Here is a 144,179-nt window from a genome sequence, read left to right as displayed (position 1 = left end):
AATGGGTCTGAAGTCAGGGAGACCAGTAAAGGAGGCTAGCGTTTCGTCCAAGCAAGAAGGGATGAAAACTTGAAAAAAAAAAAAAAAGGCAGCAACAATAGGAACAGACAGACAAAGGCAAACCTGAGAAAGATTTCAGGGACTAGTGGTCAGGACTTGATGGTTTGGATGTAGAGTCTGTGAAAGAAAAGGGAATCTTGGACAATTCCCAGTTTTCTGGTTTCAACATTTAGTAGATGGTGTGACATCCATTGAGATGGGGGGAAATGAAGAAGACCAGGTTTTCAGGGGAAGATGAGGATCTCAGCTTTGGATATGCTGAACTCCAGGAAACACTCAGTAGACAGCTGGACAGATAGGCTTGGAGGTTAGGAGAAGCTGGTATTGGAGATTAAAGTTGAAACCCATCTGCATATGGTTGGTAGTTGAAGACATGGGAAAGAAAAATTTACCCAGGGAGAATGAATAACGTCAAAAGGAAAAAGGGCCAAGGAAGGACCAATAGCTGCAAGATGTAGGAGGCACATGATAGAAGAGAAACCTACAGAAGACTGAGAAGTGACTAGAGAGATAGGAAGAGAAACGAAGTGGGTGAGTGGTGACATGGAAACCAGGGATGTGAAGAAGATACATTCCCACTAGGGAGGAGCTCACAACCCACTGAACCAGTTAGACCAAGAGGAAAACGCATCTCCATTTACATGGAAGGTTAGTCTGAGCTAAAAAGTTAGAAAATCTAGGGGCTTCATTCTGGTTTTTCCACTTTTGCACAACTCTTCTCCCAAGGCTTGACTTCTCTTTCTATAAAACAGGCAACTATGAGATTACTTATTATATATAATAATATAATTACATATAATATAATTAGCAGGATTCTTTTCTTACATGAATGAAGCTATGTTTACAGGATTCTTTGAAGTCATAGGGAAACGGGATTCTCATTTTCCTTTCTCATCATTTTTCCATCATCTGTAAAATTAATAGCTTTCAACATTTGTTACCTTCACTCTGGACTGAAAAACAAAACTAGATCTTAAATTTCTTGATGCCTAGAAACAGCCTCTGAGAAACATGTTTCAAACGACCACTATCATTCAGCCACCCATATCAAATGTGTTCAAATTATTTTTTATATATTGAAATAGACAACCAAATTTTCGCAAATACAATGTTAATGCCCACATTTTAAATCTGAGAAATCCATACTATCTTTTGAATAGTTTTTTTAGCCTGAAGATTCTAGAAATCACCTATTTTAAGAAAATGTTGCTACATGTTCAAAATGCTTTTCTTGCTACTAATAAAATATTTAATATTATCATTTGTTTGAGCTTACTCAATAATATATCAGGTCCACCTAAGAAAATTTGGACATTGTCCTAAGACATGGAGTTTAAAACTGTGTGCCCACCTTGTAAGGAAAATCCTGAGAAATACTCAGGAACCAGAGAGAGACACATGTGAGTATAGCTTCCCCCAACCCCATTTTCCACCCAAGTTTAATATGAGGTAAGTAGGTATTTATAAAGCACTTATTATCATAACACACTGGTCATTTATTTCTCTTTGTCGGCTTGCGTCATTTCTGTTTTTCAGAGTTGCACTTAGTTTTCAACTGCATTGTATTATTTATACGATAAATTGTGATTTTACAATGACATCATCACCTACATTTGTGATCACTTATTGATAGAAACTTCTATTAGGCCTCTCTGTGCAGAGATATCACTATCATTCTTTATGTCTGGAATAATTCAGGGCACTAGTAACCCTCACTAAATGGTGCTGAAGTTAGGCAAAAAAAATCCTACCAACTTAGAGATGGGTGGGTAGAATGAGCCTCACTTTGAGAGGTTTAAATGTTTGGTGACCAATTTAATAAAACAGAGGAAGTAATGTGTTTGAATACACTTTGTAAACTACAAATTGTTCTGTAATTGTTGCAGCAGTGATAGGGCAGAAGGGTATCTATCCTATAGTAAGTACTCACTGAATATTTGTTGAATCAATGGATGATTGAATGAATAGATATGAATTGTCTTCCTATAGACCTTGTGGGCCAGGAGTAGAAGGCCATTACAAAGACCAAGATAATGGACTTGGGGATGACAAGAGGGAGCTAACTGGCAGAAGGAGACTTGTCAGCAACATATGATATTATACCCATGATATTGCTTTTGGGTAACTGGGAATTGGCTATTTGAGTAAGTGGAGATAAAATAGTGTCCTCTTGCTCTATGTCGCAAGAACATATTTTAGGTAAGACGGCCACACAAAATAACCATTGACTCAGTAGTGATTCCCTTAGGCAGTGGTAAAAATGGAATTGCCTTATACTAACTGTGATGTCGTAAGGTCAGATTAGAATAAAATTTTAATTTTAATCTAGGTGTACAATATACTCCATTCTATTACATTTACCTTTCATTCCATCCCTATATCTCTAGCTTAATGTTTTTAAATTTCATGTTTTTTTTATACTTGTAAAACTTTTAATGCATGCTCTTTCATAAGTAGCTTTGTTTAATTTAACTAACTCACTTACTGTAATAGAGAAAGGCCATGACCTTTGGAGTTAAGCATGGAAGGAGGAAAGAGATCCTGTACCCTAATTTCAGGCTTAAACTGACCTGTGAAAGCTATGAGCTACACTGAGACTGCTAAGGGGATAAGAAAGTGATGGTACTTTGAGCTCAAATCTTACATACTCTTCCTAAAATATTTGAAATATCAAAAGGGAAACAATTAAAATTTTACAACTTTAAGCAGATAAGAGATGACAGTTAAAAAGTTCACCTTTGGGATGGACCTAGAGATTATCATACTAAGTGAAGTAAATCAGAAAGAGCAAGACAAATATCCTATGTTATCACTTATATGTGGAATCTAAAATATGACATAAATGAACTTATATATGAAACAGAAACAGACTCACAGACATAGAGAACAAGCTTGTGGTTGCCAAAAGAAAGGGGAGGTCGGGGAGGGATGGATTGGGAGTTTGGGACTAGCAGATGCAAACTATTATATATAGAATGGATAAACAACAAGGTCCTACTCTAGAGCACAGGGAACTATATTCAGTATCCTGTAATAAACCATAATGGAAAAGAATATGAAACAGAGTATATATGTGTATGTATAACTGAATCACTTTGCTGTACAGCAGAAGTTAACACAACATTGTAAATCAACTATTCTTCAGTACAATAAATTTTTTAAAAAGTTCGCCTTTGGAGTAAACTACCTTTTTTTTTTCCTGTGCATTTCTTGTATGACAACAGGTTAAGTCGCAATTATCTATAGTTGCATAACAATGCACTCCAGAACATAGTGATTTGGGGCCTCTCAACCAGCTGCAATGGTGGGAGAGTGGTAATGGCTGGAACCTTCAAGAAGGCATCATTCATATGTCTGCAGCCTTGGCAGAGATGACTGGAAGGCTGGGACCTCTATCTACATGCCCTCTCCCTCTACATGGTCTCTTCAGTAGGGTAGTCTGACTTATATGGTGATTCAGGGCTCCCAAAAGTTCAAACATAGAAGCTTCCTGGCCTTCTTTAGCCTTAGGCCTAGATCTGGCACAATGTCACTTCTGTCTCGTTCGATTGAATACGTGAGTCATGAGGCTAGCCAAGATTTCGTGTTAGAGAGGACTTCACAAGGATTTCATACCAGGAGGTATGGTTTTTTGGGGGGGTATATTCAGAGACTGGCTATCATATCTTCTAGAATGGATGGATTTGATATGTGTGGCTCCAAGAAGTTAAAATGCCCTGAATGATAATGTGTAAGGTATAGATAATATATTATTTCTCATTTTTGGTAAAGGTATGCATATGTATTGCTGTGCAAACAGGAAATCAAGACACAAGACTCTGAAAACAGCTGGAGCGTTATTCTCTTGAATTAAAGGAGATTCTAAAAAATAAATTTGATTGGACTAGCTGTGCCTGACCTGGCACTAGACTGTGATCCTATAAAGTACTGAATTAGCTGGACCTCTTGAGAAACTGCTTGCCCAGTTGGGGCAAGGTTAGCCCTGTTGGTTGGGAAGGGGACATTTCTACTGTCAATCATTCTGGGAAAATGTAGGTCCTAGAACATGAGGTAAGGCTTCTGGAAGAAGGCTTTACACAGGTGTGAGTGGGCAATTCCATCCTCTACTTGGACCTGAACTCTTGGAAGAGAAAATGTACCCAGTGACTCACCCATGGGTCTTCTCAGGAGAAAAATGATGTTTAGTAGCCTCAGTATGTGACTGCAGGCTGGGGTTTAAGTAAAGCTATGCTCCACGAGGGACTCCTGTGAAGCATTCAAGGACTGTGAAGATTCTAGGCCTGTGTTGTAATTCCCTCATGTTAGACACCAGCTTCTAGAAAAATTTTTTTAAACATTACAGCCTGGTTTCCACTGGTGCTCTGTAGAAATGAGGGAGAGGTCTGTGCCTGGTTGGGATGAAGCGGTAGAAGGGAAAGCAGCAGCAACCAGAGGGAGGGCGTTTTAGGAACTTCCAGGGGAAGAATTTGGCAGAAGAGATGGTGGCCCAAGATGGCTCGGAGGTGATTAGTCACTGCTGAGGAGGAAAGGGACAACCAAGATGAATTTCAGAAGTAAGCATTTTCCAGGAATTTCAGTGATACTTGGGTGTGGAAAACACAATCAAAAAACACTAGATTTCCTAAAGGCAAGTGAAATGAGGGCTTAAGCTAATGATACCTGGCAATGAGAGGAAAATGTGGCAGTTTTGTGGTCTCTGGTGGGAAAGGCCTCGGCCTACGCATTTAGAGTCTATTTAAGACATACGTGTGTGTCTGTCTTTCTATCTATCTATCTAGTGTACATGCATGTTTGTGTGTGTGTGTGTGTATGTGTGTGTTAAAGGATTTAAGAATTCCTCTATTTTCCCATAGCAATCATTCCTTGGTATGATTCTTTCAAACTAAATTCCCCATTCAACAATTTGAAACACCCCAACGTTCACTGCAGCACTATTTACAATAGCCAGGTCATGGAAGCAACCTAAATGCCCACAAATGGATAAGGAAGATGTGGTACGTATATACCGTATATACAATGGAATATTACTCAGCCATGAAGAGGAACGAAATTGGGTCATTTGTAGAGACATGGATGGACCTAGAGACTGTCATACAGAGTGAAGTAAGTCAGAAAGAGAAAAACAAATATCGTATGTTAACGCATATACATGGAATCTAGAAAAATGGTACAGATGAACCGGTTTGCAAGGCAGAAATAGACACAGATGTAGAGAACAAATTTATGGACACCAAGGGGGGAAAGCAGGGGTGCAGGGTGGTGGTGGTGGGATGAATTGGGAGATTGGGATTGACACATATGCACTAATATGTATAAAGTAGATTAACTAATAAGAACCTGCTGTATAAAAAATACATAAATAAAATAAAATTTTAAAAAATTAATAAAATTTAAAAAAAGAAAAAAAAATTGACAGCCAAGAGAAACTTTGACACAATCTATTGATACTTAGTTCCTACCTTACATCTCCATGAACACATCATATCTGTTGAAAGTTGTAGTCAGAGTTAGCCCTACAGCTGTACCAAAAACTATAACAGACCATCTTGGATTTCTGGAGGTGAGCTCATCTAGCCCCAAATTTCCCCTCCAATTATGCTCTGGTCATAAGAGAAACCTACCCTGTTTCCATTTGCTATCATCATCCTTTTTGTGCTCTACTAGTGATGTATGTAGAAGAACAGGTGAGCTTTGTTACTGGGCTTGCGCTGACATCTGAGCTCTGCCAGTTCATTTTATCCCATCATCTCACTGTGTCCTTCCTGACCCTTGGCATTGTTTGCTTTGTGTGCTGGTCTCACACAGGCAATTGCTTCATTAAATTTTAAAAATTCCTGATGAAAAATTTGATCACATCTATTATCTGCTTCATAGCAACATACCAGGTTGTATTCTTTGTCTACTATGTGGTTTCCTACCCGTTTCCACTTTTTTTTTTATAGTATTTTTGTGTAGCTTCCTGTACTGGTTTCTTTTATATTATTCATCCTTGCAGGATATGAGTTTTTCCTTGATGAGCTGTTTTCAGAAGGTTTGTGTAGGAGAAGGGTCAGGCTAGCTGCAACTTTTCTTTATTTGGGGTTTTAAGTGAGTTTGTTTAGCTTTTGCATCTCCTAAGCAATGAAGATGAGCAGCTGTGAAGTTTTTACAACACAAAGACTCTTCTGTGCTGCCACAAAGACAGGGTTTCTCCCAAATGTGGCTAATCTCCGGTTCCTAGGAAGGTTTATCTTTGTCTTTTGATATGAAACAGGGTACAGGGAAATTCTTGATACCAGCAGACACATATTTACCCAAATATAGCAAACAAGAGAGTTAGGTTTTGCCCCTTGATTTGGAGAAGTGCATCCAGCTCTTTCTGAGATAAACAGCCCCCGTGTCCCCTTGCTGTAGGTTTTTTCTCTTCTTGTTCCCACATGTCCCCTTGGTTTCTACTGGTTTTGGCAGCCCTTCCAAATAAATGGGGACCTGGGGTTTTAACTATCTCCTACGTTCTAAGAAAAAGAATTTTGTATCTTTGTTTCTCTATCTCTTTGTTGCTTTTGGCTGATTTCAATGAAGAGAAAAGAGAGATGCTACCTTTATATCACCATGTTCAAACCAGAAATTGAAATTCATGGGCTTTCAAGTCAGATAGACCTGGATTTAAATCTTGGCTCCACTACTTGCTGTGTGACAAGCTATTTAACCTTTTTGCTCCTCAACTTCCTCATCTCTAAAGTGGGGCTTTAAAGGGCCATCTCTAAAAAAACTATTGAGAGATTTAAAAGAGGTGATGCTTGTACAGCTCTCAGGACAATGCTTGGTACCCGACACATAAAGCAGGTTCCCTGCTGTTATTTGGGGAAAACGTCCTCCCAAATTAATAGAATCACCTGAAAGAGATCAGGGATTCCAGAAATGTGTCTCACAGGACACTATTCAAGAAATAATTCCTGGGTATGACTCAGAAACCAAGGGAGGGGGTGGATTTCATGGACAAATACACCTAAGAAACACTATGTACCCTTTCAAGATTCACAAGGCACATACCTCTATGATGATGTTGCAGTGGGTTCCACGGGGAATGTAATATGCATTATCATGAAGCACAGAGTGTCTGTCGCATTTATGGGAAAGAGCCCCTCCCACATATGCACGTAAAATGTCTCAAGTGAAGATGAACGAATTGGCAACCCTCCTCCCACAGAGAGGAACTGCAGAACCTTAACCATTAAGTCTGAGAGTCCTGGGATAACAAAGGGAGCTGCTATTCAAAATACTCTCATGTCTTTGTTATTCTGGTAAGCATAGCACTCACAACATGCTGGGCACATATACCAACTCACTACTCTACAACTGTTTGAAGAGATTATTTATTCCCTTTTATAGATGAGGAAAGAATTCCTTTCCAAAGAATAGGGAAAGTGTTCCCCTCATGAAAATAAGGACCTAAATGAGAATTGCTGAATATGTCCTTTCTAGTATGGCTGTACATTTTATTCATTTAACTAAATGTATTCACTGGTAAAGAAACCAGTGTGTATGCAGCTCATACTGGTGAATTATTGAAAACAAATCCTATAAGAAGAACATAGGTCCCACTGACTTTGAGATCTAGAGGCCCCAGCTCCCTACCCCTTAATGCCCTTGATGTTTTGCAACAGGGACATGGAGCATCATATTAAAGCCCATGTGGGGAGACTTCCCTGCTGGTCCAGTGGATAAGACTCCACGCTCCCAAAGCAGGGGGCCCGGGTCGATCCCTGGTTGTGGAATTAGATCCCACACGCATACCACAACTAAGAAGTCCGCATGCTGCAACTGAAAAAAAAAGATCCCATGTGCCGCAACTATGACCCGGCACAGCCTAAATAAATAAATAAATATTGAAAGCCTACATGGGGACTTCCCTGGTGGTCCAGTGGTTGATTCCATGCTTCCAATGCAGGGGGCACAGGTCCCTGGTCAGGGAACTAAGATCCCACATGCCGCAAGGGGTGGCCAAAAATAAATAAATAAATAAATAAAGCCTGTGTGTGTGTGTGTGTGTTCGTGTAGGGCATCACAGTGCTCTTGCAACCAACACCCGTGAAAGGGAAGGAGAGGAAGCAGGATGGGGACAAAGGGAGAAGTTGAGTTGTGCTGCAGACCCAGCAAAGGGCTTTAACCAACCCCACAGGGAGATTCGGGTCTGAAATGGTCCTGCAGAGATGCCCCAAGTCAGAGTGAGGGGGTTGGGCCTTTACACCCTTGTGTTGATTAGTCATTGTATGTGTGCTACCCTTGGAAAGAGGTTGACTTGGGACAAGGCAGTTTTTATCGTTAGAGGCAGTCTTCAAAGAGAGGGCTGACAGGCGAGAGCTGTCTTTTGGCCACATTTCCACAGCAGGGGCAAGTCCTTCATTCCAGGAGGGGACCCAGGGACTACACTGCAGCATCCGCACAAGGTGCCTTTTGAGACAGAAAGTTTTTATACACTGAATGTGAACAGGTAAACCGCTCCAGGAGTGAGCTCCCTCCTTGTAGTTAAAGCCTGAGTTTTCATAGGAATGAATAGAGCTTCTAGACAAAGAGTCTAAAACAAAGAGTTTTGAAGGAGATTCTTGGAGAAAGGCACATCCTTGTCAACATTTCTTATAGTCTTTTAGATAATGGTCATCCTAATGGGTGTGAAGTGGTATCTTATTGTGGTTTCGATTTCTGTTTTCCTAACAAGTAATGATGTTGAGCATCTTTTCATGGGCTTGTTGGTCATTTGTGTATCTTTTTTTGAGAAATGTGGGGTTTTTCTAAATAATTGTTTTGGCCGTACCTCGCAGCTTGTGGGATCTTAGTTCCCCAACCGGGGATTGAACCTGGGTCCTCGGCAGTGAGAGCTCAGAGTCCAAACCACCGGACCACCAGGGAACTCCCTGGAGAAATCTTTTGTTCACTTTATTCAAATCTTTTGTTCACTTTTAAATTGATATATTCGTCTTTTTTGTTATTGAGTTGAAGAATTCCATATATATTCTAGATACAAGTCCCTTATGGGATATACAATTTGCAAATATTTTCTCTCATTCTGTGTGTTTTCTTTTTACTTTATTGGTAGTGTCCTTCAATTCATGAAAGTATTTAATTTTGAAGAAATCGAACTTATCTATTTTTTTCTTTCATCATTTGTGTTTTTTGATGCCATGTATAAGAAAGCATTGCCAAAGCTCAGTTCATGAAGATGTGTTCATGTTTTCTTCTAAGAATTTTATAGTTTTAGCTCTTACATTTAAGTCTTTGATCAATTTTGAATTAATATTTGTATACAGTGTGATTTTGGGGTCCAACTTAATTCTTTTGCATGTGGATATCTATTTGTCTCAGCACCATTTGTTGAAAAGACTATTCTATTTCCACTGAATTATCTTGGCACTCTTGTTGAAAATCAGTTGGTCATAAATGTAAGGGTTTATTTTTGGACTCCCAATTCGATTCCATTGATCTATAGACCTATCCTTATGTTAGTATTGCATTCTTTAGGTAACTGTAGGTTCGTAATAAATTTTGGAATCAGGGACTCCTTCAAAGTCCTTTGTTCTTTTGCAAGGTTGTTTGTCTAGTCTGGGTTCCTTGAATTTCCATATGAATTTTAGGATAAGTTTGTCAATTTCTACAAGAGAGCTAGGATTCTGGTAGGGAATGCATTGAATCTTCAGATCAATTTAGGGAATATTGCTGTCTTAATATTAAATGTTCATATCCATAAATACAGATGTCTTTCCATTTGTTTAGTTCTTCAATTTCTTTCCACAAATTTTTTTTTAGATTTTTTTGATGTGGACAATTTTTAAAGCCTTTATTGAATTTGTTACAATATTGCTTCTGTTTTACGTTTTGGTTTTTTTGGCTGCAAGGCATGTGGGATCTTATCTCCCTGACCAGGGATCAAACCCACACCCCCTGCATTGGAAGGTGAAGTCTTAACCACTGGACCCTCAGGGAAGTCCCTCCACAATGTTTTATAATTTTCAGTATACAAGTCTTGTACCTTTTTTGTTAAATTTATTCCTAGATATTTTATCCTTTTTTGTGTTATTGTAAATGGAATTGTTTTCTTAATTTCCTTTTTGGATTAGTCTTGCTAGTGCATAGAAATACAATTGATTTTTATATATTGAGCTTGTATCCTCCAACCTTGTTGAACGTGTTTATTAGTACTGTGTGTGTGTGTATGCAAACATACTGAATAGGCATAGTGAGAGTGAACATCCTTGTTCCTGATCGTAGAGGGAAAGCAGTCAGTCTTTCATCATTAAATATAAGGTTAGATATGGATTTTTTGTAGATACTCCTGAGTTATGTTGCTTTTGACTGAATGAAACAGAACACCCTGACTAAACTGATGAAAACCAAAAGGGATCTCACTGTGTCACTATAGTGTAAGTCCAGAATTAGGATGGGCTGCAGTAACAGTGTGCATCAGTTTCTCAGTGACATCCTCAGAACTACAATGAGCTATCACCTCACACTGGTCAGAATGGCCATCGTCAAAAAATCTACAAACAATAAATGCTGGAGAGGGTGTGGAGAAAAGGGAACCTCCTACACTGCTGATGGGAATGTAAATTGGTACAGCCACTATGGAGAACAGCATGGAGGTTCCTTAAAGAACTAAAAATAGAACTACCATATGACCCAGCAATCCCACTGCTGGGCATGTATCTGGAGAAATTCAAAAAGATACATGCACCCCAATGCTCATTGCAGCGCTATTTACAATATCCAAGACATGGAAACAACCTAAATGTCCACTGACAGAGGAATGGATAAAGAAGATGTAGTAGATATACACAATGGAATATTACTCAGCCATAAAAAAAGAAAGAAATAATGTCATTTGCAGCAACATGGATGGACCTAGAGATTATCATACTGAGTGAAGTAAGTCAGGCAGAGAAAGACAAATATCATATGATATCACTTATATGTGGAATCTAAAAAAATGATACAAATAAACTTATTTATAAAACAGAGTCACAGATGTAGAAAACAAACTTATAGTTACCGGGGGGGGGAAAGGGAAGGGAGGGATAAATTGGGAGATTGGGATTGACATATACACGCTGCTATATATAAAATAGATAACTAATAAGGACCTACTGTATAGCACAGGGAAATCTACTCAATACTCTGTAATGACCTATAAGGGAAAAGAATCTAAAAAAGAGTAGATACGTCTATATGTATAATGATTCACTTTGCTGTACACCTGAAACTAACACAACATTGTAAATCAGCTATACTCCAATAAAATTTTTTTAAAAAAAGAACTCAGGCTCTTTCCACTCCTCTACTCCATTGTCCTTAGCTTCACCTAAGGTCGATTTTCCTTAGAGTTGTAAGTTACCTGCCCAAGTTATCAGGGCTACAGTGCTTCCTTGTTGAGGCATACCTGGAGAGAAAGGTGGTACAAAAGGGGGTTGGGGATGTCCCGGGAACCATTAGGTATGAGACACCAAGTTAAAGGTACAGGAGGATGCAGATGGTACCTCAGTGAGCGCAGCAAAGTCCCTTGATCTTTTGATATCGCCTGTCATCTTCACAGCTGCAGAGATACAGAGCATCTTGTCTGGGGCCTGAAATGTCTGCTCTTCCCAGTACTTTGGAACAAGGAAGAAAGCTTAATAGTAACACAATTGCTGGGGCTGTATTTATTTATGCTGACTAAGGGCTGTCCCCTCTCAGTGGCAGGTGATTGGATGTCGTCCTTGGGAATGAGGTCAAGCTTCAAATTCTTGAATAAATATTTTAAATCCAAAGAGACAGAGATGATGCTAATGGGAATCCTCCATTCTTTAAAGTTCCTGCAGCTCACTCATTCACAGGTGCACCTGACTGTGCACAGGATCTATAGCCAGGAAATGCCAGGCAGGGCTGCTTTATTCTCTAAGGGGAAAGGCAACTGCCAGAGTCGGGACTGTGCCCCACTTTTGCTGGGTGATAGGCACCTACGACTGACATCAGTCAGGGTCCTGCCACAGACAGATGCCACACCAACAGAGGTCAATGGAGGAAGAGGGTTTAATATAAGGCTATTTACAAGGTGTGGGTAGGGTTAAGGAAACAAATGAGGAATGCTGAGACCCCTCAGGGCTAGAACACCCCCTACCCCAGGTCTAAAGAGACAGGGGGAGGGAGTAGTTACAAAGCTCAGAGACAACAACTGAGAAGAGGCACTGAACAGCTGGACCCTTCAGTGGAGGAATGCAGCCAATCTGAAGCCCAGCTGGAAGGGAGCCAGGGCACCTAATACCCCAACCCTTCTCTTCTCCCTCCTCTATCTTCTGCTGTTGCCTCCCATTTTCCTAACCCAACTCAAAGACAGGGCACCAGGGATCCTTGTTGATACAGTTTATAGAGGCCATCCTACTTAAGCACAGAGTGGGGCAGAAAGTGCATCTGGTGGGAAAGAATGGAAAATACCCAGCACACCACCCTTTTATTCATCATTGCACAGTTGGTCTTCCAGGGCAGCAGCGTCTGCCCAAGGAGGGGATTGTCTACCCACTGGGCAAAAGGAAACAAAGAAAAAAGTAAATATCAGTGGTACTTCTTCAGAATGTCATCCCAGGCTCCCACATAGAGTCAAAGTGGATTTAACCTCCTATTTTCTTTTCTGACTCTGCACCCCCCTGGGTCCCCGTACGGCTCATCACACGGTGATCCTGCACGTAGTTTTCACGAAACAATTCTACTCTCTATCTGGTGGTTACTAGGATGCCACTGATCATCATCACTGTCATCCAGTCCATATGTCTAATCGTGAGGGTCACTGTCCACTGCAGACTTCAGTTGAAAGTCTATCTCAGGGAGACTTTCAAATTAATCCAGGCAACACTGATAGAGATACTAAGAACATGTGATAAAATCCACATGCACAGTAATTGAATACATAAGCAGTCGTTAAGGTGTTTGCATTCAGTGGAGACAAAAGGACGGGGTCACTTTTAACAAGGTAGTGAGTGATGAGGGTATCATGGGGGTTGACACCTGAAAATTTCTCTCCATCCCTCAATCAGAGAAGAAGTAACCTTATCCTCACCTGAAGCAATTGCAGGTGCTTGAAACCTCAGAGAAGAAAGTGTCACAAACACAATGTAATCACCCATGACTAGCCCTGGGTTCTGGACTCATATGAAACCTGGAATGGTAATAAATCTTTTTAACTTGCTGGAAAAAAAAAAAAGAGTCATGGACAAGACCTGTCTTCATTTAAAATTTTGACGATTTGTTCATCATGGATTTTTTGCCTTAATTTTGATTTGTTAGAATATTACATTAACATATTATTCATCTTGATTGCTAAGTATTTTGGCCACCCCTTACTTGCTTCACTCTAATCCTGGCCCTGCAAGAGCCTTGCTTTTATTTATTTGGCTGTGCCGGGTCTTATTTGCGGCACGCAGGCTCTTAGTTGCGTTATGTGGGATCTAGTTCCCTGACCAGGGGTCGAACCTGGGACCCCTGCATTGGGAGCATGGAGTCTTAGTCACTGGACCACCAGGGAAGTCCTGAGGCTTGCTTTATGAAACTTTCTGGTGAAGGTTCTTTGGAGAGCTCATCTATTGCATGATGAAATTTTTCATATAATTTTTCAGGAACAAAGCTAGTTTATAACAAAAGGTACAACTCTTCTCTAATTTTGTTCTTAGTGTTTTAAAGCCCGCAGATGCAACCAAATGCTTGCAATACCATAGGGTGGGTCTCCAACTCCAGGGCTCTAGCTTGTTTTTCCCCCAGCTCCGAAACTTCGCCCAAGCCAATGGGCATTCTTTATTCTGAAGAGAAGTTTGTTTAACCCTGAGTGGGAATTAAATTCAAGGTATGTGAAAACAAAACATTTTTTTAAGTCTCCTTATTTGACTTTCATCCTGGCCCCTGGTATTTACTCAAAGTGCTTTTTTTAACAAACTAGTCTGACAGAAACTGATACTACAGGAAGCTGGAGATCAAAACAAACAACCATATTTAAAAAAAAAAAGCACCTAGGTTTAGCCCCTGCAGAGCTGAATAGGCTCCTAGTGAGTAAAACCCAGTTCTTTGCACTAAACTCACCCACCTCCATGTCTTATCACTGAAAGTCAAATCCTGGCAGTTAGCCCTTGAACCCCCATCCCAAGCTTTCCACTGCAACAGTCTCTCCTAATTCAGTGCCAAACCCAAGGCTCCAGAGATGCCAGATTTCAACCTGTGTCCCTCCCCCTTGACAGCCTGAGCAGGGGCTTCACACTCACAGGGCAGAACAGAAGGTTGGGTGCCAGGACACTCCCCAGCTCCTTGAGTATTTGTGGGAAATGCACTGGATTCTCTCAAGCAACAGATCAGTAGGCAGGCCAGCAGGGAAAAAGACAATAACATAATTTGTACTTGTACTTTCTTAAAAGAAAAACAAAAGGGACTTCCCTGGTGGCACAGTGGATAAGACTCCGTGCTACCAATGCAGGGGGCCAAGATTCGATCCCTGGTCAGGAAACTAGATCCCACATGCATGCCGCAAGTAAGAGTTCACATGCCACAATCAAGGAGCCCGCCAGCCACAACTAAGGAGCCCGCCTGCCTCAACTAAGGAGGCTGCCTGCTTCAACTAAGAAGCCCACATGCTTCAATTAAGGAGCCGGTGAGCCACAACTAAGGAGGCTGCAAGCCACAACTAAGGAGCCCGCAAGCTGCAAGGAGACCCAGTGCAACCAAATAAATAAGGTGTTTAACAATGTCAAGCCCATCCAGCCCTACCAGCATACCTAGCTGCCCGTAGCTCTCAGACTGTTTGATACGCTGGTGCTGCCTGCAAGGTCTGGGTATGGAGGACCCCACTGCACTATGTCTGAGTATTTTCCCACTGCATAAGCCCACAGACTGCCAGCATTTTGCCTCTGGCCTGGTATACACCCTGGATCTTTGGCCATTTCCATCCTACATCTCCCAGAGCCCAAGCTGGTTTGAGATGGCACAGGGGTGACCTTTGAAACTGGCCCGGGCTGGGCCTGGAACACACCATCCAGACCCAGAATCAGCCTGAAGGACCAAGCTGCCTGGGGTCGGGCAGTGAAGCCTTCACAAGTACCAAGCTGGCTATTCCCCCAGAGGCAGAGCACGCTGCAGCCCTAGAGGCCAAGAGTTGAGTCCCTTGGAACAGGTTGATCTGTCAGATTAACAGCTGCAAACTAGGGGGTGCAGGGAGCCTCTTCTGGACCTCCTCCAAGCCAGCCACAGGTTTTGTGTACTGGTCTTGTTACAAACTGTTCAAATAGTAAAGTCTTAGGGTGTTCTTGCCTCTCCTGCTAATGCAGGATCCCAGCCCCCTGCAAAGTTCTCCCCACTCCTCATTTTAAATAATTCTGGATGCCCACAGGGACCTTCTCTTGGGTCCTTAGGATTAAATCAGCTGAGTTACAATGTTATGTCCCTGGACTCTGCTGCCAGCATCCTGCACTGTCCCCCTGCACTACTGTGGTGCAGGGCAAAGCAGGGGGAGAGTACCTTGTCTCTTAGTTTAAATTTTACTCTGTTTTTAGGGTATTTAAGAGTCATGTAGTAAGCCAAAAAATAGCCCCCAAAAGATATCCACGTCAAATCCCTGGAATCCGTGAATGTTATCTTATTGGGGAGAAAAGGTCTTTGCCGACGTGATTAAATTACCCATCTTGAGAGGAGGTGCTTATCCTAGTGGGCCCTAAATGCAACCATCTGTATCCTTATAAGATACAGACACAGAGGAGAAGAGCCAGACAGAGGAGAAGCTAATATGAAGACAGAGATTCGGAATGATGAGGCCACAAGCCCAGAAATGCTAAGGCAGCCATTAGAAGATGGAAGAGGCAGGAATGGATTGTCCCCTAGGACCTCCAGTGGGAGTACAGTCCTGCTGACATCTTGATTTCTGATTTCTGGACTTCAGAATTGTGCCACAATAAATTTCTCTTGTGTTCATCTACCCAGTAGTGGTTTTTTTTTTTTTGCGGTACGCGGGCCTCTCACTGTTGTGGCGTCTCCTGTTGCAGAGCGCAGGCTCCGGACGTGCAGGCTCAGCGGCCATGGCTCACGGGCCCAGCCGCTCCGCGGCATGTGGGATCTTCCCAGACCGGGTCACGAACCCGTAACCCCTGAATCGGCAGGCGGACTCTCAACCACTGTGCCACCAGGGAAGCCCAGTAGTGGTAACTTTTTACAGCCGCCTTAGGAAATGAATACGAACAGCGTTGCTTATGTTCTTTCACCGTCTCACAGAGGTCTTTGGTTTTGTTTTAATTGAGTGTTCTTTAACTGAAAGCTCTTTTATTTGTTGCTCCCATAGCACTCAGACACGATTATATGGGGATCCCAGGCTGAGACACCAGGCTGAACGGCAGCCCCCGAACTCTACTTGACATCACATCTCTCTTCTGCACAAACTTGTCCTGTCTGGTTCCCTCTTCCTTTAGGAGCAGTCCTCTCCAAGGGCTTCCTCAGCCCCTCATGGCAGGCATGGGGACTTCAGATGGGCCACCAGCAACTCACATGGATGGCAGGTGAAGATCTTGATGATGGCGGGAGACTGAACTCAAATTGGAAATAACATGGGTCCACAGGCCTGCATATACACAGTGTAGAGAGCTTGTCTGCCAGGGTGCCTAGCAGATTAAAATGCACAAAGAGAGCAGGACAAGCTGATCTTTTTAGAGGACATAAGATGAAATTCCATTACAAACTGTATTCCAATTGCCCTTCAGTTTCTTGAAATGGTCTTCATTGCCTAAAACATTCTCCTCCTCAGACTTCAACAAGATGGAAAACTCTGAAAATCTTTCTTCTGTTGACAATTGGTACTGTAATATATTCTTCATCTGGAGAACCAGTTATCTCAGAGTGTAGCAATTTTTAAGGAAAGGTACCCTGAGCCACAGTTTACAAAATTCCTAATAAATTACAGTTTACAAAAGCCACAGTTTACAAAATTCCTAATAAATTTTGTACAGGAATAAATTCCTGTAGAAAATTCCTAAATAAAAGATTGTATTTAGGGCTTCCCCAGTGGCGCAGTGGTTGAGAGTCTGCCTGCCGATGCAGGGGACACGGGTTCGCGCCCCGGTCCGGGAAGATCCCACATGCCACGGAGCGGCTGGGCCCGTGAGCCATGGCCGCTGAGCCTGTGCCTCCGGAGCCTGTGCTCTGCAACGGGAGAGGCCGCAACAGTGAGAGGCCCGCGTACCACAAATAAATAAATAAATAAATAAAAATAAAAAATAAAATAAAATAATATGATGGGATCAGTGGAACAGAATAGAGAGCCCAGAAATAACCCGCACACCTACGGTCAATTAATCTTCAACAAAGGAGGCAAGAATATACAATGGAGAAAAGACAGTCTCTTCAGCAAGTGGTGGTGGGAAAGCTGAACAGCCATAGCACTTCACTGGTTCTAAGCCAATGAAGATAGAACACTCCCTCACACCGTACACAAAGATAAAGTCAAAATGGCTTAAAGACTTAAATATAAGACATGACACCATAAAACTCCTAGAAGAGAACATAGCAAAACATTTCATGACATAAATTGTAGCAATGGTCTTTTTTGTTTTCTGTTTTTTTTTTAAAAGATTTATTTATTTATTTGGCTGTGTTGGGTCTTTGTTGCTGTGTGCAGGCTTTCTGTAGTTGTGGCAAGCGGGGGCTACTCTTCATTGTAGTGCATGGGCTTCTCATTGCAGTGGCTTGTCTTGTTGCGGAGCACGGGCTCTAGGCATGTGGGCTTCAGTACTTGCATCAGGAGGGTTCAGTAGTTGTGGCTTGCAGGATCTAGAGTACAGGCTCAGTAGTTGTGGCACATGGGCTTAGTTGTTCTGAGGCATGTGGGATCTTCCTGGACCAGGGCTTGAACCTGTGTCCCCTGCGTTGGCAGGTGGATTCTTAACCGCTGCACCACCAGAGAAGTCCCTTTTTTGTTGTTGTTTTGTTTTGTTTTGGGTTTCTTTTGGCTGCAGTGTACTGCTTGTGAGATCTTAGATCCCCAACCAGGGACTGAAACCAGGCCCCAGCCGAGTCCTAACCACTGGACCTCCAGGGAATTCACCAGCAATGTTTTCTTAGGTCAGTCCCCTGAGGCAAATGAAATAAAAGCAAAAGTAAACAAATGGGACCTAATCAAATTTATAAGCTTTTGCACAGCAAAGGAAACCATCAACAAAATGAAAAGACAACTTACGGATTGGAAAAAAAAAAATTTGCAAACGATGGGACCTACAAGGGCTTAATTTCCATAATATACAAACAGCTCATACAACTCAACAACAAAAAAACAAACTACCCAATCAAAAAATGGGCAGAAGGGGCTTTCCTGGTGGCGCAGTGGTTGAGAGTCCGCCTGCCGATGCAGGGGACACGGGTTCGTGCCCCGGTCCAGGAAGATCCCACATGCCGCGGAGCGGCTAGGTCCGTGAGCCATGGCCGCTGAGCCTGTGCATCCGGAGCCTGTGCTCCGCAACGGGAGAGGCCACAACAGTGAGAGGCCTGCGTACCGCAAAAAAAAAAAAAAAGGACAGAAGACCTAAATTGACATTTCGCTGAAGAAGACATACGCACGAAAAACTGCTCAACATCGCTAATTACTTCAGAAATGCAAATCAAAACTACAATGAGGTACCATCTCACACTGTTAAGAATGGCCATTATTAAAAACTCTACAAGTAACAAATGCTGGAGAGAATGTGGAGAAAAGGGAACCCTCCTATACCGTTGGGGGAAATGTAAGTTGGTGCAGCCACTATGAAAAACAGTATGGAGGTTCCTCAGAAAACTAAAAATAGAATTACCATATGATCCAACAATCTCATTCCAGGCATATATCCAGACAAAACTCTAATTCAAAAAGATACATGCACCACTATGTTCATAGGAGCACTATTCACAATAGCCAAGACATGGAAACAACCTAAATGTCCATCAACAGATGAATGGATGAAGAAGATGTGGTACATATATACAATGGAATACAACACAGCCATAAAAAAACCGGAAATAATGCCATTTACAGCAACATGGATGCAAGTAGAGATTATCATACTAAGTGAAGTAAGTCAGAAAGAGAAAGACAAATACTATATGATATCACTTATACGTGGAATCTAAAAAAATGATACAAATGAACTTATTTACAAAACAGAAAGAGACTCACGGACATAGAAAACAAACTTTTGGTTACCAAATGGGAAAGTGGGAGGCAAGGGATAAATTAGGAACTTGGAATTAACAGATACACTACTATATGTAAAATAAATAACAAGGTCCTACTGTATAGCACAGGGAACTATATTCAATACCTTATAAAAACCTATAATGGAAAAGAATCTGAAAAAGAATATATATATATTCACTGAATCACTATGCTATACACTGAAACTAACACATCATTGTAAATCAACTATACTTCAATAAAAAATTAAAATAACATGATTATATTGAGCAGCATGCCCAGTGTAAAATTTTTTTTTAATATTTATTTTGGATGCCCTGGGTCTTAGCTGCAGTATGCAGACTTCTTAGTTGTGGCATGCAGGATCTAGTTCCTTGACCAGGGATCGAACCCAGGCCCCCTGCATTGGGAGCATGGAGTCTTACCCACTGGGCCACCAGGGAAGTCCCTGGTCAGTGTAAATTTACTCTTAAAATAATTTTTAAAAAGCTATCAGGGGGCTTCCCTCATGGCACAGTGGTTAAGAATCCGCCTGCCAATGCAGGGGACACGGGTTCGAGCCCTGGTCCGGGAAGATCCCACATGCTGCGGAGCAACTAAGCCCCTGCGCCACAACCACTGAGCCTGCGCTCTAGAGCCCGTGAGCCACAAATACTGAGCCCAGCTACTGAAGCCCACACACCTAGAGCCCGTGCTCCACAACAAGAGAAGCCACCAGAATGAGAAGCCCGCGCACGGCAACGAAGACCCAACACAGCCAAAAATAAATAAATACATTTATTAATTAAAAAAAAAGCTATTGGAAAAAAATAAAAAACTATCAGAAAAAAGTTACTTTTTTGAATAGGTAATACACTCAAATGATTCAAAAGTCAAAAAGTATAAACGGGTGTAAACATGAAAATTTCCTCTTGTTTCTATCCTCCAGTCATCCAGTCTCTCTCCGTACTACACAGTTTGCTTATTCACAGGAAACAGAGGGGCAGTTTGTTTCTTATTATACTTCCAGAGATGTTTTCTGCACAAATGGTGGCAACCTATGCACAGTTTAAAATTTAAAAACCTTTTAACTGAAGAATAACATAAAGAATAATGCAGGGAATTCCCTTGTGGTCCAGTGGTTAGGACTCGGTGCTTTCACTGCTTGGGGCCCGGGTTCAATCCCTGGTCGGGGAGCTAAGATCCCACAAGCTGTGCAGTGCGGCCAAAAACAAAAAAAAACCAAAAAGGAATGCACACCTCAATTAATTTTCATACACTGGACATATTTATGTTACCAGTACTGAGATCAAGAAACATCATTACCTGAACCCCTTGGCCCCCTCAATGTCCTCAATGTCCCTTCCAGTCACTACATCCCTCAAGAGTCCACTATTCTCATTTTTAACAGTATACTTTTGCTATATTTATATAAATAGGGCAACCTTGACTTTTAACAGCATGCATTACTTTTGCAGTCTATGTATACCTTACATAAATGGAATTATTCAGTAAGATTGTGCCTGGATTCTTTCTCTCAACATTATGTTTGTGAGATTCTTCCATATTGACAGATGTAGTTGTAATTTAGTCATTCTCACTGGTGCTTAATTAATATTCCATTGTTATACATACTATTTTTGCAACTTGCTTTTGTTTTGTTTTACAATATATCTCAGAGAAATTTTTGTATCCATATTTTGAGTGCCCTTATTCTTTCTTTGTGTAGTAGTATTCCATTATGTAAATAACAACTTTTTTTTTTACTTGTGCCCTAAGATAGACATTTAGCAACAACCTATATTTAAAAGTAATATGTGCTTCTAACAAAACAGGGACTAATTTCATAGGATCTCAGTACATTAGTAAAATATTTTCTAATGAAAAAATTATGTTTTAAAAATATCTTATCTTGGGGCTTCCCTGGTGGCGCAGTGGTTGAGAGTCCGCCTGCCGATGCAGGGGACACGGGTTCGTGCCCTGGTCCGGCAAGATCCCACATGCTGCAGAGCGGCTGCGCCCGTGAGCCATGGCCGCTAAGCCTGCGCGTCCTGAGCCTTTGCTCCGCAACGGGAGAGGCCACAACAGTGAGAGGCCCGCGCACCACACACAAAAAAAACCAAAAAACTTATCTTCAAAAAATATATTGACTTATAATAATAAATGTATTTGCTTTATAGAGAAACCAGATTCCGTAAACCACCAAATGCCCCACAGGATGGGACTGTGAGGGCAGAGAAGCAGGTTGAATGACCCCCATGACCTGGGGGATGAGGGGCTGCAGGGAGTGGTGCAGAGCCAGAAGCACCAGTTAGTCCTTCTGACCCCACGACTGAACCATTATCCTGGACCAATCCCAAGGCCATTTGCTCTGCCTGCCAAGTCTAATGGTTTTCCAGCTTTTGCCATTGAAAAACTAGGAATAGAGAAATTTATTTAAGCTACCTCCAGCTAATGAAGAAAAGTAAAAATTCTTCATCTGTAGTTGAGTCATAAACATTTCAGCAAGAATGTAAGTATAATTTTCCCAGGTAACATTGATAACATATTCTAATCCTTTGATGTCCATGTGGGAAACAACTGAGTAATTTAATAGTGAGCTTATGCTTTAAGTGCAAAGAATTATTGTGGAATAAAATGTTCACATTTTATTTAGTTGTCACTTGCTCTTCAAATTCATTAACAATAAATGTGTTTAAAAAATTTTTTTGATATCATGCATTATAACAGCTTGATTAAAATTAACCAAGTGCATCTCATCTCCTATGTCTTTTACACATAAAGATAAGCCCTCAGGTCAAATACTTTTTCTCTTTCCAGTTCGTAGAAAAATGGTTTGTGATTTGGTCTGTTGGGGAGGCAGTTTCTCGCTCTAATGACAGCATGAGATTATCCGTTACATATCGTTTAAACATTCATGTTAAACATGCATATTTAACATTCATAGAGACAAGACCGGGGCCAATTTAGGGCAAAATCATGACGTTCACAAATTGAGGGGCTCCTAACCCTTGTTGGGGAAGAGATCAAGAAGCAGAGCACTGTGGTAAAGTGTGAACATCCCAATAGACACTCCTCTGTGTTTCTGAACTCTTAGATCATTATGGTAAATTCTTAGGAGTTGAACTGCTGTCAAAGGTAGGTGTATTTTAAATGTTGATGCATATTGAAAAATTATTTTTTAGAAAACTGGTAACAATTTATATATTTAATGAGTGTGTTTTTCTTACATCCTTGCCTACACTGCACATTGACAGCTTCCCTCCCTGTTTTTTTTCTTTAGAGTCTGTAAAGTATGGTAGTTAAGAGCATAAGCTATGGCTTCAGAGTACCTAAATTAGAATCACGGCTCTGCTACTTTCTAGCTGTGTGACCTTGAGCAAATTACTTAATATCTCTGTGCCTCAGTTACATAATCTATAATACAAGGAGTGTAATAATATGTACTTTTGGGTTGTTGTACAGATTCAGTGAATTAATTTTTGTAAAGTGCTTAGCAATGAACCTGAATATCTCAGGTTGAGCCATTTGAAATTAATAAACGGTAAAAAAAAAATCAGCAATTGCACAGGGTTCAGTGCAAGTGTTAATAAATGTAAGCTATTATTATCTTTGCACATCTGATAAATAATATGTATTTTTAATTTAATATAGGTGCTATCTAATTAAAGTAGGTTGGTACTGGACTCTGACTAGACAGTCAAACAAATGCCTCAGGAAAGGGAACTCTGAAATCAACCCAAAACTGTGAAAATTTAGACTATGATAAAGGTAGCATTTCAAATCATAAGAAACAAGGATTTTTAAGTAAATGGTGCTGGGGCAACTGGCTGGCCACCTGAAGAAAAGCAAAACTAAGTCTCCAGTTAATTCTATACACTGAAACAAATTCCAAATGGAGAACAGATGCAAACCTGAAGAGTTTAGCCTATAAATTATTAGGAGACGACACTGGAAAAATTATTTAAAATCCCAGAATGGAAAAAGACAAGTTACCTTGAATTCATAAAAAAGAACATTAAATTATCAAATATTTCTGCATGGTGGGGATTTCCCTGGTGGTCCAGTGGTTAAGACTCCATGCTTCCACTGCAGGGACCATGGGTTCAATCCCTGGTCATGGGACTAAGATCCCACATGTCATGTGGCACGGGCAAAAAAAAAAATTCTGCATGGAAAAAATACCTTAAACAAAGTAAAAGATCCCAGAAAAATACTTAAAACAGTTATGACAGACAAAATGCTAATTTCCTTTATATACAAAGAACTGCTACAAAACAATAAGAAAAATACCAATAGCATAAAAAGAAAAGAAATGGATGAAGGATGTGAAGAGGCAGTTCACAGAAAAAGCTTTTAAACATTGGAAGAGTTGCTCAACTTCATTCATCATTAAAGTAGTGCAAATAAAAACAAGATATCACATGACTTCCCTGGTGGTGCAATGGTTAAGAATCCACCTGCCAGTGCAGGGGACACGGGTTCGACCCCTGGTCGGGGAAGATCCCATATGCCACGGAGCAACTAAGCCCGTGCCCCACAACTACTGAGCCTGTGCCCTGCAGCCTGCGAGCCACAACTTCTGAGCCCGCGTGCCCATGCTCTGCAACAAGAGAAGCCATGGCAATGAGAAGCCCAAGCCACTGCAATGAGAAGCTTGTGAACTACAATGAAGAGTAGCCCCCGGTCCTCACAACTAGAGAAAGCTGGAGTGCAGCAATGAAGACCCAATGCAGCCAAAAACAAACAAGATGTCACTTTTCACCTGTCCTATTGGCTAAGAGTTGTACTGCTTGATTCTTTTTATTGGTTGTATATTTATCTTTCAATAAAATAATAGTATTTCCAATAAAACAGCAGTTTAAGCCAATCTACAAGTTAAAAAATGATAACATATAACAGTGGATTTTGAAACCAGAAATCAAAGACAAATTTTCTCATTTATTCAAAGTTTACCTAAAATCTTGCTTTATTTCAACGCTTCCGAGATCCTTAGGTAAATGGACTCTTCCTACTATAATAAGTCCATGAGTATTACACAGAATATGCTTTAAGAGAGGCAAAGCACCCCCTCCATCAACTTTCTCCTCTTCCCTGTGCTGCCATCAGGAAGAAAGTTGGGGGCTTCCCTGGTGGCGCAGTGGTTGAGAGTCCGCCTGCCGATGTAGGGGACATGGGTTCGCGCCCCAGTCCGGGAAGATCCCACATGCTGCGGAGCGACTGGGCCCGTGAGCCATGGCTGCTGAGCCTGCATGTCCGAAGCCCGTGCTCTGCAACGGGAGAGGCCACAACAGTGAGAGGCCCGCGTACCGCAAAAAAAAAAAGAAGAAAAAAAGGAAGAAAAAAAGAAGAAGAAAGTTGGTATGGATTGTTCAAATTCTAGGACTTTAAAAAATTTTTTTGGGCTATGTTGGGTTTTCATAGCTGCACATGGGCTTTCTTTAGTTGCAGTGAGGGGGGCTACTCTTCGTTGCGGTGCACGGGCTTCTCATTGTGGTGGCTTCTCTTGTTGCGGAGCACGGGCTCTAGGCGCACAGTCTTCAGTAGTTGTGGCATGCAGGCTTCAGTAGTTGTGGTGCAGGGGCTTAATTGCTCCGCGGCATGTGGGATCTTCCCGGCCCAGGGATCGAACCCGTGTCCCCTGCATTGGCAGGCATATTCTTAACCACTGTGCCACCAGGGAAGTCCCTCTAGGACTCTTATTGGATCAAATTTACTAGCGATCAATGTACATTAAAATGTCACTCATTTTGGGTGTGGGAAGACTGAAACTCTTTCAGCATTCTCTTCTCTCCATGCTACAGAACTGGAGGGTATCAGGGCCCATTCCTAGCTCAGTGTGTGTGTGTGGGTGTGTGTGTGTGAGCCCCAGGTTGCAAAATAGTGAGTGGACATAGGGCCTGCTTAGCCCAATGCTACCCAAGGCCAGCTCTTGGGCTCTTCTCTCCCTTCAATCACTGACAGGCCAAGAGTCTGTTCTCCTTCCTGCTTCCCTTTTGCACAGACACACACAGTGCTCACTACCCCAGCAGCAGTTCAGGCCAGCTCAGCACTGGCAGTGAAAACAAGTACCTTCTATCTTGCTGCCTGCCTGCTTCTTTCTGGACACATTCTGTGTCTTGCTGGATGTGTCAGATTGGCTTTTGGTCCGAAGGTTCTTCGTTCTAACCAGACTGGCCAAAAAGGACTGATGCACACATTTCAGTTCAGATCACCCAAGTTCTCCTCATTGAGTTCCAGGTCCAAGCCCAGTCAGCAACAAAGGTGCACCACCTACTCCTGGGAGTAAAGCATCAATGCAACTTCCAGACCCTATTTGCTAAATGGGGAGGGGACTTGCTTAGACGTGGCTAAATGCTCAAGAGCAGCTGGCCTGCAGCTGAGGGGACTGAGGAACATAGAAGTGGTCTTGGATTTGATTTAACCCACTGCCAGGGCATAGCAGGGGCTCAATAAGTGTGGACTGAGGTGATGACTGAGGTTGGAAAGACAAAAGAAACACATAGTGAATACTGTTTTCACAATGTAAGGACATGTCATCAAATACTACATTATGAGACGCAGTCGAATTTATTAGGAGATTGTACTAGTTAGGATAGAGACTATGCTACTGCAACAAAAACATCCACAGATCTGCCTGGAAGAGGATAGAAGTTTATTTCTCTCTGATATAACAACCATTTACTCCAGGCTACCAAGACAGCGCTACTCTGCGTGATCATTTAGAATCAATGCTTCTTCCACCACTGCTTAGGGCTACAGTTCCCAAGTTGTCCCAAAGAGCCTCAGTGAGCTCACAGGAGCACCATGGGATATGTCAGATTTTTGAGGAAAACACAGTAATCCTCCACATCTGATATACACCACATAAACTACTAGCTTGAGGTTCTTCACAGTTTCAACATCAGATAGCACTGCTTTCCTTTTGATGACATATTTCTGTATCTAGGTTTTTGGTGGTTGCCATGATAAAAAGCAAGTCCTCTAAGAAAATCAGTGTGGAACAGGGAATGGGGTAGTGGTGTCCAATCTGATTCCAAGGTTTGAGGAGTTGTGCAGTGCCCCATAGGTATACACATTCCATCATCAAGTGACTGCAGTTGTTTAAAGTAAAATATTTTTCTTTCAGTTTATGCATATTACTTGTTACAAATGTCTACTAAATGTTGGGAGACAATTCTCCATGGATCTCTCATTGTTTTGCACATGTTGTAAGCAGAGGCATTGACTGCCATTGATCCAGGCTATCTTTTTAAGGATGCTTGTATAACTAATAGGCTTGGAAGACAGAGATAGTGACTGCCTCTGGAACAAAGGGTGGGTGGGTCTACTTACTGTCTAGTATAATAGAAATAACGTTTCCCTTGGGCTTCCCTGGTGGTGCAGTGGTTGAGAATCTGCCTGCCAATGCAGGGGACACGGGTTCGAGCCCTGGTCTAGGAAGATCCCACATGCCGCGGAGCAACTAGGCCCGTGAGCCACAACTACTGAGCCTGCGCGTCTGGAGCCTGTGCTCCGCAACAAGAGAGACCACAACAGTGAGAGGCCCGCGCACCACGATGAAGAGTGGCCCCCGCTTGCCGCAACTAGAGAAAGCCCACGCCCAAAAACGAAGACCCAACACAGCCAAAATAAATAAATAAAATTTTTTTTTAAAAAAGAAATAACGTTTCCCTCTAGGGCAAAGATCAGGCAGGCTTACTACCCGTTACAAAAGATTCAGGTTGCCAAAGCTTGGTAACGAGAGACTCAGGTCACCTCTGCTGTAACGCTACCTGCTGCCTATGCAGATGTCACACCACCCTCTTCACAGAGCCCCATAGGAACTGGGGCTCAGGAAACCAAAGCCAGTGCTGACACGCTGACTATTGCTCTTGCCATGAGTAATGCATTCCATTATCTCTGACCCAAGAGTCTCCTGTCTTCTGCCAACATCCATGAAATTGTGGCTGGCTAACTTGTTAGTTTACAAATAGGATAAAACCTCAGACTCTTTACAGTTCTTGACACTAAGTGGTTAGGACATAAGTACTTGTTAGGTTGTTTGGACAAAACTACTTAAAATACAGAACTATTCTTTCTTTTGCCCCAAGAGCACCATGATAAAATTACTGAGACACTAGGGGGATGCTATGAACTGGAAAGTTTGGGAACTTCTGGCTTAGTGCATTGTTCTCATCCACATGTTTAAACGTGAGACCTGTCACTTGCCAGCTGGCAGGGAGGGGAGAGGAGAAAGTCCAGGGAAGCAATTTTTTTAAAAAAGAAAACCAGGTATGAGTTACACACATCTCTCCTGCTCATGTTCCACTGGTGAACTTAGCCACAGGGCTACAGCCAGCTGCAAAGGAGGCTGGGAAGTGGAATCTCTACACAAGTGTCCCTATGCTTGGCCTAAAATCTATGTCTATGGAAAAGGGGGAGATGGATTTTGGCAGACAACTAGCATTCTACACCACAGAAATATTTCCCTATGGCTAGCATTGCTTGAAATAGTGCAGGGTGAGATGTGTAAACAATCTTTTAATATCTTTACTGTGAGATGGCTCTGTATGGCTTTTATCTGAGAGGCATTTGCCTTGGTAACCTCTGCAGATTTCTTCCTTCCTTAGCCTCTCTTGGCACTCTACCCTAACCCTTACTTTCAGGAGCTCGCTAATGAGAATCTTTTCGTTAGCAGACTCTGGGATGCTCTGCTTCTGGTCCTGGGTGGAAGGTCCTAGGATCAGCAATGTGTATGGCTGGGCTTGGAGCTCTTGGTGAAGGGGGAGCAGTGAGTAGGGAAGGGATACTGGACTCATGTTTATGGCATGGTGGAGTAACCACATTTTGCACTGGTCAGGCAGGGTAGATCCAGGCTTTTATGTGCCTGAAGCTTATACAATTTGGGAGCCTTCTTTAAAAAAAAACTAATACAAAATTATGAATACAAAATTAACTATGTATCAAGAACACAAAATAAATATTTATTTAGAATGAGGAAAGAAATCATAGTAATTGTCAAAAAATACACAAAATTAATCTGAAATTAAGGTATATAGAAGAGCAATTTAAAATTGCTTCTTGTATTGATCTCCATAATTATGTAATCAAATTATTTTTATATTACTTACATTGACTTATTAATGGAATGTGTATGGGACTTTTGATACAGGAACGCTTGCTTCTTCGGGCCATTTTCCTGTGTCTATGGTAATGTTGTGTTTGTTTTCATCAACTGATAGACTTTGTCAGCACAAGAAGCATCCGGTAGGCTAACAGGTAATCTGATTTGATCTGATGCATAAAACATGAGTCTTCATACACAGATGTGCTTGTCATTGACAATACTGCTACAGGTACCTGCCCTATAAACCTAGGAATTGTGATCAATTCTATTTTGCAAGATTTCCATCAAAAAAGAAACAATATATGATGCATTAATAATTGTGTACATTGTACCATCAAGTATATTTCTGAAGTAGCAAACTTTTAAGTAAGTTTCAATGAGAACTGAGCCTTCCACTTACAACTGTACACATCTAATGATTGGAAGAACTTCCTGAAGACTAGCTTTTGGTCCCCTACTTTCCAAACCTTATTTCTCCTCCATTACTTACATCTATTTCTGGTGTTGGGTACCTTGGGACATGTTCATACCACTACTTTGCCCTTGGCTCTGCACTTTTATGTTATGGTGCCCGATGAGTTGGCATGGGAGGGTCAGGAGTATTCTTAGAAGCCATTTCTATACCAGGAGGCCTGTGATAACATGACCAAACCTGGAAGTGACTACAAATCACAGATATATATGCCAGTCAGTCCAAACTTCATGTATCCTCAACTCAACTTCTCTTTAGCCAGTTACCAAAAATGCCTACTGCCACACATCACTGTTCAGTAGGAGAAGACTGATGGTGAGAAAGTCGGAGAGGAAAGACACAGTCGTCTTAAACCATTGCTGTTGAAATATCCTTATTTCCCAAACTTTATAAAGACGTGAGACCGTTGGAATACATTGTTAGGGCTGCTCAATGGGCCTTGGATGGGGCATGTACAAGTGAAGCTTAACCTCCATGAGCTTCCCCTGGCTAGAGGTTGTAAGTGACCCTGAGGAGATCCGTCTTAAAACAAATGCAATATCCTCAAAAACCAACTGTTATTTTGCAGTACTTTATAACTTACAGAGCTTTCATACTCATCACTATAGCTGATCCTCAGAGCAGCCTTTAGGTTGCCAGAGCTGATACCAAAACTTTGGGAAGTAAAATGTTTTGCTCCAGCAAGTGAAACCTCCTAGACTCAAGAGTGAGGTCTTTTTTTTTTTTTTTTTTTTTTTGTACGCGGGCCTCTCACTGCTGTGGCCTCTCCCGTTGCGGAGCACAGGCTCCGGACGCGCAGGCTCAGCGGCCATGGCTCACGGGCCCAGCCGCTCTGAGGCATGTGGGATCTTCCCGGACCGGGGCACGAACCCGTGTCCCCTGCATCGGCAGGTGGACTCTCAACCACTGCGCCACCAGGGAAGCCCAACAGTGAGGTCTTTTAACTTCAGAATTCATGCCTTTCTACTGTATCATTCCAGAGAAGACTCATACAAGACATTTTTGCATGACATATATTAACTGCTCAATAAATATTCATGAGACAAATGAAAGAAAAGAAAGAAGTCAAGCAGGAGCCAGGAATCCTTTAAGGGGCCAAAGAAAGACAATCCGTCAGTAGGAAGGAAAACGGGCCAGAATCCCACCTTTCTAGCTGGGACAGACACTTTCCCTACATTTCTTACAGATGTCAACCTGTTTTCCATGCTCCACGGTCCAGGCCAGTATATGGAACAAAACACAAATGATGACTTTGTAAGAGGGCTCTGGGTCCACATGCCCTCATAAAGCAGTTTCTATTTTTCTGGGTAACAGGTGGGGAGAGGGTTGGGTTTTTCTCTGTGGGTGGGGTGGGGCAATGGGGAGAAGATGGATGAGCCTTAATTAGGGTTAATTGTAGCTTTGGTAAATAAATAATGAAAATACGCCCAGGTAGATTTTTGATGAATGTGTCATTCACCAGTTCAATGCCTGTTGCTTAACTTTAGTTGTTAAATGAGAGGAGGCAGGAAAGGAAATCTGCACTTTGAATTTAAAGAGCAGCTGGCTTGATCTTTATTTCAGATGTAGTGAGATCAGTGATATGCTCTGTGCTTCTCTTCTGCTTTCTCAGGCCTCAGACAAGAGGAGGCTTTTAATGCTGAATTCCAACACCTTAAAAGCAGACAAAGGGATGGAAACTTAGGAAAGTTGATTTAACATGGCCCAGGCCTTTCAGGAATCTCATGGGTCTCTGGAATTTCTGACAGCCCAGTTTCTACCCTTTAGCATGAGGGCAGAGAAGGGCTTATTTAAAACTGGGGCCCAGGGCTTTCCTGGTGGTGCAGTGGTTCAGAATCCGCCTGCCAATGCAGGGGACACGGGTTCGAGCCCTGGTCCGGGAAGATCCCACATGCCGTGGATCAACTAAGCCACAACTACTGAGCCCATGCGCCACAACTACTGACGGCTGCATGCCTAGAGCCCATGCTCCGCAACAAGAGAAGCCACCGCAATGAGAAGCCCGCGCACCTCAACGAAGAGTAGCCCCCGCTCACCACAACTAGAGAAAACCCGCGCACAGCAACGAAGACCCAATGCCACCAAAAATAAAATAAATAAATTTATATTAAAAAAAACAAAACTGGGGCCCAGTAATTTGGAGAGTTAAATGGTCAGGATAAGGAGGTCTCAGCCAAGGAGGTGAGGTCTGTTCACAACCAATTCCATCTATGTTTAAAACCTTCCATGCACCCTTTGAGAGCTCAGCTGGTAGAGCGGAGGACTATAGACCTGACATGTGTGGATATCCATCTATGTTTAAACCTTCAAAGGTTTCCTTACTTCCCTTAGAATAAAAGCCAGACTCCTTACTGTAGCCCAGCAGGACTTGCATGTCCTGGTCTCTTATCTCTCTTCCACTCCCTGTCCTCCAGCCACACTGGTGACCCTTCTGGTCCTCACACATGCCACCCCCTTCCTTTCTTGTAGCCTTTGCATATGCTGCTCCTCTGGCTTTTCACAGATTCAGCTTCTTATTATGTTTCAGGTCTCAGCTTAGGGTCGCTTTCTCAGTGTGGCCTTCTCTAACCATCTCACGTAAAGTAGCAGCATAACCTCTGCTCCTGTCACTTTTACCTGCTATCAATCTCACTGTTTCCTCCCTAGTACGTCTTAGTTTATAACGTTCTTATTTATTTAGTTGTTTCCTTACTTAGCTTCTGCTTCCTCCACTAGACCGTAGACTCCATGAAGGCAGAGGACTTATTTCTCTCATTCACCAGCATATACCAGCTCCTAAGACAGTATCCAGTCTGTGGGAGGTGCTCAACACATAGTTGGTGAGCAAAGACTGAAAGAATTGTTTCCCTTCAGGGCACTAGCTGCTGTATTGGTGGAAGGTTCATCTTAGCTCTCAGAGTGGTTTTCAAACTCTCAACATGTTCTGTTGCCTTCCTGCTCTGGGCTAAGCCTTTCATCCATCCAAAGACCAAACAAAGTCTTGACTCGGGTCTCTCTGAGGTCTCTCCCCTGGTACACTGAGCACTCTAAGGGAGCAGATGTTTTCTCAATGGGTGAAACAACCTGTTTCTCACGGGTGTGCCCTCTCCCAGTCAGACAGGATGTGCCCTCAGAGCTTGCCAGGGCACGCTTCTCCAGAAATGCAGGCACTGCTCAAGCTCAACTGAGCCGCCGGAGCGTGGCAGCCAGGAGCGTCCACAGGAGACGACCAGCAAGCTCAGGAGAGATGCACATGGAAAAATAAAACTCTTAACTTGGGAGCCAACCTGGGGCTGGAAAGTCCACTTTGAAAGAAATCCCAACAAGAGCCAAGAGAGTTGGAAAAAACAGGAAAACTCCCATCAACACATACATTTTCACTGGAGCCATTCCATCTGTGTTTGTTTCTCCAGGGCCTTGCCGTGAGGACCTTACTTGCATTGACCATCAAAAACATTCAGTTCAGGGACTTGCCTGGCAGTGTGGTGGTTAAGACTCCGCGCTCCCACTGCAGGGGCGGCAGGTTCCATCCCTGGTGGGGAATTAGATCCCACAAGCTGTGCAGCAGAAAAAAAAAAAAGAACATTCAGTTCAGGGTGAAAAGGGAGAGGAGAGTAGAATGAAGATAACAAGGCCACGGGCAAGGGAGAAGGGCTGCTGTGGAAACACTTCCTGGCTCTAGAGGGTGATGATCTCCAGAGTTTCCCTGGGGTCTCCTTTGGACCCCTCCTCCCGGAGAGGGGGGTATGTTACAACAGGGAGAGTCTTGGCCTGACGGCCAGCAGCCCTGGGTTCTGCTGCTCTCAACTGTGCTCCTCGCTTTGCTGAGTGACCTTGGACAAGCCACTTCACCTTGAAACGTGGGTTCTTCTTCTATTAAATGAGAAACTGAACTTTTTTTTTTATTGAGGTATAGTCGATTTACAATATTATAGACGTTTCAGGTGTATAACATAGTGATTCACAATTTTTAAAGATTATACTCCATTTATAGTTATTATAAATATTGGCTATATTACCTGTGTTGTACTATATATCCTTGTAGCTTATTTTATACCTAGTAGTTTGTACCTCTTACTCCCCACCCCCGTCTTACCCCCTCCCCCATTCCCTCTCCCCACTGGTAACCACTAATTTGTTTTCTATATCTGTGAGTCTGCTTCTTTTTTGCTATATTCACTAGTTTTTTTTGTTTTTAGCTTCCACATACAGTATTTGTCTTTTTCTGTCTGACTTAGAATTTGAACTTTTAAAAAAACATGGTAAAATATATGTAACATACAATTAATCACTTTCATCATTTTGAAGTGTATATAGTTCAGTGGCATTAAATATAATCACATTGTTGTGCAACCATCACCATCCATCTCTAGAACTTTTTCATCTTCCCAATTGAAATTTCATACCTGTTAAACAGAAACTCCTCATTCCTCCCTCTCCCCTACCCTGACACTCACCATTCTACTTTCTGTCTCTATGAATTTGCCTATTCTAGGTGCCTCATATAAGTGGAATCATACAGTATTTGTTCTTTTGTGACTGACTTATTTCACTCACCATAATGTCTTTAAGGTTTATCTATGTTCAAGGTTCACATGTTGTAGCATGCGTCAGAATTTTAAGTCTGAACACTATTCCATCGTATGTATATACCACATATTGTTTACCCATTTATCCATTGATTGGTTTGCTTCCGCCTTTTGCCTATTGTGAATAATGCTACTTTGAACGTGGGTGTGCAAGTATTTGTTTGAGTCCCTTCTTTCACTTCTTTTGGCTATGTACCCAGAAATGGAATTGCTGGATCATACGATAATTCTATGTTTAATTCCTTGAGGAACCACCAAATTGTTTTCCATAGTGGCTGCACCATTTTACATTCCCATCAGCAATGCACAAGGGTGCCAATAAAACATTGAACTTTTATTAGTCAGAGAATCCATTTTTCAGAAGAAATGTTCCAGGATGCTCTATATGCAAAAGACATTTAGAGTGGAGTGCTCCAAAGCAGTGGGGGCGAGGAGTCCAGTAACCCCAAGAGTGTCTCTATGGAACAAAATGAAAATTGGATAAGACGTTCTCTAAGGCAGGGGTCGCCAACACCTCGGGCCGCCACAGACCGGTACCTGTTAGGAGGTGATGGCAGGCAAGTGAGTGAAGCTTCATCTGCGGCTCCCCATGGCTCCCTATCGTTTGCATTACTGCCTGAACCACCCCCCCTTCCCCACCCCTGGCTGTGGAAAAATTGTCTTCCATGCAACTGGTGCCAAAAAAGGTTGGGGACCGCTGCTCTAAGGCTCCTTCACGTGTCAAGCATCAATGAGTCTACATTCACGTGACATACTGAGCAGCCAATAGGCATAAGGCATATTTGATTTACTTATACATTACCTGTTCCACAAAGGATTTGAGAAGATTTGCAAAAACCTATACAATAGAAAAGGATAAAATACATAGTCAAGAGTATCAGGGCAGAGAAAGGTGGGAGGGATACCTTTAAGGTATATGAGCAGACACTGCCTCTGTCCATGGGCTCTCTCAATCTGAGCATTGTAGGTGAAGGAATGTCAGAGAAATCCAGAGCAAGATTGCCCTATGAACATGTGGAAGCTCCAGAGGCGAAGGAAGACAAGACTGTTTATATTATACATTACTTCACCCAAAGCCACATCGCAAGACTCAAAGAATGAAGAAAGAATCTATTTGGGGCCTAACAAAAGCATGCTGAGGAAGCAGAGTTAGTGCTTCTAAGAATGCACCTAAGTCATAAGCCCGAGGTTTACATCCTAGCTCCACTACCTGCTAACCCAGGGCACAATACTTGACCTCTTTAAGCCTCCATTTTCCCATCTATAAATGAGGGTGATGCTAAGGATTGCTGTGAGGATTAAGTGAGACAATGCAAGTCCAGGGCCTAGTAGAGTAAGCTATCAGTACATGGTAGCTGGAATTATACTCCGGAGGGTCCCATACCATGTCTTTCTTGTTCATCCCTCTCTCCCCAGCACTTAACAGAGTGCTGGTCTTAGTACGTACTGAATGGATGCTTGCAGACTTGATTTGATATAGATGCTTTTCCTGTTTGACACGCCACACTCCCACATTGATGGGTGACAGGGTCACAAAGCATGAGGTCAGGCTAGTTAAAGGCGTTGTCCACTAGGTAACACCGAGACTAAATGCTCATGGAGTTTGATGAAATTCATGCTATGGAATGTATATGACCCAGGTCAAGGGCCTCTACTGTGCTCTCCCTCATGCCCTCCCTCTTCAAAGGAATGTGTTTTGTTTATTCCAGTGAAAGATGTAAAATGATAAATTGGATAATAAATTAGGACAGGAGAGATATCAGCCCTGCAAACTTCATTTCAGTTCAAACTTCTACTATTTATTGAATGTTTAACATTTAAGGCTCTTCATTGGGCACTGTTGGAAATTTGAAGATTAGCAAGAAAACACCTCTTCTCTCAAAGCATATACTTTCTAATAAATGGGTAGCATATAGATATGCTACTATGAGAAAAATGCCATAAAGATGATCAAATGAACAATATGGGAAATGGAAGAAGGCAGAAATTACATTCAGTTGTAATTATCTGGTTATGTTTCTCAAGAGAGGTACCCTTCCAGATGGTCTTTGCATTTGGTACCATGGGGTAGGGGAGGAAAGTAGATTAGAGGCAGGGGGAATGAGACGAACAAAGTATAGCGTGCTTGGCAATCAATGAGTCATCTATTTTAGGTGGATCATATAATACACGTAGAAGAATAAGTCTAGAAAGAGGGCTTTGAGGGCCTTGAGGTTCAGATGAAGATTTATAGGGAATGGAGAGCAACTGAGAGATTTTGAGCAGGGAAGTCGTGCGATCAGACTGGTAATGGGGAAAATTAAACTAGCAGTGTTATGTGAAAGGGATTGAGGTGGAGCACGGCAGGAAGTGGGGGATGACTTAGGGAGCAGCTGAAGTGGATCTGGGAAGAAATTACGAACGAGGGTGTGGGCAGCAGGAATGGGCAAGAGGGGCCTATTGGAGAGGCTTTGTTGAGGTAACTACAATAGGATTTAAGTCAGTTCCCTTGTTTTACTTGGAGAGAAAATGAAGTTTGGATGCTTCATCTTTCCCAAATCAACTCTCACTATCTTCCAGTGAAAAGACCCCAGGCTTGGAAGCAAAGTGTGGACCCCGGGTCTGTAGGTTGGGAGAGGGGCTTGGAGAGCTGGAAGCATCTCTTATTCTCCTTGGTGCTCCATGTGCTTTAGCCCGGCCTCAGAGGAAAGAGCTAGAGGAGCGAGCTGTGAGAAGGAAGCTTCCCCGCCCCTCCCCAGGTTCTCAGTTCTGCTTGGACAGCCCCACATCACAGGGTGAGGCTTGGCACCCTCATCTGTGATAATAAAAACACAGCACAACAGTCATGTATCTCTTGGAATGTGACAACGACCAGATTATTAGCTTACATGTTCTTAACCTACTGTCCTTTCTCCCCTCCACACCCTCCACCAACTAAAGAGAGTTTTTTTTTTTACTGCTTAGCTTCTTCCCTTCCTCTACTCTCTAAGAAGAATTCCGTCTACTGATCCTGTTTTTCTTGTGATACAGAAATAGGGAGAGAGAAACCAGACTGGACAGTTAGGAAAAGGGATAAAATTCTGATGGCTTGCTCCAGTTCAGGGTTACCCTTCTCTCTGTAAAATTCAGGTCAAGGACTATATCGACTAGATACTAAAGAATGAAGCCAGAAGATCAAGTCAACCCATATAATACGGACCTAAGAGAGAAGTAGGAAAAAAAAAAAATGAAAAAGACTTTGGGCTGGGCTTCAGGGAACATTTGCAGGGGGAGTCTTGATAAATGAAAGGCTCCAAGATAGAAAATATGTTGTTGTATGGTATGGATTGAATCTCTTTTAATACTAATTAAATGTTGCAATTTCGGTTTTGGCTGCTCACCGCTTTTAATGTTTTATGTTTTTAAAGTTTTGGTTTTATGTCATACCATGCTTAGACTAGACAATATTGTATTCCAGCTTAACAGCAGGAATTCTGGGACCAAACTCTTGGATCTCAAATCCCATTGCTACCACTTAATAGCCGTGTGATCTTTGGCAAGATACTTCATTCTCTGTGACTCAGTTGCTTTGTCTGCAAAATGAGTTAACAAGAGTATCTACTTCAGAGAGCTGTTGTGAGGAATAGATGAGTTGATATTTGTAAAGCTCATGTAAAGCCCAACATGTAGTTAGCCCTACATAAGCATTAGCTATTAGTAGGTACAGGAAAATTTGAGGTCATGAGATTTTTCTGCCTTGGTTCAACCAAGATGGCGTAGATGACTGTCAGAGAAGAATTATTCTCAGTAAAACAGATCCTAACTTTTGGGAAGGAATGGAGGTTCTAGGCAGTTGTAATAGGCGGATTTCTAAAATGAAACCCAAAGATCCCCACCTCTGGGTTTTCACACCCTTGTGTAATCCATTTCCTATTGAGAGTGGGCTGGACCTGGTGACTTGTGTATAACTCACAGAATATGACAATGATGGTAGGATATCATTTTCGTGATTAGGTTACAAAAGGTTGTGATTCTGGTCTTGCTAGCAGGCTCTTTCATTTGCTGGCTGTGATGATGCTAAAGCTGCCTTGGTGGGGAGGCCCTCACGGCAAAGAACTGGGGGAAGCCTGGGGCCAAACAGCCTGTAAAGAATTGAGACCATCAGTCCAGCAGCCTGTGAGGGACTGCCAACAACCACTGAGTGAGCTGGAAATGGATCCGGCCTCAGGTGAAACTTGATTTCAGCCTTTTGAGAGACTCAGGCAGAGATCCCCGTTAAGCCATGTCCAGATTCCTAACCCCAGAAACTGTGAGATAATTAATTTGTGTTGTTCTAAACCATTACATTTTAGAGTATTTTGATACATAGCAATAGATAACTAATTCAGCAATGTACCAAAGGAGGAACTTGGGAACCCAGAGACCCAGCTCTAGGATATGAGGGTGGAAGTTGGGGAGGCCTTGAGGGTGAGAGTCACCATTGAAGGAGCATCCTATTGTCACACTGGGGAGAGCACACCCTCATCTACGTGGGGAGGAGAGCAACTCAGGCAGAGCCCTTCAGGATGAAGTGGCTGAGGCTATCCTAGGGCTTCCTGTTCAAGTGCCTATCAGCCTGGGAACACTTAGTTCTCATCTTGCATCACTGACCTCTTTGCAGCACTGGAGTGTGTACTCTTCTAGAAATGCCTCCTTATCTTTATGACACCACTCCACTCAATTGTTTATTCATTCAGGCAACAGCTATGAGCCAGACACTTCTATGAGGTCTGGATACATTATGAACGAGGAGAAATGCCCTCACACAGTATAAATTTCTTCTGGCTTTATTCTATCTTTTTAACTGCTCCTCTGTCTTCTTCCCTGGGGCGACTTTTGTTCACATACCCCTTAAAGCCTAGTGTTCTCCATGGCACTGTCCTTGTCCCTCTTTCCTTTTTACCTTACACGTCCCCCTGCATGATTTCAGGCTGTATCTATCACCTAACGCCATGTCCATGCTGACCTCTCCCATTTCTGAGTTCCTATTGCCCTTAGGGTCAGGACCAAGCACTTAAGTTCAACCTCTGTTTTGTTTTTTTTTAAATTAATTAATTAATTAATTTATGGCTGCTTTGGGTCTTCGTTGCTGTGCACGGGTTCTCATTGTGGTGGCTTCTGTTGTTGCGGAGCACGGGCTCTAGGCGCGCAGGCTTCAGTAGCTGTGGTTCGAAGGCTCTAGGGCACAGGCTCAGTAGTTGTGGCGCACGGGCTTAGTTGCTCTGCGGCACGTGGGATCTTCCCGGACCAGGGATCGAACCCATGTCTACTGCATTGGCAGGCTGATTCTTAACCACTGCACCACCAGGGAAGCCCAACCTCTAACTGTTGATCTATGGAACCTTTCCCATGCCTGGGAGTTTTAGTCCACTAGTGAATATCTGTATCTCTTTGTATAATAGAAGGGTATTTGACAAATCAAGAAGAGTAGGTAATTAGAAGGACTGGCAAAACCCGGAGCTGGCAAGACTGTGTAGCAACTGAAACTCTCATACACTGCTGGTAGGAGTGAAAACTGTTTGGCAATACCTATTAAAGCTAAATATTTATATATACTTTGACCCAGTAACTCCATTCTTGGGTAAACACCCAAGAGAAACAAGTGCTTATGTCCACCAAAAGACATGTACAAGCATGTTCATGCCAGCTTTATCCATGATAGCCAAAAACTGGAAACAATTCAAACGTCCATCAATAGTAGATTGGATAGGGGCTTCCCTGGTGGCGCAGTGGTTGAGAATCCATCTGCCAATGCAGGGGACACGGTTTCAATCCTTGGTCCGGGAAGATCCTACATGCTGCGGAGCAACTAAGCTCGTGCACCACAACTACTGAGCCTGTGCTCTAGAGCCCGTGAGCCACAACTACTGAGCCCACATGCCACAACTACTGAAGCCCACGCGCCTAGAGCCCGTGCTCCACAACGAGAGAAGCCACCACAATGAGAAGCCCGTGCACTGCAACGAAGACCCAACACAGCCAAAAACAAATAAATAAATTTATTTAAAAAAATAGTAGATTGGATAGTATTTTATACAATAGAATATTACACAGCAATGAAAAAAATAAACTACTGCTATACATAATGACATGGATGAATCTCATAGACATAATATTGAGTTGAAAGAAGACAAACACAAAAGAACATATACTGTATGATTCCACTTATGTGAAGTTCAAGCACAGGCAAGATAATCTATGGTGTCTACACCCTTTTTGCAGAGTTATCTTTGCAGAGTTATGACTGGGAAGGGACACAAGGGAAAATCTGAAAATATCTAAATATTGATTTGGGTGGTGATTACCCAAGAGTATATGTAAAAAGTTATCCAGCTATACACTTCAGATTAGTACATTTCACTGTCTTTAACTTATACCTCAATAAAGAGTTAAAAAAAAAAGAAGAAGAGTGTGTTATAGATAGCTTTTGTTTTTGCTATCCAGCATTTTTTTGTCCTTTTCTTAAAGTAATTAACCCTGATTTACCACTGTCCTTTACCTTTACGGGGTGTAGACAATGCTCACCTCATATATATGTCACATGATCCAGGACTGGCCATCAGAGTTTTCCACACCTTGGCCACAGGGATGGACCTGTGATTTAAACCAAAGCAATGAGATTCAAACCCAGAACGTTAAAACAAATACTATGCTTATGTGTACATTTACAAGGAGGTGAGTGGTTCTATGGACATATCTATCTGTTAGATATAGCTCCTCAGAGGGAAAAGGACAGAAAAATACCACCTAATCCTCACAATCGCCCTACTGAAGCTGTTGCCTGAGTCTGGGAAACAATTCCCTTCTATGTCCACCCCGCACTTGCCTGGAGGTTGTTGCCTCCCTGGTGAAGTGGACATGAGTAGAAAGAGTATGGTTCTGGGAATTCCCTCTTGGTCCAGTGGTTAGGACTCCATACTTCCACTGCAAGGGGCCTGGGTTCAATTCCTGGTCAGGGAACTAAGATCCCACAAGCTATGCAGTGTAGCCAAAAAAAAAAAAAAAAAAAAAAGAATATGGTTCTGGGTTTGTCAGATATCTTCCATACAGACTCAAGGATCACATGATCACAACCTAGCTACAAGAGAGGCTGGGCACTGTAAGAGTGTGGAAACAAACACATTTGGTGGCCCACATCCCATCCCCTTGGCCATCTCTGATATCAGCCACGGCTACAATGGACAGTCATCCTATGTGAGCCCAGGTGTTGTTCTGACAGCATTTCTCCTCCAGTGTGAGGTCTCAGCCTTCCGTGTTCTGCCCCAGGGCCTTCTTCAATACCCTAGGACCCTGCTCAGCCTACAGGTAATAGTATCCCAAAGTACAGGGGTGTTAATGTCTCTCTTGGCAACTTCCAACCACTGGGGGATGGAAGCTAGTGGATAAATTCCCTCACCTTTAGGTGAATGGTTGTAGGAGGCCTTCTGTACTGTTCTCATCTTGATAACACATTTTCCTTCTTGACATCACTCTCCCTGCTCCCCCCATTCCTGTTTCAGGGGATCCCTCTTCAGTAAACTACCTGGACCAAGTCCTGCTGTCAGATTCTGCTTTGAGGGGAACTCAAGCTAAGACAAGAACTCATGGAAAATCTGGGGAGCACTAACTGTTCTCAGACAGCAGTTTGCAGGGCTTTATTTGTCACCTTAAGGTAAGGTAAAGTTTGGAGACGTGAGAATTTATTGGAAAATTACAGGTTAAGGCCTCAGGGGTTTTTGCAGAGCCCTTGGGAGAGGCAGCAGTATCAGAATATCTTTGCCTCATTCCTTCAGGGCTACATCTTGGATTTTACTCCAAATCATTTCCAACTCCCATTTATTATCTCACTGGCTTATGTTAGAGCAGAGTTTTGCTGAAAATATTGTTCAGGGCTTAGGTCCTTCATGTAAACGGCAGTGGCATGTTATAATTCTGCTGCCTTTCTGATGAGATGATGTAATTGTGTGGCTTTGATTTTTAAATAAGATTATACCCCAATTTCAGCCTTAATTGATGGCAAATCTGGCTGACACATACAAAGTTTAATAATTATTTCTTAGGCATTATCTAACTTTGCCAAGGTGTGCCTCAAAGGTAATACATATCCTTTAAGTGTCCGATTGGGCCTAGATGTTTCTGGGCTTCAGCAAGTACATTTATAAATTTAAATCCCACCAAATCAGCAGTGGTCAAAGAGCTACTTCTTAGTAGGGATTTCAGAATTTCTCTGATTAAAAACAAAAACAAAAACATGGGACTTCCGGGAAGATGGCGGAAGAGTAAAACGCGGAAATCACCTTCCTCCCCACAGACACTCCAGAAATACATCTACACGTGGAACAACTCCTACAGAACACATACTGAACGTTGGCAGACCTCAGACCTCCCAAAAGAAAAGAAACCCCCCACATACCTAGGTAGGGCAAAAGAATAAAGAATAAACAGAGACAAAAGGATAGGGACAGGACCGGCACCAGTGGGAGGGAGCTGTGAAGGAGGAAAGGTGTCCACACACTAGGAAGCCCCTTCGCGGGTGGAGACTGCGGGCGGCAGAGGGAGGAGCTTCGAAGCCGCGGAGGAGAGCACAACAACAGGGGTGCAGAGGGAAAAGCGGAGAGATTCCCGCACAGAGGATCAGGGCCAACCGGCACTCACCAGCCCGAGAGGCTTGTCTGCTCACTCGCCAGGGCGGGCGGGGCTGCGGGCTGAGGCTCAGGCTTCAGCCGGAGCGCCGGGAGAGGACTGGGGTTGGCCGCGTGAACACAGCCTGAAGGGGGCTAGTGAGCCACAGCTGGCTGAGAGGGAGTCCGGGGGAAAAGTCTGGACCTGCCGAAGAGGCAAGAGACTTTTTCTTCCCTCTTTGTTTCCTGGTGCGCGAGGAGAGGGGATTAAGAGGGCTGCTTAAAGGAGCTCCAGAGACGGGCGCGAGCCGCGGCTAAAAGCGCGGACCCCAGAGACAGACAGGAGACGCTAAGGCTGCTGCTGCCGCCACCAAGAAGCCTGTGTGCGAGCACAGGTCACTCTCCACACCCCTCTTCCGCGGAGCCTGTGCAGCCCGCCACTGCCAGGGTCCCGGGATCCAGGGACAACTTCCCCGGGAGAACGCACGGCGCGCCTCAGGCTGCTGCAACGTCACGGCGGCCTCTGCCGCCGCAGGCCCACCCCGCACTCCGTGCCCCTCCCCCCCCCCCCCCCCCCCCCCCCCCCCCCGGCCTGAGTGAGCCAGAGCCTCCGAATCAGTGGCTCCTTTAACCCCGTCCTGTCTGAGCGAAGAACAGACGCCCTCCAGCGACCTACACGCAGAGGCGGGGCCAAATCCAAAGCGGAGCCCTGGGAGCTGTGAGAACAAAGAAGAGAAAGGGAAATCTCTCCCAGCAGCCTCAGAAGCAGCGGATTAAAGCTCCACAATCAACTTGATGTACCCTGCGTCTGTGGAATACCTGAATAGACAACGAGTCATCCCAAATTGAGGAAGTGGGCTCTGAGAGCAAGATTTATGATTTTTCCCCCTTTTCCTCTTTTTGTGAGTGTGTATGTATATGCTTCTGTGTGAGATTTTGTCTGTATAGCTTTGCTTCCACCATTTGTCCTAGGGTTCTATCCGTCCTTTTTTTGTTTTTTCAATTTTTTTCTTAATAATTATTTTTTATTTTAAGAACTTTATTTTATTTTACTTTATCTTCTTTCTTTCTTTCCTTCCTTCCCTCATTTAGACAACGAATCATCCCAAATTAAGGAGGTGGACTTTGAGAGCAAGATTTATGATTTTTTCCCCTTTTCCTCTTTTTGTGAGTGTGTATATGTTTGCTTCTGTGTGAGATTTTGTCTGTATAGCTTTGCTTCCACCACTTGGCCTAGGGTTCTATCCGTCCGTTTTTTTTTGTTTGTTTTGTTTTGAATTTTTTTCTTTTTTCTTAATAATTATTTTTTTATTTTAATAACTTTATTATATTTTATCTTACTTTATTTTATTTTACTCTATCTTCTTTCTTTCTTTTTTTACTTCCTTCCCTCCTTCCTCCCTTCCTTCCTCCCTCCCTCCCTTCCTTCTTTTTTTCTTTCTTTCTTTCTACTAATTATTTCTTTCTAATTTTTCTCCCTTTTATTCCAAGCCGTGTGGATGAAAGTCTCTTGGTGCTGCAGCCAGGAGTCAGTGCTGTGCCTCTGAGGTGGGAGAGCCAACTTCAGGACACTGGTCCACAAGAGACCTCCCAGCTCCACACAATATCAAATGGCGAAAATCTCCCAGAGATCTCCATCTCAACAACAGCACCCAGCTTCACTCAACAACCAGCAAGCTACAGTGCTGGATATCCTATGCCAAACAACTAGCAAGACAGGAACACAACCCCACGCATTAGCACAGAGGCTGCCTAAAATCATAATAAGTCCACAGACACCCCAAAACACATCACCAAATGTGGACCTGCCCACCAGAAAGACAAGATCCAGCCTCATCTACCAGAACACAGGCACTAGTCCCCTCCACCAGGAAGCCTACACAACCCACTGAACCAACCTTAGCCACTGGCAACAGACACCAAAAACAACGGGAACTACGAACCTGCAGCCTGCAAAAAGGAGACCCCAAACACAGTAAGATAAGCAAAATGAGAAGACAGAAAAACACACAGCAGATGAAGGAGTAAGATAAAAACCCACCAGACCTAACAAATGGAGAGGAAATAGGCAGTCTACTTGAAAAAGAATTCAGAATAATGATAGTAAAGATGATCCAAAATCTTGGAAAATGAATAGACAAAATGCAAGAAACATTTAGCAAGGACCTAGAAGAACTAAAGATGAAACAAACAACAATGAACAACACAATAAATGAAATTAAAAATACTCTAGATGGGATCAATAGCAGAATAACTGAGGCAGAAGAACGGATAAGTGACCTGGAAGATAAAATAGTGGAAATAACTACTGCAGAGGAGAATAAAGAAAAAAGAATGAAAAGCATTGAGGACAGTCTCAGAGATCTCTGGGACAAAATTAAATGCACCAACATTCGAATTATAGGGGTGCCAGAAGAAGAAGAGAAAAAGAAAGGGACTGAGAAAATATTTGAAAAGATTATAGTTGAAAACTTCCCTAATATGGGAAAGGAAATAGTTAATCAAGTCCAGGAAGCAAAGAGAGTCCCATACAGGATAAATCCAAGGAGAAATACACCAAGACACATATTAATCAAACTGTCAAAAACTAAATACAAAGAAAACATATTAAAAGCAGCAAGGGAAAAACAACAAATAACACACAAGGGAATCCCCATAAGGGTAAGAGCTGATCTTTCAGCAGAAACTCTGCAAGCCAGAAGGGAGTGGCAGGACATATTTAAAGTGATGAAGGAGAAAAACCTACAACCAAGATTACTCTACACAGCAAGGATCTTATTCAGATTTGATGGAGAAATTAAAACCTTTACAGACAAGCAAAAGCTGACAGAGTTCAGCACCACCAAACCATCTTTACAACAACTGCTAAAGGAACTTCTCTAGGCAAGAAACACAAGAGAAGGAAAAGACCTACAATAACGAACCCAAAACAATTAAGAAAATAGAAATAGGAACATACATATTGATAATTACCTTAAATGTAAATGGACTAAATGCTCCCACCAAAAGACACAGATTAGCTGAATGGATACAAAAACAAGACCCATATATTTGCTGTCTACTAGAAACCCACTTCAGACCTAGAGACACATACAGACTGAAAGTAAGAGGATGGAAAAAGATATTTCATGCAAATGGAAACCAAAAGAAAGCTGGAGTAGCAATTGTCATATCAGACAAAACAAACTTTAAAACAAAGAATATTAGAAGAGACAAAGAAGGACACTAAATAATGATCAAGGGATCAATCCAAGAAGAAGATATAACAATTGTAAATATTTATGCACCCAACATAGGAGCAAATACCAACAGCCATAAAAGGGGAAATCGACAGTAACACATTCATAGTAGGGGACTTTAACACCCCACTTTCACCAATGGACAGATCATCCAAAATGAAAATAAATACGGAAACACAAGCTTTAAATGATACATTAAACAAGATGAACTTAATTGATATTTATAGGACATTCCATCGAAAAACAACAGAATACAGATTTTTCTCAAGTGCTCATGGAACATTCTCCAGGATAGATCATATCTTGGGTCACAAATCAAGCCTTAGTAAATTTAAGAAAATTGAAATTGTATCAAGTATCTTTTCTGACCACAACGCTATAAGATTAGATATCAATTACAGGAAAAGATCTGTAAAAAATACAAACACATGGAGGCTAAACAATACACTACTTAATGACGAAGTGATCACTGAAGAAATCAAAGAGGAAATAAAAAAATACCTAGAAACAAATGACAATGGAGACACGATGACCCAAAATCTATGGGATGCAGCAAAAGCAGTTCTAAGAGGGAAGTTTATAGCAATACAATCCTACCTCAAGAAACAGGAAACGTCTCGAATAAACAACCTAACCTTGCACCTAAAGCAATTAGAGAAAGAAGAACAAAAATACCCCAAAGTTAGCAGAAGGAAAGAAATCATAAAAATCAGATCAGAAATAAATGAAAATGAAATGAAGGAAACGATAGCAAAGATCAATAAAACTAAAAGGTGGTTCTTTGAGAAGATAAACAAAATTGATAAACCATTAGCCAGACTCATCAAGAAAAAAAGGGAGAAGACTCAAATCAATAGAATTAGAAATGAAAAAGGAGAAGTAACAACTGACACTGCAGAAATACAAAGGATCATGAGAGATTACTACAAGCAACTCTATGCCAATAAAATGGGCAATCTGGAAGAAATGGACAAATTCTTAGAAATGTACAACCTGCCAAGACTGAATCAGGAAGAAATAGAAAATATGAATAGACCAATCACAAGCACTGAAATTGAAACTGTGATTAAAAATCTTCCAACAAACAAAAGCCCAGGACCAGATGACTTCACAGGCGAATTCTATCAAACATTTAGAGAAGAGCTAACACCTATCCTTCTGAAACTTTTCCAAAATATAGCAGAGGGAGGAACACTCCCAAACTCATTCTACAAGGCCACAATTACCCTGATGCCAAAACCAGACAAGGATGTCACAAAGAAAGAAAAGTACAGGCCAATATCACTGATGAACATAGATGCAAAAATCCTCAACAAAATACTAGCAAACAGAATCCAACAGCACATTAAAAGGATCATACACCATGATCAAGTGGGGTTTACTCCAGGAATGCAAGGATTCTTTAATATATGCAAATCAATCAATGTGATAAACCATATTAACAAATTGAAGGAGAAAAACTATATGATCATCTCAATAGATGCAGAGAAAGCTTTCGACAAAATTCAACACCCATTTATGATAAAAACCCTGCAGAAAGTAGGCATAGAGGGAACTTTCCTCAACATAATAAAGGCCATATATGACAAACCCACAGCCAACATCGTCCTCAATGGTGAAAAACTGAAATCATTTCCACTAAGATCACGTACAAGACAAGGTTGCCCACTCTCACCACTCTTATTCAGCACAGTTTTGGAAGTTTTAGCCACAGCAATCAGAGAAGAAAAGGAAATAAAAGGAATCCAAATAGGAAAAGAAGAAGTAAAGCTGTCACTGTTTGCAGATGACATGATCCTATACATATAGAATCCTAAAGATGCTACCAGAAAACTACTAGAGCTAATCAATGAATTTGGCAGAGTAGCAGGATACAAAATTAATGCACAGAAGTCTGGCATTTCTATACACTAATGATGAAAAATCTGAAAGTGAAATCAAGAAAACACTCCCATTTACCATTGCAACAAAAAGAACAAAATATCTAGGAATAAACCTACCTAAGGAGACAAAAGACCTGTATGCAGAAAATTATAAGACACTGATGAAAGAAATTAAAGATGATACAAATAGATGGAGAGATATACCATGTTCTTGGATTGAAAGAATCAACACTGTGAAAATGACCCGACTACCCAAAGCAATCTACAGATTCAATGCAATCCCTATCAAACTACCACTGGCATTTTTCACAGAACTAGAACAAAAAATTTCACAATTTGTATGGAAACACAAAAGACCCCGAATAGCCAAAGCAATCTTGAGAACGAAAAACGGAGCTGGAGGAATCAGGCTCCCTGACGTCAGGCTATACTAAAAAGCTACAGTAATCAAGACAGTATGGTACTGGCACAAAAACAGAAAGATAGATCAATGGAACAGGATAGAAAGCCCAGAGATAAACCCATGCACATATGGTCACCTTATCTTTGATAAAGGAGGCAGGAATGTACAGTGGAGAAAGGACAGCCTCTTCAATAAGTGATGCTGGGAAAACTGGACAGGTACATGTAAAAGTATGAGATTAGATCACTCCCTAACACCATACACAAAAATAAGCTCAAAATGGATTAAAGACCTAAATGTAAGGCCAGAAACTATCAAACTCTTAGAGGAAAACATAGGAAGAACACTCTATGACATAAATCACAGCAAGATCCTTTTTGACCCACCTCCTAGAGAAATGGAAATAAAAACAAAAATAAACAAATGGGACCTAATGAAACTTCAAAGCTTTTGCACAGCAAAGGAAACCATAAACAAGACCAACAGACAACCCTCAGAATGGGAGAAAATATTTGCAAATGAAGCAACTGACAAAGGATTAATCTCCAAAATTTATAAGCAGCTCATGCAGCTCAATAACAAAAACCCAATCCAAAAATGGGCAGAAGACCTAAATAGACATTTCTCCAAAGAAGATATACAGACTGCCAACAAACACATGAAAGAATACTCAACATCATTAATCATCAGAGAAATGCAAATCAAAACTACAATGAGATATCATCTCACACCAGTCGGAATGGCCATCATCAAAAAATCTAGAAACAATAAATGCTGGAGAGAGTGTGGAGAAAAGGGAACCCTCTTGCACTGTTGGTGGGAATGTAAATTGATACAGCCACTATGGAGAACAGTATGGAGGTTCCTTAAAAAACTACAAATAGAACTACCATATGACCCAGCAATCCCACTACTGGGCATATACCCTGAGAAAACCATAATTCAAAGAGTCATGTACCAAAATGTTCATTGCAGCTCTATTTACAATAGCCCGGAGATGAAAACAACCTAAGTGTCCATCATCGGATGAATGGATAAAGAAGATGTGGCACATATATACAATGGAATATTACTCAGCCATAAAAAGAAACGAAACTGAGCTATTTGTAATGAGGTGGATAGACCTAGGGTCTGTCATACAGAGTGAAATAAGTCAGAAATAGAAAGACAAATACCGTATGCTAACACATATATATGGAATTTAAGAAAAAATATGTCATGAAGAACCTTGGGGTAAGACAGGAATAAAGACACAGACCTACTAGAGAATGGACTTGAGGATACGGGGAGCGGGAAGGGTAAGCTGTGACAAAGCGAGAGAGAGGCATGGACATATATACACTACCAAACGTAAGGCAGATAGCTAGTGGGAAGCAGCCGCATAGCACAGGGAGATCAGCTCGGTGCTTTGTGACCGCCTGGAGGGGTGGGATAGGGAGGGTGGGAGGGAGGGAGACGCAAGAGGGAAGAGATATGGGAACATATGTATATGTATAACTGATTCACTTTGTTATAAAGCAGAAACCAACACACCATTGTAAAGCAATTATACTCCAATAAAGATTTTTAAAAAAACAAAAAAACCATGGATTTGCTCTTACTCAGTGCCAGTCCTATTCACCATTGCTAATCCCTACAGTGCCCTGGCAAGGTGGTGGTCATGATTTCCCCTTTACAGCTAAGGAAGAAGGAAGCTCAGAGCCTTGGTGACATCATGGGCTCAAGGCCACACAACAGGTGCACTGGCAAAGCAGAGATGAATGTAGATCCAGCTGATTCCAGATTTCATTCTCCTTCCTCAGTATGTCATACTGGTATATCTCTAAGTAGGAGAGTGTATGGGAAGGAGAAAGGAAAGGAGATTCCCACAAATGAATGATAAGATCAGAGAGTCTCAGATTTGGAAGGATCCTTAGAGGCCATCTCGTCCACACCTGTGGGCATGGCACATACGTCCCTCCTGCAGAGGTGCAGCCAGGTCAAAGACCAGGGGAAGGAGGCTGGACAGGGTGTGGAGTCAGGCCTGTGTTCCTGGCAGGGGTGGTGACAGAAGTGGTGGCGCAACTGTGCAATAAAAGAAAACCCTGTGCCTGCTTTCCCTAGCCTTGAGTTGTGTGTGTGTGTTTACGTGTGTGGGCACACACATACATATATGCACACAGTAAAATACACATAAAATTTACCATTTCAGCCATTTCAATGTATACAATTCAGTGACATTTAGCACACTAACAATGTTGTACAAATATCTCCACTATCTAGTCCCAGAATATTTCCATCATCCCTAAAGGAAATCTTATACTCATTAAACAGTCATTGTCCATTCCCCTCTCCCCCCAGCCCCTAGCAACTGCTGCTTTCTCTCTATGCATTTACCTGTCTGGACACTTCATGTAAGTGGAATCATATCATATGTGGCCATTTTTGCCTGGCTCTTTTCACTTGGAATAATATTTTTAAGATTCACTGATGTCATAGTATGTATCAGTAGTTCATTTCTTTTTATGTTCACAGCCTTGTCTTTATACTGCTTCCTTGAACATACTTTTATTATAGTCTTAAAATAGTAACTAATGGTCACTTTAAATCTCTTTTTAAGAAAGTGATCAAAAGGCACAATTACTCGCCTGAGACCATATAGCCACCCTCCTCCTAGATATAAGGTCATCTAGTCCAGGCTCCATGACAGAAGGAAACATTCCATTCCATTACAAAAGTATATGCAAAGAAAACTGTAAAACTTTATTAAGAGTTGTAAAAGACTTGAGTAAATGGTATGACAAAAAATTTTCCTGGATAGAAATATTAAAGATGTTAATTCTTGGGCTTCCCTGGTGGCACAGTGGTAGAGAGTCCGCCTACCGATGCAGGGGACATGGGTTCGTGCCCCGGGCCGGGAAGATCCCACATGCCGCAGAGCGGCAGCGCCCTTGAGCCATGGCCGCTGAACCTGCGCGTCCGGAGCCTGTGCTCCGCAACGGGAGAGGCCACATTGGTGAGAGGCCCGCGTACCAAAAAAAAAAAAAAAAAAAAAAAAAAAAAAAAAGATGTTAATTCTTCTTAAATAAATTTGTAAGTTTAATGCAATTCTAGTCAACATTACAATAAGAATTTTGTGGGGGGAGGAGAAATATAGGGATAGGGGATTTTAAAAAAGGGTTATTATGGGATTATATGAAATCCTGGTGTGAAACTTCTGAAAATTGTAAAGCATTGTAGAATTTTAAAACTTTCATTCAATAAAAAAAAATTTTAAAAAAAGAATTTTTGTAATGATATTATTTTAAAATTAATCTGGAAGAGTAAACATTTTAGAATATCAAAGAAAGTTCTGGAAAAAGATAACCCTGAAGGGGCTAGACATTTTAAAGGGTAGAACTATTTTAGAGTTACAGTGATTAAAACAGTATATTAATAATTCTGGAATAAACAGGTAGTTCAGTGGAACCATCTAAAGTAGAAACAGTCCAACTCAATGGCCTTTTTCTCAGCACAATCTCCTCTCCTTCCATCAGCCTCCTTTAGTTATCCCTGTAGACCTATTTCTTCACCCTTGTCAAAATCTTGAATCCCTGGCCCCTCTGCTTCTTAGTATCCATCCCTACCTATTCGTCTCTTGTCTTCACTCCCTTCCCAACGTGATGGAGACTCCATGTTTTGTTTCAACAATTATTTGCTCATACTTTCAACTTCCTTGCTCCATTTCCCTGCCATTATACCCTGTGGCAGAAACCCAAAACAAATAAAGATAAACAAACTTGGATCTAGTGACTGGAAAGAGACACAAAGTTAGTATACTAGCTTGAATAGTGTCTTCCCAAAATTCATATCCACCCAGCACCTCAGAATGTTCCTTATCTGGAAATGGGGTCTTTGTATATGTAATCAGTTAGGATGAGATTGTAGTGGATGAAGGTGGGTCCTAAATCCAATGAGTGGTGTCCTTATAAGAAGGCTATAAGGCTATAAGAAGACAGAGAGACACAGACGCAGACATACACCAAGGGAAGAAGACCGTGTGAAATGGAGGCAGAAATTGGAGTGGTGCATCTACAAGTTGAGGAGGCCCACGGATTGCTGGGGAACACTGGAAGCCAGGAAGAGGCAAGGAAAGGTCCTTCCCTAGAGCTGACACTTTGATTTCACATTCTAGCCTCCAAACTGTGAGAGAATGGGTTTCTGTTGTTTTAAGCCATATTGGTTGTAATTTGTTACAGCAGCCCTAGGAAACTATGATAGGGGCTTCTAGGCTGCTGGATATACAAGTGTCTTCTCTGTGTGAATTCATCATGTTATATGTGATGTTTGCACACTGCTATGTATATAGTATACTTCAATTAAAAGTAAAAAAGTAAAAAGAAAAAAAGCATTGCTCTTCCTTATCTGAGCCCACACCTGTGCCGTTCAGCGCTGCTGGAGAAAATCTCTCAACCTCTGTGAGTGGTGCCTAATCTCTGTGGGGCTCTTGTGCTGCCCACCGATCCCTCCATATGTCCCTGGGAAGGGCTTTCTCTTTTCTCAAAATTCTTTCCACAGGAGTATTTCCTCCTTCACTCTCATCAAATGACCCTGCTTCTAACTTGTCAGTGAAAAAGACACCACTTGAAGGCAACTCCAGAGTATCCAGCCATTCCTCCTACACACATCCCACTTTTCCTCTTCCCTTCCAGTTAAAAGAGAAGAACTTTCCCTCCTCCTGCCAAGAATCATTCTGGTCTCTGGATCCCATCTCTTGTCAGCCTCTGAAAAGATCTTACCCTTTTGCAATGTTCTCATATTTATAAATAAATCCACACTCCCTTTGGCTAAATAGAAAGATCTCACCAATCCCTTCTCACCCCATGCCCTGGAGATTCTGAAAGGTTTTCCCTAGCAAGGTGTGCTCTGGTCCCCTTTGAGAATCCCTCCATCTTCTCTGTGTCTTCATTGGGTAAGAAGAGTCTAGAGCATCACCTTCGGTCATTTGCCTCATGGAAACATTAGGGGGACTTCCCTGGTAGTATCCACTTGCCAATGCAGGGGACACAGTTTCAAGCCCTGGTCCAGGAAGATCCCACGTGCCGCGGAGCAACTAAGCCCGTGCACCACAACTACTGAGCCTGCGCTCTAGAGCCTGCGAGCCACAACTACTGAAGCCCGCGTGCCTAGAGCCCGTCCTCCCCAGCAAGAGAAGCCACCGCAATGAGAAGTCCGTGCACGGCAACGAAGAGTAGCCCCCGCTTGCCGCTACTAGAGAAAGCCCGAGCACAGCAACGAAGACCCAACGCAGCCAAAAATAAATAAATAAATTTTAAAAAAGAAAAGAAACATTAGGTACACGTTGTGTGTTGTTTTCTGAACGCTTTGTCCTGGTATTTCCTGTTTACCCTTTCCCTGACCCACATTTAGGAAGCTAGGCAATTTGTTTTGTTGTCTCAGGGATGGGGTGACACAGCAGAATGTGGATTACAAAAGAGGCTAATTTGGGGCTTTGCACTTTCAAAATCCCAGGCCTCAAAGCAAACACAATGAATCAGGAAAAATATAAAAAAGCCAGGCTACTTCTGCAGACTAGATAATAATGAGTGAAAAGAGAGAGCAGCCAGGGGCACCAAATGAGCTCAAAGGCCGGTTGGCCATGGTGAGGGTTGCTGTGGACGCTGCCCAAATCCCCCCTTTAGGACTGAACACTCACCCCTCCCCCAACTTCTGGGAGTGCTGACTGCTGTTGGCTCACACCTGAGTCCCTGCCCAGGTATTACAGAAGGCTGCCTTGCCCAAGATTATGTTCCCTCCCTAGGGACAACCAGTAATAAAGATTCTTCTATGTGGAAGAACAAAGGTCCAGCCCCCTTGCTTCAACTTAGGATAACTCTGAGAGGCCATCCAGTGTCAGAGCTTCCTGAGGCATTGGTAGGGGCCTCTGCGGCAACTGCACCCCAGTTCAATCTCTCCCTTGGCCCAAACGTAGCTGCTGTTCCCAAAAGTCTCCCCATTCCCTCTCCTTAGTAGCTTCTTGCACTCAAATGTTCATCTACCTAAAGGTTCCTGGCACCTCCTGGGAAGACACCTGAAAACTGAGGAATGGAAGGCACCTGGAGAGGTCCCCAGAATCCCTGAAGCTTAGCCTAGTGCAGGAGAGTAGAGGAAAAGTGACATGCAGCTTGTGTCAGCTGAGAAGGCCCAAGTGAGTCTCAGTATTTCCCACAGGCCCGAGCTTCTTCCAGAACAGTACAGGATCACTGATCTGGTCAGGAGGGTCCCAGATGTGGCACTGGCAGACAATGGACTTGAAGAGGTCTCAGGGCTGGGACCTGCATGGACCCACAACTGATGACCAGATGGTAATGAGGGCACCTCAGAAGGCACCACCATCATGGACTGTGATACTGAGAGCACAAAATTCCAGCCCCTCTCCTCAACGTCTTGATACTATCCACATCCCCCTGAACTTCCTCAAGAAAAGGAGATCAGCCTGGGAATGGGCAGAAATCTAGTTTACATAGGCTATGAAATCATGTTTACCAAACCTCCATGTGACCTCCAAGCCAATAATCAAAACAAAAAATAAACAGTAGATTGGGGGAAATACTTAGCAAACAGGAAGACAAAGGACTACTATTTTTATTTTTAAAATAAATTTCGTTATTATTTATTTATTATTTTTATGTTTTGGCTGTGCCGTGTGGCATGTGGGATCTTAGTTCCCTGACCAGGGATCAAATCCTTGTCCTCTAGCAGTGGAAGACCAGTGAACCACCAGGGAAGTCCCCATGACTTTTTTTTTTTTTTTTGGCTGCGTTGGGTCTTTGTTGCTGCGCGCGGGCTTTCTCCAGCTGCGGCGAGCGGGGGCTACTCTTTGTTGCGGTGCGTGGGCTTCTCATTGTGGTGGCTTCTCTTGTTGCAGAGCACGGGCTCTAGGCGCGCGGGCTTCAGTAGTCGTGGCTCACGGGCCCTAGAGCACAGGCTCAGTAGTTGTGGCGCACGGGCTTAGTTGCTCCGCGGCACGTGGGATCTTCCTGGACCAGGGCTCGAACCCGTGTCTCCCGCATTGGCAGGCGGATTCTTAACCACTGCGCCACCAGGGAGGCCCCAGGACTACTATTTTTAATATAAAGAATCCATACACGGGGCTTCCCTGGTGGCACAGTGGTTGAGAGTCTGCCTGCCGATACAGGGTACACGGGTTCGTGCCCCGGTCCTGGAAGATCCCACATGCCGCGGAGTGGCTAGGCCCGTGAGCCATGGCCGCTGAACCTGCGCGTCCGGAGCCTGTGCTCCGCAACAGGAGAGGCCACAACAGTGAGAGGGCCGTGTACCGCAAAAAAATAAATAAATAAATAAATAAATAAAGAATCCATACACATGGACAAGAAAAATGCAAAGACCCCAAATGGGGAGGGGGAGACACTATACTCTGTTATTTGTATCCATTACCTCATTCATCTATCTCAGTTGTCTTTTAAGCAAGTTCTATCATTTTCTCTGCCTGAGGAAAGTGAGGCACAGGAGAGGATGGGCATCACATAGCGGTGGAATTAGGATTCAAACGCAGAGCCTGACTCTGTAGCCATGGTCTTGACCAGTATGTTGTATATATATGGGTATACATACATTTATATTTTCTGTTAAAATATTTATAAGGACAATTACAAACATTTAAAATGCCAATGAGATAACGTTACCTAAAAGGTGGCCCCCACGAAATGTGTGTGCATGGTGATTTGTGATTTTCTACGTACGTTAACATGCATCTCTGAAGAGGCTGTAATAGTGGTATGCATGATGGTGATTTTTTTATTTGTCAAAGTGCAAAAAAGTAAGTATCAACCAGCAGCCTAGGGTTGAACTCATTCATATGTAGTTCAGATATCTGGGCTGGATCAGCTTCCTCTCCTTCCTATTCCACCACCCTGGCTTATTGTGCCAGGCTATCATTGTTGGTGTCATTGTTTGTGTCCCCAAAAAACACTATGAATTCACAAGAGAACTGGGGATCACAGCTGGGAAGAAGCCAAGCATAGACTTGAACCAAGGGTTTTCTAGATTTGACCCTGTTTTTTCTGACTTCTGTTATAGTTGCTATTTCCAGTCCATCATTCTACTTCCTTCTCTATCTAGGAATTGAAGGTTATTTTTTACAAAAAATTTTTTTGGAGTATAGTTGATTTACAATGTTGTGTTCGTTTCAGATGTATAGCAAAGTGAGTCAGTTGAAGCCTATTTTTAGAATACACTTCGTATTTTGGAATAAGTTTAGACCTACGAAGAGTTGCAAAGATAGTACAGAGTTGTGTATGGTCTTCACCAGTTTGCCCCAACGTTAACATCTTTCAAACTTAACTTTGTCAAAGTTGAGAAATTGGTATTAGTATTATTAACCAAATTCCAGACTTTATTCAGATTTCACCAATATCCTTTTTCTGTACTAGGATCCAATCTGAGATACTACATTTAGTTGAAACCCATTTTTCTTTCATACACTAAAAACATCAAAACCCACTCTTTAATTCCAGTGGAAACACTGCATAATTCTGGCTGTGGTTTTCCAAGTCTGCTCAAATAACTTTTTGATTTTTCAATAACCATCTTCAGGAATATACAGTCTACTCAGTTTTGACTACAAGGAACAGAGAATACCTCAAACTAGCTTAAATAAGGCCAAGGAGCAAGTCCATGGGTATTCATGGACAGGAAGCAAAGAATCAAGGACAGGAACTGGAACAGCTGTCAGGAACAGATGCTATTCTCTCAAGTTTGTCTCACAGTTTCTCTCTCCTTTGCTTACCTCTGCACCTCTCCTTTCTCACCTCTGCACCTCTCCTTTCCCTCTCCTGACCTAGTTCCCCTGCTTACCTGTCCTACACATGCCCACGCTGGCCACTCTGGCCCACAATCCACATAGTTTAGCATGTGCCACCAAATGCAACTTCACTCTGCTGAAATCCCAGCTCGTATATTCCAGCCAACCCCCAAGTCTTACGGGTGTTAGACAACAGATGGTGGTAAAACTTGGGTCTATTTTTCATCCTAATCAACCTTGAAATATATCTTATATATTTACATATGTACAATTGTATTAAATATATACAATTTTTTGTTATTGTGTCAGAAAAATCAATTTATCTTTGATGCAAGTTATCACTGATATTTGACAATAGCATTATTAGAATGCACTCGTAAAAAATTGGAGGAAGGAGATCATCAAAATCGAATTTTTTTTTTTTTTTTTTGCGGTACGCGGGCCTCTCTCTGCTGTGGACTCTCCCGTTGCGGAGCACAGGCTCCGGACACGCAGGTCCAGTGACCATAGCTCATGGGCCCAGCCGCTCTGCAGCATGTGGGATCCTCCCAGACCGGGGCACGAACCCGTGTCCCCTGCATCGGCAGGCGGACTCCCAACCACTGCGCCACCAGGGAAGCCCCAAAATCGAATTTTTATTTGAGGGGGAACTAGAAGAGAATAAAATCTCTAAGCATTATTAAATACAGGGCTGCAGAGATTCTATCTCAAAGGAATTTGGACAAACTGTATGGGCTTCAAACATTTCCCAGAATCTCAGCTAAAATCCTAGAAAAGAAAGTCCACAGCAAACCTAAATCTGCTAATTAATCTAATAGAACACATTGGCTTTTTTTGGCTTTCTCCTTTGGGAAAGGAAAAAAATAACTCTGCTTAAAAACTGATGGTTCCTTAAACAGACAGATTAAAATTTACTGCAGTTCTTCAGGGATTTTAGGCTTCAATAAACCAATGGGAAAGTCTATCCTTGAATACACATACACACCTTGTTACCCAAATAACACTTCCTACCCTTCCTCTCTTCCTCTCCTTCCCCCCGCCTTCCCTTCCTTCATTCCTACTACAAATACTTATTGAACACCTATCACGTGCCACATACAGTTAGTCCTTGGTGAAACAGCAGTGAACAATAAGTAGGGAAGGGGTTTAGAATACAACATCCCAAAATATGCCACTTTGGCATAACGATTATTTCGAGCTAAAGGCACTTGAAAAACAGGTGCAAGAAGGGCACTCTGACCTCCCATTTTCTTCCTGAGAGCAGGAGATGAAACTCTCATGTGAAAGATGCCCTCCCAATACCAGGAAGAAAAGAACATTCGTATCACTAGAGACAAGGAGTCGAGGCTGAGAGAAATCAATAGAAACCGACATTGTTAAAATAACTCTTATCTTCCTTTAGCCCCTTCATGTATTTTACTTACTTTTCCACAATCGTCCCTCTTTGTTCAACCTAGCATATAAACACTTAGGCCTATACACTTCTTTGGGTCTTCATTTTCCCGTGAGGACTCCCATGTACATGTAAAATTTTATGATAATGAAATTTTTATGCTTTCTTCCCGTTAATTTGTTAAGACAGTCCCAGGTGGAAACCCTAAGAGGGTAAAGGAGAAATTTTACCTCCCTTATGGTAGAAAATAAATAAAATAGAATGTTAGATGTGTAATGTGCTTTGGGGAAGTATGAAGCAAAGGAGGGGTCAGGGAGAGTTGGTGAGGGGCACTACAATTTTAAAGGGTCAGGGAAGGCTCCTTATGAGGGTGATATTTGAGCAAAGGCCAAAGCAGGTAAGGGAGGACACTTTGCAGATATTTGGGGCAAAAGCAAATGGAAAAGTGCTGCTGATGGAGTATGCCCAGAAGCTTGGGAGCAATAAGGTTCAGGGCTGGGATTAGGGGGAGGCAAACTGTGCAAATGCAGGGTCGGGTCCTGTCTTTCTTCTAACTTTTTTTTTTTTTTGCAGCACGCGGGCCTCTCACTGTTGCGGCCTCTCCCGTTGCGGAGCACAGGCTCCGGACGCGCAGGCTCAGCGGCCACGGCTCACGGGCCCAGCCGCTCCGCGGCACGTGGGATCCTCCCGGACCGGGGCACGAACTCGCGCCCCCCGCATCGGCAGGTGGACCCCCAGCCACTGCGCCACCAGGGAAGTCCCTCTTCTAACTTTTAACATTTTGTGCTTCGTGGATTTTTTTGCATTAATTCTGATATTAAACTAAAATATTTATCTTGATTACTGAGTTTTTTGGCACGTCGAGGCCTGTGCCTCGCAAACTACACTCTAGTTCAGACCCTGGAGTTGTTGGAGGGGTGAGGGGAGAAAGAAGGGAGTGTGAGGAAATGATGTCACAGCAAAGGGCGCAGGGAATCAGAGGGGCGTGGCTTTTACCCTGCGTAGCATGAAGTCACTAGAGGGCTGAATTCATTTTCTATTGCTGCCATGACAAATTACCTCAAACCGAGTGGCTTAAACAACATATATCTGTACCTTGCAGTTCTATCGATCAGAAGTCCAACACGGGTCTCACCAGGCTAAAATCAAGCGGTTGGCAGGGCAGCACTTTTTACCGGAAGCTCTAGAGGAGAATCTTTTTTCTTGCTTGTTCAGTGTGTCAGCAGAATTCAGTTCCATGCCGGTGTAGGAACGAAGCCCCCCTTTCCTTGCTGTTGGCCGTGGCCCCTTCCTCCATTTTCAAAGCCAGTGGTGGAGGGTCAAGCCCTTCTCACAGCAGATGTCTCTGACCACTCTGAGGCCTCTCTCTTCCATTTTTAATGACATGTGATTATGTCATTGGGCTCATGGGCTCAGTAGTTGTGGTTTGCAGGCTCTAGAGCGCAGGCTCAGTAGTTGTGGTGCACGGGCTTAGATGCTCTGCAGCATGTGGGATCTTCCCGGACCAGGGCTCCAACCCGTGTCCCCTAGCATTGGCAGGCGGATTCTTAACCACTGCGCCACCAGGGAAGCCCTAATTAGTTGACTTTAAGTCAGGGAGCTCATCCTAGATTCAATCAGCTGAAAAGCCTTGTGGGCAGAGCTAAGGGTTCCTTGATGAAGAAGAAGATTTACCTGTGGACAGCAGTTTCGGCTCATGCCTGAGAGTTCCCTCCTGCCCTTCCTGATGGCCCACCCTACAGATTTCAGACTCACCTAAACAGCCCCTGCAACTGTCAAAGCCGGTTCCTGGCAATAAATCTCCTACTGGTTCTGTCACTTGTGGAACCATATATAGTTACAGATACTGAGTACATCTTGTGATTTAGATCGTTATAAATACGGACTAACTTTTGAATGGGGAGCCAACACGATATGCTGGTGGGCTGGAAGTGGGACGTGAGGAAGAAAGGAGTTAAGGATGTTTCCAAAATTTTCACCCTGAGCAGCTAGAAAGTGGCTCACTTGTCTCCCTCTAAGGTAGGAATCGCTGTACCATGAAAGCCACCCAAAAAGAGCCCATTCAAATGACGTGAAGGCAGACGCCCCATTTCCCCCCGAGGAAGCCCCTTGCGAGGAAGAGTGTCCCAGGCAGGAATAGGCAGGTGGGCAGTCTCCAATCCAAAGGGGAAAATAGGGAAGAGAGTCCCCACTGTGTTCCGGGCCACTCATCCAGAAATAATGCGTTTTTTCCCTGCATTCTGGAAGAGCAGATCTTTTTACTGTTCTCTGCTGCAAACCCCACTTCCCCCGCTGGTCTGCACTGTGTGGGCACCAGTTAGCTGAACCCTGTGTCAAAAACAAGCAAGGAGAGCTGAATAGAGACTTTATGAGTAAATGTTGCTCTGTGGGCTTCTTTTTTCCTTGTGAAGGAACAGGTTGTGCTTGAAAGCAGAAAGTGACCTGGGCTTTTGCTTCTGTGGTTTTAAAAATTCTTCCTGGAAGGCAGAAAAGAAAAAGAAAAAAAAGAAAGCACAGTATTTGTTTGTCACTTGTACTGCTCTGGTTAACGCAGTGGTTGGGACCCTGATCCCTCTCCAGGCCTCCCAACCTGGCACTGAATGAAACTGAAGACGTGAAAGGAGCTTTTCCATGAGTCTGGCAGCTCAGACAGAGGCTGAGTCGGCAGAACTGTGAGGTACCAGCTCGCACGCAGAGGCCTCCGTTTCCTTCCACCTTCCAGAATGCGGCAAGCGGAGCTCCACAGACCTGCAGTCCTGTTCGGGCAAACCTCACCTGCACGTCAGCTCTTCACAGAGAATTGAAACCTCCAGTCCTTTGAGCACAGGGTGGACTCCTCAGTTTCTAGCCCAGTCGCTGCCAGTATAAACATTTGAGGACCTCTCCGGTCAACAAAGCAGTAGAGCGTCTTTAATCTGAAGGGCCCAGGTACTGGGCTTCTTCAGTCTCAAACAAATGGCCAAAGATTTCACGCCAGGAAGCACTTCGTTAAACCAGCTTAGATTCCAGAGCCTTCTTCCTCCCTCTCCCTCTATCTGCACGGGACCTCCAGTGAGAAGTCAGAACCAGATCCTTTGACCCAGAGAAGTATCAGGTGTTTGTTTTTCCTTTAAAAGCCAGGTACTCGAGTTTCAGGTGGACTTTGAGTGATTTCTGCAGGGTCTTTGCTCTCTCTCCACCTGAAAGGCTCACTGCTGAGGTAAAATTGGACGAGGTCCTAATCGCCTCAGGTCTGTACTGCAAAGAAAGTGAATATTTTTGTCCTACCTCCCTCTGCCCTTGATCTCCACAGGAAAGGAGAAAAGCCCCGAGGAGTCTGGTTTGGAATAAAAACATGCACCATACAAGGTTTTTGTGAGGATTAGACAATTTGGGCCAAAGTATCTTGGAAGCTGCCAAGGGCTCTACAGATGAGATATACACAAGTCTTGGCTGCAAGCCGACTTAGATTGGCAAGCATAATACAGATGTAAGAAGCTGAAATGGCCTCTGCAGTCCCCGAGGGGGACAAGGATGGGAAAAGGAGTCTCCCAGGAGAAGACTAGAAGAATCCTTGGCCCAGCGAAAAAGAGGAAGAGGGGGAGAAATGGCAGGTAGCAAAGTAAAAAATGCTAGTGATATAAGAGGATCTGTGGTGTTTTCCCATTTCTAGTTTCTAGGACTTTAGTCGTACGAGGAACACAGTCATTGCCAAGGGCACAGCCCAGGGGTCTGTGGGAAAACCAGCCCTGGGAGTCCCTGCTATCTCTGTCTCAGCACAAAGGGTGAAGGACGTGGGATCCCAGAGCGTGGGATCGGGGGAGCGTAGGGAATTTTGGCTCCTATATGGTGTTTCCAAACAAAATATTTGTTACTTTCTGTTCATGAAGCTTCTTTTCTGATGATCTTGTGATATGCATGCTAGGATGAGGACTGAGCTGGCCATGTCTGTCCCACATCTTAGCTCTTCCCAGAAGTGCTTGGCAAAGGAAAATATGGGTGGAAAGTGTGACAGCAAAATGCCTTGGAAACATGCAGAAGGGTGCGCAGCTGCTGAGGATGAAAACAAAGCTAATGTAAACTGATTGATGACTTGCTATGGGCCAGGCAATCTTCCAAGTGTTGCGTTTGTATTAGCTCATTTGATCCTCAGTACAATCCTATCAGTCAGGACAATTCTCGTCGCCATTTGATGGATGAGGAAGCTGAGGCACAGAAAAGTTAATTTGCCGAAGGTCACCCAGGTAAAGCCAGATTTTGAACACAGATCACCTAGCTGCAGAATCTTCCATTAAGTGGATATAGCGTGTTTCCCTAGCCTGTCTCCCATCAGAAAATGGGGAAATAACATGCCAGCAAAGGCAAGACCTAGGGTGGACTATAAAGACATAGCATCACAGGGCTTCCCTGGTGGCGCAGTGGTTGAGAGTCTGCCTGCCGATGCAGGGGACACGGGTTCGTGCCCCGGTCCGGGAAGATCCCACATGCCGCGGAGTGGCTGGGCCCGTGAGCCATGGCCGCTGAGCCTGCGCGTCCGGAGCCTGTGCTCTGCAACAGGAGAGGCCACAACAGTGAGAGCCCCGCGTACCGCAAAAAAAAAAAAAAAAAACAGATGTAGCATCACAGCTTAGAATGTTAAAATGTGTTTGGCCACTGCATCAGTAAGTTACTCTACAAATAACAATATCTAACCAAAAGTAATTAAACAATAAGGACATTTATTCTTTCACATAGCAATAAGTCTGGATTCAGTCCAACTTTAAAAGATTGGATCAATGACGTCTTCAGGATCCAGATATGTTTCATCTCCTGGCTCTGCCTTCCTGGGTATCTCAACCATGTCTCCCTTCTACTAACCAGTTGGCTGCAGCAGTTCCAGGCACCACATGTCAACAACATTATATCCAGTGAAGAAGGAGTTTCCCATAAGACCCTCAGAAGACATCACCAGTCAGTTGGACTAAACTGGGTCTCATGTCTGTGCCCAGCTACAATTCGCAGCTCTACTGAAGGACAAGCTCCTCTAGCAAGTCAGAATGAGGTGGGGTGAGGGGTGTTGTGTCACTGATTTGACCACCTACTCATTGTTTTTATGTTTTATGTTTCTTTTTAAAATTTATTTATTTTTGGCTGCGTTGGGTCTTCGTTGCTGCACGTGGGCTTTCTCTAGTTGTGGCGCGCGGGCTCTAGAGCGCAGGCTCAGTAGTTGTGGCGCACGGGCTTAGCTGCTCCGCGAAATGTGGGATCTTCTCGGACCAGGGCTCGAACCCTGTCCCCTGCATTGGCAGGCGGATTCTTAACCACTGCGCCACCAGGGAAGTCCCTGTTTTACTTTTCTTTATCTCTAAGATGTAGATGCACAAAGGACAAATCAAGGTCATGACAATGCAAATTGCTAAACCATGACCCATAGCCAGCTCCAGGCGCATTTTGATCTGAGGCTGGGCTTAAGATCTATACAGCCTGAAACATCCACTTCTGATGCTGTTACATGAGTCTCTGAAGAGACTGTGTCAACAGTGAAACTCTACCTGCCCCAGTGTCCCCAGGGTGTCATGGGCAGTGGCAGCCTAGAGTCCCCAATTTTAATGCTGTCCTGCCTCCTCCCATCTATTTAGAAAGACTCTATATCTGTTTCTCGCTCTCTTTTATTCCTCAATCTCATATTTTTCAGCTCACTCGAAAGAGAGACCTGGACAGTGTGGGAAAGACTGAAATTGAGTCATTTCCTCTTACTAGAATTCTTTTTAAATTTTATTTATTTTCTATTTTTGGCTGCGTTGGGTCTTCGTTGCTGCGTGTGGGCTTTCTTTAGTTGCGGTGCGCGGGCTTCTCATTGCGCTGGCTTCTCTTGTTGCAGAGCACAGGCTCTAGGCACACAGGCTTCAGTAGCTGTGGCACGCGGGCTCAGTAGTTGTGGCACAGGGGCTTAGTTGCTCCGCGGCATGTGGGACCTTCCCGGACCAGGGCTTGAACCCATATCTCCTGCATTGGCAGGCAGATTCTTAACCTCTGGGCCACCAGGGAACCCCCTTTACCAGAATTTTTAATACGAGAAATGAAGTTCCTAATGGCCACCAGAGAGAAATTCTGCTACACCCAGCACCAGAGAGACAGGAATCGTGCCTGTTAGACTTAAGCTCAGCTGCAACAGGGACATTAAACATGGACTAAATATGACTGGCGTGTATTTCCCTCTCATTGTAGAAGTCCCAATTTAGCCATTCAGGGCTGATCTGAGGGCTCCACAGCTGGGCACAGCTAGGGCATGAACTTCTTGTCTCATATGGTTGTCATACAAATTAAATAAGGTCATTTACACAGTGTCTAGTAGATCATAAACCATCTCTTGTTTGATAATGAAAGTAATAATAACTAATATTAATTGAGCTTTATCTGTGTGTCAGGCCCTGGGTAAGGGCTCTCTGCATAGTAACTCATTTAATCCTCACAATAGCCCTATGAGGAAGGGGTGGTCATTCTCCTCTTTTTACAGATGGGGACACTGAGAGATTAGGTGTCCTAATAAGACTGTCTCCTTAGTTAGTTGGTGCAGAGCTGTGGTTCAGACCCAGCTTGTCTGATTTCTGTGCCCAAGAGCCTAGCCACCAGCCCCACCACTTACCTCCCCGTGTCACAGCCCTCCCACCACCCCTCTCCTTCACTCCTCTGGCTGGAAGTCAGTCACAGTGTAACCGGGAAAGCAGAGCATGTGCTAATGAAAAGCTGATTCCTAATGCTATAAGGCAGTAGGGGCTGAGTGCCTCATGGGCGGTATGATTCAGATAAGGGAGAGGCTCCTTGCCCTGGAGTGAGCAGGGAAGGGGTCACAGTGGGGAGGGGCTGAATTGAGTTGTGACGGATGGGACAGAGGAAGGTGTGCCAGGCGTGGGGAATGGAGTAGGTAGTCTTGGAGGTGGGGAAGAAAATGGTGTAGTTAAGGAATAACAAGGAAACAGTCCTGGCTAAATCACAGGATTCTTACAGAGGAGTCCTGAGGGAGCAATCTGAAAATGCAGATTGGAATTAGCTTAAGAAGAAACTTGAATGCTGTTCCAGAAAGCTGAACTGTGTTCAGGAGACACTGGGTAGTCATGAGGGGGCAAGGTTTGACCAGTGAAATCACATGATGGAAGCAGTTCCTTTAGGGATAACACGGAGGTTGTGGGAAGGGTGTCTTAGAGACATGGAGGCTGGGAGAAGAGCTAAGAGGCTCTTGAAATGATCTAGACATGAGGTAATGAGAACTTGAAATGGAGTGTTAGCATGAGGCATGAACGGAATGAAAGGGATGTGAGAGGCGTCACTTTAGAGCAGAACAGAGGTGCTTGGGAGGAGGAAAAGGGAGGGGTCGGGGCTGACTGCCAGGTTTTAAGCCTGAGTGATGGGAGAGTACTGTTATAAACAGAAGCTCTGACTCTCCTAGTCAGAGGGGAACCCTGTTTTCCACCCATCCTCTGAGGTCTCTGTATCCACTGACCATCTTCACATACTCAGCATGCCCCAAAGGTACCTGGACCAGCCAGTTGTCTCCTTTTTCTTCTTTGCTGCAAAGTACCACTTCCTCCAGAGAAGAATCTAGGGCACAAGGGAAAGCATGGAGTCAGGGTCAAAGATAGGAATTTAAATCTTCCTTCTCTGTCACCAGCATAGTAACCTCAGGCACATTTCTTAATTTCTCTGAGATTCAGTTCTCTTGAAATTAGGGATGATAATACCTACTTGATGGGGGATTTGGGGGATTTGATAACATAAAGCAGTTAATACTGTGCCTGGCACAGAGTAGATGCTCAATAATAATGGCTAATGCATGGAGCTTATACAAGCACTGCTCTAACTGCTTTACACTCATTCATTCCTCACAACAGTCCTGTGACAGTGATAACACTAGAACCTCCAGCTCAGAGAGGAAGAAATGAGGCACAGAGAAGATACAGGACTCACTAAGGTCACAGGGACAATGTGAGGCTTTACCAGGGCTTGAACCCAAGCAGTCCAGCTTGAGAGTCTGTATTCTCCATCACTATCCTGTCCTTATATTAATAAGCAGAGCTATTGTTTGCACTAAAAGGAGGCAAGGGGGTTATTAAAATACTTGCACTAAAAGGAGGCAAGGGGGTTATTAAAATACATCACCAGAATGGCTAGACAACCAAACTTGAGAGAATGGCTACAGGTCAGAGCTGGATCCTGGGGAAGGTGCAGGAGGGAGTGGTCCCAGGCAAGGGGCAGAGGTAAATTGCTGTGGCATGTGCTAAGGAGGCTCAGGGCAGTGTCTTTAAACAATTCATAGAGAGATGTCAACATCTTAACTTTCCAGTATGGCAGGATAGGTGTTTGCCAGCAAACTGTCAGAACTGGTTATCTCTTACCAGTGTTCTCTAATCAACCCGTGCACAAAACAAACAATGACTTTCTAAGGACATTCTCAGTGTTGAATACTATACTGTTTTTTAAAATGTATTTTATTTATTATGAATACCATGCTTAAATTATTAAGAAAAAAAGATTTGACATAACTTGTAGTAAAAAACTCTTTGAAAATAAAATCATTAAGACCGGATAAATAAGAAACATCGTAAATATTTTATACCTGAAAACCTAACCTAAGAATATACAATGAAACTGAGCACTAAACTGGGCTCTGAGACTCTCAGCAGCCAATGTGAAATGAGAAATAGGATGAATTTCCTAGTATTGATTATGAAAACAGGCCTAAATGCTTCTATCCTTATGCTTGAATTGATGGGTGCAGGACACAAAGGTGGCACTTTGATATGAAAACAAGAAGCCTCAATTTATATCCTTGCTCATAAAGAAGGCCATATCACGTGCTATTTCATGTAAGTATCATATAATCAAAGCGAAGCATACCTTACTAGATATACTTCGGCCCAGTAAAAAGCTAGTCACCGTTTTAAAGTAAATGACTAAAGAGAAAAGCAAGGAAAAGGTGTGTTCGGTAGCTCAGGAGAGGAGAATGTGATATGAGTTGGCCCCTTGCTTCTTGTTGGCCTGCCTAAGAGGAACATGCTCATCTGCGTGGCATCTTGAATTACCTTAAGCAAGATAATGTGCATGTCATTGATTTCCCTCCACTCAAGGATAGGGCCAGCCAATTATACGCAATCTTTCCTCACCAGAGAAATAACTGAGAACTTTGCAAATACTAGAGGGCATCATGGTGCCTACTGACCTTCCTGGGGAGGCAACCACACAAGATGCCTGGGATTCTTTCCTGCAGACCTTCCTTGAATTAAGGGTAAAATTTGCTATTGCCGTTTATTGGCATAAGACCAGACCAAAGTATTTTGGGGGGCCTGTTTCTAATAGAGTCTGTGATTAAGAAGATTACAGTTTTCTAGGATTAGAAGGAACACCTTCCATATCTTTTTCATTATTATCATATGACCTGAATTTCTCAGATCTCACCACCCAGCAAATGCAAAAGAGATTGCACTGGGATGCCCACCTGCTGACTCAGGGCTTCATATTCCAAAGTTTCCCCTTAAGATTTCTGGGACTCTCCAGGGGGTGTTTTACAAACACTAATAACAAGCCTGCTCTCAGTAGGTATCTGCTAGGCATCCTTGTTTGCTGGGCATCTGCTAACTCCTGCCTTTCCTGCTGCCCCTCTAATGACTGCAGAGCAAAGGGGAAAGTGGGCATTTGGCTTCTGGGAAGAGAAGAAAAGGATGTGGTCATGAAAATCTACCCCTGGGCTTGCACAGGACAAAGTTTTAGTTCATAAAATGGTGGATATCTGGGTCTACTCCTCATTTGTTATTTCACCTTGCAAAGGTCACCTTGGTTCTTTTGGCTTCAATTTCCTCTACTAAAAATGGCAAGAATTGGGCTTCCCTGGTGGCACAGTGGTTGAGAGTCAGCCTGCCGATACAGGGGACACGGGTTCGTGCCCCGGTGCGGGAAGGATCCCACATGCCGCGGAGCGGCTGGGCCCGTGAGCCATGGCCGCTGAGCCTGCGCGTCCGGAGCCTGTGTTCCGCAACGGGAGAGGCCACGACAGTGAGAGGCCCGCGTACCGCAAAAAAAAAAAAAAAAAAAAAAAAAAGGCAAGAATTCTCACATCTTACAAAGATGTAGTAGGAACTGGCTATTTAATGATTGGATGGTATTTTAAAAACATCAAGTGCAAGGTAAGTGCTAGGTTAGAAAAGCCACAGACTTGTGGCTTCCCTAATGAGGCAGCGGGATGTGCCTGTTTTATTTTCTTTTTGCTTTAGACGTCCAAAGGAAATAAAATTTAAAATGTCTGCCTAATACTGAGAGAGAAAAATCTCAAATCCCCCAAATCAATAAATTGCTCTTTAAGCCTCCTTAAATGAACTAGGTTGTTGTATAGGTGAGACCCAGGTTACAAGGAGGATAAAGTCTTGAAAAATGCTATGCAATATGAAGTTGCATAACTAGGGGCATTAGGACGATAGAAAATTTGGGAGGGAATGAGACCCCATAAGCAATATTTGATCATTGCGTTTTAACAAAAAGGACATTTAATCCTAATATACTCTAATGACATTAAAAGCCTTAATGAAAACCTTTACTTAAAATTTAAAGAAGGTGTTTAGGAGATACAAGAGAATGGCCAGGGCCATGGAAAGGGGAAGATAGATATAATATTTGAAAATTTTACTTGGGATTGGGCCCTGCTCTTCCATTCATACTTTCAGAAACCACGTCAAAAAAAAGCTCCTTCTTTCAAAAAATGAGAGACATGTTATGGGTTGAGTTGTGTCCCCCCCCAAATTCATATGTTAAAGTCCTATCCCCCAGTACCTCGGAATGCGACCTTATACGTTAACAGGGTCATTGCAGATGAAATTAGTTAAGATGAAGTCTTACTGGAGTAGGGTGAGTCCCTAATCCAATATGACTGGTGTCCTTATAAAAAGGGGAAATTTGGGGGCTTCCCTGGTGGCGCAGTGGTTGAGAGTCCGCCTGCCGATGCAGGGGACATGGGTTCGTGCCCCAGTCCAGGAGGATCCCACGTGCCGCGGAGCGGCTGGGCCCGTGAGCCATGGCCACTGAGCCAGCGCGTCCGGAGCCTGTGCTCCGCAACGGGAGAGGCCACAGCGGTGAGAGGCCCGCGTACCGCAAAAAAAAAAAGGTGGGGGGGGAAATTTGGACAAGATACATGCACTCAGGGAGAATACCATGTGAAGATGAAGGCAGAGGTTGGAGCAATGCTTCTCCAAAACAAGGAGTAGCAAAGATTACCAGCAAACCATCAGAAGCTAGGGGAGAGGCATGGAATGGTTCTTCTGTTATAGCCCTCAGGGAAAATCAACTTTGCCAAGACCTTAATCTCAGATTTTTAGCCTCTAGAACTGTGAGACAATACATTTCTGTTGTTAGAGCCACTCAGTTTGTGGTACTTTGTTATGGCAGCCCTAGCAAATATAGCACATTACACCCAATTGTTCTACCCTAAACAGTCATAAGTAATGTGGAGAAGAAGAGACTAAAGGTAGTTAATGTAAGCTTCTTCAATACTTATTCCACTAATATAGAGATTTATTTGGACTAACATTATTTTCTTAAAATACAAAAACTGCTTTTAAAGGCTATGATCATCAGTTATTTATACCTTATGGCATATTATATTTTCCAAAGATGGTCACAATATCTCCCAGCCCACATTGCTCTTCGAGAGCCTTGCCATTTCTCCACTGAGGAGTAAGTTTAATTCCTCCTTGAATCCAGGTGGGTTTGTGACTCACTTGTAAGCCATGGAATGTGGCAGAAGAGATGCTGCGTGACTTCTGAGGCCATGTCATGAAATTTGATGTGGCTGCTGTCTTGGAAGCAGAAATACTTGCACTGGAGCAGTTTTAATTGTCCTGAGCCTGCCATGTTGTGAGGAGGAAGCACAAACCAGTTCTTTTGAAGAGAGCACATAGAGAGGCCCTGAGACTGTATGAAGAAAGAGAGAGATACCCAGCAAGACTGCAGCTCCTCTAGCCCCTCTGCTGTTCCAGCTCCAGCCGCTATCTGATTGCAGCCACATGAGGGATCCCAGACCAGAATCTCCCCACCAAGCCCTCCCTGAATTCCTGACCACAGAAACTGGGGAATGTAATAAAATAATTGCGGTTGATTTAAGTCGCTGAGCTTTGGGGTGATTTATTATGCTGTTAATGGGCATGCCTTAATGTGCTACTCTGATAATCCAATTTCTAATTTTTTTTTTTTTTTGCGGTACACGGGCCCCTCACTGTTGTGGCCTCTCCCGTTGCGGAGCACAGGCTCCGGACGCGCAGGCTCAGCGGCCATGGCTCACGGGCCCAGCCGCTCCGCAGCATGTGGGATCTTCCCAGACCGGGGCACGAACCCGCGTCCCCTGCATCGGCAGGCGGACTCTCAACCACTGCGCCACCAGGGAAACTCAAGTTTCTTGACTTTTAAACTAACTGTTCCGGAATTTAATTTTCTTTAGAAAAGAGTGGGAAGCACAGGAGAAAAGATGATCTGGTAACCTAGAAACATCTACATTGCAGATTTCCCCAGAATCTGGTGGGCCATTTTGTGTGCCCCCAAAGCCAGCAATGTCGCTGTCCTTGGCATTCTGCCCCTTCGTTACTTTAGAACGTAAATGTGAAGGAGGTACTGTAGGCTTTGAAACCGCCGGTCACACTAAATGTTTATGTAAATCAGTAAATTCCTGATTGGAGAGCCCTTTTTTCTCTCTATTCCCAGAGGTGTCCTAATTATGCAAAATTGTGCCATCAGTTGCCTTGGACACAAACTAGTTTGTTATCACTGCCAGAGTCTCGCATGTTGAATTTTCCAACGTTTGAAGACTTCTATTTTCAGTCAGAACCTGGCACTAATTCTAATGATTCTTACTTCATTTGCGATGGGGGTGAGAGGCCTGGGGTGGTGAAGATGTTTGCACTTTGAATAGTCCCCTGCCCTTGGCAGCTTCCTAATAAGAGGTCCCTCCTGTCGTCAGCACTGACAGAGCTCTGCTCAATTAATGAAGGACCATTTCCCCCAGTCTTTTCCTTCCTTTCAGAAAAAGCCTGGATCCCTTTGACACCTTCATGTTCCAAATACTCCCTATCAGCCTGTGGCTTGTTTTCTATGGTGTCTTTGATTAAGGCCTTCTTTTATCTGGGCATTTGAATAATAATCCCCTCCGCCTCTCTTTTGTTATCTGAGTTCTTGCTCCGATGCTTCTGGTCTCCAAGACAGCCCTCAGCCATCACTGCCAGGGATTAAGATGCTTGTGAAATCCACCCTTGTGCTGCAAATGCCTTGCAAGGGTGTCCTTTGAAAACATTGACTTCTTTTCCTTTTTCAGCCCTGAAACAGTACTTACTGGGAGACAGTCATTCAGGAAAAAAAAAAAAAAAAGAACAAAAGAACATGACTATTAGTTTAGAATCTTTGCAGACGATAGTCAAGGGGCAGCAAAGAAACTGAAAAGGCTTCATAATCCCTTATTTGTGACTCCCAAGTAGTAGCTCTAAAAGTGACTTCTGCAAGCAGGCATCTGCTTCTGCCATCACTTAATCAGATAATCATAGGGCTGGGAGAGCCCTTAATCCACCCTTCTGCATTAGCCAGGGCCTGCAAGGCTTTCTGAAGATGGTTCCAGAATCTTCAAGTGCTGTCCTCACACCTACACTGGGAAAAGTACAAACACTTGGGGAGAGGAGACATCTACTCCTTCTTGGAACAGAGGCAGAAAGACATAATTTTTGTCACCCAATCCTCTTTTCTTCCTGAACAATCTATGGATGGATATCAACCCTAGTCCTCTAATACCATATATTGTTATCATTAGCCTCATTTCACCTATGGGGAAACTAAGGTTCAAAGAGTTTAAATTACTGGCTATGAAGTGAGAGAACTAGGATAGGGTGACCAACCATCCCAGTCTGCACAGGACTAGGGGGTTTTCTGGGACATGGGACTTTCAGTGCTAAAACCAGGACAGTTCTGGGAAAACCAGGAAGCTTGTTCACCCTAGGTTTGAACCAGATCTCCAAAGCCTTTCCTTTGAACCCTGGTACCACCCTGAATCATCCTCAGCCTGAGATCTGGCCCTGGGACAGATGGGGCATCCACTGGCAGCACCATGACGAATGCAGAGTTCATTTCCCTCTGAGTCAGAGAACAAAGTCAGGGGTGTGAGCTTTGGGAGATCAACTCAGGACAGCAGGCCCTCTTGCAGGCTCCTCAGAACCATTGGAAAGATGAATCCGGGAGCTGACTCTCCAGAGAGGTGAAAACCAGACACAAGGGTGCACCCCACTCTTTATGCAATGCGTCACATCACAAGACATTTTACAGGAGACCTCAAATCACTGCCCACTGCACTGCCAGGGCCTCATTACAGAGACCTCAGAGAAGGTCACAGAGGAGTCAGGGTTTTGCTGAAATGCATAGAGCAGAATTGCACTGAATTAGTTAACAAAATCAGACCACAGCATATTTTTGCCAAAAGCACAAATGAAGACCTTCAGACATTTTTTTCAGAGATGATCTACACTCCCTTCCCTCCTTCTTTCCCCACCTTTCCTGGGGTTTTCTCTCTCTCTCTCTTTTTAAAATAAATTTATTTATTTATTTATTTTTGGTTGCACTGGGTCTTTGTTGCTGTGCGGGCTTTCACTAATTGTGGCAAGTGGGGGCTACTCTTCGTTGTGGTGCACGGGCTTCTCATTGCAGTGGCTTCTCTTTGTTGTGGAGCACAGGCTCTAGGCACGCGGGCTTCAGTAGCTGTGGCTCACGGGCTCTAGAGAGCAGGCTCAGTAGTTGTGGTGCACGGGCTTAGTTTCTCCGCGGCATGTGGGATCTTCCCGGACCAGGGCTCGAACCCATGTCCCCTGCGTTAGCAGGTGGATTGTAAACCACTGCGCCACCAGGGAAGCCCAGGTCTGTAGCTTCTAATGAAAACGCTTCTCTCCCTTCAGCTGATCCACAATTTTAGCCCAAATTATTTTCAACCCTTTCTTTCTCCACTCTATAAAGCATGCAAATTGTTTTGTTCTGTCTTCAAACTTTATATATTTTTATTAGCTCAGTCCTCCTTTCTTCTTCCTCTGCTCCCAAGTAAAATCATTCACAGAAGTCAAGTGTCTTAAACAAACAGAGCTCAGAGCTGGGGGGACCCATGGGGAGGAGGTGGGGCTGCTCTTCGTCTCCTGCCTGGGGCTCTGTGAGTCGCTGTTAGAAGCGGCTGTAAAGATCCCCCCCGTGCAACAGTCAGAACAAGGACTGTGTCTGGCTTTGACACCCAGTCAAGCGAGTTTTTACCTAAGGATTTTGTTTTTTTCACTCCTGCTCCCCACCCGCTGCTTTCTAAAAGCACAGGGCCCATCCCTGAAATTTCAGTAGTGGGTGTGGTAACACTCTTTCCTTACCCGTGTGTTAGGGGAGTACAAGCAGGCCGAGGTGGCCCCAACCTGCAACATCCTTCAATTATTCATGGAAGAGGAAGCCTCTCAGGTGAGGATCCACCGTCCCCCCACCACCCTGCCCCGCCCCTTGAGAATGGCACACACTGCTTCTCTTGCAGCTCCTGCCAGCGGTGTTCAGTCCTAGCGCTGAGGGAGTCATGGGCGAAGCCAGTCATCCATGGGTGAAGAGAGATGCCTCCCTCCACCCTCCTTCCACAGACCTCGGGGAGGCTCCACATTACCAAGGGCCTTCCCCTCCTCTGACCATTAGCATGAATGGGATTTCAAAGGAAAACAATGCTCATGCCCTCCCTGTTCATTAGACTCCGGGTGAAACGAAATGCAACGAGAAGAAAAGGCAGCATGGGCCACGCCAGAGGGAACCGCCTTGCCCAGGCCCACTCATTCATGGGCGCTGCTTATAGGCTGCAGCATCTTAACCCCCAATCATCAGCTGACTCAGGACTCCATGAGGACAACAGATGGGTTAGGTAAGGGGATGGAATCCACACTTAGAATGAAATACCCGCAGTTCACCGAGTGGATGACCTAATCATTACTAGGTATACAACAAACTACAACGAATAGAGTGTGATTATGTCATGACTTCCAGTCCCTCTTCACCAGGGAACTTGTGAAACCCACTGCCGGGAGTAGCCAATGGAAACACCTCCAACCCAGGCCAGCTGGCATCGTTTTCCAGATCCAGATTCTCTGTCGTCTCCCGATTCTCTTCTACTTCCCACACTGTTCTGCACCCCAGCCAGGCTGGACCAGGAAGGGCACTCTGGGAGTCAGAACTCCCACACCATCTGTAGAGAATTCTCAGTCTCTCTGTCTGCAAGTTCATACCTGGTGGGGCAGAACTTTCAGCAAGTATGCTTCTATATTCTGGTTACCGCTTTTCCCCATTTGCTTCTGTACAAGTCAGATTTTGACCCTTGGGAGGTTTGTATCCTTCACAGTGAATTTTCTTAAATGCCTTTGGTAGTTTTCTGTCCCTCAAGGAATGGCTTTTCTCTCTCTGCACCACTGCTTCGTTCCATATGTTCCATATTCGTAATGTGGCTCTCTGCACTTCAGGGATCTCTAGCTTTGGGCAAGAAGAGAACAGCTGTCCAGATATCACTGCCTTCTATGTGGCTCTACCAATCACCTCTGTTTGCTGTAGCACTTGGGGGTTTTAGGTTTAAATACTTTGTGCCCATCGTGTGTGGGCTCCACAAAGAAGACTAAGGAAAATCTGGCATCCTGTTTTAAGTATTAGCAGTAGCTACTAATTATTGATCATGTACTATGTTCTAGACACTATGCTAAGATAATTTACCTATATTATGTATAGTCCTTACAGCAAACCTGTGAGATAAGTGTCATTATTCCCATTTTACAGCTGGGGAAACTGAGTCTAAGAGAAGTTATACAATGTTCCCTGGATCACATGGATGGTAAATGGCAGGGGTGGGGCTTGAATCCAAGTCTAAATGATTCAGAAGCCCACATTCTTTCCTTTCCGCCATTCTTCCAGTCACTCAGCAAAAGCTTATTTTTTTTTTTTTGCCAACCCCCAGACATTGCTATTTCCTTGTGGAGCGTAACATCTAGCTCACCTCATCCTTCATCCTAATTCTCTTGATTGTGACAATCGAGAAGAGAATTCCTGAAGCTTACCACAAGGAAAAGGTCTAGAACAGCGAAGAGAAGAAAGTACCTATCTGCAGGTATTAATTGGAAGTTTGTTAACCACCAGGAGAAAAAGAACTATGTGAGAATTACTGTATCAATCATATATTTCTAGTTCACACATCCCAGGCAGTAGCTGGAGCTCTGAGGCAGAGACAGATGCAAACATGTAGGATTATGTTATCCACCGAAATATAATAGACAAGAGGAGGAGCAGGAAAATGAACCTTAAACCCCTATAGCCTGTTTTGCAATCTTTTATAATTAGTTGCAGTATTAGACTTGACGTTTCTAAAACGTCAACAGCATCCTCAATCCTATTTGACACAGGAGAAGAGGAGAGGCTGATAGATGGTGTGCTATTCCTTGGATATGCAGAAAATCAGTGGTCATATAAAGACCTCAGATCTAAACCTATAGAAAAAAATCACTGTGGCCAGCTACTTCCCTTATTTGTGGGTTGATGAAATAGTTTGTGGTTTTTTTTTTTATGGTACGTGGGCCTCTCACTGTTGTGGCCTCTCCCGTTGTGGAGCAAAGGCTCAGGATGCGCAGGCTCAGCGGCCATGGCTCACGGGCCCAGCCGCTCCACGGCATGTGGGATCTTCCCGGACCGGGGCACGAACCTGTGTCCCTTGCATCGGCAGGCAGACTCCCAACCACTGCGCCACCAGGGAAGCCCGATGAAATAGTTTTAGTTTTGCTGAGAGCCAAAGCGTTTTCTCACTTAAAAAAAAAAAAAAAAAAGCACACAGAAATTGAGAACTGATATTGTGAAACCCAATTTTTGAGACCAGGATTGGTGCCTAAGCACTAAAGATGTTTAGGTTATCATACTTTAAAGGATTTCTTGCATTGGCAGAACTGTTGGTAGCACTTCTCAACTACCTCCCTATTAACTGAACCCTGATTTTGTTTAGATATCAGGGAAATGTGTCTGGGGAATGTGGAACATTCTCCTGGGCCCATAAGATGAAGCTTGATCAGTGTGATTCATTTCCTCTTTGCAGATGATGGATTTAGCCAATGTGGTGGTCATTTGATCCACTTCTCAGTAAGGAGACATAACTGGAAAACTGCTAAAGTCTTCTGGATAGATTTTCCTCTCTAACAGAGATACTAAGGAGAAGGCCCACATCCCTTCCTACCTGTCTTTGAATGTTCCTGTTTAAGGATGTAATGTACTGAGCTACTGCAGCAACATTGCCACCATGAGGAGAGGCAACACTGCCACACTGGGGGCTACAAAATGAAAGATAGAAAAAGCCTGGGTTCTTGGTGACCTCATTACACCACTGGACAACCTGAAACCACATACCTGCAGAGTTCTTAATTGATGTAAAACTGCTCTATGGTTTTAGCCACTTTTAGTTTCATATCCATGATACATGGATAAAGAGAAACAGCTTGAAGCCAATGCATTATACAAGAGCAAAAAAAATGTGTCTGAAGCAAGATGAGACTCTGCTGATGTCAGACCATCTGTCTGTTGGTTTGCACAGCCTTCAAAGGAATTTAGAAACTGAGTAAATAGCACATATTTATTGAGCAAACCCTTACCATGTGCCATACACTGTGCTGGGTGCTGGGGTTACAAGAGTGGACAAGTAGGCAAGGTCATTAAGGTCATGGAAATCACATTCTGGGAGACCGATGATAAACAGGTAAGCACAGAAGAATAGGTGAAAACATTCTTAGGCAAGTTTCAAAATATTTCTTCAAATCAGTCCTGAGTATAAACCTAGACACTGGAACCAGATAGATCTGGATTCAAATTCTACCCTTTGCTGTGACCTTGGGAAAGTCATTTAATTTTTCTGAGTATCAGTTCCCTCATCTGTAAAACAAACTCATAGGGTTGTGAGGATTAAATAAGCAATAAGAAGCTAACTCATAGAGTTATGAGGATTAAATAAGCAAACTCTGTAAAGTGTTTTACACAGAACCTGGCGCGTAGTCAGTTTCTCTAGATTCTAGATCACCATTATCATTGTCATCCTCACCGTCATTGTCATAATAATTTGTGCCAGGCACTGTGGGTGTCAAGAGATGAACAAGACATAGAGCCTGCATTCAGGAAGTCTGGGAGGCAAGAATCCAGATTTGGAAGTCAAAGTTAGGCAATGAATTAGGCAGAAACAAAAGAATTCCTCTGGTAACCAGGGTTGGGGTAGGCTAAGACCCCTGTCTCTGCTTTTCTCCCACACATGTTTTATAACCATTATTCCCTTTTCCAAGAGAGAAAGAAATATTCTGAATGATTGCTGCTGTTCTTTCACATACAGCTGCTGTTCCCAAGAGAATCAAGTGGGCCTTTTCTAGCTCCAGTGAAGTGAAAAATATAGGATGTGTATATCTGGGTGGCACTTAGCAGTTTGTGCTGTGTACCAGCAAACACACACAGATATTCCCATAAATGATCTCACCAAACCCTCTCTCTCTTCCTTCATCCTCTTAAAATCAAACCCACTTAATGTGTTTAGTGTCGTGCAATTGACTGTTGACTGCTGTATCTAGCTGTAAAATCCAGATAAACACTGACTAACCGGGTCCCCACGCCCACACACATACACTCACCCTTAGGAGCACTTCCTTTGATGGTCATACAAGCCACTGAACACTTACCCTGAGAGTGCATCTTCCCACAGCCTTGCTCACACACTGGCTTTTTATTTGAGCTCTCTTGGGGAATCTTGCAACTCTCAGATAGGAATTTCATTAACAAAGGAAGGGGAGGGGCAATTGGGAGGGAAGTCCAGATGCAGAGGGAAAGAAATTAAAATTGCTTTCTAAGGGGACCTAAAATTGTATCATGCTAGCCTGATCCTCCCTTATAACTATTATTTGTATGTTCTGTGCCTGGGAAAAAAAAAACAACTTTTCATTGATTGGGCAGTTGTCCAGGCTCTTAGCTTGGCATCCAGCCCGCAGAGCTGTGAAATCATCCTCACCAAGCCTACGTTTTGAAATGAGGCAACATCTAACTGGAAGCCCACTCAAAATAAGGAGCACAGCGCAAGGGTCCAGGGTCCGGTGTTTCTTCCTTCTCTTAGCCGCACATCTTTCATCTGATCTTGCTGAAGAGATCGACTCGGCTAAGAAAGAGATCAGGGACAAGAAGCAGTGCCGAGAAAGTTCCATGAGATGCTCAGAACTCTCCACCTGAATACTAAACCTGAATAACCAGGAGAGATGGAACTCTCAGGTGTTCTCCTCCTGCCCATGCTGCAGGTTTTTCAGGTCCCCGCTTAAGTGTGCACTCACAGGCATAAATAAACGTGCTACCCACAGCCTGCGTCAGCCAGCCTCGCTATTTAAGCAGGCTGGCTTCAGCCAATTTAGCTTCCAAATCCAGGGCTTGCCATTGCCACCTCCACGTAAGTAACTTTCAGAGGTTTGTTTTCATGCAGGGGAATGAACTTCTATAGAGATTGGACTGAAATGCTGTCATGACCATGTTTGCTATTCTGATGGGAAAAGGTAGAGGTGAAAGGGAGAATGGAAGTTAAGAGCCGGCCCCAAGCGGGGAGCCAGAGAATGCTGTGGGGTGTGAGGCATCAGAAGCTTGAGAACCTGCGTGGGGTGGAGGTGGATTTGGAGCTGGGGGGAGTCCGTGTTGGCCTTTGGGCCAGCAGGTGAGATGTCTTTCTTGCTCTCTCCTATCTGAAAGACACAGTGAAACCAGCGCTTATATGACCGTGCCAGAGGCATATGAATTTCTGTCATTTAGAAGTCGATATTGCGATTCTACTTCTTACTGTAAAATCAGACATAGTATCATTTTAAAATATTTTTTGACCCAAAAGGAGTCAAAACTCCCAGAAGGGGAGGTGTCTCTGGATTGATTAGAGGTGGCTCCACTGAATTTGCAGTGCTATTTGTTGTTACGTCTGGTTCTCATAACGCTTAACAGTTATAACAACGAAAACATCGGTCTTGTTTAAGGTGAAAAGGAATCCCATGCTCTGGGGTTTTGAGGAAATAATAGGTTTGTGATATTTGAGCACCAGGTATCCAGTTAAGTTGTTAAGTAAAGTGGAATAAGAATTAAAGGCACAACACACCACAAAGCTTAGGTGAGAACATCTAAAAGGTAAGAGGAATGCAAAAAATTCCCAGGTAGCCCTGACAATCAACAGGGCCCTGGAGTGTATTTAGTGAGTAGGGTTAAGCATAGCCAGAGCCCAGAGAACAAAACAAAGGTACTGGGGACTGAGGAAGGAAAGAGTTGGGGGAGCAGATAGTAGAAGGTTTATAATTAGATATCATATTCATAAAATGCATGTAGGACTAGAATAAGGAATAAAGCATGGCATGAATTCTATAGTTCCTCCCTTTGGGTTAAGAATCTGGGGAAATCCAAGAGCTTTTCCCAGGTTGCTCCCCTGCCCCCTGCCCCCAACACTCATGTTGATGCTCATTTTCTGGACTCCTGGCAGTCCGTGCTGCTAAATGAAGACCTCTGGTTTAAACAAATGCGTTATGTTTTAACTGAAACTGCTGACTAGGAAGCTACAGAGAAGTAGTGGGGAGTTGAGACCATTAACACAGGAGGCACCTCTTGCCACCACACTGAAGCTCAGTTGTAAGGTCATAAAGGTCTGATTGCCATTAAGCAAATAATGATTAAGGGGCTTCTCTGAGCAAAGATAAATTGGGGGCCAGGAGGAAGAGACAAGAAATAAAAGGTGGCTCTTGTTCTTAAAGAGCTTGAAATCTCAAGTACAAGGACATCAGTAATAAGAAGCCAGGCAAAAAAATAGTACATACTGTATGGTATAAAATGATAGAAAATGCAAACTAATCTATAGTAACAGCAAGCAGGCCAGTGGTTACCTAGGGAAGGGGAGCCAGAGAAGAGGGTTATATGGATGAGGAGGGTTTGGGGGTGATGGGTATGTTCACGACCATGATTGGGCAACCATTTCTCGTATGTGAAAATTTATCAGAGTGTACACTTTAAACGTGCAGTATTAGATGCCAATTATACTCAACAAGCAATACTTTAACAATCCATCTTTTTTAAACAATTTAAAGCATTTCTAAGGATTCACCTATGCAACAGACTGAAAATGAGTATTTTTGGAAAAAAAAATCCATTCAAAAAATAAAGTGGAGGACCAGACCGTCAGGATTGTGGACTTTTATAGAATTGGAAGGGTCCCAGAGATCATCTAATGCAGTGGTTGCACACCTGGAGAACTGTTTTTAAAAATACCTGGGACTGAGCTCAGCCCCAACTAATTAAATAAGAACACCTGGGTGGGTGGCCCCCTGGCACTGCTTTTTAAAGCTCCCCAGGTGATTCTAATGTGCAGTTGAGGATGAGAACCGGTGACAGCCAAACCCCTCACTTGACACAGAGAGAGGGCAGGGTCTGCCCTTAGCCACACGACCACACAACCCCCGACCACCCTGTCCCAGGGCCCAGGGAGGACAGCAACAGGACCTCAGAGGATGAGGGATCCCCAAGACCATTACTTCTAGGTCCTCAACACCACATTTCCAATTCTAGCTAGGATAGGGTATCCGGCTCATTTCCAGCAAATCCTTAGAACCCAGACATGCTCCCGGCAGCAGGCGGGAGGAATTAGAGCCTCAAAGGTACATTATATAAGGATTGTGCTAACGTGTGAGAAGGGATGTTTCAAAACTTAAAGCTTCGGGTTTCCCTGGTGGCGCAGTGGTTGAGAGTCCGCTTGCCGATGCAGGGGACATGGGTTCGTGCCGCGGTCCGGGAAGATCCCACATGCCGCGGAGCGGCTGGGCCCGTGAGCGCAACGGGAGAGGCCACAACAGTGAGAGACCCGTGTACCGCAAAAAACAAAACAAAAACTAAAGCTTCCTTTTGTTTCCTACATAATATCTGGTCTAAGCCAGAAGATTATAATCGTTGAAAAGATCCGCAGTGGACGCACCAGGCGCCCTGCTCCGGGGGACAGCCAGGTGGTTCTTTGCGGAGCCAGCCCGGGTTCTCAGCACTGGGATGGGTTGATTCAGCACCACAAGGTTTTTTCATCGTGATTTCCGGGTCAGCACAGGCAGAAGCGTGAGTGGAGTGAGGTTTGTGGTTTCTGTTCTTCCTGCCTGTCCCTCACCTTGGCACCATGTGCCCCTGAAGGGGTAGCTGTAGGGCCGCCCCTGGGGCCACAGCGCCTCACCTGCTCTGCCTGGGCCAGCTGGTCATGTTTCAAGTGACTTCCCATCTCTCCTCCAAGTCCGATAATTTCTAGTGTCTCATCCCCTTAGGGCTTTTCTTACCCAGCTCTGGAAAACTAATTAAAGTTATAATAGGGCTTCCCTGGTGGCGCAGTGGTTGGGAGTCCGTCTGCCGATGCAGGGGACATGGGTTCGTGCCCCGGTCCGGGAAGATCCCACATGCCGCACAGTGGCTGGGCGCGTGAGCCATGGCCGCTGGGCCTGTGCGTCCGGAGCCTGTGCTCCGCAATGGGAGAGGCCACAACGGTGAGAGGCCCGCGTACCGCAAAAAAAAAAAAAAAAGTTATAATAGACAATAATTGTTTAACGAGTTATGTCCCTCCCTGGTATATTAATAGGTTCCAGCAAGATAATGTTTATCTGGGAGTTCTTTGAAATGTTATATAAATATCATTACCATTTGGAGTTATCAGGAGAATCAAAGTTTTAGGCAAAATTTATAATCCCTACTGGTCAGAATCCCAAGCAGCTTGCTGGGGGAAAATATACCAGAATTGGAAGTTTTCAATAGAAATCCTCAAATCACATCCCATAGGGAACTCCCTGCACACTGTGGGCCTTGAGAGATTTCTTTTTCTGCAACAGTCTATTCTTTGTTAAATGCATTCGTCCTCATCGGAGATGGCTGCATTTCATTTATCTTTCTGAGAAATGGAAAGTCACATTAAGGTCACTACAGTAGAGATAAAAAGTCAATACATTCTGCTCACAGGGCTTTATAAATATTACCAGCTTCCTTCTCCAGGGCAGAAGGCTGGCACTGGCAGAACAGCTTGCCCAGGCTTTGTGACAAGGGGCTTCTTTCCTTGAGGACCCAGTCCTGCAGCTTGGGTCCCCTTAGTTCCTGTGACTCCGACGGCCCTTTCTTCCATACAGAAAGCTCAGATTGCTGCAGCTCTTGTTGGCAAGTGGCAGCTGTACTAGGTAGGTCCAGCCTCTGAAGAGGGATGTGGTCAGGGGTGCACTTAGCCTCCCTCTGGGGAAGTAGAGTCTGCAGGCTGTGGGGAGCCAGGTGGCACAGAGACCTCATTGGTGAGAACAGCAGTGAGGAGGGGAAGGGGAAAGTAAGCATTATCCTGGGTCCCAAGGATATGGGGACCCAAGTGTTTGGGGAAAGGATTAGGCTGTTGCCACCAGGGCGACACCCCAAAATTGGTTTAATGCTGCTGTTCGGAAGCCAAATGTTCCTTCTTCTTGCCATTCAGAGTTTCACCAAAAAAAAAGTATTTTTTAATGAGTAAATTAAAAAAAAATTTTTTTTGCACCGCTGATGAAATAGGGTTGTAAAACAGCGACAGAATTTCTGCCTTCTTTGGATGACTTTTTAAAAAACATTTTCCCCTAATCTTTGTTTCCAAATTCTCTTAGTGTGGAATGGCTTATTTCCCTTGGGCACATTTTGTTAAGATTGTGTCATGACCTATAACATGGATTAGTTTTTTGATGTTGTTGATGGCTTCCTCCAACTTTAAAAAAGCCAGGTGAACAGGGCTGTGCAATGATGAAATTGTTAGAACGTGGCCCGTGGCCCAGAGCGATTTATGAAGTACTAACCTGCCCGTTAAAAACCAACACCTGAGGAGGGACTTCCCTGGCAGTCCAGCAGTTAAGACTCCATGATGCCACTGCAGGGGGTGAGGGTTCGATCCCTGGTCAGGGAACTAAGATCCCTCATGCCACGTGGTGAGGCCAAAAAAAAAAACAACCAAAAAACCCAACACCTGAGCATCCCAAGGCAGCCCCTGGATCACCCCATCCTGTCCACAGGCCTCGGGCCAGTGGAGAACAGGCTTGAGGCTGCAAATAAAAGGGGCTGTCCTGACACAGGGGCTGTCTGCATCTGCCCCCTTCCTGGCCCTGGCTCCCTTGGCCTCCCCTGCCTTTCATGTGACCTTGATGTGGATTTGGCGTTCCATTGCTGTTGATTCTGAACACAGGTGGGGTTTGGGATGTATGAGTGCCTGACCAAGCAGGTGCAGGTCAGGCTGTCCTTTTTAATTGCTGGGAAAATGCCTTCATTGATCTTTAGGTGATATGGTGAACACTCTTCCACAGAACCCCAGTATAGGCAGGTCCTGGCAGTGTAGACAGGTCTACAGTCCCATGTAGACAGCCTAGCCTGGGAAGCAGAGTAGGGGTCTGGTGGTCAGGAACCCAGTCCTATTTTCAGCTCTACTTCAGCTATAATGGAATTTTAAAGCAGGAGGTAAAAGCCTAAAACATCACTGGTCCCAGTGGATTATTAATAGTGGCCCCTTGCATTCTCAACAATTCCTGGCCATGAGCAATATACTCTATGGTCACTTGTGAATACAGTATATGAAGGTACAAGAGAGTAAAGAGAGTTGCCCTGTATCTTAGGGTTAGTTGGAGGCTGAGCTGACTCTGAGCCCAGACCTCCCCATGCCTCATTCTGGCCTCTCTGCCGAGTCACTCACTCCCGCTGTGACTCAGGTTCCCTGTGGGAAGCACTGTATCCGTCCTGCCCGGACAGAGAGCTGTTTATTTATATTGGCTCACTAAAAAGAAGTTCAGTATGAATGCTGAGCGTTCAAGGAATCGTTAATCACAAGGTCAGCTTACTCTGATATTTGCTTTAGGCTCTTGTTAGCTTATGGCCATGTTTAGGTCATGATAGAAGCTCTTTTGAAAGTAGGGAAGTTAACTGTTACCCACCCTCATATAATTTCTTGTAATTTACTTCTGGTGGTTTTGATAAAATGTGACCAAACATAAAAATCCTCTCAGATCTTTCATGAATGAACTATTCTATCTTTACATGTTAAAACAAAAACAAAGTCATAAACAACATAAGGCAGACATTGATCAGCTCTAACCTCTTAGAGTACAGTGGGCAGAAAACTAATGGTGGTCATTCCAGCCATTAGATCTAGATGGATCACGATGGAAATTTCCTGTAATTCTTAAGAGCATGACAGATCTGCTTAGATAGTCTAGTCTTTGTTGATGTCTTTTCATTTCCTTCCTGTGAGGTTTCTCCCTTAGGAAATTTACATAAACAATTTTCCCTAGGGCTTATATTCCCTGCCTCCTTTCCGGATTTCTAGTCTATTGGTTCAGGAGTAGAATCTGTTTTATAAAAATCTTTAATTCAATAATTTATGCCCAGAAATGTCTATCACTTTATTGTGTATTCTTCACACTCTTTGTGGATAGTATTGGTTTGGCCAAAAAGTTCATTTGGGTTTTTCTATACGATCTTATGGAAAACCCCAAATGAACTTTTTGGCTGGCCCCAATAGACTAGCATCCTTTGGAAATGACTAAAACTGAAGTTTTTGAAGCAGGAGTGAAGAAAGAGGGAGGCCTCTTCTGCCTTCATTAGCATGGTACCCGGTTCAGGGGTCCACAATTTAAAAGGGAGGAGAGTCCTTGGAACCAGCTAAAAAGAGCTCCTAGATGACGAAATAATTTTTTCAAAGTCTATAAAGAGTGGCAAAAGGACCTGGTGTTATTTAAATTGGATAAGAGAAGACTAGAAAGCCATTTGATGATGGTGTTGAAAAGCGTGGAGTACTGTCATGGAGAACAATGACCAGCTATTCACCTTGCCCTTTGGGGAAGAAACCAAGCCCAGGGATTGGTGTAGGCTGCAGCATGAAGGGTATTAGGTGAGCCATGAAGTATTCCCTCATTATGCAAAAAATACACTGGAAAGAATTACACAGACAAGCTCTGAAAGATGGGGCAGTCCAACAGTGTTCTAATTTCAAGTCCTAATTCATTTCAAGTCCTAATTCATGTTCTAATTTCATTTCTAATTCAAGTCCTTTTTTTGGTCTTTAGGCTCATGTTGAGTTAACACATTCCTTAATTCATAGTGCACACAAGGCCCTTCTTAGGTTTTACATCTCATTCTATTTCTTCTGTTCTCCCACTCTCCCTCTTTTTTGCTCTCTCTTTTAACTCAACACCATATTTTTATGGTCTACCTACATAGCTGATTATATTTCTAATGTTTCCAATGCATTACTTCTAACTCCATATATATAGTAACTTTGCTACTTATATACACTATTGGCTTATCTAATCCTCTAGTGTTGGGCATTTCTTCTGCCTCCAGTTCTCACCAATGATGCCATAATGAATACACTCGCACGTATACTCAACCACCCTTTAGATCTGGTTGGTGGGAGATGGGAAGGGAGAGGTGTGGGCTAGATGGCCTACGCTTTCTTTAAGCAATATGGAATATTGAACTGTCCATAAGAAATGGAGACGCGTGATATCATAAGTTCTAGTCTAGTATTTCAAACATTTAGGAGCTTCTCTGTGTTCCTTTACTAAGACTTTAAAAAGTGACCGAAATAATTTTCTGGAACTTAAAGAGTGTGATCGTCAGCAATCTCTCCTTCTCAATGTCATCTTCTTAAACTTGGCTGGTCAGTTTTAGAAGCATTTAATTTCTCCGTATTGGTGACTGATTACTGGACAAAGTGAATGAAATGTTCTAAGAAATCTTTTTAGGCATAAGTTTGATGAAGTTTCTACAATGTTTTGCTACACTAATGGTTGCAAAACCGAATGTTATTAGTTGCCCAACATTATATCCTGAATCACTGGGAAAGCTGGATTAGGACCTTAATAATGGTATTTTGTATCTATATACTGTTTATAATTTATAATGCTATTCATAAACTTAATCCATCTCACTGAATCCTACTACAACCCTGTGGTTGTAGGATAACAGCTTCAGTTATAGATGAAGAAATGGAGATTCAAAGCAATTAAGTGAGTTGTCCACAGTCACTTGGGGATTTAAGTGCTACTGCTGGAAGGAGAGTGTGGGTCTTTTGAGGCTCCATCCAGCCTCTTTCTGCAACATTATGTCTGATGCTCAGAGAAAGGATCTACTGTAGGTTCAGAGCTAGCTTTCTGGTGTTATCTGTCCTTTTCGATTATTTTGTGATGTTAATGATTAGGCTGGAGCAGCACACCCTCTGTTTATCCCATTAGTTGAACACCTGTTCATAAAAACCACTCAATGGGGGAAAGAATAAGGTCCATATAACTGAGTATCATGGCAACAAGCAGCATGCATGGCTGGACTTTGGCATAACTTGGAGCTCTACAAAGAACCAGCTGTGTGTTATTTTATCCATTACTCAAAGTACAGTCATAAAATAAGAATGGTAGTTGGACCATAAAAAATAATAACTGATTCAAGTGTATTTGTGCAAAGAGAGAATTCCATTCTATCAAAGAGTCTTTTCTGCAAATGCACAAACAACCCGAGGAAGTTATGCCTGCTTGCATTGGGCAGGTTTCAAAGGCCTATGAGCGGGCACCCTAAACATCTACCGATCATGCATGTGCCATCCCATGAAGGTCCCCAACTACTGTTCCTTACTCAGTAATTAGGGTTCAAGCAAAAATATTGTAGAACCCAGAATACATTTTCAAAAACAATAAATCGTGATGACATGTCCCCAGAATTACAAATGAACAGCCCTTTTCAGAGTCAGGCACTGGAATGAGAACATTTTCAGAAAGAAACTAATTTTTTAACATTCTAAAGTGACTGAATTGTCATAGAGAAATACGACAATTCTATTTGATTCTCAATTATCTACGTGTGGCTTATAGGGACTAAATTTTTAAAATATCAGACTGATTTCCATCATCAGCATTTAAGTTTTTGAGCATCCCTCCTTTTCTATGCAACAAACACACATGCCTCCCTAATGACTTAATTAATATAATTAATGTTCTACTAAATAAAACATAATTAGGAAGCTAAATGGGTCACACAAAAATTAATAACATACTCTAAAACATAAAAAGAATATTTATCTGCCATTTTGACTTATTTGTGCCATTTTTCTTCTCCACAAACTCTTTAGAAATTTGATCTTTTTGTTACTTGCATCTAGGTTTAGCGGTGCAAATTTCCCTTTATGTTTAATGGTTTTCTTTAGAAATATTGAGACACCCCCCCCCAATAACAGAACTCTGTCTAATTTCTTGGTGTATTAGGGAATCAGAGATTTTCAAAGAGGAGAGCTGATGATTCAATTTACTTCACAAGTCTCATGCTTCCTGTGTTATCTGGTTTGAAAAGCCCTGGCTCTGCACCATGGAAATCTCTAGTACAAGCCAGTTTTGTTCCTTTGTTTATACTTGATCATAGGACCAAACTCTGTTTGATATGTAATGGGTATTCACACTTACTAAGCATTAGCACAACTATACTAACAATACCCAAAGCAGGCAGAAGCCCAAGCATTATTCACCCTACCAGATAAATTTCTGTTCTATGTATTCAAACTGCAATAAAAATGAAAGGTCAGGAAGTTTGAAGCTATGGTATATCCTCTTATCTTTAACCACAGAGCTGCAACAAGTATGCTTTCTTAAGAGCAAAAAGCAGCCTCCTGTTCATTACTTTGGGTAGGTGTATGTGGTTCTGTCCTCTAAGATCCTAGTAGACCTGCATCTTACTAACAGCAGCTCAGATGCCTAAATTCAACAGGTGCATTTTTACTCTCCCACACCTAAGTGAAAAATTTAACCTTTTACATATAATAAGGGGACCAGATATCTAAGTTTGCCTGGGACATTTCTGATGTAGGCCTGTTGTTCTGATGTAATTATTCACAGCACCCCTTTTACAATTAAGTGTCCTCACTTAAGTGATGACAAATTATATGTCATGTTAATTTAACAGAAAGGCTGAATATTAAAAAGCACCTTGGTTCAAAATATTTCATGGGCCCCTCAGTTGTTCTTTGAAGTGGAAACTAGGCACAAAGTGTTCAGCAAATCAGAGACATAGGCTAAAAGAGGCCACTATACTCCCCTTGCTCAGGTCAATGACATCAGTAAACTGTTGATGAAGAATAACATGATGATTTGAAACCCAGACCATTCTGATCATCAGAATATTAAAAAAGAAATGATCTCACAGGTCATGTGGCCCAATAGCTTCACTTTTCTGGCTGAAGAAATAATCATAACAGTTCTAGAAATGTGTATGTTTTTTACAGTTTTCTAAATTGTTTCATGAGAATAATAATCTCACTGGTTCACAACTGGAGTAAATAGGCAAGGAAGGAAGTTTTTAGTCACATTTTACAGAGAAGAAAACTAAGCTGCAAATAAGTAAAAAACAAACAAACCATGGATTGGTTCAAGATGGCGGAGTAGAAGGACATGCTCTCACTCCCTCTTTTGAGAACACCGGAATCACAACTAACTACTGACAACAATCATCGACAGAAAGACACTGGAACTCACCAAAAAAGATACCCCACATGCAAAGACAAAGGAGAAGCCACAATGAGACGGTAGGAGGGGCACCATCACAATAAAATCAAATCCCATAACTGCTGGGTGGGTGACTCACACACTGGAGAACAGTCATACCACAGAAGTCTACCCACTGGAGTGAAGGTTCTGAGTCCCCCTCAGGCTTCCCAACCTGGGGGTCTGGCAACAGGAGGAGGAATTCCTAGAGAACCAGACTTTGAAAGCTAGCAGGATTTGATGATAGCAGGACTTTGGCAGGACTGGGGGAAACAGAGACTCCACTCTTGGAGGGCACACTCAAAGCAGTGTGTGCATCAGGTGAATTCTATGAAACATTTAGAGAAGAGCTAACAGCCATCCTTCTCAAACTCTTCCAAAAAATTGCAGAGGAAGGAACACTCCCAAACTCATTCTATGAGGCCACCATCACCCTGAAAGCAAAACCAGACAAAGATACTACAATAAAAAGAAAATTACAGACCAATATCACTGATTAATATAGATGCAAAAATCCTCAACAAAATACTAGCAAACAGAATCCAACAACACATTAAAAGGATCATACACCATGATCAAGTGGGATTTATCCCAGGGATGCAAGGATTCTTCAATATATGGAAATCAATCAATGTGATACACCATATTAACAAACTGAAGGAGAAAAACCATATGATAATCTCAACAGATGCAGAAAAAGCTTTTGACAAAATTCAACAGCCATTTATGATAAAAACTCTCCAGAAAGTGGGCATAGAGGGAACCTACCTCAACCTAATAAAGGCCATATATGACAAACCCACAGCAAACATCATTCTCAATGGTGAAAAACTGAAAGCATTTCCTCTAAGATCAGAACAAGACAAGGATGTCCACTCTCACCACTATTATTCAACATAGTTTTGGAAGTCCTAGCCACAGCAATCAGAGAAGAAAAAGAAATAAAAGTAATACAAATTGGAAAACAAGAAGTAAACCTGTCACTGTTTGCAGATGACATGATACTATACATAGCGAATGGTAAAGATGCCACCAGAAAACTACTAGAGCTAATCGATGAATTTGGTGAAGTTGCAGGGTACAAAATTAATGCACAGTAATCTCTTGCATTCCTATACACTAATGATGAAAAATCTGAAAGAGAAATTAAGGAAACACTCCCATTTACCATCGCAACAAAAAGAATAAAATACCGAGGAATAAACCTACCTAGGAGACAAAAGACCTGTATGCAGAAAACTATAAGACACTGATGAAAGAAATTAAAGATGATACCAACAGATGGAGAGATATACCATGTTCTTGGATTGGAAGAAACAATATTGTGAAAATGACTATACTACCCAGAGCAATCTACAGATTCAGTGCAATCCCTATCAAATTACCAATGGCATTTTTTTACAGAACTAGGACAAAAAAATCTTAAAATTTAGATGGAGACACAAAAGACCCCAAATAGCCAAAGCAGTCTTGAGGGAAAAAAACGGAGCTGGAAGAATCAGACTCCCTGACTTCAGACTATACTACAAAGGTACAGTAATAAGACAGTATGGTACTGGCACAAAAACAGAAATATAGATCAATGCAACAGGATAGAAAGCCCAGAGATAAACTCATGCACCTATTGTCAACTAATCTATGGCAAAGGAGGCAGGGATATACAATGGAGAAAAGACAGCCTCTTCAATAAGTGGTGCTGGGAAAACTGGACAGCTACATGTAAAAGAATGAAATTAGAACACTCCATAACACCATACACAAAAATAAACTCAAAATGGATTAGAAACCTAAATGTAAGACCAGGCACTATAAAACTCTTAGAGGAAAACAGAGGAAGAACACTCTTTGACATAAATCACAGCAAGATCTTTTTTGATCCTCCTCCTTGAGTAATGGAAATAAAAACAAAAATAAACACATGGGACCTAATGAAACTTCAAAGCTTTTGCACAGCAAAGGAAACCATAAACAAGACCAAAAGACAACCCTCAGAATGGGGGAAAATATTTGCAATGAATCATAGGACAAAGGATTAATCTCCAAAATATATAAACAGTTCATGCAGCTCAATATTAAAATAAACAAACAACCCAATCCCAAAATGGGCCGAAGACCTAGACATTTCTCCAAAGAAGACATACAGATGGCCAAGAAGCACCTGAAAAGCTGCTCAACATCACTAATTATTAGAGACATGCAAATCAAACTACAGTGAGGGATCACTTCACACCAGTTAGAATGGGCATCGTCAGAAAATCTACAAACAACAATGGCTGGAGAGGGTGTGGAGAAAAGGGAACCCTCTTGCACTGTTGGTGGGAATGTAAATTGATACAACCACTATGGAGAACAGTATGGAGGTTCCTTAAAAACTAAAAATAGAATTACCATATGACCCAGCAATCCCAGTACTGGGCATATACCCAGAGAAAACCATAATTCAAAAAGACACATGCACCCCAATGTTCACTGCAGCACTATTTACAATAGCCAGGACATGGAAGCAACCTAAATGCCTGTCGACAGATGAGTGGATAAAGAAGTCATGGTACATATATACAATGGAATATTACTCAGCCATAAAAAGGAACGAAACTGGGTCAGTTGTAGAGACGTGGATACATCTAGAGACTGTCATACAGAGTGAAGTAAGTCGGAAAGAGAAAAAGAAATGTCGTATTTTTTTTTTTTTTTTTTTTGCGGTACGCGGGCCTCTCACTGTTGTGACCTTTCCCGTTGCGGAGCACAGGCTCCGGATGCGCAGGCTCAGCGGCCATGGCTCACGGGCCCAGACGCTCCACGGCACGTGGGATCTTCCCGGACCAGGGCACGAACCCGTGTCCCCTGCATCGGCAGGCGGACTCTCAACCACTGTGTCACCAGGGAAGCCCACAAATGTCGTATATTAACGCATATATGTGGAACTTAGAAAATGGTACAGATGAACCGGTTTGCAGAGCAGAAATTGAGACACAGGAGTAGAGAGGAAACGTATGGACACCAAGGGGGGAAAGTGGCGGGGTGGTGGTGGTGGTGGTGTGATGAATTGGGAGATTGGGATTGACATATATACACTGATGTGTATAAAATGGATGACTAAGAAGAAAAAATAAGTAAATAAAAAATAAACATAGGGCTTCCCTGGTGACACAGTGGTTGAGAGTCTGCCTGCCGATGCAGGGGACACGGGTTCGTGCCCCGGTCTGGAAAGATCCCACATGCCGTGGAGCGGCTGGGCCCGTGAGCCATGGCCACTGAGCCTGCGCGTCTGGAGCCTGTGCTCCGCAACGGGAGAGGCCACAACAGTGAGAGGCCCACGTACTGCAAAAAATAAATAAATAAATAAATAAATAAAGTAGGCATTTACAGTTAGAAAAACAAAACAAACAAACAAACAAACCAAAAAAAACTACCTCAGCCAAGGTCATGTGACTATTAAGTGGAGAAGTTAAAGTTGAAATCCAGGTCTGACTCCTTTCCCAGTGCTCTTTCCATTATTCTATACCAGTGTAGTATTTTCAATCATTAATGAGTAATTTCACTCATTAATGAGTGCAGAATAGTTCCTGCATATAATTTATCTATTACAGATATACAAACATTCCCTCTGTAATTAATGCTATATACTCAAAAGAACTTTATTTCTGCTTCTCTTTCTCTTTCCACCTACATAGAGCTCTGGCCAGCAACTAAACTGTTCTTGTCTGACAGCGCCACTTAGGGGCTGGCTCAGGAAACATGAGGCACAAAATCTTTCCTACCCTCTTCTTCCTTGTTCCTTGGGTAGAAGGATGAGGAGAAGACCATGCAAAGTAACCTCTGGCTTTTTCTTTATCGTTCACCATTCACATCATTAATCATATCTTAGACGACCTACTTTTCACATCAATACTTCTCAGCATTCCCCTTCTTTCCTTCTTCCTCGTTCCACCTCCTTATTTCATCTATGACACACAAAAACTACAGCTCTAATTATTATGCCTTTATATCAAGATAAAGAAAAGTCATACTTCTTGAAGTGAAAAGAAAGTTCAATCAACATGCATTCAATAAGTATTCACTGAACACCCAACAATGTGTCAGGGACTATTGTGTATACTTGGCATATATCGTAGTCGTGCTATAAACCTCTAATATTCTCAAAAGCTCCCTGAAAACCCCTTTAGTATCTGCACCAAAACCTCACCTCTCTAAGTCAAATTTTAATTATTGGGTTGGCCAATAAGTTTGTTTGGTTTTAAGTAAAAATAAAAGACCCATTTTTCATTTTCACCAAGAACTTTATTGAACAACATATTCATTAACCGAACAAACTTTTTGGCCAACCCAATAAAACTGCTTTTTCTTAAGCATTACTTTCAAAATAAAGAAACAATTTCTTATTAAATTTCACTAGGATATTTCATCAGGATTATTTTCTACTTTTTACCAGTTATGAATACATAGCATTTCAGTTACACTCCCTTTTGTGGGTTAGCCTGGGATTCTATCTACAATTTACAGTGTTCTTTCTAAAGAAAAGATTTTCTGAATTCGTAACAATCAGGTGGAGATAGACCTTTGGAAAAGCGACCTGTTTACAAGATGGAGATCTCCTCTAAGGAGATTGTGGAAATGGGATTGCTCTCTTTCATTTGCCCACTTATTTCTAAGAAGGTAGACTAAACGCTCCACTTATTTCACAGAAGAAGTCACAGAAGGTTTTATTATTGGCTTTCATCATTTTTCCATGTTTCCACATACAAATCTTTGGATTAGAACATGAGCTGGGTTATCAGTGAAAATAACTCAGTGTGCATGCAAAGAATTTTATATCCAGGGTTAATTAATGATTAATTCACTGCTGGAAATCAGTCACGGACACCCTCCCTTCCAATAGCTTTTCATAATATCTTGCTATTTTCTGTAAGCGGCTGTAAAAAGACTAAACCACTGATGGATTTGTCACAACAATAGTTTTAGGAGGTTCCCCAATCAAGTCAACAAAACTTTGTACATGTAGGGATTAAAACAGCAGCAACAGTCACTAAGCTCCAGCTGGTCTGGTCGAAGCCAACTCTTCTATTCCATTCTGGCAGATGCTGTAACTTTTTCTCATTTGTGTACTGTATTATTCACATAATGTCATCTTTCACTTACATCTGTACCAATTAAAGAAGAGCATGTGGGGAAAAGAAAGCCAGCCTGGCTGGTGGTGCTGGTGGTATTAACTGAAATCTCTAGCTAATCCATTTAGCTGGGTCAGAGCCACGTCTGGTCACCAAGGTTGAGAATCGTGTCACAGGGAGGGAAGCTCTGCTCCCAGACTAGCCCTGCCCCACAAGGAAGCCGGAGCAGACAGAGGACACTGCCTGACTCCTGTCCCAGGTGCACCACTCAGTTTTACTGCCCCTTTCCCACTACCACCCATCAAGGCTCTTCTGTCTACATAGCTACTTGGTACACAGAGGAAATGCAGTGTAGTAGTTAAGAACATGGATGCAGAAGTTAGACTTTCTAATGCCTTTCTAATGGGTTTTAATGCCCGCTCTGCCACTCACTTGATTTGTGATCTGGGGCAAGTTATATACATCTCCTTGGGGAAGGTATATGTTTCCATCAGTTTACACATGCGTAAAATGGAGACAATAAGCGTGCCTAACACATAGTGTTACTGTTCCTCTAACGATTAAATGAGTTAATATGTCTAAGACATTTAGGATTGTTCCTGGCACACAGCAATTAAAAAATATATGTTGTTATTATTATAACAGGTGAGGTTTCTGTATCTGATTCAAAAGTAGGAATCAGCTCTGTGTTATTTGAGGCAGTGAGGACCAGAGGGTATTAGGAGGCAAGAATGTTATTTTTCCCAATGTTATGTTTTGGTTTTGAACATGGCAGTTCCTGGTTGTTGAAAACACAGAGCACCGTCTTCCAAACTTTTGTCCTAAATCAAGTCATGCCAGATGCCACTGGTTACATTCAGTTCAACAGTCATACAATGAGCACCTATTAAGTGGTGGAACTCTTAATGAATGCTGGAGAGATGGAAACGTATAAGAGATGACACATCTACCACAGGAGAGCACATAATTTGGTAGGGAAGACAAGCCCATGAACAAATTATTTCAGAACAATTAGGTCATTATTCTCATAGGCCAAGATGGCCTCAAAAAATCTACTCACCAATTCATAGAATAATTGTTCCTGCTTATTATTAACTTCCTCACTACTCATCTTCTGTCCTAGTGATGCTTCCTCAGTAGTAGATGAGAGGAAAGAATAAGTTAGGGAGTGGTGGTGAGGAGTGAGCAAAGAAACAAATATTTTAGTGAAAATGTCAACAACTAAGTTCAAATCAACGTACAATGTGTAGAATTTTGCTAATGAGAAAACCTGCCACCCCCATGTGTTAGGCTTGAGACGCTCCATCCAGAGACACATCTTTCAATGAAGCAGTATATACAGCATTTGATTTTTTAAAAAACGGTTCTGATTTCAACCATTGTACGTTACTGTTCCAGAAAGAGTGAAACTTACAAACGATTCTTACCAGTTTGCCACCCAGAAGACGCCCTACTGAACTCCTTGCTCATGGTCATTTAAAGAACAATAGTATCAGTATCTTCCACAAGCAAGCACTTTACAGTTTAGAAACACTTTCCCTACAATGATATCAGATGAACTTTACAACAGAGCTGTGAGCTAGACTCAGGTATTATTATTATACCCCTCTTCGCATGAAAGAAATGGAGGCTCAGCAAAGTGATATTTCAAAGGATTAGTATTCAGGATTTCTAATTATTTGACCTTTTTACTACATTAACTCAAATTCCATCTTACTCTTAATTCTGCTGGGTTTCCTGAAACCGAGGGGCTCCTAAGCCAAGAGGAAAGCAAGTCTAAAGAGGAGGACCTGGAAAGTACTAAGCTGAATTGGCAATTACACAGAGCACATATAAAAGCGCATGTCAGATATGCAAAACTTAAAAGAAGGCAGCACTTCATATTTTTAAGCCTTGACTTAACTACTAAGAGATATGCAACCTCCGAGCAGGGCTGAAACACTGAAAACCAAATCTGATGACACCTGTGCCTGACAAAACTTGGGGAATGAGACGTACTTGGGATGGTGTGGTCACTGGCGACCAGTTGGAATGGCATGAATTCAAGCACTAGTTGGCATCTCAGTCTTCCTGCCCCATGGAGTCAAGTGCAGCATGTTCTGGGAGAACAGCGTGCTTGTCATTGTGAGATGGCGGGTGGTTCTGTGTGTGCCCGTAGCTGTTACACTGGGTCAAAAGTTAGGAGCTCAGATCTTACCAAACTTGAACAAATTCCCCCAGTGTATCTGCACCTCAAAATGTGGAGTCAGAACAAAACTTGAAAGGGGCGATCCCTTTCTCTCTGTTGCCTTGGTGTCAAGTAGATACTAGGGCTTTCCCAGGAGATGTGAGGAGGTCTACAAGAGTGCTGGGCTGTGGCAGCCGCTAAGGGAATGAGGCTGGAGACCCCACAGTTGGTCAGCAATGGCCTGGCTGCCCCAGCCCCAGTTATTCACTAAACTGACAGACTATGACTAAAATTAGAGCTCAAAGATCCAAGTAGGGGATTCAGTGATATCTTAGAATTTCTGACATCAAGAGAGTATAAGGAGACTACATTTTGGAAGTAGGCATCAATCTTGATGCTCATGACATCAAGAGCTGCCTTTACAGCTGTGGCCAGAATCAAAGAATTCAGAGTCTTTCTTTGATGCTGTAGGTAAGTTAGTTAACCTTTCTCCACCACAAAACAGGACTAATTCCATTCTGATTTCTAAGAGACGACTGAGAGTGAAACTGGAAGAACGAATGGCGACCTGCTTTTGAACTAGAACTCAGCACCCGCATGATCATGGTATTGCAGTTCAAACACTGAGCACATTATTTGACTTCACATTTTTATATCCTATTTTAAGCCCACAGCCAAATAATCTCTCTCTTTTACACTTCCTATCTATCCCTACATCCTTTCTTCTTCCTTATTCAGTCATTTTAAATCCATCTCTGTGGTTTTCATCTGGAGACTTTGATTTTTGCTTTAAGGGCGGGGGACAATAAATTGATATGGTTATGCAGTTTTTAAGTGCAGAGTCAAGTCCTGATCCCAGGAGATCTGTAGAAGGGAAGATAGTAACATCTTTAGCATTATACAGACAAAAGATCTGCTGTAATTAGTTTTCCATATATCTTCCGTATGGCTCTTGGTGACCAGTGGAGATAACAAGCTAGCCTGGAGACAGAGTCTAAACCCTCCAAAAACACCTCAAATCTCCTTCTGGGCTGGAACAGGAAATACGTTTTTAGAGTAAATAGTAAACATGTGGAACCTTTTAGCCTCAAGAAGTTAATCAGGATGGAAACATAAATAGCTTCAAGTAGCTTTAAATATTATTCATGGACAAAAAGAATACATAACAATTTTGGGAAAAAATTCAGAAGTTTGACAATCCAAGCATTGATGAGAATGTAGAGCAAAGGAAATGCTATATACTGCTGATAGGAGTACAGTTTTGTTCAACAATTTTGGAAAAGAAGTTGGTATAATGTTGTAAAGCTACTAGTCACATACGTTATGACCAGTTCCACTCCTAGAGAAGCCTTCCTAGATGTGCTTCAGAGGATATATACAAAAATGTTCAGAGAAAATTGTTCATAATAGCAAAACACTGGAAACAACCCAAATATCCACCAACAGGAAAAGACATAAATACATTGCAGTATATTCACTAAACGGAAATAGCACAGAATATGAATGAAGTTCTCTGCATGCTGAGATATGAATGAATCTTGGAAACATGTTGATGAACAAAGCAATAACAAAAGAATTACATATAGTATGATGTTTTTATGTATCTCAAAAATACAAAAACTAAAATAAAAGGTCTTTTAGGAATCCATACATATGTGATGGAACTAATCTAAAAAAGGAATAATTTTTTAAGAAAAAAATTTTCATTTCTAATTTCAGGGTAGTAAATGTGAAAAAACAGAACAATAAAAGAAGAAAAATTTTAGGTCATCTGTAGTCTCACTGTGTAGATATAAACACTGTTAACATTTTGTTGTATTTTCCTCCAGTTTTTTTAATATGTAAAACTGGAATCAATAGACCATTAAAAAATGTTTTTTCCTATTTAAATTTGGAATCTTGTTTCTCTGAAGACAGCGATGATACTATGTGTATATGGTGCATTCATAATCTAATGTTCAGCTTTAAGTTGTATTATATAAATTGTCTATATAAACCATAACTTAAACTTTAGCATTACCCTCACTGGAAAATTTAAGAATTTAGAGGACAATCATTTGTCAAGGTTGACAAATCTCTTCCACTGTAATTTTTGGCTTCTAACTCAATTATGAAAATTTGTATGACAAGGTGGAAGGAATTTTTCTTTTGATGACCTGCTTTCTTAAACTCTGATCTCAACAAAAGAATGGGTTTTTCTGAAAAAAAATTTAAAGAGTTTTATATTATTTCTGAATTTTTGAAGGCGTGGGGAAATTTCTCTTAATAATTCATAATTTTAAAGACAATTTCCACATTCCTGACCATACATACAAAAGGTAAATAGCATAACGTCTAAATTTCCTCTCCAATGTATATTTTTAAAAGCTTATTCTTTTAAAACTACCTCAACATACTGTCTACTCAAGCGTTGAGACGATATACAGCATCAGAGTTAGAAGATATTTTAAAGCATCTTAACGGTATAAGGTATAAGAAGCTCTAAACATTTACAGTGGATTTTAATGATTAAGTTGCAAACTCTTGTGAGAGCTGAGATACTTTTTGTGTCTCTCCCATGCTGGATTCCTACAATGTGGTTTTGGTTCAGGAGGTCAGCAGTGTGCCTGCACATTTCTGCAGGTGATTCTGAGGCCCAGCCAGGCATGAGAACTATCCTAAGCTTAAGGATATTAACCACCAGGTTCATAAGTAAAGAACAAACAAAAACAAAAAAATCCTTTCTTTGAAAACCAGCCTTGTTGTTAACCCGGGGAAGCAGATCGATATTCCACTCCCATTTGTCCATTTCTGAGAAACACTGACAGCTTGCATGATCCCCCCTCAAACCCCATGCAGAGTAGTTCAGTGAGTGACGAGTGAGGAAACTCTATCCACTTCCAAAGACCCACCGCTTCTCTCGGGGAAATGGTGGTATATTATTTTTCTCACTTAAGAAAACACAGAATACTTCAAGAGCCCACTGCTTCCAGAAAGTCCACCGTGAGCATAAAGGAGATTCAGGCTAAAGTAAATTGGGAGACAACACTACAGCATGATCCATCTGCTTTCTTTGCTTTTGGTCAGCTCACCATGGGATTGTTTATGAGGAGTATCTGCCACTGATAATCTTCTTCTCGCGGTTTAGAATTAGCGGCATTACAAAGAGGTCAGAATGGCTGGGTAGGGGAGGAGAAGATGGTAAATGTGACCCTAAAGAGAGTTCTGCAGGTTCCAGTTTGTAGCACTCTCCATGAGCTGGTTCATATAGGTAGATACTTTTAAAATAAATGACTACAGGATTAGGGGACAAAGGTAAAGCTGTCTTATTGGCACGCATTGTTTACCCAGGCATTGGAATTTAGAAAAAAGCCAGCAGTTTTCATCTAATCTCTTGAAAAGGTTTATGCATTGTCTTCCCCCAATCACAAAAGAAAACACAACCACAGGACAAATTACTCTTTGAATGTTTCATATGAATAACTACAGCAACAATAGAACTTGTGCTCAGATTAAAGTTTAAGAAGCTTTAAAATATTTCTAGTTCTTTTCATCTGACATTGTTTAGACTACCTTCAGAGATACTTTTCAACAGTTTCCTTACTGGAAAGAGTTGAGAAGTTTTATAAGGCCAAGGTTACTAGGGTGATTTGATTTATAAGTTTCCTTTGAAAGAAAGAGAGGGAGGGAAGAAATGGAGAAGCAGCAGCAAACACATGTCAACCAAAGAGGGCTGAAATAACAGAGACTGAGTTTTGTGGAGAAATGACAGGCAGATATCTCTGTCGTGGTTAGATCTTCCATCCTCATTTCTAGAAGTCAAGTTTGTTTGTTTAGTGTACCTTAGAGAAGTAGGTACTTTCAAATTGTCCTTCCACAAGTCTCCTTAGCAGCCAACCAAGTCCAATGGCCCTCAGCCAACTAACCCAAGGAGTACTTTAAAGTCAAGTGGACCTATCCATGAAACCTCGTACAAAGTCCTGTTAACAGAGAGCCGCAAAAATGTAAGAGAAGATGCACCTGATTAAATGTAAGAACATGAGTCACCCATGGATTATATAATAGCAATTAAAAAACCAAAAGAGGGAAAGAAGTACATGTAGAACAGTCCTTGAATCTGAGTCCAGTTTAGAAATCTGTACCTTTGATGAACACTTCTGAAGGACGGGGGAGTCTACAAAGCAGCAGCAAAAATTTTCCTGGAAGAGCCAGCATAACTGTGTAACTGGAATTAGACGGAACCTTTCTAGGGCAAGGAATTAAATCGGAGGCAGCAGTTTCCCCTCTCCTCTGTTTTTTCAGGCAAAATGTGCAGTGGTGGGTGGTTCCAGTGGGCAGCTTTGGCTGGAATTGGTGTCCTACGAGGGCAGTCAAAGCCCATTCAAAACAGCAACAAGCCCTGCCTGCATTTACACGGTTGCCCTCCTGATTTTTTTCTGCCAAACTAAAGACAGAATGGCCCGCTGAGAAGGGTCTAGAAGAGCACAGGACTGAAACTGAAGCCAAGGCTTTCCATTCTAGGTTGCTGGTCACCAAGGTTCTTTCCAGCTCTGAAGTTCTGTGTCAGAGAAAGGGGGAGATGGTGCCAACAGAAGAAGAGGCATTTACCACCTGGCTTGACCCCGTCCTTCCTCAGCACTGTGACAGGAATCACTGGGACAGATTAAGCGGGGGAGCACAGAACTCCCTAAAATCATGACGATTTCACTATGACCTGATAACTGGCTTAAGCCCAGAATCCCTCACAGTAGAATGGCTTCTTGTCTCACTGAGAAGCCTCTTCAGGTGACCAAGAGGAGAGGGAAAGACATTTATTCAGGGAGCCCAGGATGCAGGTCCTGGTTGAGAAGGTTGCCACAGCATCGGGGACATTATGCAGGCAGATCAGTGGAGTATGGCTCATCCCCAGGCACAGACCACAGCAAAACCTACTCAGGATTGTGCTGGACGATTGTGCAATTGTTTGTTAAAACAACAAACCAACGGGATTCCCATGCTTGTCTTTTACTGTCAGCAATGGCAAGTGCTGACCTGTCTGTCTCAAGTGCTCAGCCAGGAACTTGAAGACAGACTCTAACTTCTATAGTTAGAAGTTAGAGTCTAACTTCCTATACCTCAATACATCTAAGATTGGGGGGAGGGGAGGGGTGCACATCTGCCGTTTTTTGGTCCCATTTCAGAGGCTACTTAGGTATAAGAGATGTAGCAGGAAGTCATGTTGCCCCCGATCTGCTAGAGTAACATTTGGCTCTAAAGTAAGGAAATACAAGAGACCTTGAAGCTGGTAACCGACCAATTCTCTTGACTTTACAGTTAATTTTAACACAATTAGAGGGGATGTCTGATTTCAAAGACAGCTGCTGTAGATCCTCCTCAGTTGGGTTTTGGCTCTATCTTGGAAGGCCTCATCTAGGGAGGAACATAGCGCAGTGGACTCTGGTGGGCCCTGTGGAACAATGTCCAGGCCACGCTGGGAAGTGAACAGCCGGGTTGACTGGAGGCCTCTGACTCATGGCTTTAGTTAGAAAAATCGGGGGTGAAGGGAAGGAGAAGGAGGTCGCAGATCGTAGAGTGACTCACACAAGCCCTCAGGTGGAACTTTCTCCTTACGCTGTTCCCGGCCTTAGGAACTGCAGGGGTAAATCACTGCGGACCTACCTTCACCTCTGTAAAAGGAAGAGATTAAAAGCGCCCCCCGAGTTCCCCAACTTTGAGAAGTAACTTCTGTCCTGTGGGTCATTTCCCTGAAGGAGGTGTAGGGGTGTGCAGCCCTCCCTGGCGAGGGCTGCAAAGTGCTAAACTACTTTAGAGGCGGCAGGGCGCGCACGGGTGAGGCGGCCCCGCCGCGGACTCGGGGCAGCCCAGCCACGCCATCTGTCAGGACTGTGCCCAGGGCAGCTCCTTCTCCCAGGAGGAAGCTTTGAAGACGGCTTTTCAAAATCACCGCCGCGCTTCCTCCACTCCTTCCTTAAAGGCTCACGGCCGGGAGGGCGCGGCGTCAGCTTCTTCCCACCACCCCAGACCACTGACCCCGGGGAAACTTGTAAAAATTCGGGGCAGGAGCGCAGCCCAAGGACGCGCAGCTCAGCGGCGGGACTCCTAGGTGCGCGCCCCTGGAAGGAGCCCGGGCAGGCTCCCGCAGCAGCCTGCAGCGCCGGGGACCCTAGCGCCGTGCGACCCTGGGCGGGGACAGCCCCGGGGGCTGAAGGTGCCCGGCAGCGCTCGGGATCGCCGTTCCTCCCTGCGTCCCGCCCGCCCGGGGCCTCGCTCACCCCGCCGCTTCTCCCTCTCCCGCAGCCGCGTCGGGACCATGTCTGCGGAGACCGCGAGCGGCCCCACTGAGGACCAGGTGGAGATCCTGGAGTACAACTTCAACAAGGTCAACAAGCACCCGGACCCCACCACGCTGTGCCTGATCGCGGCCGAGGCCGGCCTTTCCGAGGAGGAGACCCAGGTAAGCCCCCGCGCGCGCCCGACTCCTGCCCGCGGGGACCCGCCGCGCCCACCCTCGCCTGGGAGATCTCGAGAAGGTTGGGGGTCGCCCTTGCCCTCGGCTCCCGCTTGGCCTCCTTCCCCCGTCTCTTTCGTCGCTTCTGCCCGTACCCCGGGAGCCCAGACCTGTATCGCTCCCACAGCAGCATCCCAGCTCCCCGGCTCCACGGGCGCCAGGTCTGTCCCTCCACCCCAGCCCGGTGGCTCCCGCGGGAGCTGCTTAGAAGCCCTACGCCCACCCTCCCTTCTCCTTGCTTTTCCACTCTCCCCTACAGCACGGGATAAACGCTCTCTCCTCCCTCTGGGCTGGGAGCAGCGTCCCTTGGCCCACTTTTGTCTCGCTTTCCCGGGTTTATTTTCTCCTCTGGGCTGGAAGCGAAACCTTTAGGAGAGGTGCAGTGTGCGCCCTCTGAGCCCAGCGCCCTCAAATCTATTCTCAGAGGGAGTGTCAGAGCTGGAAGGGATCTTAGTGATCAGCTATAAATTCAGTGCTCAGGTTTGGTAAACGAGGAAACTGAGGTTTAGAGGGAGAGACTTGCCATGACGGCACAGGTCGTTAAGCATGCTCTTTGCATCACATCGCGCTGCAGCTTCCGGTTAGCTGCAGAGCTAAAATTGCACGGAGCCAGGGAGATTTGGTTCCGGTTTTTAAAAATTCCACGGCTCTAAGGTTTAGGGTCCTTTGCTGGAGTTTTCTGAGAAGGTAGACATCTGACATTACAGCTGAAGGAACAGGAAAAAGATGTCACCATAAGTGCATTGATTTATTTATCTATTTTAAAAGCTCCTCTATTACCCTGAAAATGGTTTAGGGTAGAGAATGCAACACTGCCCATGATTTTTAACCGCTAGGTACAGTAGGTGCAGTATTGGCTCCTTCAACTGACTTTTTTTTTTGTTTTTTTTAAACCCCTGTCTAAACTCTTCTATTTCCCCTTTGGTCATGGAAAGACAATTAGTTCTGCATGATGATACCACTTGGAACTCCTCTAGCACCTCTCCCATGGGAGCCCAAAGCAATTCACACCTCTACTCGCAGGTCTAAAGCAGAGACTTTCTTATTCTTCCCAACTTATAGACCAGAGCATTCAGACATTTTGTTCTCTCCTCACCATGAATCATACTTAGCTGAGGCATAAAAGCTTGTCATGGGTGCTCCAGTGAATCCTAGAACCAAGACCCCAAGATCCATTTTGGATCCCAAGCCCAAAATGAGTTTTTACTAATTAAGCCTTTGGAGAACTTGCCCATAGAAAATCCTCCCTCTCCTAGGTCAAACAGAAAGTCCAGCATATCAGTCTTTTGCAAAGGGAACAGATATCTGGCTAGCCAGAACCAGAACTTAATGGAAGGTGATGTACTGTAACCCAAGCCTAACAGCTCATGTTTCTCAGAACCCCAGCTCTCCCCAGGAGGCAGCCTGCTGAACTGTTGTCATTTACAATCCCACACTATATTTAGAAAAGAGGAGTGATCACAGAGACAGTAACTCAGCTTTAAGGCTGTGGGTTTACCATGGGCCCCGTATTAGCCTGATCCTCCCTTGGCAAGTGACTGTCATTCCCTAAAGCAGAATGGTTATGCTGGCCTTTGTAACAGATGACACGTGCCGCCTATTGCTCCAGGTACTCTCCGAGTACTAAATCATTTATTTGCCACAACAATGCTATGAGATGGGCACTCTTGGCTCCACTGTACAGAAAGTTTAAATAACTTGAAGACCACCACTGGGGAGTAGCAGCGCTGGGATCTGAACCCTGGCAGTCTGGCTCCCTGGCCCAGATGCTTAACTACCATGCTGTTTTGTCTCCACAGAAAAGGAATGGAAACAACTGGGTGGGGTGGGAGGGAAGCACTGAAAATTCAATTTATGTTCTATTTCTTCCTGAAAAAAAATCCATGCAGTAAATGACAGTCATCTCAGGCTATATTCAATCTTTCCTCAAGATTCACCTTATATGAGAGAACTGAACTGAGATCAGGTTGGGGGCAGGAAGAAAGAGAGGGCACCCTTCTATAACTGAGGTCAGCCAGTTCAGACCCCTACAGAGCAGGTTCCTCTGCCCCTTTCAGGCAGCCCTTCTCCCATCCCCCCCCCCCCCCCCATCCTCAAATGAGTAAATGGTAGACTCAGCCCTGAAGTAAGCATTCGGGGGAATGAGTCAGCCTCATAGCAGGGCTCCTGGCTTCCTTTTCCTGCCATGAAGCTAACACCTTCTTCCTCCCTGAGATTGCCATGGCTCAGCTTTCCCCTCTGTCTTCCGGCATCAACCACAGGGAAGCATCTGAGACCCAAGAGCTCAGAGACAGGCAAAATTTAGCAGTTTCAGGGAAAGAGGCTTCCTAGGTAACCCTCCGTCATCCCTTACCAGATTGGATCTCATCTTCCAACTTCCCATCGTTCCCTCCCATCCCCGTAACCCCTTCCCAACCCTCTCACCCCCATGTGACTGGTGGGTGAGAATGGTTTCCCTGTGGGGACCCTTTAAATAACTGATGGAGGCCAGGTTTGTTGGGCCTAAACATAAGCAGTGTCTGGTATGAGCACTTCCCCTGTTTCTTCTATTTGTTAGCATTGCCCTTTTCCATGAGAAAAGGTCATCAAAGCCAAAATAATATTTATTTCATATGCTTGGTCCCTTATGCCTAATACCACCCACTTCCAGAATTGGATTCATATTCATTTTCCTAGAACAAGTAACACTAGGAGAAGAAAAATAAGCATGTGATGGTCCTATGAGATAGTTAACTCAAGCTGATTCACACTGCTGATACTTTGGCAAAGGCAAGAGGGACTAAAATGCTGAAATATTCTCTGACTGGGGCCTTTGACCTCTTTATAACTGTCCCACTGTAGGACAATGTTCTTTACTGGGGGTGGTGGTGGGGGGGAGGGACACCTATAGGAACCCAGAATGAAGTGAAGGATGCTCTAATGGAAATAACTTTTTAAGGTGCATTTGCTGGGGTCCTAGAATGGGTTTTTTCTCATGACAGTAATTAGATATGTCCTATATTTAAATTAGAGAAACCTTACAGAATCTCGACCCCTGTGTCTTTCATTATTTTGAAGTCAGTGTGAGAAGGGGCTGGGAAAGGTCTTATCAGCCCCTTGGGAGGTTAGAATGATCTTCCATTTTCTATGATCACTGATTCAATCCCAGTGTAGTTGGCGTTGGTTCTTAGATTGGTTTCCAGGATTTTTATCCCCTCTTGATGTCCTGGGACTCTTCCTAGAACCCTAGTTTTAGTTGTTAGATGTCTTATCAATGGAATAAAGACCTCTAAAGGTCTCCTCCTAAAAAGAATGAAATGTTAGCTACTAGAGAAAAGGACAGGAACAATATTATTCTGCCTCACCCCTTCCCCATCCCAGTGTCTAATTATCATCTGTTCTCTCAGAGTAAATAAACCTCCATCAATGGGCAAGGCTAATGAGGGCATCCATTCATAAGCAAGCAAGGGATGAATGTCTTTCCCAGGGGATGACTGAAACAAAGAAGAGAAGGAGAGAGCCAGGTGGAAAATTAGGATTGATGTGAGTGAGATGCGATAAGATTCAGCTCTGGAGGTGAAAAAAGCAAGCAAGGTGTTTAATGACGTTTGTTGGAGAGCAACTGGTTTGCTAAATTATTATATACATGTGTGATTTAAAAAATATATATCTGTGGAAAACAGTTGAGCTTTTCTTGAACCTCCTCCCATCCCCCAATGCTACGGTGCAATTTATTAATCATTTGGATGCCAACTCACCGATTCACAGATTTGGTCATTGCTGAAGTTATTTTCAGTAACTGTATGTTAATATTTTGCTTCATTACTAGTATAAAGGTGTGGGTGGCTCTTCTGAATGAAGCCAGCTCAATCATTCTGTCTTAAAGGAATCCTGATAGAAAATGAGCCTTTCCCCCTCCAAGCTTTAATTAGTCAGTCTGTAAAACTCTGCCATTTATTCAGCTCTAGAAACTGCAAATTCTGTTCAATCAGACCTCGTAGCCTTGAAACCCCTGCAGAGCTACCTCATTAATGAAACTGGAACTATGCTGCTCTCACACCAGATTCCAGAGTTAACTAAATACACACATGGATCACAGAAGCAAATAGGCCCACCTTTAGCAGTAGAACGTTGGTTAAAGCCACCAAAGATACATGAGCTCTCTATTCTCCTTAAGGTTGGAGATCCCCAGGAGTGAACTATGGCACCCAGAGAGCAACCCCCAAAGAGAAGCCTTCCCTACGAGTAGTCTGCTGCCCTTGGCTTTAGATTACTTTTCTCTGCTGCCACCCCACAGTACAAAGGTATATAAGACAATTGATCTTGACAGGTGTTAGGCTGTCCCTTGCTGTTCAGCCAGGTGAGCATTGGTGCAGAGCCCTAGGCCGTGCTGTGGGCTCGCTCCCTTCTAGCTCTACAGACCTTGAGCCTTAGAAGCACTCCTTCCCCTGTGGTTCTCGCCCTTTCTTCTCATCTTGGGCTTATGCTGAAATGCCTTTTGACTCCCTAGATCTCCGCAGAGATGAGGTCTTCCCACGCATGGCCCTAGAGCCCACCCTGTTTGTTCAGAGGTTGAATCTGCATCTGGCTGTGCCAAGTCAGAGCCCTCTAGGTGTTTCTCACCATACCATCTCCATCAGCACATTCCAGGTCTGGCACCCATCCCACAACTGTGTTCTTTTTGCTTCCTTTCTGTCCCCTCATCTACTGACCCCTAGAACAGGTAAATTTTAGAAACACTACAAGGGACAGTAGATAGCCCCTAAGTTTACTTCTTCATTTACAGTTGAGCTGACTGGCGCTCTAACTTCCTCAAGTTCTGAGCCAGTTGGTTACAACAAGCTTCCTGTTGGCAGGGCCCAGGACTGCAGAGCCCCCAGTGGTCACCTACCCAAGCAGTATGACATGAAAACGTCTTCATTCTCAAAGTGTGCCATGATGTGTGAAAGGTTGGGAAGCACAGGAGAATAAAGCCTGGAGGTCCTGCCTTCCCACAGAGCCCTCTACTCATCCTCTCCCATGTGGATTAATGCTTGCTGCTTCTATTTCTTCACTATTGCCTCTTCAATGTTGTTGTTCAAAAATCCAGATTCCTCCTGGCCAACCTGCTTCATACCCCAGACTATTCCCCAGCATGGGTCTCCTTATCTCCACTTTGCAGAATCCCCCCGCCCTTCAGGGGTATAATAAAGGCAGATCTATACGCCTTTATATGCATTTAAAAATGTGTAAATGTTTTAGCCCTCACATGGTACCTTGTCTAGAAGTATCCCATCTGGGGCTTTTCCTAAATCCATGGTCACTTTTGCAAGGTGTGAATATTTGGGTCACACAGAGCTAGAAGATTTTGAGTAAACTGGGAATCCCACTTGCTCTTTTCTCACTGTTCAGTGGCCCTGGAGCAGGAACGATTGGTCTAGACTACTCCATGGATCCTCAGAAAGGAGTGCCCCAAGGTTGTTCAGCGCTTAGTTTTTCATTCATTTTACTCAACAAATTCTTACTAAGTGCTACTGATGACCAAGGCCCTTGAGATCATCACACATTGATGAGGTATAGCAGCCATACAGATTTATCTGGGGCATCAAGGAGATGCTTCAATTTCTTTTATTCATTCAACAAACATTTATTAATCTCTGTTAAGCCCTTATGCTAGGGGCTAATGATGATAAGATGGATGCAGACTCTGCTTTCATGGATCTCATATTCTAGAAGGAAATGTAGATTAAAAACAAGTGAATACACAAATAAATTAATTACAGATATTAAAAGTTCTGTGAAGGTAACAAAGTATGAACACAGAGAATAGGAGATGGATGGAGAATCTACTTGATAAAATGGTTAGGGAAGGCCTTATTGAGAAGATTCTATTTAAGCTGAGCCCTGAGAATTATTTATCATCAGATAAATAATGAAGGTCAGATATTCTAAGCATAGAAAACAGTATGTACAAAGGTCCTGAGGCAGAAATATAAGTATCACAATGAGATGAACCATCCCCAGGGACTCAGACTGCTTTCCTCTTTTCCAGCTGGGCCACAGAAGCTACTTTTAGAAAGGGAATGGACATTTCAGTTTTTCAGTATGTGACAGGTAATTTTGCACATTTCCCTCCTCCAGAAATGGTTCAAGCAGCGCCTGGCCCAGTGGCGGCTGTCAGAAGGCCTACCCTCAGAGTGCAGATCCGTCACAGACTGAGGAGATGGTGGTCATTGGCGGCTTCCCTGCATGAAGACCATCTGCTGTTTCTCTCCTCAACTTAATCAAGCTCTTTTGGTTTTTCAGTGTAGTGTCATATGCTCCTCTGTTAGCTGTCCTCCTATTTAACACAACGTTGTATTTTTTTTTTAATGTATATAACTAGAAAAGAAAATAACAATAGGAAGCTATGGGCAGCTTCTGTGTAAAGCAGTGGCTTGGCTGGAAGTGGTGTGGCTTGCATTTCCTTTGGGTCATGATGACAGACGGTGTGAAAACCATCTAAGTTTTCTTTTTGACCATCACCTCCCAGTAACAATTTACTTTCACCATCCATTTCAGAGCAGACAAGGCCTCTGTTGAAAAGGTAACATGACCAAGAGGGAGAAACATTTCCTTCTAATTCTACTTCCCTAAGTCATTTTCCTTGTGTTTCATTTAATACATTGAGATTGAGTGAGAATACAGAGTGAATTTGAGTTATTCAGATTCCATAAAGCAGTTCCTTGGATTATAGCTGAATTAACTTGGAAAGCACTCAGGCTGGAAGACAGAAACTTCCACTGGCAGAAAATCAAGTAACTAAGGAAAAAACTCCACAGAAGTCTTGAATTTACCTTATTTAAATGCATTTGTTAAATTCATTTTGCTAAACAAAATGAACGGTGTTTTGTCTCTAAAATGATTTTCTAAATAAAACCTTAACATTTTGTTGAAAATGCATTGGGTCCCCTGCAGATTTTTAACTGAATAATAAGCATATCAAAGAAAAACAGAATAGCTCAACATAGAAGCCGCCTGACAAAAAAGCTGTCATTTTCTAAATCCTTGCTACTCAGAGTCGTCCAGCACTGGCGTCATCAGCATTAGCTGCAAGCTTTCGAGAAGTGCAGAATCTCAGACTCCACTCCAGACCTACTGAATCAGAATCTGCATTTTCAAGAAGCTCTCCAGGTGGTGTCTATGCACATGAAAGCTTGATCAGCACTGCTCTAAAGGACTCTACAGTGGATTTGCATCCACTTTCTGTCAGAGCACATTAAACATCTTAGCAGTCCATTAGTTAAGATTGCGTTTGATTGCATGGAGCAGTAACTTGATTACAATGGATTAACCAAGTAGGCTTTTTGTATGTTTGTTTAATTGATTAGTTATTTTTACATAAGAAATCAGCAGGTAGGTTTCTCCCTAAGATTGCCAAGAACTTGCAGACATTTTATCTTCCTACTTTCCTATCTTTAGCATGTGGCTCTTGTGTTTATGGAGACAAGATGGATGCATTTCAAGTAAAAAAGGAAAAAACAAAGGGAAATGCCAGCTAAGACTTTTCCCTGTAAAAAAGGTTCCTGGAGGCCCCCATCTAGGGACTTCTCCCTACATGTCATTGGCCAGAACTGGGTCACATGGCTACTCCCAACTGCAAGGGAGTTGGGAAGGTGAGCCTTTTTAATTGGACATAGTACTGCCTTGAGAAAAATTAGGGTTCTGTTGGTAAGAAAGAAGGGGAGGGTGGATATTGGAAAAGCCACTAGCAGTGTCTGCCAGCCCAGCCCAGAATGATGCTGGTATGCACTTCTGAACTCTTACGTACAACGCAGGCACAGTCTTTTCAGTTCTTTAAAATAAAGAGCCCAGAATAAGAAATACTAGCAGTTATGCAGAATACAAATGTTTACAAGATTCTTCTCTAAACAATACACAGTGAACCACAGTCTGAGCAGAACAGCCTCATCTGGCTTGCTCCTCTGCAACCTAATTGATGGTGGTCTGAGAATCTGTCAGCACAGGGCTGGATACTGACATCAATTTCTGGAAAGAAAGAAGGGAGGAGGTGGGGACAATACAGGAATGTGAGCACATCATACATACCCGCATAGAGAGAGTATTCTTTACCTTTCAAAGCACTTTCATAGACACAGACTAACAGAGAGAAAAACGAAAAGTGCTGTTAATATGACTGTAGGCAAAGCAGATCCAGACAGAGCATGGAGATTTGCCCATGTCAGGCAATGAGAGAGATGCTAAACCAGCTCAGAAGTCTTTCTCCAGCACACCAGAGACATGATTCTAGAATAAGCCATCTGAGACAAGAAGAGTTAACCAGCTGGGCAGAGAGTGTGCCTTTAGCTGGGAGCTGAGAAGCATGTTTAGGACAGAAGGATCACTTCCTGTGTTTATCAGGCCCAAGAGTCAACAGTCCTTAAATAGCAGGTGCTGGAAGGGAATGAGGATCAGGTATCCTTTAACTAATTAATTATTCAATTAATATATAGGTTTAACTAGAGCCAAGTTTTTTATTTGTTCATTTTTGCATTTGAAGGACTCCTTGATGATACCACAGTCCTTAACCACCACACAACTGCAACCAGCCACTTCGCCAAGTTTTCCTCTCGGTCAGTTTTTCAGAGGCCTACCCATTGCCCTAGTTTCTCGGTGTCATCAACCTTAATTAGGTTGATTTAGTGTTCAGCAGGTGGAGTGAAATCTTAAATGTACCTGAGTCTCCACCTCTGCACTGCTGGGCAGCCTCAGGGAAAGAGTCAGTGCCCTTTTAAATGTAAATTTGTTACCAATATTAACCTCCTTGAGTTTACTTTTTCAACTGTAATACAAAGATAGCAATACTCTACTAAAAGAAAAAAAGCACTTTGTAAATAGTAATAATAATTGCTATTGCTAGTACTCTAGAGCTCTCTAACTCTAGATCAAAATCTTTTTAGAGCTCCCTCTAACTCTAGATCAGCTCTCTTTAGAGCTTGCTGCGCAGTCCAGTTTGGTAGCCACTAGCCACATGTGGCTATTGAACACTTGAAATGTGGCTAATCCAAATTGAGACGTGCTGTAAAGTGCACACCAGATATCAGAGCCTGAGTATGAAAAAAGAAAATGTAAAATATCTCATTCATAACTTTTCTCTTGGTTACATGTTGAAATCACAGTGTTTTGGATATACTGGGTCAGATGAAATAAATGATTGAAATTTGAAAAAATAATAATAATTACTACTGCTACAAAGTACTAATGAGGACAGGGAAAGGTTCATTTTGATGCCTGAGACAAGCCTTAACCAGAACCCAGAGCTCTAACTAACTTTTAATATCAGGAGTCTCTTCTGGACACCCAGGGTCACACGGCAAAGTGGTATTACCCACCCCAGGCTGGGAAAAACTCTGCACAATCCCCTCTTTCTTCGCTGTGTGTCCTACTTCTGTTGCTGACACTGTTGGCTGCTTAGCCTGATAATTATTCCCAACCCCTCTCTCTGTTACCTCCTTTGTCTACCAAGGTTGCTGAGGCTGGAAAACCAAAATACAATACTACACCTCCTTACGTGGAGCTGTGGTCATGTGACACAGTCTGGCCAATGAGGTTTAGGTTTAAGGGGGGAGGGGTGGTGGTGGTGGTGTGGGGAGGGGGGAGGGGGCAGTGTTAGAAGGCTTTGGGGAAGAGTTTTTTTGTTTTGTTTTTTTTGGCTGTGTGGGTCTTTGTTGCTGCGTGCAGGCTTTCTCTAGCTGCGGCGAGCGGGGTCTACTCTTCGTTGTGGTTCATGTGCTTCTCATTGCAGAAGCGTGTGCTCCTCTTGTCTCAGAGCACGGACTCTAGGCGCGTGGGCTTCAGTAGTTGTGGTGCATGGGCTCAGTAGTTGTGGCTCGCAGCTCTAGAGTGCAGGCTCAGTAGTTGTGGTGCACGGGCTTGGTTACTCCGTGGCATGTGGGATCTTCCCAGACCAGGGTTTGAGCCCGCGTTCCCGGCACTGGCAGGCGGATTCTTAACCACTGCGCCACCAGGGAAGTCCTGGGGAAGAGTTTTGTGTTTCTTGCTAAAAGGTACAGAAGCAGCAGGCTCTGTCCTTTTCTCTTGTCTTGAATGGCACCAGTTTCATTTGTTAATTGTAGAAACAGATAGGCAAAACCAACCCCAAACAAACATACAATAAAACAAACAAACCCATAAAAATTAACCATGATCTCACCATGCAGAGGTAACCCTAATATTAACCTTAATATTCTTGAGGGTAGGCATGTTTTCAGTGCATAAATACACAGGGAGCTGGGAGAAGAAACCATTTTAAGAGATAGCTGCTGTTTGAACCACTGCTCTGAGAGGATGTATAAATGAAAAACTCTTGTTTTTCTCTGCTACAACACTCTACTCAGAATATTTCACTTCTGACACCAGATATGTGGGTTTTTTTCCCCCACATGCAGCAGTCCTGTGACACCAATTGGATGTCTTGCAATTCAATTCGGTCTGACACTGTCTACCTGGAGTTAGCATCAGATCCCACAGGTTAAGGGCTCAGTCCCACAAGACTGCCCCCCACTTCAGATGCCAGTTGCAAGCCCAGGTTGTTACCTGTGCTTCTGATTGATTGGCTGCAAATTGGAGGTTTCCAAGACCCCCTCCTCGGATTGGATTGATTTGCTAGAGCAGCTCACGGAACTCAGGAAAAGTTTTCTTACCAGATTACCAGTTTATTATAAAGGATGTAACTCAGGAACAGCTAGATGGAAGAGATGCAAAGGGCAAGGTATGCGGGGGAAGGATGTGGAGCTCCCAGGCCCTCTCTGGGCACAGCACTCTCCCAGCACCTTCACCTATTCACCAACCCAGAAGCTCTCTGAACCCTGTACTTTAGGGGTTTTTTATGGAGGTTTCATTATAGAGGTGTGATTGATAAAATCATTGGCCATTCACGATTAAACTCAATTCCCAGCCCCTCTCCCCTCCCTGGAGGTCAGAGGGGGAGGGGTGGGGCTGAAAGTTCCAACCCTCTAATCACCTGATTGGTTCCCCCAGTGACCAGTCCCCATCCAGTGGTTATCCAGGGGCTTTCCAAAAATCACCTCCATAACATAAATTCAGGTGTGGTTGAAAGGGGCTTGTTAATGAATAACAAGATGCTCCCTTCACCTTCCTCACTCTGGAGCTACTTCAGAAATTGGAACTATTTGAGGGCAAAAGACCAAATCCTGTAACACAAGATGCTCACATTACTCTTATCACTTAGGAAATTACAAGCGTTTTAGGAGCTGTGTGCCAGGAGTAAGATGAAGAGCAAACATATGTATTTCTTATTATGAATCACAATATCCTTAGAAAGATTCTTCCTAAGGGAGAATTTGCTCTTTTGTTTATGATAGCGTCCTGATGAGTGTTGTTGGCTATAAAACACAGGTCTAGAAGGAGGAAAAAAAAAGGAAGAATTCAGTGGCTGTGCACAATAAAGTAGCAGGAACTTGGGACTGTGTCCCGTGGATGCTCAGGGAGGAGGCTAGCTGGGGCCCTCAGGCCCTGAGAGGAGAGATGGAGAAGAATGATCTGGTATGGGCGTGCAGGCTCCAGCAACAAGTCTGCTGACCCAGAAGACTGGTGGATTTGGCTCAGAGACTTCAAAATGTCAAATATTCATTTTAAATGAACACCTGTACGATGCTGGTCCACTGTTGCCATTCAGTCACTGCTCTTTGTTATCTTCTACCTTTAGGAAAGCACTATGGCACAAAATAGCCTTGCATTGGTGATGCTTTGGGAGCCGGGAAAGGAGCTGCTTGGGCCACATGTGTGGCCCACAGTGGACAGCAGAAGCTCTGCTTCTGTCTGCTCTCTTCTTATAAAGGGGTAACAGCACCCCTTTACATTTGGGGAACACTTCCCACTTCATGTGGTCCTGGTAGAGCAGTTAATCACAGTGTCCCAGGTTCCTCACTCTACTCAGAATTAGACACACGACCCAGACTGGCCAATCACAAAGCCACCTCCCTTCACACACAGGGACTGAACCAAGGTATGGGCTCTTGACCTAAGCTGAGCCAATCAAAATCCCTCACCAGAGTTTTCCCAACTGGACCGGGAGGGGCAGTTCTCTATTAAACTCATACATGGAGAGTTGTGAGGGTGGAGGCCTGGGGTTGCAGGCAGCCATCTACCCAGCCACGTAGAGAAGGTTACACTGTAATGAGAGAGAATGGAGGCAAGCAGAGATGGAAGTTAGAGAAAGAGAGAGACAGACAGACAGACAGCAGCTAGGTCCACTCTTCCCTCAGGCCATCCCAGCCTTCCTAGCTCTGTGAACTAGTGAATTCCCTTCTTGGTGTGTCTGTCATTTGCAGCAAAAAGAATCCTAACTAATGGGGAGTGAAGAAAGGAAGAGAGGAGTGCGCAGAAGGAGGAATATTGGCCACTAGAAGCAGGAACTTAGAGTAGAAGAGAGCCAGGAATACATAGGCCAACAAACCCTGAAAGTAACTGGACAGAGTACCAGACATTTCTCAATCGCTGGGGACTTGAGAAAAAAGATTATTTTTCCATATTAATGGAAAAGATGATTACTAACAGGTAGATAATATATGGATATTAAGTACATACGTTTTTGAATTAAGTGCAAACATATGGTAGATATGATTTTGTTACCTTTCTAGGGACATCCGGCTACTCTCCCTCAACCCTGGCCATCTCCATGTAGAAATCTTGTTCACATATTCCACCATCCACTAAAGGGTCATTTTAAAACCTCACATCGTTTCAAATGTATCCCTGCCCAAACTCAATGTCAAAGTAACTAGCAATAATAATGGTATAATTTAAAACTTCATATTCTCATCCCATGATGGAAGTACTAGGAGGTAGTGGAGCACACGTAAGTCAGGCAGGGATGCAGGACATGAGCCACGGTTTATGTTGACAAGGAAGGACAATAAGATTTCTTGGTTTTCAGAAGGCTGGTGCTTTGATGGTGTGGTCTCTATGAACAATTATAGGCATGAAGAAGCAAAGGTTTCTAGAGAGCCTCTCCCTTCAGCTTCACCATCAGCTGTATTCTGACAAATATTTCAGCACTGCTGCACTGGGGATGTACTCCTGTAAACATAAATTTCAATGTGGCTTCTTGTAAGAGTTCACCACTTAAACTTGGGAAAATATGAGAAGGCTTCCCTGGTGGCGCAGTGGTTGAGAGTCCGCCTGCTGATGCAGGGGACATGGGTTTGTGCCCCGGTCTGGGAAGATCCCACATGCCGCGGAGCAGCTGGGCCCGTGAGCCATGGCCGCTGAGCCTGCGCGTCCGGAGCCCGTGCTCTGCAACGAGAGAGGCCACAACAGTGAGAGGCCCGGGTACCGCAAAAAAAAAAAAAAAAAAAAAAAAAAGAAAAATATGAGAAACATTGGACTTGAATCTCAATTTACGTAACTCATCCAACTACCCAGATACAATGACAAACTGACTCACAGTTCCTATGACTCATCCTTGGAATTCCAGATGAGCAATGCAGAAGGATTTTCTTTCTCTTTCTCCCAGATGGAGGCTTCCTCTCCCCACCCCTTTTTTTTAAAAAAAAAGGTTTCTACTTTGGAATTTGGCATTGCCTGGGAGTGAAGAAGGCAAGTTTCTGGGGATAGTGATGCTGAGGATAAGAATCCTCGGGGCATAGCATAGGAACCATAATCCAGAAGCTTAGAATCTTTTCAAGATACAGAATGTGTGTTCATGTATAAGAAAAACTGTGTGTATATATATATATATATTTATGTCCCCTTTCTCCAGAGGGGGAGAGCTGAGGCAGAGAATTTTGGTTGTCCCCTTAGCCCTTTTCTCTTTCTTCCTGTAATTTTATCTGAGGAGAATGGCTGCCCAGCTAAAGACTAAATTTGCTCACTTCCCATATAGTTAGGTTTTATAGCCAGCCTCCAATGAGCTCTGCCTTCTGGTATTCACACATGTGCATAGGTCCTTCCCACACTGAACAGGGGTTGGTCTGTGTGACCCAGTAAAAAAAGCAGAAATGATGATGTGTCACTTCTGAGATTAGTTTCTAAAAGACACTGCAGCTTCTCTCTCTCTCTCTCCCTCTCTCTCTCTCTCTCTCTCTCTCTGGGATTAGTTGCTCCAGGGAAAGGCAGCTGCTATGTGGAGAGGTCCACGTGGCAAGGAACTAAGGCCCCTGAAAACAGCCAGTGAGGAAAGAGGTCTGCCAAGAACCCTGTGAGTGAGCTTGGAAGTGCGTCCTCCAGCCCCTGTCTAGCTTTCAGACAACTGCAGCCCCTGAGCCACAACCACTCAGCTAAGCTGCTCCTGAGATGGTTTGATAGAATAAAGGTCTGTTGTTTTAATCTGCTAAGCTTTGGGATAATGTGTTAGCCAGCAATAGATAACTAAAGCTCTGGATGTGGTCAGTGAAGTGATGTGTGCTACTTCCAGGTCATGTCCCTAAAAAACTAAGTGTGCTCTCTTGTTTCTCCTTCCCACTTCCCATGAGCTAGAATGTGACTATGGTAATTGGTTGTCTCATATCATGCAGATGACCGTAATCCCTTAGGTGCTGGAGGGCAACAAAACAGAAAGAGCCTGGGTCTCTGTATTAGTCAGGAAATAGCAGGTTTAGCTGCACTAACAACCAACTTCTGATCTCAGTGGCCTAAAAGCAATGCTTTACTTCTCACTTCCACAAATCTGCTGCAGCTCTGAGAAACTCTTCAGGATGGCTGTCCTTCATATCAGTAGTGCTTCCACAAATTTCAGTGAACAGGGAACGGAGTGCGAAAGCCTTGCGCTGGCAACTAAGTGCTTCTCTGACACAACTTACACTCACATTTCACTGGCCAAAGCAAGTTGCATGACCACAACTAACCCCAAGGGGGCAGAAGAACACATTTCTTCCTTATTTCCAGAGGAAGAAGACTGAAAATACTTTTTTCAGCAGAACTAATAATCTACCAAAGCACTCAGCACCATCAAGTCATTCCACCAACCCTGGCCTTCTATATAGGATAGAGATAGAGAAATAAAGTTACATCTTGATTAAGTCACAGTGTTGAGGATCTCTTATTATAGAGCCTAGCCTATACCCTAAGCAATAAAGGCATATAGATTAAAGAATGGGTCTAGGATCAGCCTACCTACTAACTGATTCTAAAGTTATTGACAAGGAAAATGAAGGCACACAAATGGATAGTCCTATTTGTCCATCCACATCCACTCGGCATCCTTTTCTACCCGACTCTGTGGCCAAGGAGGGTGACATTACAGATACCTCAACCAGGCTCCCTTGCCCCCTGATTTCTCCTGGGGTTTAGCCAATGATAGTCACTAGCAGGAGATCAGAGGATAAGAGTAGAGTAAGATCAGGGTATTTTTTCCCAGTCTACGTCCATCCAGAGTCATTTGACAGTGACTATGTTCTTCTAGCCAAGGCCACAGCCTCTGTCAGGAGGCCCTTTCCACAGCTATAAGTCTCTCCAGCTTTCAGTAACCTCTTCCTCGCCTTGACCTATTCTAATCCTAGAGGTAGTAACACTTATTAGCCCCAGTGTTTCACTACGCTTCTTGATTTCCCTTAAAACTCCTCAGATCTTTGTAGAGTCCTTTCATTAAATTGTCTTAATTACTTCTGCCATCTATTTCCTGTCAGTACCCTAACTAATGCCACACTTCTCCCTTGACTTATAGTTATTAGTCAAAACAACCAATGACATAAGAAATGGGCAGACATGACAATCTCCAAAGGGTGACGATGATCTTTTAGATCAACAATGTAATAATGAGATCAAATAGGCATTAGCACCTAAATCTCACAGTGCATGGGAAAGATATCCCCTGTACTGGCATCATCAAGACAGTGAGAAGCCAAGTGGCATCTTAAATATTTGCAACTTTATGCCAAATCGTTCCAGCAAAAGCTCTTTGACATACTTATTCCAAAATTAAAGCTTATCCCCAAATATCTCCATTATTCATTTCAAATATCATTGGCTTACCAACTTAATTCCTTAGCTGGAGTTCCACTGAGTTCAGTCAGGAAGCTTTGAATTAGGACATGGAGTTTGCCAGGTTCATGTTTGAACAAGATTCAAGGAGCCTCCAAAAATCTCACAGGTCAAAGAGAGTACAGCTCACAGCCCAGTTCATCTGTGGTAAAAGAAGGAGAGGGAGAGAGGTTGGGTGGGGAGGAAGGGAGGGAGCAAATTTAGAGGGGGAGGCAGGGAGGAACGAACCTGCCTATCAAGTTCACAGAAAGAAAGATGATTCTTCAAATGAGAAGATGCCTCTTCCACATTAAAAAACCCAAACACCCTCATAACGGAGTGCTCCCCAAGGGGCACACATCTAGGGGACCTAGAAGAGAATGTGGCTTTGCTGCCAAACATGTCAGCTTCCAGTGGGGGGGATCTGCAGTGGCCAAAGGAGGAGACAGATCAAGGAAAATGATTTTTATCCATAAAGATGTCTGGGATATAAAATCCTTCATGATCAAACAGGACAGCTGAGAGGAAAATAAAAAAATATCAGAGTCTTCATCCATTTATTAAAATATTCACTCATTCTAATCCAAAACAAACAACGCCAACAAAACCACACGTATTTGTTAGGATGATTTTGGCTACAAGTGAGTGAATATCCAACTGAAAGTGTCTTATCAGGCTTTCTATTTTCTCATATAAGAAATGTAGGGGATTCCAGGTTTGGCTAATTTGACCACCTAACTAGGCCAGAGCTCTGTGTCATCCTCCCTGAGATTCTCTTCTCTTTCTTTTCGCGGTCGCAAGATTACTACTCCAGTTCCAAGTACCACATCCCACATAACACCACCCACCATCCGGACACAGGAAGGAAAGCCCTGCCTTTCTCTTCAGGCAACTCTCATTTTATTGTTTTAGGGAGGAAAAGCCTTTCCCAGAAGCCCCCCAGCAGTCTTCCCCTTGCCCCTCACTGTCTGGAATTGCACCACATGTCCACCCCATGCTTATAACTGGCAAAGATAGTCAGCACTTAGAACAGACTGGCACATAGCAGGAGCTCATTAAATATTTGCCAAATGAATGAAAGGTGAATTGGACTACCATGGTTGCCGTAGACTAATTCCAGCCCATTTCATAGAATCTGTTTTCCTAGAACACACTGTTGTTTGATAGCTGAAGAAAATTTGCATTTTCTTTTCAAAGAAGAAGGAAGGAATAGCTTTTGAGCAGTCAGCCAACAGCATATGCCACATTATGCCATTTCTTTTTTCTTCTTCCTTTCTGGCCAAGCTGTGCGGCTTGCGGGATCTTAGTTCCCTGACTCCCCGACCAGGTTGATACCAGGCCCCGGGCAGTGAAAGTACCGAGTCCTAACCACTGGACCACCAGGGAATTCTCACACCCTTTTTTTTTTTTTTTTGCTTTGTGTATTTCAGTATTATCTTTTTTTTCTCAACATCTTTATTGAGTATATTTGCTTTACAATGTTGTGTTAGTTTCTGCTGTATAACAAAGTGAATCAGCTATATGCATACACATGTCCCCATATCCCCTCCCTCTTGCATCTCCCTCCCACCCTCCTTATCCCACCCCTCTAGATGGTCGCAAGGCACTGAGCTGATCTCCCGGTGCTATGCAGCTGCTTCCCACTAGCTATCTATTTTACATTTGGTAGTGTATATATATCAATGCTATTCTCTCACTTCGTCCCAGCTTATCCTTCCCCCTCCCCGTGTCCTGAAGTCCATTCTCTATGTCTGTGTCTTTATTCCTGTCCTGCCCCTAGATTCATCAGAACCAGTTATTTTTAGATTCCATATATATGTTAGCATACAGTATTTGTTTTTCTCTTTCTGACTTACTTCACTCTGTATGACAGACTCTAGGTCCATCCACCTCACCTACAAATAACTCAATTTCGTTTCTTTTTATGGCTGAGTAACATTCCATTGTATATATGTGCCACATCTTCTTTATCCATTCACCCGATGATGGACATTTAGGTTGTTTCCATCTCCTGGCTATTGTAAATAGAGCTGCAATGAACATTTTGGTACATGACTCTTTTTGAATTATGGTTTTCTCAGGGTATATGCACAGTAGTGGGATTGCTGGGTCATATATGGTAGTTCTATTTTTAGTTTTTTAAGGAACCTCCATATTGTTCTCCATAGTGGCTGTATCAGTTTACATTCCCACCAACAGTGCAAGAGGGTTCCCTTTTCTCCACACCCTCTCCAGCATTTATTGTTTGTAGAGTTTTTGATGATGGCCATTCTGACCAGTGTGAGGTGATACCTCATTGTAGTTTTGATTTGCATTTCTCTAATGATTACTGATGTTGAGCATCTTTTCATGTGTTTGTTGGCAATCTGTATATCTTCTTTGGAGAAACGTCGATTTAGGTCTTCTGCCCATTTTTGGATTGGGTTGTTTGTTTTTCTGATATTGAGCTGCATGAGCTGCTTGTAAATTTTGGAGATTAAACCTTTGCCAGTTGCTTCGTTTGCAAATATTTTCTCCCATTCTGAGGATTGTCTTTTGGTCTTTTTTTTATGGTTTCCTTTGCTGTGCAAAAGCTTTTAAGTTTCATTAGGTCCCACTTATTTATTTTTGTTTTGATTTCCATTTCTCTAGGTGGGTCAAAAAAGATCTTGCTATGATTTACGTCATAGAGTTTCTGCCCATGTTTTCCTCTAAGAGTTTTATAGTGTCTGGCCGTACATTTAGATCTTTAATCCATTTTGAGTTTATTTTTGTGTATGGTGTTAGGGAGTGTTCTAGTTCAATTCTTTTACATGTAGCTGTCCAGTTTTCCAGGCACCACTTATTGAAGAGGATTTCTTTTCTCCATTGTATATTCTTGCCTCCTTTATCAAAGATAAGGTGACCACATGTGTGTCAGTTTATCTCTGGGCTTTCTATCCTGTTCCATTGATCTATATTTCTGTTTTTGTGCCAGTACCATACTGGCTTGATTACTGTAACTTTGTAGTATAGTCTGAAGTCCGGGAGCCTGATTCCTCCAGCTCCGTTTTTCTTTCTCAAGATTGCTTTGGCTATTCAGGGTCTTTTGTGTTTCCATACAAATTGTGCAATTTTTTTGTTCTAGTTCTGTGAAAAATGCCGTTGGTAGTTTGATAGGGATTACACTGAATCTGTAGATTGCTTTGGGTAGTACAGTCATTTTCACAATGTTGATTCTTCCAATTCAAGAACATGGTATATCTTTCCATCTTGTTTGTATCACCTTAAATTTCTTTTATCAGTGTCTTATAGTTTTCTGCATACAGGTCTTTTGTCTCCTTAGGTAGGTTTACTCCTATTTTATTCTTTTTGTTGCGATGGTAAATGGGAGTGTTTCCTTAATTTCTCTTTCAGATTTTTCAGCATTAGTGTATAGGAATGCAAGAGATTTCTGTGCATTAATTTTGTATCCTGCTACTCTACCAAATTCATTGATTAGCTCTAGTAGTTTTCTGGTGGCATCTTTAGGATTCTCTATGTATAGTATAATAAAATCTGAAAACAGTGACAGTTTTACTTCTTCATTTCCTATTTGAATTCCTTTTATTTCTTTTTCTTCTCTGATTGCTGTGGCTAAAACTTCCAAAACTATGTTGAATAACAGTGGTGAGAGTGGGCAACCTTGTCTTGTTCCTGATCTTAGAGGAAATGTTTTCAGTTTTTCACCATTGAGTATGATGCTTGCTGTGGGTTTGTCATATATGGCCTTTATTATGTTGAAGTAGGTTCCCTCTATGCCCATTTTCTGGAGAGTTTTTATCACAAATGGGTGTTGAATTTTCTCAAAACCTTTTTCTGCATCTACTGAGATTATCATATGGTTTTTATCCTTCAATTTGTTAACATGGTGTATCACATTGATTTCCATATATTGAAGAATCCTCGCATTCCTGGGATAAACCTCACTTGATCATGGTGTATAATCCTTTTAATGTGCTGTTGGATTCTGTTTGCTAGTATTTTGCTGAGGATTTTTGCATTTGTGTTCATCAGAGATATTGGCCTGTAGTTTTCCTTTCTTGTGACATCTTTTTCTGGTTTTGGTATCAGGGTGATGGTGGCCTCGCAGAATGAGTTTGGGACTGTTCCTCCCTCTGCTATATTTTGGAAGCATTTGAGAAGGATAGCTGCTAGCTCTTCTAAATGTTTGACAGAATTCGCCTGTGAAGCCGTCTGGTCCTGGGCTTTTGTTTGTTGGAAGATTTTTAATCACAGTTTCAATTTCAGTGCTTGTGGTTGGTCTGTTTATATTTTCTATTTCTTCCTGGTTCTGTCTTGGAAGGTTGTGCTTTTCTAATAATTTGTCCATTTCTTCCAGGTTGCCCATTTTATTGGCATAGAGTTGCTTGTAGTAATCTCTCATGATCCTTTGTATTTCTGCAGTGTCAGTTGTTACGTCTTTTTCATTTCTAATTCTGTTGATTTGAGTCTTTTCCCTTTTTTTCTTGATGAGTCTGGCTAATGGTTTATCAATTTTGTTTATCTTCTCAAAGAACCAGCTTTTAGTTTTATTGATCTTTGCTACGTTTCCTTCATTTCTTTTTCATATATTTCTTATCTGATTTTTATGATTTCTTTCCTTCTGCTAACTTTGGTTTTTTTTGTTCCTTTTCTCTAATTGCTTTAGGCATAAGGTTAGGGTGTTTCAAATTATTCTTGTTTCTTGAGGTAGGATTGTATTGCTATAAACGTCCCTCTTAGAACTGCTTTTGCTGCATCCCATAGGTTTTGGGTCATCATGTTTTCATTGTCATTTGTTTCTAGGTATTTTTTGATTTCCTCTTTGATTTGTTTAGTTATCTCTTGGTTATTTAGTAGTGTATTGTTTAGCCTCCATGTGTTTGTACTTTACAGTTTTTTTCCTGTAATTGGTATCTAGTCTCATAGTGTTGTGGTCAGAAAAGATACCTGATATGATTTCAATTTTCTTAAATTTACCAAGGCTTGATTTGTGACCCAAGATATGGTCTATCCTGAAGAATTTACCATGAGCACTTGAGAAGAAAGTGTATTCTGTTGTTTCTGGATGGAATGTCCTGTAAGTATTTATTAAGTCCATCCTGTTTAACGTGTCATTTAAAGCTTGTGTTTCCTTATTTATTTTCATTTTGGATGATCTGTCCTTTGGTGAAAGTGTGGTGTTAAAGTCCCCTACTATTACTGTGTTACTGTCGATTTCCCCTTTTATGGCTGTTAGCATTTGCCTTATGTATTGAGGTGTTCCTATCTTGGGTGCATAAATATTTACAATTGTTATATCTTCTTCTTGGATTGATCCTTTGATCATTATGTAGTGTCCTTCTTTGTCTCTTGTAATAGTCTTTATTTTAAAGTCTATTTTGTCTTATATGAGAATTACTACTCCAGCTTTCTTTTGGTTTCCATTTGCATGGAATATCTTTTTCCATCCCCTCACTTTCAGTCTGTATGTGTCCCTAGGTCTGAAGTTGGTCTCTTGTAGACAGCATATGTACAGGTCTTGTTTTTGTGTCCATTCAGCCAGTCTATGTCTTTTGTTTGGAGCATTTAATCCATTTACTTTTTTTTTTAAACATCTTTATTGGGGTATAATTGCTTTACAATGGTGTGTTAGTTTCTGCTTTATAACAAAGTAAATCAGTTATACATATACATATGTTCCCATATGTCTTTCCATTTACTTTTAAGGTAATTATTGATATGTGTGTTCCTATTACCACTTTCTTAATTGTTTTGGGTTTGTTTTTGTAGGTCTTTTCCTTGTCTTGTGTTTCCTGGCTTGAGAAATTCCTTTAGCATTTGTTGTAAAGCTGGTTTGGTGGTGCTGAATTCTCTTAACTTTTGCTTATCTGTAAAGGTTTTAATTTCTCCACTGACTCTGAATGAGATCCTTGCTGGGTAGAGTAATCTTGGTTGTAGGTTTTTCCGTTTCATCACTTTAAATATGTCCTACCAGTCCCTTCTGGCTTGCAGAGTTTCTGCTGAAAGATCAGCTGTTAACCTTATGGGGATTCCCTTGTATGTTATTTATTGTTTTCCCTTGCTTCTTTTAATATTTTTCCTTTGTATTTAATTTTTGATAGTTTGATTAATATGTTTCTCGGCATGTTTCTCTTTGGGTTTATCCTGTATGGTACTCTCTGTGTTTCCTGGACTTGATTGACTATTTCCTTTCCCATGTTAGGGAAGTTTTCAACTATAATCTCTTCAAATATTTTCTGGGACCCTTTCTTTTTCTCTTCTTCTGGGACCCCTATAATTCGAATGTTGGTGCATTTAATGTTGTCCCAGAGGTCTCTGAGACTGTCCTCAATTCTTTTCAATTTTTTTCTTTATTCTGCTCCTCAGCAGGTATTTCCACCATTTTATCTTCCAGCTAACTTATCCGTTCTTCTGCCTCAGTTATTCTGCTATTGATTCCTTCTAGACTATTTTTAATTTCAGTAATTGTGTTGTTCATCACTGTTTGTTTGCCTTTAGTTCTTCTAGATCCTTGTTAAATATTTCTTGTATTTTCTCCATTCTGTTTCTGAGATTTTGTATTATCTTTACTATCTTTACTCCGAATTCTTTTTCAGGTAGGTTGCCTACTTCATCTTCATTTATTTGGCCTTGTAGGTTTTTACCTTGCTCCTTCGTCTGTAACATATTTTTTGTCATTTTTTTTTTTTTCTTTTTTGATGGGTGGTGCTGTATTCCTGTCTTACTGGTTGTTTGGCCTGAGGCATCCAGCCCTGTAGTTTGCAGGCAGTTGGATAGAGCCAGGTCTTGGTGCTGAGATGAAGACCTCCTGGAGGTCTCACACCAATTGATATTCCCTGGGGTTTGAGGTTCTCTGTTAGTCCAGTAGTTTGGACTCAGAGCTCCCACCACAGGAGCTCAGGTCTGACCTCCAGCCTGGGAACCAAGATCCCACAAGCTTCGTGGCACAGTAAAAAAAAGAAAGTAAGAAAGAAAGGAGCAGTACAATATCAAAGAATAATAGGAAAAATATAATTGAAACAACTGCAACAAGGTAAAATAAAACCACAACAGAAAAAAGAAAAGAAAAAAGGGGGGGGGGGAACAAGCGAAAAGGAGAGAATAGTAACAAAGTATAAAGAATAAAATTAGAAAAATAAAAGATTTATTAGGAAAAATAAAAATATGAAAGAATCAACTGCAGTGAATCAACAAGGTAAAACAGAACCCCAATCTAAAAGAGGAGAAAATAAAATAAAATAAAATAAAAAAGCCTTGACTATGGGGGCGGAGTTTAGGAGGGGTGGGGTTTAGGGTGGAGCAGGCCCTAGGCGGGTGGGGGGATGACGTTTGAGCATGGGGAGGGGCCTAGGCTCAGAACACACGCAGCCAGAAAAGGCTTTGGGGGCGGGGCCTAGGCAGGGTGCCGTTTAAGCGTGGGGCGGGACCTCTGCTTAGGATCTGCACAGAAGGGGAGAGGCAGCACGTGGAAAGGGGGGCCTTCGGAGTGTTGAGTTCCGGAGTTTGGAGGTAGAGCCCTGGGTGAGGATGTGTGGGTCGGGTTTAGCCCCAGCGCGTTGGAGGGGGTCTCAGAGCGGGTCACAGAGTGTAGAGGTGGGGCCCTGGGTGGGGGTGTAGGGGCGGGGCTTGGGCTGTACGCATTAGAAGGGAGGATCTGAGGCCCGGGAGCCCAACAGGCTCCCCGGTGCCTAAGTGGACAGGGAAAGCGCTGGCCCCGTTCCCTTCCGTTCCTTTGTGCCCCTCCCCCCCATCTCCCCCAGGGTCTCCCCCGTTGCCGCTGGACCCCTCACCATGGGTGGGTCCTGCTGGGTGTAGGAACTCCTCCCCTACCCCAGCCGACCCTCAGGGGTTTCGGTCTCGGAGGTCCGGCCTTTACTTTTGCTCTGCCTTCCCTCCCTCCCACTCCCACAGGACCCGCCCAGCTGGAGGGGGCCTCGGTGGGCAGAGGATCAGGCCCGGGATCTCAGCAGGCTCTGGGGGGCCCAAGTAGGCAGAAGAAGCCTGGCCATGCTTCCTTTTGATCCTCCGCCCTCCCAATGGTCCCCCAATTTCCCCCTTCGGGTGTGGTATCCCTTCCCCTCCCCTAGCCGCCCCTCAGGGGCACCAGTCCCGCCTGGCCTCCACTTCTCCTCCCCCTTCACTCCCCCCATGCCTCACATCCTACCCGGTCACTGGAGGTTCCTCCCGTTCCCTTAGCCGTCCATGGTCCCCCACCAGTGCCTTGTAGGTGCCCTAGTTGTGCGGAGACACGAATTATGCGTCTTCCTAGTCCACCGTCTTGACTCCGCCCATTTCTCCTTAAAGCAGAGAACAAGAGGAACCCAAGAAAGGGCTTATTATTTTCTAATGGTTACTTGGGAAAAAAAAAAAAGGTTTTTGGATTTAAACAAATTGTTCATGCAAGGGAGTAGTATCTCATTAGGGGACAAGTTACCATATTGTAGAGAGCAGTGAACTTATTTTCTGCCAGCTTAGGCATCAGTTCTTCAGGATATTCTCTGCCCAAGCTCAGTATGGGTTAGGTGTCTCTCCTGTATATTATCAAGCACCCTTTACCTCCCCATAGTACAGCACTTACCACACCAGATTATACTTCCTTGTCTACCCCTGCAGTAGAGACTGTGTGTGTTCACCAAACTCTTTCCTTTCTTTTCTGCATACTCAGCTATGTTTCCCAACCTCCTCTGCAGTTAGGTGTGGCCACATGTCTCAGCCTGGTCAATGCAATGTGGGTAAAGTGATGTCTGCCACTTCCAGGCTTGGCCGTATCATGAAAACTACCCGTGCAGTCTCCTAACTCTCTTTTCAATCTGCTGGCTGAATGGAGAGGGCTCTGTGGACATAAGAGAATGTGGAAGGAGCCTGGGACCCCGAAGGTCTGCATGGAGCAGAACACCCATCCTCTCATCAGCCCAAATCAGACTGGAACGAAACGAGTGAAGAATCCATTTTTTATTGAGCTAAGCCATCGAGAATTAGGTGTCTGTGTGTTTTCATTAGAGAAGTTATCCCACCCTGACTAATACAGTTCCCCATTAGAACGCAAACCTCTTCAAAATAGAAACCTCCTCTATCTTTTCCACCACGGTATTCCTTGCTTTGGCATAATGCCTGTCACATAACAGGCACTTAATATATTTTTTAATGAAGTAAATGTAATTCTCTCAACATGTGTCAGGTACCTACTATGTGCCAAAATAGCTTTAACTTTGCAATGATGTATCAGTAGTTTTTGATATCTCCTCAGAGCTCTACATTGAGACTAACAGTAAATCCTTTTAAAAGGGGATTGGGGTCACCTAGGTTGATCATCCTCCTTGGCAACAAGGAAGGGAGGAAAGAAGCCTGACTCTCACTTTTAAACCTTGCATTACTGAGAAGAAGACCCCCAGGGGGCAAAGTGAAAGGTGGAAGCTTTCTCGCAATTTTTATGTGTTTAAAAGAATACTCAACAAAACATTTAATGGTCAAAAAGGTCAGTGTCAGTAAGGTGCTATGATGTAGAGTGAGATGGGAATATTCTTACTTTTATTCCCAGCACACATTATGTGCTAGCATTGCTGAACCTCTAAACAATGTTTTGGAGTAGTTTTTTTTTTTTTTTTGGTACGCGGGCCTCTCACTGTTGTGGCCTCTCCCGTTGCCGAGCACAGGCTCTGGACGCGCAGGCTCAGCAGCCATGGCTCACGGGCCCAGCCGCTCCGCGGCATGTGGGATCTTCCCAGACCGGGGCACGAACCCATGTCCCCTGCATCGGCAGGCGGACTCTCAACCACTGCGCCACCAGGGAAGCCCTTGGAGTAGTTTTTGAAACACCAGTGATATCACCTGGGATATCTCTTTAAAAATGCAAATTCTGTATTTTTAACCACAATTTTCCTGCCCAGTAAAGTGTGAGGAACATTACTACCTACGCTGCTTTTTTTTTTTAATTACTGTTTTCCAACAGGTTAATTGGAAACAACTTTAGCATCTCCCTTTCTATCAAATCCCTTTCCCTTTTAACTAGCTAATGTCCCTGTTAGGAAACTATCCCAAAATAGCTGTAGGGTTTCCTTCCTGCTGGTACTGGTTGGGGTGGGACAGTTACAGGCCCCTCCCTGGCCTCTGTTTTTATTGTTTTTCTTTCGTCACTCAACCGCAAATATCCCAAATTTTATGCTGCCAGGAAGTTGGCCCAGGTTAAGGTATTTGCTGACTTTCTTTTCATCTCAAAAACAACCACTGGAGTTCTCACTGTTAGTGAAAGTGTGAAATGATACAACCACCTCTGAAAAACTGTTTGGCAGTATCTACTAAAGTTAAACATATACCTACCCTATGACCCAGAAATTCCACTCCTAGATATCTCCTCAAGAAAAATGAATGTGTATGTCTATGAAAAGGCCTGTACCCCCAATGTTCATAGCAGCTTTATTCAGAATAGCCCCAAACTTTAAACAAGCCAAATGTCCATCAACAGAGGACTGGATAAGCAATGTGGCATATTTATATCATGAAATACTATGCAGCAATAATAAAAGAACAAACTATTGATACACATAACAATACGGGTAGATCTCAAAAACATTACGCCATGCAAGAGAAGCCATATACAAATGAAAATATGCTATATGATTCCATTCATATGATGATCAAGAACAGGCAAAGCTAATTTACAGTGATATGAATAAGAATAGAGGCTACTTCTGGGTGAGGGGAGGAGGCTACTGAGCTGGAGGGGGCATGAGAGAATTTTCTGGGAAGATAGAAATGTTCTAGGTATTGATTTGGCTGGTGGTTTCATAGGTGTATATGTGTAAAAATTCACTGAGCTATACATACTCAAGACTTGTGCACTGTATTTAATTCTAGAAAGATGGCTGATTTCTACTACCTTCAAGGGGCAGATCCACATGCTTCTGCTTGTTACTTCCCTGCCCTTTCTTGTCTGGGTGGGTTTCCTCCACTCCACAGGCCTCTGCAATTTTCTGTGTTCTTGCCAGAAGTTTTCGGAAGTTGCTAGTCTCTGATCAGTCTCCCTTCCAGAGTTCTTCTCTCGTTGTCTCTGTGAGTGGTGCCAGAGCTGATCCTGTGTACAGCTGTCCCTTGGGATCCTTGGGTGATTGGTTCCAGGACCCTCTGCAGATACCAAAATGCTTGGATGCCTAAGTCCCTCATATAAAATAGCATAGTATTTGCAAATAGTCTGTGTACTTCCTCCTGTATATTTTAAATCATTTCTAGGTTACTTATGATACCTAATACAATGTAAATGCTATAGAGGTAGTTGCAAATACAATGTAAATGCTATGTAAATAGTTGCCTGCGCATGGCAAATTCAAGTTTTGCTTTTTGGAATTTTCTGGAATTTTTTTTCAAGTATCTTTTGTTCCATGGTTGGTTGAATCTGCAGATGTGGAACCCGGGGTACAGAGGGCCAACTATATTTACCCCCATCACCTACCACCAGGGTGGGTTACTAGCTAAAACCTCACTGGTCCTCCTGTAGCCTAAAGTAGCTGTAGCTGATCCTTTCTTTATGGCTCTTTAAAATCATCTAACTTCTTTTTTTTTTTTTTAACCCATTTCCATCTTTTTCACAAATTGGCTTCAGCTTCTGGGGACAAATGAAAAAAAAAGTTAGTACTTTGATTGGTGGATTTAACTAGGACCACTTGTGGTTTGGGACACAAGACCACATGGGTTTGCCAAACAGAATGAATACCGCGCAAAAGCAGGTTGCTGTGCTGCTGGCAACGGAGGATTTAGGACACTAACGGCTAAGACTCTGGGAGGCCAAGAAGATGGTTAAATAAACTAAAGTATTACAGTTAGATGATAAATACAAAAGAGAGCACATAGGCCCAGTATAAGTCCTCACATTTCTAGCTCATTTCATCTTAGGTTTTTGCTCAGAACTTCATAAACTATAAAATCCAGGTTTTTCAGGGCAAAAGTGCCAACCCATTTGGACAGAATTCAACTTTTGTTCCAAAGTGGAACAAATGATTCTCTGCCCACAGCTGAATCACAGCAACCTAATCCAAAATGAGAAAAACACTGCAAAGCATAAAATATTCCCTCTTTAAATTATGGAACATTCTGGGTCACCCACAGAAAGGAAAATAGTGGTGAATTAGGAGAAACTAAGAGGCCGTCTTGACTTGGAGGAGGAGTCTGTCCTTGAGGACAAGCGGCTTTCTTTGCTGATTACTGTTAATGGAAAGAAGATAGGGTGTGAGAGTGGTCACTTCTTGAGGGAACCCAACTTGCTGAGGAGTCATGATGCTCTAGGCTGGCGGTTCTCAAACTTGGCCGCACGATGGAATTTCATGCGGCACCCTAAAAACCACTGAGGCCTGGATTCTACCCTAGAGATTATGATTTAACTGGTCTGGGGTGTGGCCTGGACATCAAAAATTTTAAAAGCTCCCACGTGATTTTAATGTGCCACTGAGGTTGAAAACCACTGACCTGGGTTCTAGAACCCAGACACAGCAGGGTACTTAGCAGGCTACCAAACATTCAGTAAATATTTGTTACCATTGGTCATAGTAACTTAAAAAAGAATTCTTATTGAGATAAAATTCACATAACATAAAATTCACCATTTTAAGTGTAGAGTTCAGTGGATTTTAGTGTATTCTCAGAGTTGTGTGACCAGCACCACTATATAATTTCAGAACATTTCCACCACCTCAAAAAGAGACTACCTATTAGCAGGCAGTCCCTATTCCCCCTTCCTCCAAGCCCCTGGCAAACATTAATCTGTTTTCTGTCTTTACAGATTTTCCTATTCTGGACATTTCATATAAATGGAATCATACACTACGTGGCCTTTGGTGTCAGGCCTTTTTCAGTTAGCATAATGTTTTCAAGGTTCATTCATGTGTAGCATGTATCAGTGCTTCATTTCTTTTTATGGCTGAGTAACATTCCACGGATATACTACATTTTGTTTTTACGTTCATTAGTTGATGGCCATTTGCATTATTTCCACTTCTTGGCTATTAGGAATAATGCTGCTATGATCATTCATGTACAAGGCTTTTTTGTGAATGTATATTTTCATGTCTCGTGGGTGTATACCTATGTAGGAGTGGCATTGCTGGGTCATGTGGTAATTCTATATTTAACTTTTGGAGGAACTGCCAAACTGCTGCCACAGTGGCTGCACCATTTTATACCTCAGTGTGTGAGGATTCCAGTTTTTCCATATTGTTGTCAACATCTGTTATTCTTCATTTAAAAAAAATATAGAACATGGATGGACCTAGAGATTGTCATACTGAGTGAAAGAACTCAGGCAGAGAAAGACAAATATATGATATCGTTTATATGTGGAATGTAAAAACTGGTACAAATGAACTTATTTACAAAACAGAAATAGAGTCACAGATGTAGAAAACAAACTTATGGTTACCAGGGGGAAGGAGCAGGGAGAGATAAATTGGAAGATTGGGATTGACATATACATACTACTCTATATAAAATAGGTAACTAATAAGAACCTACTGTATAGCACAGGGAACTCTACTCAGTACTCTGTAATGACCTATATGGGAAAAGAATCTAAAAAAGAGGGGATATATGTATAACTGATTCATTTTGCTGTACAGCAGAAACTAACACAACACTGTAAATCAACTATACTCCAGTAAAAAAATTAATTAAAAAATAAAATAAAATATAGTATGTATGAAGTGGTACTCATTGTGATTTTGATTTGCATTTTCCTAGTGACTAATGATGCTGAGCATCTTTTCATGCACTTATTGGCCATTTGTATACCTTTAGAGAAATGTCTATGTAAATCCTTTGCCTATTTTTAAATTGGGTTATTTGTCTTTTTATTGCTGAGCTCTAAGAGCTTTTTATGTATTTTGGATATTAGACCTTTATTCCATATGTGGTTTGCAAATATTTTCTCCCATTCTGTGGATTGTCTTTTCACTTTCTTGATAGTATCCTGTGATAAGTAAAAAGTCACTTTTCTCTCTTTAGCTGGGGTAGGCACCACCTAAGATGGCTTCCAAATCCCTACACCCGATATTCATGCTCTTGTGGAATCCCCTCCCCTTGACTGGGCTAGACCCTGTGACAAAATTGATGGGGTGTCACTTCCAAGATTAGGTTACAGAAAGACAGGCTTCTGTTTGCTCTCCTTTGCTCACTCTCGCTCACTCTGAGGATCCTGCTGCCACGCTGGGCACTGCCCTGTGGGGAGGCCCACATGTCAAAGAACTGAGGGAAGTTTCTAGTCGACAGCCAGCAAGGAGCTAAAGCAACCACCTAAGCTGCACCCAGATTCAAGGCCCACAGAAACTGAGATAATAAACACTTACAGTTTTAAGCCACTGAGCTGTAGGTTAGCTTGTTACACAGAAATAGATTACTCGTATGATGACTTTCTGCAAAGGCAAAATGAGGAAAAAGGATAAACTAAACTAAAGCTTGGCCGTGAGGCACTCTCGCCTCTAAAGTAAGGCAGCTGGAATTCAGGTGCTTAACCAAACAGTATTCACTGAGCCATCACAGCACAAGTTGTTTTATTTACTAAAGGGACTTCCAATTAAATATATATAATTTATATTTAATATAACATACATTATATGTTATCTATTAATATATTAAATGCAAAGTAATATATTTATCAATAAATTAAATACATGTTCATATTAATGCATTATATATTAATAGAATACGTTAAATTTAATATAATGTATATATCTATATATTGTATTAATATATGCTATGTAATGGAAATAATATAATAAAATACAAATAACTAATTTTAGATCAGTAGCACCTGTATCTCCAAAACATTCATTCAGAACACCTGAACCAGTTTGTCTCTTCCCGTCTTTCTCTTTCCCACAACTGTTTGCCATACCTTCAAATTGGTGTGAGGTTACAGAATACAAGTAGTTATAGTATCTGTCTAAGCAAAACAAGTTTAGGCAAATGACCTCGTTAACCAAGTAATATGCAATATACATAAAGTGACCATACGACTCACTCCCAGGACGGTTTTGATTTCAAACCTCCTTTCTTACATGTCCTGTATGGGGTTCAGAGAACAGTTTGCCGCACATATACCACAAGGTCAAACAGCAACCATTTAAAATCTTTTGCAGGTTTAGATAATTCGGCTGCATTTCAACTAAGTTATTCCATTTGCACCAAGAGTTGGGAGCTGTGAGGGTTAATGGACCAAGAATTCGAGTTTCTGTAATTAATAAATCAATCACAGACCATCTTCAAAGCCCAGAAGGTTTCAAAACAATAGCAGCAACCTAAGAGGTCCTGTTTATGAGTTTCGCTGAGTCTAAACAAGGATAATAAGCAGGGAACTTGCCTTACGCAGTCTGGGGAAAAGCCACAGCAGGATCAGGTCTAACACAAATCCCAGACAGAGGGGTTGTTTTGCTCCAAGGAGCTGAGCAGCTGGCCAGAGGGAAGAGAAGGCCTTTGATATCCCCATCCTGGCCAACGCGGTCATTCCTTTCATCTTCTCTCATCAGGAACCCACTTTGTTGTCCAGTCCTGGTACAAAATACTTATTCCACAAAAGCACATGAGAGTCTGGTCTGACGATAAGAAGGGGTCTTTCCCTTTGCTTTCTACTTCTTTGCACGTTGCACTCCTTGATACTTGCGGAGCACGGAGAACAATTAGAAAAGCAAAGACAAAGAATTAGAATCACCTGAGTCAATTAGTAAAATTAATTTATCTTTTTCAGAGCCTGAGACTTATTTGGGGATATTAAAAGGCTTGGGGAGGTAGACCCAAATTCCACAAACATGGACTAAATGCAGCTCATTTCAGCACAGCACACATTGCAGGAGTGGCCCTGAGGTGGCAGACACAGGGCTGGGCGCTGGGGTGCAGGGGTGAATGAGGCCCGGACCCACCCTCACTAGATCTGCTGCTCAGCACCCAGCCTCAGTGTTTCATACAAATAGCGAGTCATTATGTTGCACACCTGAAACTAATATAATGTTAGCTATCAATTACATCTCAATAAAAAATTCTTAAATTGATACAGCTGAAAAAAAAGTTAATGGCCTTGACAAGGTTCAGGGCTGTGAGGGGCGGGGGGCGTGGAGAACCCCATCAGCCCTGGGCAGTGGAAGCAGGCGAGGAGAAGTGCTTGGAGCAAAGAAGAGCTTATTCCCCCTTCTCCATCAGCGTGGTGCCCTCCCAGTGGTGAGCCACCCAGGGCCCTGGGACTCCAGCCCACACAATGGAAACCCGGGGGGAGCTAAATACCACAGCTGCAGGCTCCCTGCAGAGTTGAGGGGAGAATGAATAAAATGCTCATCGGACAACTCACAAAAAAGAAAGTTGATGGGCTCACACACCCCCTTACCACAGATGCAGGGCCTACCCATCTTGGGCAAAATTACAAACCTTTGGGTTGGTTTCTGAGACCCTTTCATATTCCATGTCTCACCCCAGTCTGCCATGGGAGGCTGTGGTCTTCTCCTTTCCCCCTCCCACCTTGTTTCATCAAAACTTACCTGTCCTGTGTCTCATTCCTTCAGGGTTTGCTCTTTACTGAGTAACCAAGGTCATCTAAGAGCATCACCAAAGAGCACGTTTACATTTTAAGACAGGCCTTCAGTGCTTCAGCCTAGAGGAGTATCTGATGTGAGGATTCTGGAGAAGCACTGTGGCATTTTGGGGTAGGAGACTCAATGTATGAAGGTTTCTACCCCTTCCCTCCCCCTGCCATAGTAATATGGTTATAACATTCACCATCCTCTTAATAATTTGGACCAAACCTTTTCTATTTGATGAAAAACAGTTTTAGGGCTTCCCTGGTGGCACAGTGGTTGAGAGTCCGCCTGCCGATGCAGGGGACACGGGTTCGTGCCCCAGTCCAGGAAGATCCCACATGCCGCGGAGTGGCTGGGCCCATTAGCCATGGCCGCTGAGCCTGCGCGTCCGGAGCCTGTGTTCCGCAACCGGAGAGGCCACAACAGTGAGAGTCCCACGTACCGCAAAAAAAAAAAAAACAAAACAGTTTTAAAATTTCACCTGTTCTGGTGAACTGTGTTCAGAGGTATCCAATGTCTCCAAAGGTGGCCCAAAATGTAATAGCTGGCAATGACTAGGAACGGAAGTCTCACGATGTAGCGGCGGGGATGTGACCAACACGACCCCACAGGAGCGCTCCAGAGCTGTCCTCAAAGCTGGTCAAGGCTAAAGGAAGAACAACCAGAGATTGTCAAGGGCACACCTTTTCACTCCACAAATGCTAGGGAGGACATGAGAAAACAACTCATGCTATCAGACAGTCTAAAATATACTAAGGGAGATAAGGCCTCCATACAAATAAAATACATGGCCAAATAATACTCTGAAATATGGGTTTCTTCCTTTTTCTCTGTAGGGTTCCTTTCCCTTCCTTCCATCCCAGCAGGCTCTGGCCTCATTGCCTTAAGGAAGGGATGTACAAGGGAGAAAACATATAGTTTGAAAGTATTTGCTTCTTGTTCCAAAAACTTAAGCCCTTAGGGAATCCTAGGGGTGGGGTGTTGTGGAGAAGATTAAAGAAAGAGAACCCGTTTCATCCCCACACTGGAAAGTGTTTTTAACAGGTGGGAGTCTAGAGGGAAAAATGAGAGGTCGTGGATTCCAGGAGCAGAAAAGACCTGTGCCTGGCTTTGCAGCACAGTCACTACTAGTCACTACTAAGGGAAACAATCCCAGAGAGAAAATGGCTGTATCGAGGCAGATAGGATCAAAGGCAGCCCTGCCAAAGACTCCCACGTGCCACTCACAGAGGAAAGCAGCAGAAAGCGGGAGGACCTGCAGGGAACATGTGGAGAGGGATGACATGTCTAAGCAGTAACCTGCATGGACCATGGCCCAGAGGATCTTCCCCCCCGCTCCCCACCACTCACCATCTTGGCACTCGGAGGCTCCTGGAACCCTGGAAAGACGGGAGGCTGTTTTTCCACCAGCTAGGCGGAATAAAGCTTGAGGTCAGAAAGCAAGCTGAGTTGGAGAGAATAAAGACATGTTTTTTTCACAGACCTGAGTTTACACCCATGATTCAAGGCAGAGAAGGTGGTGAGTGGCCAGAGGAGAAAAGATGCAAGTGGCTCCAGGGCTGGAGGAGACTGGGATCTGATTGTGAGGGCGAGTTTGAATTCTCTAGGATTACGGAGCTTCCACTGACGAGAGGGGCTTACTGACCTGGTTCACCGCCTGAGCGAAAGCTGTGTGTTCTGATGAAGTTAAATGTGTGATTGCTGATCAACAAGATACTAACAATAAAGCATATATGTTTGTTGATGTGGTGAATCCTGTAGTGAGAATTTCTAAGATACAATAATAAATAAATAAATGGAAGAAGATTTGGAACTTTTCCTATAAAGGGTGAAATGTATTCCTCTGAGTAGATTGACTTAAGGTTCATGATAGTCAACCAAATGGGAAAGCTTATTTTGGCAACGGGTGCCAGACATTCTATTGCTCTCATTTCGTGCTTAATCCTTACACCCTTGCAAAATAAACAGTGCACCTTTAAGCAAAGTAAATAAAGAACCGAAAGCATGTTTTAGCCTGATTTGTGTTGGATGATTCAAGAATCAGCAATCTCTTTGTCCACCAATTTAGCTTTTTTTTAATTAACAGACTTTATTAATTGAGGGGCAGTTTTACGTTTTCAGACAAATTGAGTGGAAAGTACAGAGTTCCCACATACTTCCTCACCCCTACTCCCCACCCCCCAATTTCTCCTGCTACTAATATCTTGTATTAGTGTGGTACAATGGTTATAATTGATGAGCCAATACTGATAATTATTATTAACTAAAGTCCATGGTTTAAATTAGGGTTCACTCCTTGTGTTGTATAGTCTATAGGTTTGACAAATGTATAATGATATACATCACCATTACAATATCATGCAGAATAGTTTCATTCCCCTAAAAATCCCCTGTGCTCCATCAATTTATCCTTCCTCCCTTCCCCTCCCGAAGCTGGTGACCACTCCAATTTGCTTTTATCATTAACACAAACAACTCTGGAGAAAATGAGGACCCAATGAATATAAGTCCTATTTACATAGGTTTAAATTAAGTCCCCATCTTTATCAGTAGACAAGCTTGTATTTTGTCCATAGCTAAAATAACTACTATTTTGAATTCTATCAATAATTGTTTTCAATCAACATTATTTCATAGATCTATTTCTATGTGAACTATTTCAATGTGAACTATTTCACAAATCTATTTCTATGTGAATTCAAGCAGAGTTCACATACTTATCATCTCTGATCTTGTCATAATTTTAAGGATGAATTACTTTATAGTTGCCATGAGTCTGCAGAATTAATTGCCCTACAGTTTTGAGATGTTTGTTCAACTTCTAGCTCTTCTACATAAACACCTGCCATTGAATTGCAATTTGATTCTTTGCTCATGAACTAAATGATGTCTTAGCTTTTGTCCACCCTCTTATATAGAGGTCATATTTTACTCAAGGAACAAGTTTTGGGAGATCTCTCATAAATCAAGCTCATTTTACCAAAGGAATAAAGAGTATGAGGAATGCATTTGTAGAGTACAAAAATCTATAACTACTGGAGCACATTTTTACTTTAATGTTGCTTTTAATTTTTTTTTTTTTGCTTTTAATTTTTAAGCACTATTTAAAATTTTTCCTATAGGGCTATCCTTTAAATTAATAGCCTAGTATTAATTTGGTTGATTGGCTTTATTCATACCAATTTATCTAACTTTTATTCTGAACTTTTTGATTTATGGTTGCATTTTTTAAGCCCTGATTTTAGCAACATCATAACTTGAATAATATTTTTATAGGATTTATAAAATCTTTCAAATTATAGTAATAGCATATGTGAGAATAACAATGTAATAAATGCTAAATTTCAAAGAGAATTTCAGATGTCTTCAAATAACCATAGCTCTCCTGGCACGGAGGATGAAGAGGATTACAGCTTGCCATCTAAAGGGGCACTGCCAGGTGCTAGGTAGCAATAGAGAACAGTTTACAAGTCACTTCCTTATGCAGCAAGACGGTATTTCTGACTCATACTATTGTGGGGACCTAGAGCTGATATGAAGATTATTTTAAGCTGAAGCATTTGAGATTCAACAGATGTGGAAAGAAGCCTTCTCAGAGCTTCCCTTAGCTGACTAAAAGCAGCAACATTTGGGAAATAAGGCTGCCATAAATCCCCTGTCTGGGGTAGTTTTATGGCTGCGTTGGGTCTTCGTTGCTGCGCGCGGGCTTTCTCTAGTTGCAGTGTGCGGGCTTCTCACTGCGGGAATTTCTCTTGTTGCGGAGCACGGGCTCTAGGTGCGCGGGCTTCAGTAGTTGTGGCACACGGGCTTAGTTGCTCTGCAGCATGTGGGATCTTCCCGGACCAGGGCTTGAACCCGTGTGCACTGCACTGGCAAGTGGATTCTTAACCACTGCACCACCAGGGAAGCCCATCACCAACTTTCTTATCTCCCATTTGTTCTCCTAAAAATCCACTTGTCTTTTCTAAAGAAACCTATTTGTCTTCCCATAACACCTTTTTTCCTCCCTCGTCTCTACTAAGTTAGTCCATAAACCTCTAAATTTAACTATTTAAAAAGCCAACTACTGCTTTTGTTGGTTTTCATATACATACGAATAAACCTTTTTCTCCTGTTAATCTCTTGTGTCAGTTTAACTCACAGGCCCACAGACACTAAACCTAACAGAGTAGAGTAAAAGTTTTTCCTTTCTAACATTTTAGATTCACAAAAGTCAAATTTGCTTACAATGCATTTCCACAACTAAATGCACCCCTCAGCCTGCCCCGCTGAAAGTCATGTGCCTTAAAAACACGAGAAGTTTATTTTGTTCCCTTAAAGCTGCAACTCATTTTATCTGATCATCAAAAAAAAAAAATTGGGGGGCTTCCCTGGTGGCGCAGTGGTTGAGAATCCGCCTGCCAATGCAGGGGACACGGGTTCGAGCCCTGGTCTGGGAAGATCTCACATGCCGTGGAGCAACTAGGCCCGTGAGCCACAACTACTGAGCCTGCGCGTCTGGAGCCTGTGCTCCGCAACAAGAGAGGCCGCAATAGTGAGAGGCCAGCGCACCGCAATGAAAAGTGGCCCCCACTTGCCGCAACTAGAGAAAGCCCTCTCACAGAAACGAAGACCCAACACAGACAAAAATAAATAATTAAAAAAAAAAAATTTGTGTGTGTGGAATATAAGCTGTGTTTTTTGTTTTTTGTTTTTTTTTTAGAAAATTGAGGTGTAGTTGACACACATTATATTAGTTTTAGGTGCACACATAATTATTTGATATTTGTATACATTGCAAAATGATCACAATAGGTCTAGTTAACATCCAAGTATTTTCTTTTTTTCAACATGAAAAACTTCCAAGGAGCTGGACAACAGCAACTAATTTAAAGAGGTTTCACCCTGGCTGTGCAAGAATCAGTCTGATTCTTGGGCTATGACTTTATTTTCCTTGAGAAGTTACTTTGTGTAAATTGCAGGCAGGCCGTAGCTGTGGTCTGCCATTTCCCGTGCAGGACTTAACAACTCGCTGCTGCAGGAAGGCCCAGGGAGAGGCTTCGAAACAGCAATTTTTCAGCTAACTTCTTACATTCATTTAGGTAAGTACAGATGCTGCAGAATCCCAGCCAGCCGGCCTTAGCTGTGACTCTGCAGTGCGTGCTAGTGTGCTAGTGCTGCCTATGATTTTATTCTACAAGAGTCACTCCCTGTGTATCAAACCTATGTAGACTAGTTTTTTTTTTTTACAATGGAGTTGCAGGAGTTCTTTTTACATATTTTAGAGATTAACCGCTTATCAGATTAACCCCTTTTCAGATACATGGCTTACAAATATTTTCTCCCTTTCATTCTCTAGATTGCCTTTTCACTCAGCTGACTGTTTCTTTTATTGTGCAGAGGCATTTGAGGTTGAGGTCGTTCCACTTGTTTATTTTTGTTTTTGTTGCCTGTCATATAGCCAACCTATGGAAAGAACTTAAATGTCCATCAACAGATAAATGGATAAAGAAAATGTAGTATATTCAGACAATGGAATACTCTTCAGCCTTTAAAAAAAAAAAGGAAATCCTGCAATATGCAATAACATGGAGGAACCTTGTGAAATAAGGTGAAATAAGCCCGTTACAGAAAGAAAATTCTGCATAATTCCACTTATATGGGGTATCTAAAACAGGCAAATTCATAGAATTAAAGAGTAGAATGATGGTGTTAGGGGTTAGGGGGAGGGGGAAATGGGGAGTTGCTAACCAACGGGCATAAATTTTCAGTCCAACAAGATGAATAAGCTCTGGAGACCTGGTGTACAACATTGTACCTGTAGTCAACAATGAGGTATTGTACATATAAAATTTGTTAAGAGGGTAGATCTCATGTTAAGTATTCTTACCACAATAAAAAATTTTTAAAAAAATGTTAACCCATTTTAAACTAAAACAGGGAAACGGGCAAAGGAAAATACAGACACCTTGCCATGGAACATCTCAGTTGGCTGACGAATGATGGTAAAGGAAGATCTTAATATATGAAGATCTCCCGCAGCTTGGACTATTCAGCGGAAGGTCACAATATGGAGAGCCCTCAGCTCCTCCTTCTGTGAAAAGACCTCATAATCATCTACAAAGCCCTGGTTCCTGGCTATTTCTCTGACCTCCGACCTCTCTGTCCACCTCTCTACCCTTTGCTCACTTCACTCTAGAGGGAAGGGCAAAGAGAATTCAGAGATCTCATTAGTATCAAAGGAATATATAAAAGAAGCCATTCCATTAGGGATCATATTTCTTATAAATGACTCTTAACTGGTGAACCCATACTGTTTCTTTGATCTGTGGAATCTAGAGCCTTCCTACTCAAAGTGATGGGGTCCACACACCCAGAAGAAACCAACCTTGCTGAAACCTCGATCTTGGACTTCTAGACACCAGACTCGTGAGAAAATAAATTTCTGTTGTTTAAGCCACCCAGGCTGTGGTCCTTTGTTATGGCAGCCCTCCGAAAACTAATACATAGCATCAACATCACCTGGGAGCATCTTATACTGATTTTCAAGCCCTAACCCAGACCTACTGAATCAGAATCTCTGGGGAGTGAAAGCCCAAAATCTGTGTTTGAACAAGTCCTCTGAGTGACTCTTGTGCAGCTAAAGTTTGAATAGCACTGATCTGGAGCAGTGCTTCTTCAAGCTGTGTATCAGCATCACCTGGGCAACTTCTGAAAGAGAGCAGTGCCTGGGCCTCACCTTAACAATTTGGTCCAGTTGCTTGAGCGCTGGACGGTCAGGGTTTGCATGGGCAGACCTGGTTTAGGTATTTTCTTAAGCTGCCCTGTTGACTCTAAGGTATAGCCAGGGCTAAGCTCCCCAGGTCTAGAGCCTGTTGGCATGATGTGGAAACCTGCAGAAGATATGACTGAGTGTAGGTACTTCGGGTAAAGTGGGGCAGCTTACTAACTCCCTAACCTAAGGAGCTTCACTGGTAGTGTGTGATTTCAAAAACGTACCTTATTCCTTCTCTAGAGATAATGACGCATACCTCTTCCACCTGCAAATCCCCACCTCCTCTCTATGACTGGGTGAGACGGTTAGTTTTATATGTCACCTTGACTGGCCATGGGATGTCCAGACTAAACATTATTTCTGGGTGTGTCAGTGAGGATGTTTTCAGATGAGATTAACCATTTGAATTGGTGGACTCAGTAGATGGCCCTCGTCCATGTGGATGAACTTCACCCAATCCACTGGGGACCTGAGTAGAACAAAAAGCAGAAACAGGTGGAATTTCCTTCTTTTTTTCTTACCTCACTGCTAGAGCTCGGACATCTCATCTAATCACGTCAAGCCCCCAGACTGGGATTTATATCATCAGCTCCTCTGGGTCTCAGGCCTTCAGACCCCAAATGAATTACACCACTGGCTTTGCTGGGTCTCCAGCTTGCAGACGGCAGATCATGGGTCTTTCTCAGCCTCCATAATCTTGTGAGCCGATTCCTCATAATAAATCCCATTTAGATAGATAGATAGGATGAAAGAAAAGAAAGAGACAAAAAGTGAGAGAGGGAGGAAGGAAGGAAGGAAGGAAGGGAGGGAGGGAGGGAGGGAGAAAATCCCCTACTGGTTCTGGAGAACCCTGGGCAAGCACAAATGCCAAGGAGGTAAGAGCATCTTACTAGATGGGAGCAGCCTGACACCAGATTGAAAGGGGGAAATTCAGGTGTTCTGGACCTAGTGTTACTGTCCTTAGTCTTGCATGTAATTGGGCATGTGCAAGGCTCCTCAAGAACAGCTTAGGGATGTATGGGGCCATTTCTCCTAAGGGATTAGTAAAGCTTATATTCTAAGCTTCCAGGCTTCCTGTTTAGGATTTTATAAACTCTTCCATGCTGAGGTGTAAATGCCTGATTAGGTTTAGTGAGGTACCCTTTATGCCTGTGTTTACATTTTAAAAAGGGATAAAGCCTTAGGTTATGAGAAAACAATTCTGGAGATGGAATTTTATGCACTAGCAAACTGGCAAGAGAAATGGGGGTTGGACTGGAAAATAATGCACTAATAGCAATAATCACTGAACATTTATCAAGTGCTATGACTATACTTAGAGCACTTCATCCATTGTCCCATTTAATCCTCACAGCAGTGCTGGAGGTAAAGGGGAGAACTTGAACCTAAGCCATCTGTGCCTACACAGATCACTGTCTACATTAGCATGACTTTTACCCACAGCCTTCAGTAATAGGTTTTTGGAAACTCTTGCCCAGGAAGATGAAGTTACATACAACTTTTGTTATTGTCATGAAAGTACTCCACTGGTCTCATCAATTCTCAAAGACTCCTTTGGAAACCCTCACCCTGCTGTGTCTGTCAAGTCCTTGCACAATCCTAAACAAGCCGAAAACCTATAAATACCCCACCACTGCCCTCTCTTTACTAGATGCTTCTAAAACTCTGCTGAGGTAGGGATCTCCCTTATCTCAGTGAGCTATAAACTCAGCTTTGCTTTGTCCACAAGCTCTTTGGTGGTGCTTTGGGGAGCAGCATTTGACAGCATTATTCTTAGCTCCATTTTGCAAGTGAGGAAATTGAGGCCCAGAGGAGTTAGTTAATTTGTCCAAAGACACAGAGCTAGTAAGTGGCTGGTCCTGGGTTCAAATCCTGCCATTCTGATTCCAGAAAGCACATTCCCGGCCACATCTACACTGCCTCCCTGTATTATATGAGATCATATAATACAGTCACTTATTCGTTCTCTACCAGCGATCAACCAAGAAAAATCAACACAAACTGTGAAAGAACATGTGTCTTCAGCCTCCCTCTCCTTACTGCCTGTGCTATGTCTCTGCTGTCAATGGTGGTCATAGGCCAGGACCTCCTCAGATAGGTCCTTAGTTGCAAAACCCCGTGGAAGGAGGAGGGGGGGGGTAGGTAAGGTGGGAGGCTCGGCTCTGTCAGTGAGCAATGCACTCCTCTGCCTCAGTTCATGCAGCTTCTTACTAGACAATCACGGGTCACGGGTCACTTAAAAATCCCAGAGAAGCCAGAACTTAAAATGGCTCCCTGACCTAGGCCATGCTTTAAGCTTTGCTGAAGCCAGGAATGTGGTGCTTTTAAACTATCCAAGCCCCAGGGCACTCCTGCCTGCTTAGATCATTACAGAAAACGCGGTGTGTTACCTGGGGTCTGCTACTGCTTTCCTTTCATGTCCATCTGGCCAAGCCTCAATCACCCTCTCCCTGTTCACAGAGCAGCTGCCCGCCCACTGCCTATGTGTCCCTGGTATCCTGGGGTGAATTTGCTCCCCACTTCACACTGAAGACCAGCTGCTTCTTTCTGCTCCCCTGCTCCCCCAGCCCCCTTTCTCTGTCTCCAGCCTTCTGCCTGCCCTGTCTTGCAATCCCTAGGATGCCCAACATCCTGACACTTCCAACAGACCACGCCCTGGCAACAGAGAGCAGGCAGGCAGGCAGATGCGTGCTGCTACGGGTGGGGAAGTTTTCCCACCTGGCAGCACCTCCCAGACTGAGAAGAAAAACCAACACAGGGCTTCCCTGGTGGTGCAGTGGTTGAGAGTCTGCCTGCTGATGCAGCGGACACAGGTTCATGCCACGGTCCAGAAGGATCCCACATGCCGCAGAGCAGCTCTGCTTGTGAGCCATGGCCGCTGGGCCTGTGCGTCCGGAGCCTGTGCTCCGCAACGGGAGGGGCCACAACAGTGAGAGGCCCTCGTACCACAAAAAAAAAAACCCAAAACAAAAAACA

The 144,179-nt window shown here is 43.0% G+C and overlaps 1 protein-coding gene and 1 long non-coding RNA gene across 4 annotated transcripts; one reads left to right on the top strand and one right to left on the bottom strand.

Annotated features, from left to right (window-relative positions):
* Positions 1–30,596: 30,596 nt before the first annotated feature.
* On the bottom strand, positions 30,597–77,434 carry LOC307185235. The gene is made up of 4 exons (XR_013827922.1): positions 77,384–77,434; positions 65,164–65,228; positions 39,897–39,965; positions 30,597–32,342 (listed from the first exon to the last, which is right to left on the bottom strand). It is a non-coding gene; the product is annotated as an uncharacterized lncRNA (long non-coding RNA).
* Positions 77,435–77,744: 310 nt separating this feature from the next.
* HOPX (HOP homeobox) lies at positions 77,745–109,449 on the top strand. 3 transcript variants are annotated; one of them, XM_079919166.1, is made up of 3 exons: positions 77,745–78,135; positions 101,795–101,951; positions 108,105–109,449. In XM_079919166.1, exons 2-3 carry the CDS (start codon positions 101,808–101,810, stop codon positions 108,180–108,182), a joined length of 222 nt encoding a protein of 73 aa, XP_079775292.1. In that variant the 5' UTR covers positions 77,745–78,135; positions 101,795–101,807; the 3' UTR covers positions 108,183–109,449. The 3 variants fall into 3 exon arrangements, with proteins under 3 accessions (XP_079775292.1, XP_079775291.1, XP_079775293.1); XM_079919165.1 differs by lacking the exon at positions 77,745–78,135 and adding an exon at positions 101,285–101,600; XM_079919167.1 differs by lacking the exon at positions 77,745–78,135 and having other exon boundaries at positions 101,644–101,951.
* The last annotated feature ends 34,730 nt before the right edge of the window (positions 109,450–144,179 follow it).

The sequence above is a fragment of the Stenella coeruleoalba genome (assembly GCF_951394435.1).
Source record: "Stenella coeruleoalba genome assembly, chromosome: 4".
Lineage (NCBI taxonomy): Eukaryota > Metazoa > Chordata > Mammalia > Artiodactyla > Delphinidae > Stenella > Stenella coeruleoalba.
This window is presented reverse-complemented; position numbering and strand designations above follow the sequence as displayed.

What these genes read in the sequence shown, in the direction of transcription:
- HOPX (XM_079919166.1), top strand. Translation starts at nt 101,808, where the DNA reads ATGTCTGCGGAGACCGCGAGCGGCCCCACTGAGGACCAGGTGGAGATC. An exon ending in TTTCCGAGGAGGAGACCCAG is followed by an intron (nt 101,952 to 108,104) that starts GTAAGCCCCCGC and finishes TCCCTCCTCCAG; the next exon opens with AAATGGTTCAAGCAGCGCCT.